We start from the raw sequence: 140,240 nt of genomic DNA, 5'->3' as shown, positions 1-140,240 counted from the left end.
GGGGTTGGCAGGAGGGGAGCCTGGAGGAGGAGGTGGTAAGAAGGAAAAGCACAGCCCTGTGGTTGTGAACGAGGTGTCCCAGCCAACCCGCATCCCGCAGTGCATTAAACTCAACGCACGCACAGCAGGGGTGGGCGCTGGCGGGGCCGGTGGGGAGATGTGGGTGGGGCTGTGTATGAGTGGGAGGGGGGCATCTGGAGGGGGTGCTGGGCAGTGGCTACTCTGCAGGAATCCTTGCTCTCAGAAGGAGCACTTAGGAGGGGAGTGTCACAAGGTCTGCATCTTACCTTGAAACGGTTTACCAAAAAGTAAAAAGGTGTGTGTGTGTACGCATGTGTGTGTATGTAGAGAGAGAAAGAGAAAGCAAAATATGCAAAAATGTTTTAAATTGGTGAACCTAGGCGCAGAGTATACAGTTGTTCATTGTATGTACTATTTTTCAACTTTTCTGTGAGTTTGAAATTTTTTGAAGTAAAAAATTGAATAAAAAGAAAAACAATTCAACTAAATTAAACCATATTTTTACTTATGTGATTCTAATATTTGCTAATTAAAAAAGAAAGGAAAGTTTCGCATCCCTGACTTAGGAATCCCCTGTGACCCACCCATGAGCTTCTCCACGCACGGCCAAGTGTAACCTGCTCTCGGTGGGAAGGCCCTTCTCTCACTTGGTGACGTCAGAACTGCCCTGCCTCTAGGACCCAGGACACCGGCTGCAAAGGCAGCACAGCCCAATGGCTTTGAGCTTCGTATTTTCCCACAGGTGACCTGCTGACTCTGGGATCCGGGACAAGTCATCCCCCTTCTTGACCACTCATTTTCTCTTCTGGTTTTTGAAAGTGGGAACATTATTACTTGCTTTGCCTATGTCACAGGTATTTTGTAGAACCACCAAAATTGTATAATATACATAATGTTTTTATATACAGTGCTAAACAAATGTATGGTCAAATTTTATGATTATCATTATTTTACGTAGTTAGCATATGTTTAATATTCTGAAGTGTTGAGAGTTAAAAAAAATGATTTGTTTTTAAAAGGAAATAGAGTCAATAATAAACACCTACTTTGTGTGTTAATGCCTAAAAATAGATGGAGTTGGCATTTTCACTTTTATTCAGTGTTATTATGATTTGAAAGCATTTCTGTTCATATCATAGTGGTCTGGGGCAATAAACAAAAGGAGTAACCCCCCAGCCCTCCTGGGCCTTCGCCATCACTCATCCCTAGGTGACAGGATGTTCCCAAGACAGTCCCTGGGGGCTGCTTGGGACGGGGGGCCAGAATCCTGGCAGGGCCCAGGGCCTGGCTGAATTCTCCTCATTTCTCTCTCCTGAAGTGGATTTGGGGAGAAAGGCAAGAGAAGGGTGTGAGGGTGGAGCTCCTGGCTCATCCCCCCATCACCCCAGGAGACCCGTCCAAACGGGTGGGGGGGCCACCCAGAAGGAGAGAGACCAAGCAGCTACCCCAGAACCTCTGGGCACAAACGGCTCTAAACATTGGTGAGGTTCCGAAGCAATGGCCAAGTGATTTTTCACTTACTTAATTTTGTTAGTTTTTCTTTTTCTTCCCAGAATCACCCAGGGACCAGGGGTTACTCTCAGAGGGCAGACAAAGGAAACATTTCAACTCTTAACGTCTCCGCTGCTTTCGATTTATCTGTGGGCGACATAACAAAACCCTTGAAGAAGCTTTTAAAGTGGCAAGGAAGGAATTAATCACTGTATGTAAATTCAAAAATGAATGAAAATAATTCAGTTAAACTGTAAACTGTGAATTTAGACAGAAAATTTCAGGCTGAAAATAAACATTTGTAGAGCCTTAAACTAACAGCCACTGTGGTGAAGGCTGATTTCCACCTTAATCACCACTTTCACATCCATAAATAGAGAGACTTTTGTGCTGGGCGCAGAGCATGAAGCCCAGCTCCCACTCTCAGTGCCTTCGCCATAAAAATAGAAATCAAGGAACTCTCCAGACTCCACCACTGGCCACTTGTGCCAAGTTCGTCAGCCGACCTGAGCACCTGTATGTGGGCCTTGCACATGGTGGTTTTTCACCCTTGTTACATTTAGTGGCAGAAACTTTTTCCCAAATAAAGTCTAACCCCATCATGTAAATCAGATAAAAGGGAGCTTCTTGGGCCAGCCTCCCCACCACCTGCAGGGCCCCTGGGTCACTTGTCCCCTCTGGGCACCCCCTGGTGAAGGCCGTGGGCCCCCGGTTCTCCTATTAACCAACAGTGTATCTCAAATACTGGTCCTAAACCTCTGTTTTCTGATGAAACTTGATTTCCACTTCATTTAGTTCTCCCCATTTACTTTTTGAAATCACAAACATAAGAGCCAAAATGGCACTTTAAAACAAATGATAAAAGTAATCGTAAATACTCAAACCATGAAATCAAAGCACACAAACGGGAAAGCCATCCCCTGCCTCATCCTGCGTCCCCGGCTGCCCTTCCCAGGGGGACGCACATGGCTGGCTCTGCTCCCTTCCTCGGGGGGTGGGCACCTAACCCGAAAAAAGAGCTTTACACTCTGGGTTCTTTAAAAAAAATAACAGTAATTCCACTTTAGTATAGATAATACATGTACAGGGTTCAAAATATAGGAGCATGGGTGTCCCCTCCCCGCCCCCAGCCCACGTCCAGCCGGCAATGTCAGGATCAGGGGCATCACACCCTGGTCCCTCTGCCCACGGCCTTGCCCGTGCTCTGCCTGAACCAGGAACCGGGACATCTGGGCGACCCCCTTGGACAGAAGGAGTGTCCCCCGGCTCCGTGTCTGTGCACCATCCGCTATGTGAACCACGCAGGGCAGGCCCCAGCCGGAGGGCGGAGGGTGGTTTCTTTGGGTCTGAGCGATGGTGCATGCACATGCAGTGCATCTGCAAGAAAACTCCTAGGCGTGGACACGTGAGGTCCACGGGTCTGTGTGCAGAACGATGCTCGTGTGACAGGCCCCCTGTCAAGGCCACGGCACAGCGCCAGCAAACTGGGTCCCTGGCCAGTCCAGTCGGTCAAACGGGGCCCCAGGTAGGGCTAAGGGCACTTTTCTCATGGGTTTAGAACACTTGCTTTCTCTTTATGTGGGCCAATTCTCTGACGTTTTCTTTCTCACTTTTTGTATTGTTAGTCTTTTTCTTCTTGATTCCTAGGAGCTCTTTATATATTAGAGCTCTTTGTCTGTGGGATGAGATGAGGTGCACAACCCACTGTGTCTTTTGACTTTGGTTACAACAGCTTAGGATGTGCAGAAATTGTTTTATTTTTTTATAGACAAATTTATCAGCTGTTCATAGTTTCTGATTTTCGTGTCACAGTTTAAAAAGCCTTTTCCCTTCTGAATTTTTAAAGAATTCTCCCATTTAAAAAAAAAACACTTTTAAGATTTTATTTTTTAACTATTAAATATTTGAGCCAATTGGAATTTATCCTGCTGCACTGGGTAATGTATAAATGCAACTAACTTTTTCTCTAGGTAGCTACCAGGTGTCCCCACCAACCTACTAATTTCCCCGAGGATGTGAGTTTCGGTCTCGGTGCAGACCACACCCCCGTGTGCATGGGGGTCTACTTCTTCTATTCAGTTACACCCACTGGCGCTACCATACACACTGAGGCTTTATAACTTGTGTCTGTTTGTTTGTTTTTTGGCCGCACCACACAGCATGAGGGATCCTAGTTCCCTAACCAGGGATTGAACCCCCACAGTGAAAGTGCCAAGTCCTAACCACTGGGCGTCCAGGGAAGTCCCTATAACTTGTCTTAAATACTCTTCTTTTTAGAAAGTGTCCTGGCTTCTCCTGCACGCTGGTTTCTCCCAATGCTGCGGGAATGCAGCTTCTTTCCTCATCCCTACCTTGCTCGGTGCAGCCCGTCTCCTGCACACGGGTCCTCTTTCCAGCCGCCTTCCCCTTCCCGCCTGATGCCTCAGCCTCCAGACGTGCTGTGAGGCCCCCTCTGTCCCCTCCAGCTCCTCAGTTTTCTCTCCGTCCTGCTCATCACAGGGCTCCGGGAGCCCTCACTTCACCTGTTGGAAGGTCTGGGCAATCCCCTGTTCCTCGGTTTCCAGAAAATGGAGTTTGCACATCTATTTCTCCTCTTTGTTGCTTTTGGGTGATTTCTAGGAAAAGGGACATGCTGGCTTTACCAGCCCTGTGGGACCTGGGTCTCGAGATCTGGGCCACCTATGGGCATCCTCTCGGCTCCTCGGCACACTGCACTGCCTTCCTCCTCCCCCTCCCCCTCCTCCCCCTCCCCCTCTCCCCCACCTCTCTTGTCTCCCTCTCCCTGTCTCTCCCTCTTCCCTCCCCCTCCTCTCTCCCCCTCCTCCCTCCCTTTTTCTCTCCCTTCCCCTTCCCCTTCCCCCTCCCCTCCTCCTCTCCCCCCACCTCTCTTCTCTCCCCCCACCTCTCTTCTCTCCCTCTTCCCTTCCCCTTCCCCCTCCCCCCTCCTCTCCCCCCTCCCCCCTCCTCTCCCCCTCCCCCCTCTTCTCCTCTCTCCCTCCCCTCTCCATCAGCTACAGCACTGCTTTTACATTTTCAAGGTTTACACTGCGTACACCCCCTTTTATGTCAAGGAGCACAAACCTCTGCTTTGCATTTCAGGTTTGGGCACTGCCAGCAGCACCCTCAGTGCTCTAAGCTTGGTGCAAACATCTGCGGCACCGAGGAGACACGAAGCAGCCCCGTCCTGGGCCACAAACGTGCTGGTGCTTGATAGCAAGCGTAGCATCAAGGCCAGGAGGGAGGGCGGGCGGAAGGAGGTGCAAATGGTCCCTTCTTATCTTTCCCCCTGAGTGGCTCTGTGTGTGACCCTGCGGCCCCAGAGTCTCCCACACACACGGAGGCCTCTGCAGCGGAGCGTGGGCTGGGGTGGGGTCTGACGCTGACCCCAGGGAATGAGAGCAGAGCATGCGTCACATTTATTTCACACCCTGTTTAGAGCCTCACCCAGCCCGACCACCTCCCTGGACCAAAAGTGATACTTAACCTCCAGCTTTGCTCATCAGCATAGAAAAGGGATTGACAACTTAATAATGAAATAAAGTACCATCAGGCCAAATGTCCATTCCAAGTTTCTCTTTAATTTTAATTTTATTTTTTCTTCAGTTAAAGCATCTGTCTTCTGCAAGTGGGTTTCTGGCGTCCTGTTTCCCGCGTCAGAGAGACGCCTTGCTCCGTGCTTCCTGCCAGCTGTGGCCAGGAGCAGCACGCTCCCTTCGTGCCATGGTTGGGTCTGCAGAGAAGGGACGGGGTCCCGTGGACGAGCGGTGCCACCAGGGCGATGCGACAGGTGGGAGCCCTCCCCCCCACACGTCCTCTGCTGCCCTCGCCCCTGCCCCGTCGGCTTCCGGCACAGCCAGACGTCCGTTCTCTCGCGCACATTGTGTTTATCTGGGAGTTTCCAATTGCCTTCCTTCTTCTTGATGATGGAAATATGTGTCTTCACTCCAGCTCATCTGCTCCTTAATGATTCTGTGGCTGAAAGGACTCCACCTGCGTTGGAGACCTCACTCCAAGGGGCTCTGACCCTGCCTGACTAGGACGGTGCCATCTGGACCTGGGCCAGTTGTCAGACACTCTCTCTGTGTTCTTGGGTGGGGGGAAGCCGGGGAGCACTTTCCCTCAGTCGCATGTCTTCCTCTTCCTTCCAAGCCTCGTTTCAGGTCAGATGGGAAACGCATGTTTGGAGCTCTTGCAGGCCCCAAGGTGGCTCTGCTTCTCCATCAGCCTTGATGGACTGTTTGGCTGGGTATAGAATTCCAGGTTCCAAACCATCGTTTACCAGAAGTCCCAAGGCCCTACAGGGAAATCTAACACCCGCAACGCTGATCGCACATGATTCTGTTCCCTTGCAAGGAGCTCCATCTTCCTCTTGCTGAGCTCTTAGAACCTTCTCTCTGCGTCAACATTCCCAAATCTCAGCAGGTACATCAGGGGCCGATGTTCTGTCCTTCCTCCTGTTCAAGACACTGTGGCCTTTAAGTCTGATTGACTTTCTTCAACTCTGGGAACTTTTCTTCTATTAATTCTTTTAGTATTTCCTCTCACAGTTTTCTGCTTTCTCATTCTGGAAATCCTAACAGGTGGTTCTAGGAGCACCCAGATTAAACCTCCATACTTAATTTGTCCTGAACTCATCCACATCTTTGTCTACATTTCTCTACATTTTAGAAAATTTTCTAAATTTTCATTCTTCCTCTTTCTCTTCCAGCCCTCCACTGAATTTTTATTTTGAAAATCACATTTCAAATTCTAAGAACTCTGGCTTATTCTCCAGTTTTTTCTTTTTTTGTTTTCTTCAAAGAATCCTGTTCTTGCTATGGGTGTGGTGTCACTATGGACCCTTTCCAATAGTAACTATGGTTTCCAAAGGTTCTTCCAGCTCTGAAACATTAAGTATCTATGAGAACCTGGGCCCCATTCCCAACTGCGGTGCCTGAGGGGCAATTTGGAACAGCTGACAAGAAAGAGCTTGTTTTAACCCTGACTCTGCGGTAAGTAGCCTCAAGCACTCTCCGTGCCCAGCTCTGGGTGTCAGTTTATCCTGTAAACCTCAAGGGGCTATAATAGGTTGATTCTTAAAAATTCAGTTCCAAAGACAATGTACTGAGGCCCCTCATGTGCCCTTCTCTGTGCTGGGTGCTGGGGACACAAAAAGATGACACCTCACGGAGGAGAAGGCCCGGGGGCTGTCGTCGGGGCAGTTGTTAGAGAAGCTGAGCTCCCTGATCAGTCCATGTCTCCTCCCTGAGTCATTTCTCCCCCGTGTTCCTGGCTCAGCTCTGGGCCGCTCCACCCTTCCTGTAACTCAGGCCCAAATCCTTGGGGTCCTTCTCGGCCCCCTCTTCCCCTCACACTGCATCTAATCTCTGCAAACCTTCCCACTTCTACCTTCAAAGCACCTCCAGGACCCACGTCTGTCTCACCACCTGCTCCACGGCCACCTGGGTGGGGTCGTCTCCCACCTGGACCCCTGTGATGCCCCCCTGCCTCTCCCGGAGCCTGTGCTCCTCACAGCAGGAGACACGGGGCCCCATGCATTCCCCTCGGCCCACCCCCTGCAGCTGTTGGACCGCTGTCCCCTCTGTCCCCCGGGCCAGCCCTGTGGTGCTCTCCTGGCCAGGCACACCTACTCACCTCCCTCGGGGCTCCGCCCGGGCCACAGCCCCTCACGTCTCTCCTGGCTCCATCCTCGGCCAGCCTGCTTCATGTACACAATTGGCTATGTTGTCCCCTGTCCCTGAATGTGGGCCCCATGGTTTCCCTGATGTATCCCCGGCACCTAGATCTTCACCCCGCCCAGCTGAACTTCTACAGACAGTCATCAAATGGCCCAAATGCAATGAAGGGTGCAGCCTGAGAAGCAGGGTCTGCTGGGCTGGACCACAAGGAGTGCTGGCGGAGAAAACGCAGAAGCTCACATTTTATAGACGGTGTTAGAGGGAGAGAGGCCCAGGGGTCACCAACAGGTGAGTGAAGGGACAAAGGGATGGGAATGCTCTTCATCCCCCAGGAATCAGGTCACAAGTTATTAAAGAATCTCCTGAGTTGCCTGGTGTGGACACACCCAGCAGACCCAGTGGCTGGGAGGAGATCCAGCCTCCATGGTACCCCAGTCGAGGTCACGGGCCCACCCAGGCCTGGCTCAGAGATACCTCTTGGGTGCTCTGTCCAGTCGCCAAGGCCAGCCCCAGTGGCCCTCTGGGTCCCTTCTGAGCCAGGGTTGGCACCCGCTTTGCCTTCTGCAGCTCCAGCAGCTGCTTCCGGTCCAAGTTGATCAGACAGGGCTGCACACTTGTGTCCCAAATTCTGTTCTCCACAGGGAGACCCTGGCTCACACATGTGTCTGGACTGGGCAGTCAGCTGAAGGCCACCTTCCCAAATAATGCAGGGGCCTTGGGCCCAGAGCAGCCACAGCCTGGGCCTCCCTGCTGAGGACGGAGGATTCCTGGTGGGCTTGGAGTGTAGCTCAAACACTTTAAAATTGGGATAAATTTCAGAGGTTGCATGAAGTTGAGCCTGCAGACGTTAGAGCCCCAAGCGCTGGGAGGGAAGGAAAGTCGCTGTTCACAGGGTCTGGGCAGCTGTGGGGCAGACCCAAAGGGCGGCAGCTCTGCACTCGCAGGGGACAGCAGGAGAGACCCCAGAAACTGTTGGAAATGAGGATAGGACCTCTCAGTGCCTAGTTGGAAGAGTCCCCAGGATGGGTTTTTATGTGGAAGAAGAGGACAGCTACCTTTGGTGTAAGAAAAGGGCAATTCTGAAAGTTTTTTCTACTTACATCTTCAAAAAGAAACAATGGAAGGTAAACCAAAAGCCATCAGGTAAACGTTTGCCTGGTGGGTGAGGAGGGGGAGGGATGAAAGTGAAGCTTCTAGAATGTGCTTGGTCATAGAGTTTTGACTGGGGGACCATATGATTGTCTTTTACAACTTTCTAAAGAAAATCAATCCCTAAAAAATATTTTAAAACTAGAAACAAATTTGTGGTTAGTAAATGACTTCAAAATATATTATTTCAAGAGATTTTAAAATACAGCATTTTGACTGTGCATTCCCAGTGGGACATATTCTAAGAACTCAGAGAATCACACAGAAGCTTTAATGTGCATCTGGTACTCATAAGGTTAGTATTATCAGTGCTGTTATTTTGAAACTATTTAGATAGACTGTAGGAGTGAATAAATGAGGAATTAAGTTACTGCTGGCAACAACCAAAATTTTTATGTTAAGACAAGAGAGATTCTCAGAGATCCCCGTGTAGTCAATGGAGCAAAGTAAAAGCTCGTTAGTAATAAATCTGAATAAACAGTAGTCAGAGCTCCTGCTTTTTCTCCTCTTAAAAATATGTATATTTCCTAAATCTGTCCACTGGAAAAGCTTGGAAACAATGGCGCTGTACCAGCAATGAGCACACCTAGCACCGAACTGTGGTTTCTAAAGACCATTTCTCACTCTGAGAAGCCGGGACTTCTTGGAGAAATGGCCGTTTCAGATTTGGGACAGAAAATGCACAGGATGAGCCTGGAAGAGAGCAGGGGAAGGTCTCGGGTAGACGTGAAGAGGGGCACGCGGCCATAGTGGGACGTTCATCCCCCGACAGGCGGGTGGCCCGCTGCTCAGACCGAGCACGTCCCCCAGCGGTCCTGGGAGCGAAGGGGGGGGGGCATCGTAGAGCCTTCAGGAGCAAGGCTGGAAACGAGGATACATAGAAATGCTGTTTTCAAAATTACTGCAGACATTTAAAAATTAGCTTTCCAAATTATGAAAATGTTGTGGAAAATGTGGGAAACTCAGGGAAGTAGGAAGAAGAGGGGGGAACCTCCCAAACCCAAACCTGGTCTCACCCCCAAAAGCCCCAGCTGGCTTTTGAAGCACCATGAGACTGAGATGGGCTGCTGACCCCGGAGCCGAGGGACAGACGGACACACACACACACACCCCCCAACCAGCGCCGGCTCGACCACATTCTGCCAGGGAGGAGAATCACGTCTGAGGCCCTCAAAACCGTCCCGTCCCGAGGCATCGGGCCCCGCTGCTCCCGCCTCCACAGCAGTCAGCCAAGGAATCCAGAGACTCTGAGGACCCTCCTCAGTGTGTTCAGAGCCCACGCGGTTGCGTCCTGCCCCACAGAGCCCTCAGGGTCCTTAGCTCGTCGCATACCTGATGTTATCAGCACTTAGGAGACTGTGCCAGGCGTGGGCACTCGGGGACGAGTGAGTGACATCCTGGCAGGGATGGTGGTCCCTGAACAAGAAGCTGGAGTCACAGCGAGGCCGTTGCCTCTGCAGGCCAGGCGGGCGGTGGTCGTGCTGCGCTCCAGGGGCTGGGCCGGGTCAGCTGTTCTCTGTGGGCCCCGCGTGACACACGCTCCACTTAATATTGGAAAAGCCTTTGCTTCCCATTAAAAAAACCCCTGCAAAATGGAAAGAATGAAGCTGTTTTGGAGAAAAATGCTCAGCGACTCGGGGACTCGATTCAGGATGTGAAGGAGATGCACAGGCTCCAACTTCGCGGAGAACCGTCCCCCTCCCAACCCCGAAGAGGCGCTGAGCCCGGCCTGAGGAAGAAGGCCGGCCGCCTCCAACCGCCTTTTTGTCTGGGAGACAAGAGTATGTGCATGCAGGCCTGGTCGTGTCCAGCTGTCCAGGCAGGCGTGAGGGGCGATGTGGGTCGTGGGGGCAGAGCATTTCCACCATCTCATCCTCGCGGGGCTATTCCCGCCTCAGCGGCGCTGGGCACCGGGCCTGTGCGTCGCTCACTCAGGACAGTCATTGGTGCAGAACCAAGACTCAGACCAAGGTCTTCACATCCAGGCCCGTGTCTCCCCCGCAGGCTCTGCTCCGAAGGGCAAAGGCTGAAGTGCAGACCTCGAGGCTGGGGTGAATGGAGACCACCTGGGCCGCTTGGACGGAGGTGTGTGGGCAGCTGAGGGCAGGGGTTTGGGCGTGACTCCCTAACACCCTGATCCCAGCTTAAGGGCCATTCATTACGATGGGACGCCCGGCACCGCTATGGAAGGTACTGAGGCCAAGGCCCCCTCCAGGGCTATAATTCCGCCCTCAGGGGCTCTGTACACCTGGTCATCCCGGGGAAGACTCAAGGGTTGCCCGGAGTTCGCGGGCTGCGTGCTCAGCCGGCTCAAGGGAAAGACAGCTTCCTGGGTCTGCAGCCCATCGTCCTGTGGTCTGAGAACCCAGCTCCCACACCAGCCTGGAGACCAGTTTGCTTTCTGACCCGCCAGAGCCCAGTTCCTCCTGGCTGGTGGTGTAGACTCGGGGCACATGGGGGGAACTCGGGCAGAAGCCTCCCCAGAAACAGAGCACAGGGCAGCTTGCTTTCTCCAGCGTAGAACTGAGACCCTCTCTTTCAGACGGGAAGGTTCCAGGATTGGCGTGGGGTCAAGGGACATAGTTCTCATCTTAAAGTTGGCCCATCTTAAACAACCCAAATAATATCAAGTGTCACATTCCTGAAGCTAAAAATAAAAGTGCAACCCAACATTTCCTAAGACACAAATGTCCTGGCCAAGAACTTTCGTGGCTGCAAATCCCACTGCAAAGCAAGGCTCAGACAGGAAAATAAATCACTGCACTCCCAAACAGGCATGCGGGAATGGCTCTCCGCCGCCGGTGAGCCCTGGTAAACTCTGCCTCTCCCCTTCACATGCGCTTCTGCCAGCAAGCAGAGCCCTCTCTGGCTCGGGCCTCAGGCGGCGCAGGTCCAGCCTGGTCTGGACCCGAGTCCCCCCTCGTCCACAGGGACCTCGGCAGCCACCCTGAGCCCTAGAACACACATGTCCCTACACACGGGGTGATGGCGTCTGCCAACCTCATGGCGGAAGCATGAAAATAGCCGGGGCTCCCAGTTCACGGCGGGGATGCGAGCATAGCCTCCACCCCGACACCGGCTCTTATTGAAACCACCCGAAGGAACGGACCCGGGTCCCTGGAGGGAGCAGGAAGTGCCTGCCCATGGGAGAAATTACTCGGCATTTCCAGAATATACACATAGCCCAGAGTGATGGAGGGAGCGTGACCACCCCATAGTTCTCGCACGTGGGGATGCAGGGGGGTTCAGTGGAGGCCCCCAGGTTCACCGTCTGGTTAGGGGTTCCCAGGGGGAAGTCACCCCACAGAAGGGCCAGCGTCGACCCTGACCACCACCTTCAGACACAGAATCTTCTGGGAAGCTCCCACCCTGCCCCTGGGATTGGGTTGACGGGGAGCTGGGTCCCCCCGTGTGGCAGGGTCATCTGACAACCAGGCTGAAGGATCTGATCCCCCAACTCCCGAGCCAGGACGGACTCCGCTCGAGCCGGGCCAGCCCCTCCAGAAAGGGAGGAGGGCAAGGGGACGCTACGCCACCCCTCCCCCTTGTGGAAGAGCCTGAGGGGGCAGGACCCGATCCTTTGGCCCAGGTGGGCTGAGCTCCGAAAGCCCACCTGTGCACCCAACTCATCTCAAAGGGACCTGGTGCCTACGGCCATGAGCGGGAATCGCTCTGAGAAGAGGACAGGGTCTTGAGAGAAATGTGGGCTTGTTGACTCTGAAAGCAAAGGGCAGCTCGCCCCCTCCCCCAGAGAAACAAGCCCAGGAATTCGAAGGGAAGTTCAGAAATCCTCCCAGGACTGGAAAGACAGAGGTAGGGGTGAATGTGGCCAGAGCGGCTGAGAGACAGAGCCAGGACGGGGACACACACCCGACGTGTGCAAAGGGGACAGAGAGGAAAAACAGACACAGAGAAAGACCTTCCCTCTGAGTCAGAGAGAGACACGTCTTCAGATAGGAAGGGCTTGTGAGAACAGAAAAACTGATTATTGAAAAACGAGAGAGAGAGAGAAGGACAAGCATGAATGAATCCCAAGATGAACTTCTCGTGGGAGATGGGAGCGGGGGGCTGGCGAAGACCCCTCCCCAGCAGACAGAGCGAGGTGCCCCGGGAGAGGAGCCCTCCCCAAACCCACCAGCAGCTCCTTCGTAGGACTGGGGCGAAGCCCATCTCCCCAGCCTGACATTATCCTTCGTAGGACGGGGGCAAAGCCCATCTCCCCGGCCTGACATTACAGTACAGCTGTGTTCATTAAATCTTGCTCTAGAGAAATTTCAAATTCTTAGAAAATCAAAAATGTCCCACTAGCCTTACAGTTTGGGCCTTGGGTCGTGCTAAAATTCCTCACCGCTGCTCGACCCTCAGACCATTATCCTAGTTTTCTAATACTTCAGTGGTTTCAGCAGTGCATATAGACATTTAGGTATAAAGTTCACTTGGGTGATCATGAGTTGTTCTAACCTTTGGAGGGGTGCATGTGAAACTGCGAGAACGTTTCTCCACAGGTCAGGACCCTTTGCAGCAGCCCCAGGTGACAGCTCCACGGAGGGGGCTCCCCTGAAATGCATGTGGGAGGAGGGGGCACCGCCAGGATGCAGGGTCCACGGGCCAGAGTGAGTCAGCCCTGGAGGGGGACCGTTGGCCCCGGGCAGGGACCGAGGGCCTGCAGCCAGGCCACCCCCGGGACTGCAGGCCAGGCACACTCAGGGGCACTGGGAGCCCCCAAGGCACAAAGAGGGGTGGGCACGGGGACCCTGTGGGTGAAGGAAAGTGTCACGAGCAGGCCAGACCTGGGGCCGCCACCAGGAGGTGGGAGGCCCCCCACGAGGGGACGGGCAGTGGGGGGTCTCCCCCAGGTAAGGCCGGGGGGCCGGAGCCATCGCCAGCCTCTTGGTGGGTGCGGCCACTTCTGTGGGCCCCGGACCTAGACAGGGAGGAGGGCAGGCTGGCGGGGTGCTGGTGAGGCCAGGCCTGAGGTGATGTCCACTCTTCCTCCTCTCAGACCCCTGGGGCCTCTGCAGGGGTCCCTGCGCCCCGAGCTCAGGCTTCTGCGGACACGTTCCCACCCAACGACCGCGGGGTGGCCTGTGTGAGTCTAGGGTCGTCTCCTGGCCTCACTAACAGCTGACCCCAACCGTGCCAAGCCGCTGTCCCGAGACAGGACCCAGCTCTCTGAGCCTGGATGCAAATTCCCCAAGAACAGGGCACTTTAACCCTTTCTTTCAGACTTTAGGGTTTTTCATTTCTCCCGGGGACTTCCAGAGGGGGGTTCAGAGACATGAGACAGGCATGTGGGCGGGATCTCAGGCATCATCTGTCACCACAGCACCGCCCCCTCCCAGAGAGGCCATGCCGGAGCCCGCTTGGGAGGGAAGGATGAGGGTGCGAGCTGGCCTTGGAGGAGTGGGCGAGGAGGGGGACTCAGGGCCGTCCTGACCGGAGGCAGGTGCCTGGCTGACCCCGGGCTTAACGGGGTGACGACCAGCAGCTGGGGGGTTCAGTGCCTCTCCGGAAGCCCCTTCTCGGTGGCAGGACATAGGCGGGTGGGTCCTGGCCTCTCTGGAGGGGGCGCCGTGGAGGGGACGCAGAGCCAAGGCCTCTGGGACAGGACACCCTTCCTGCTCTCACCCCCACTGCCCTGTGCTACGAGGCCGGGCAGTCCTGGGCCTTCCTCTCGTCTGCCGTCTCTTTGCTCCTTGTGTGCAACTGGCCAGAGCCCAGGGGTGGGGGAGAAGCTGGGACCTCGCTGCCCCGACAGTCTGGGTGACACCTGGCACTCGTGCCACACCTGTGCCTGACCCCTGGGGACACCAGCCATTCCCTCCTCTGGCTGTTTTATTTGCAATAACCCTGCACGTTTAGGGCCCAAGCCCAGAAGAGTCCTTCCCAGGGGTGCCCAGGCCCGCCCTCCCCAGCACAGATGCAGCCTCTGTCACCGAGTCCCCCGGGCCCACTGGACACAAGGTGACCGGCACAAGTGGGGCTGCAGCTCCCGCCCCGGGGGCTCTGCGGGGGGAGCGCTGATGCAGACATGCGGCCTCCCTGGTGTCTCCACCGTGTCCAGGCTGCCGGCGTCTGGGCACGGATCTGCTCCCTTTGGGGTTGGCACCTTCTTGCAACCGCGATGGGCAAATGTGCCGCGTCCGGAACGGGCGGCAGGAGACCGTAGTAGTTGCCCTTCATCGGTGGCCGCCAGACGCCGGGCAGCCGAGGGTCAGACGGGCTGAGGCCTGTGCGGAGATTTAATCTCCCCCGACTCCCGTCTCAGGAGCTTGGCCTCGGAGCATCTCTCTTCTGCTATAAATACTTATGTGAGTCAGAAGAGAAACCGCGTCCAGCCGGGCAGCCGGCCTCTCCCAGCGGTGGCTCCACGCGGGCCCGATGAGGGTCCAGGTTCCCCCCACCCCTGCCCCCGCTGGCCCGGCCGCGGCCTACTTTCCAGGCCAGCACGAAGTTTGACGGAGCGTGATTAACAAAGGGAGGCTTTCTGCTTCTCGGCGCTGCGCCCCCTGCCGGCGGCCGTGTGAACCGGTGCTGCGGGCACTGTCTGGCGGGGGAGGGGGCCCGGTGTCTGCCTTCCTCCGGACGTAAGTTCTTCAGGGAAAACCGACGGAGTCCTTATGTGTCTCAGAATAACATGGAAGTGCGGGACGCCCATTCCAGGGCAGGCCTGGGGCCAAGACCCCAACGGGGGCCTGGTGAGCCGGCCCTGGCCCCCACCCCATCCCACCCCACCAGGGCCCTTCCTTCCTGTCCCTTCCTCCTTCCTCCCAGCTCCAGAAAACACGGAGCACCCAGATGTCCAGGAACAAGGATTGGGTCCAGTGAGACCCTGAGGACCTCTGACCCCTGACATCCGAGGCAGCTGATAAATGAGAGGTGGGTGGAGCCTGCTTTTCAGGTCCCACAACCTTCAGGGTGTCGGGGCAGCAGGGACCCCAGATTCCATATGAGCTTCTTGGAGCCTGGAGGACGCTGGAGGAGCCCCACCTGTGGGCCCGTGTCGAGCGGGTTCAGAGAAACAGCTGTTTTCCCGTCTACCCCTCTGCCGGGGTCCCCTCAGGGGACGCTCAGCCCCACCCCAGCCCCTGCAGGTGCACCAACCTAGGAGGGACCCCGACTCCTAGACAGGGTTTTAAATAAAGTGGGGATGTGTTTACAACATCATAAGTACATGCTGTGGGCTTACCATGGGAGAAGCAGCAGACCAAAATAACATAAAGATAAAAAAAGGCTGCTGAGTGCACTCGTTACTTCTCTTGTTGAGATTTTCGTGGATTTCCCGTATTTTCTACATCGAGCAGCACTATTTACAATCTGAAAAGGAGCACACCCTTCTCCCACGGTGCCCTGTCACCTCTGCCAGGTCCTCACCTCCAGACACGGCCACCTGCCCCTCAGGCAGCGTAGGGCTCTTCCAGCCCCATCCCTTCCTCCCTGCTCCAGACGACGCCCTCAGAGCCTGTCGGGGCGGAAGCTGCCCCCAGATCCCTGGACGGGGGCCCCGCTGCTCCCAGGAAACCGCTCAGAAATACAGCCCCCGACCCCGGCCCAGACAGGACTCACTCGCCCACGAGAACTGTTAGCAATTCAAGTCTCAAGACGCCAGAAACCGTTAAATGTCATGGGAAGTGTTATGAACGTTAGGGAGAAGCAGAGATGCCTTCGGTGTTTCGGGACACCCTGTGTAATTCCAAAATAGCTTTGCTAGTTTCTGAACCTCAAGTTTTATCATGCACACTCTGGTTTACTCATGTACTAAACTGGAAAGTGTATTTTATTTGTACACTGATTGCAATTTTACCCTCTTTTGCTCTTTGCTCATTTAAACTGTTTCAAATGGGGCCACAGCTGCCAAACCCGCAGAAACCCACCACTGGTGAGATTTTGCCAGTTTACAAGGAAGACCAGACGAAGAGGAAGAACTGCTGTCAGACAGGAAGCCCCGTGGGTAAAGCCAGGTTGGGGCTCTGGCAGCCCCACGGGAACAGGGGCTCTGGCCAAGACGGGGTCCAGGGGTGGCCGCACACGGGAACCGCTCGTTAAACTCAGGCTTGCGGGGTGGAGGGGGCGCCCTCAGAAAGCTGGGGATCCAGGACCGCCTGCCGCCAAAGGGCCAGGAGGGACCTGCTGTCCCAGGACGCGCTGAATGCCACCTTTGTCCCGCAGCCCCTCTCATTAGAGCCATTTTCTGAGCTGTCACACACCGCACTTCCTGCCCGTCTGGGCCTCATTACACTTGTGGGGACAGAGGGAGGCCGACGGAGAGCTCCTGTCCCCGGCACGCCCTCCATTCAGGGAAGAGGGGGCTGGGACAGGAACCTCATGGCCAGTGACACTTGACAACACCTGTTCTTGGAGACGAGAACTGTGTCCCCCAGTGGGGACCACATGCAGGCTGGCGTCAGCCAGGCAGGGGGCAGGCAGGGTGTCGTGATCTTGTGCCAGTCGGTCGTGGACCCTGTTTGTGATATTAAGTCCTGATGCCCCCAACAACACTCGGCAGTGCCCCCGAGCTGCCCCTGGGTGATGCCGGGGCCGCTTCCTCCAGACCCGGGACTGGCCAGGGGACCAAACTCTCTGAGGTCGAGGGTCAGAGACAAGGTCCCCCGCCATGGTGGGCTCTGATGGAAGGCGGGGGTGGGACGTCCAGGGGCCACAGGGCCTCCCCGAAGGAGGCAGCGTCCCGAGGGCTACAGGGGGCTGAATGTCCTGTCCCAGGTGGCGGTGGGGCAGCCAGCCGTGGCCCCCCGTGGAAGCCCCTGCAGCCCTCCCCTCCCCTCCCCAGAACGCTCCCCCCCCCACAAGGCCTCCCAGTCCACGGCGCTCTGCAGCCACTGCTCCAGGGCATTCGGTGTCCGGGGTGAACTCCACCTTGCTTAGGGGGTTCACCCGCAGAGAGGGCTGGAGCGGGGCGCCCCGGGGAGGGGGTCCGGACCCAGACAGCATGCAGGGACTGAAGGAGGCTCGGCCTAGATCGTGGGAAGGGGGGCACCGGCCTTTCCCTCCCCCTCAGGGAACCCACACTGCGGGCCAAGGCGGGGACTCTGCACCAGGATGACACAAGGTATTGGCCTGTCCTCAGGGACACGTTTCTTAAAGGATAAGGACTCCAGGAAAGTTTGTAGACTAGGAGCTCTCATCCATGAGTAACTCTTAACCCGGGGCTTGGACAAAGCCCTGCCCCTCCTCTAATAAGCCCTGCTGGCGGGGGGGACCCTCGAGTTGAAGGGGTGCCCGGGGTGCCCGGCAAACCTGCGGCCCTGGTTGCTGCGCCATCCTGCTGATGGTCCCCAGTGGACTCTGGTCTCGTTGACCAATGTGTCGGGATTGACCCGTGCCCACTGGGAGGCCGAGGGCCGGGGTACCGGGCAGACGCCAGGGACGAGGGTCCTGCTCTGGGCGGGGCCGGCCCAGCCCTCTTGCCTCCCCCCAGCCTCACGTGCGCCCCGAGTGGCCTGACTGCCTTTCTGCTCTTGTCGTCGCACCCTGGGTTCAGCCTTTACGTGTGCACCCTGCTCACTGGTCAGGCTGGGGGTGCCCAGGGCCCCTTCCAGAAGGACCAGGAGGGGCAGCCCGGTCGTGGAGGGAGGGGTGTCTTCACCACCCAATTCCTCACCACTGGACCTAGGCTAGAGGGGCGTTCACACCCCGCTCAGACCCGACCTGCAGGAGAGATTTAAACCCGGTCGCTTTGAGGCCTTGCTGACGCAGCACCCCTCTCCTCTAGGGCACAGTGCCTGCTTATCACATCGGCTCCATCTTTGACAAATGCCCCGCCCGTCCTCCCGGCTACTCCGTCCTGAGAATGACCTCGATGGGAATCTGCAAGGCTGCACCTCTGGGCTCCCCTGTCACCTGTCACAGAAGCCCTTCCTGCTGGCCCTGCGGTGGGGACAGAGGATTCCATGACAAGGTGACGGAAGCTGGGGCCCTGCAGCTCCCAGACCCTGCCCCTCCGCATGCATCGTGGGGTCCCCGCTGTGCATCTCGGGTCCTCTCTGCTCGGCTGCGGCCCCCACGGCCCCCATGTGCTCACTGCTAAATGCAACGCCGGCACTGCAGCTGGTCCTTTGTCTGGCAGGTGTTTTAAACATTCTGGAGTGTGTGACCCACAAGACCTTTGCTTTGGTCCTCCTGACAGGTTACTGTCTGGACTGGGGGGGGGGGACCAGCTGCCTCTGCCCTGGCTCTGATGGCACCTTTAGGCTCTGGGGCTGCATAGTCAGGTCACTCCGGAGTCTTTAAGCTAAAAATACGCTTGCTGAAATTATGACAAAGGCAACCGTGCTCTGCACATTTGCTAAAAGCCCTCCTGCCAATACATGGATCCAGGCAGCAAAATAGCTGCTCGAAGCGTCTTCCCTCTTGTGGCACTGAAACGAGCAAGGTCATGCGGCGTCTTGCAAACCAGGCCAGAGTCCTGCCCACATTGCTCCAGGTGCCATAGAAGACCAACGGCCATCCCACTGCCTCCTCCCCTCTTCCCCCAAAGGGGCTGGAGGCTGGGTGGGCACAGCTGGAGGATGTCAGTGGCATGGCACAACTCCCAGCAGGGGATGACCTCTGGTCTTCGCTTGGGCCTTCAGTCTGCCCACTGCCTGAGCTCTCCCCTCAGTTCTGAGTGTTTGTCCCTGCGTCCCTGTCCAATTCTCCATTTGTTCTCCACCAGTGACCATCCAGAATCAAGGTGACAGCTGAGTCCAATAATGTCCTCTGGCCAGCGGGGTAGAAGTAGAAGTGGTAGATAGGCCTCTCAAGTAACGTCCAAGCAGAGAGCAGTCATACTTCCTTCTCATTTACTTTCTCCACTTGGCTGGAATACAAACATGATGGCCAGCACTTGGGCAGCCATCTTGGACTATGAGTTAACAACCAAGTGTTGAGGATGACTGTGCAGCAGGACAAGCTGAGAATGGAGCCCCAGTCCCAGCCCTGGGATACCTACATTTACACGAGAAAATGAAAATTCTAATGGTTTAAGCTGCCTTTTACTCCTTTTCTTGTCTTCCCTATGAACCTTTCCTAGGACTTATACAGTGTTGACTAGAATGGTGACAGTGGTCACCTCTGCCTTGTTCCTGACCTTAAAGGGAACACTTTAAAGAGTTTACCATTAAGATACGATATATGACATAGACTTTTAGAAAAATGTCCTTTTCATATACTCTGAAATAATTTTTTTTAGATTAGAATCCTTTCTTTCTTAAATGTTGGTAAAACTTGCCAGTTAAAACTATCTAGGCCTGCTTTGCTTTGAAAGATTTTATCCACTGGTTCAATTTTACTAATGTTTATAGGTCTATTCAGGTCATTTATTTCTTCTTGGCTTGCTTTTATTAAGTTTTATTTTTCCAGAATTCTATCCACTTTGTCCAAGAGGATAGAGTTATTCATAACAACCCCCATGTAATTGGTGGAGCGTCTGTGGTTATGTCTTCTGTTCTCATCCCTAACACTAGTCATTTGTGCCTCCTTCTTCGTGGTCAGGATGGCCAGGGGTTTGTCCATCTGACCAGCCATCTTCAAAGAATCGACTTTTGGCATTGTTGATGCCTCACCGCAGGTTTGTCTTAACCTTGATATTTGTCTCCCTTTCCCTATGTTTCTTGTTCTCTCCTTTCTTGCTCTGCTGCCCCTTCCCCTTAAAAGTCAAGAAGCTGTGTGCTCTGCATCCGGCATCTCATCAGTCATGTAACTTGCCCGCTTGAGCTCCCACAGCCTGAAGTGAGCCCACACTGCTCTTCGAGCTCTTGTCCTGTTTTATTTTATCTAGGTGGGTAGACAACATGTGGTGTCTTAGATCATCTGCTTATTACATTTAACTGTGCATATTTGCCACTTTCTTTGCTCTTAATCATGTACTCTTCACGTTTTCCATGGTTTTGTGTCTGCTGAGTTAGAGATAATTTCTTCAGCTCTATCTTCCATTTCACTAGTTCTTTAACTACATTTAACTGCAATTAAATCAATCCCTTGATTACTGAATCTTTATTTTTAATTTTATTTATTTCTTAATCCACTGAGTTTTATCTCCATTTATTATACTTTTCATTCCTAGAAATTCTATTTGGTCATTTTCAATTTAGCTTGATACATTTTTGATGGTCACATGCCCTTTATTCATATGTTAAGTCCCCTTTTATTGACCTAAGCACACCTAACTTACTGGGTATTCTGCCCTGACAACCCCACCATCGGAGTATTTGTGCGTCCTGTTTTGCTGCCTGTGGTTTTTTGGCTCACTTGTGGTGCCTTCTGGCCTGTGTGCTTTGTGATTTTTTTACTATGATTTCCTGTGTCTTGGACTTTTACCTGTGGGAGCTCCTTGAGGTCAGGTTGAGCTTGGGTTCTCCCAGAGGCACTGCCAGCCTGAAACCACGTCAGCTGAAATTCTGGGCCTTGGGCCCCTCAGGTGGTGTGAATTTGGTATGCCAGCCTCCTGAGGGTCCGCGAGCAGTCACCAATCCCAAGGGAGAGGTTTCCTCCTCCTCTCAATGCCAAAATTAGGGGCTGGCAGTCCCCTGGGTGGTGGGGTTGAGGCGCTATCCTGGTTCATCCTTGTGAGGAGAGGGCGGGCCCTCGTGTGGGTAGGGGTTCCCCACGAGACTGCGCTGGTCCGGCCGGCTCTGAACCTCCTCCACCTGGGCCTCCCTGGCCTCCCACACACTCCAGCTCCAGCCTCTGCGTACTCGCTCCTCACCTGCCAGATCCCTCGAGTGTCTGAGGAATACTGCTCATGGTTTATTCAGCACTTTGGCTTCCAGTGGGAGTGACAGGCAGGGAACCAAGTCTCTGTATCTGCCAGAACTAGAAGTCTTCTGTGTGTGTGTGTAAGAGCCTGGTGCTGAGGGCTTCCCTGCCTGGACCTGGGGTGTGGGTGCAGGAAGTCAGGGGATGGCCCTGGCTGCCCGCAAGTGACCTCTGCACCAATGCCCAGGGTGGGGCTGGGGGAGTCAAGGATGTTCTGGGAGAAACACTGTGACCTCTGTTACTGCTGCATGGGTCACATGGCGCGTGTGTGGCACAAAGCCAGCTTTGCTCTAAAAGATGCATGAACTGTAGCCGTGTCTCTACTTCTGCTGTGCGGGAAGGTTCTTGCCATTGTGACACTTCACAGCACTGGGGCGGCCTGGATCTGGGTCCCTGCACACCCGCTGCTAGGATCCCACATGGCCAGGACAGATGCTCATCCAGTCCTGGCCACTCTGTTCCCAAGACAGCCCAGTGAGTAATGAAATGGCCTCGTGTCATCAGCAGGGACACCGAGACCAAGGGGCCGGCCATACTGGGCTGAGGCGGGGCGAGGCCATCGTTAGCTTAGCAGTCAGTGGGTGAGCAGGGGGTCTCGTGATCCAGGGAGGGGCCTCCCTACCTGAGAGCGGTGTGAAAAGTGCAGGTACAAAATGCAGAGGCGTGCGGCCAGCACAGCAGGACACGCGGCTAGTTGTTTCCAGGGCACTTTCACACGCACTGTTGGCTCCTCCTGCATCACCTTCTGCAGCGACGGTTCACATCCTGCTCCCGTTGCAGTCTCCCCATGGCTCCACTCTCCCAGGGTCGTGTCCCCCAGGTAGGCAGTCCCAGAGGAGAGCCTCTTTCCTCCTGTGGTCCCGGGGGGATGCTCCTTGGCCGGGTCTGGACCCACAGAGGTGGCGTGAGTCTGGGCCGTCCTGGAGTTGGGCTGCCTGCCAGGTCCAGTCCACATTCTCAGTGTCCTATGTGTCCCCGGTCACCGTGTCCAGGGTGGTGCAGGCTGTTGGCCATGGCTTTGTAATTTTCAGACACTTTTCTGTTGCCCCCAGTGGAGTTGGCTGGGTTCAGGTGGGAGCAGGAGATCCCCGGGCTGGCTGGCCTGGGGAGGGGTGTGGGGAGTGGGGGTTCTGGGGCTCCCCTGGTACTGACCTCCCAATGTCCCCTTGGCTCTTCTCCTGTGTCGGCGGGACATCCATGCCGTCCCTGTCCCAGCGCTACCACTTGACGTTGGTGCTCCAGGGGCATCAGCCAGGCTCCTCGGGACCTGGGCCAAGGGTCCTCACCTTCCCCTCAGCCCGCTCCCCAACCAAGCCTGACCATGGCCGAGGGGTTCCCAGACACTGCTGCCCAGAGCCTCCCTCTCCTGCCTTTGGCCTGGCCCAGGGTCCAGGTCCAAGGCCCATCACCCGGCCAGGGCTCAGCTCTGCCCCTCCTGGGTGTCACCTGCCCTCCCAGAGCTGGGACCAGCAGCAGCCCCTCACAGTGGGCTGTGTGAGGACAAGGATCTCTGCACACTTGGTGGGGTCAGCACGGAGTAGGACCTTCCCTTGGTGTGGGCACCCAGCAAGGGTGGTGGGTACATCCATGCCCCTCCTGTGAGTCCCTCAGTCACCCCAGTCTCTCCTTAGGTGGTTCTCTTGGGCTGAACCCGCCTCCTCCACTCCAGGGATGGGCAGGGTCTCGGCTGGCCGATCAGTGCACTCCACCCCTGGCCCCACCATCATGATTGGCTCAGGATGAACATGTGACTCAATCCTGGCCAATGAGCATCTTCCCTGGGACTTTAGCTGGAACTAGGAGGAAAGGCACTGTTGGCTGTGCCCACCTGGAAGACACGACCCAGGGGCTGGCCAAGGCCATGGACAGTGGGACCAACAGGGAGTCACCAGAGCCAAGGGGAGAAGCAGATGACCCCTCCCCAAGCTGAAGGCACAGTTATCCCTGGGGAGAGTAGCCCCCCACATGGGTCTAGCTGGTTAGAGCAGGGCCAACCTCAGGCGTGAGCGTCTGGGGATCTCGTGCTCCTGCCTTGATGGGTCTGAGTGGTGGTGTGGAGACAACGCCTCTGGATTTGGGGCACACACCAAACATTGGCTAGTGCAGGTGCAAACAGCATCTAAACTTTCAGAGCATTCGGCAACCCGCAACTGTTCTCTGGCAGGAGCAGGTGCCAGCTTTTTTCAAACCACATAACTAATGCATATTTATTATGGAAAAGTGAGAAAACAGGCAAAAACAAAATGATCTACGCCACCCACCATTCCAAAGTAACAGCAGTTGGAATGGTAGCTGCTCTCCCCTTTCCTAGACATTCTCCAGTGCAGAAATTACACCTGTCAGCATCTGCATATAAAGTGGGTGCCACTCTACACACTGTTTCATAATCCCACCTTCTGCACCTCGTGTATTATGAGTATTTTTCTATGACAACAAATAGATAATGCAGTCATCTTTTTTAATGGTTACGTGGTATTTCACTGTGGAAATCAATGATATGTTCAGTAAACTGTCTGTTGTTACTGGGCATTTAAGTGTGCTGCTTTTCTTTGTTTTTGCTTTAAACATCTTGTGCATACCTGGGGCTCTTTGCACACTTATCCAATTAGTTTCTTAGAGTAAATGACAGAGTGGAATTGCGCCGTGTGTGTTTAACGATTGCGTGAATGTGGCCCAAAATACGTCTTGAAGGGTGTGGGGATGACAGGTCCCAGGCTCTTATGTTCTGGTTCTGCTTTATCACCCTCTGGAGACTGCACACCTCCCATTAGGATCTGTAATTCTAGATTCCTAAACATTTTCACATAGTTACTGGCTGTTTGTGTTTCCCTTTTGGTGGCCCTTTTCCCCCACTTTTAATTGGGGGACTATCTTGGTTTGATTCCCTCAGGACTAGATCCCGAGTCCGGGAGTTGCCTCTAAGCAGCTTATCTGGGAGGTGGTCCCACCTAGGGAGGGGGAAGGGAGCAGGAAAGAGAAGGCAGTCAGCGAGGGGGTCCTATAAGCCACTTGCCGCTGTCCCACTGGGCCGGCGCCCCCCTCCCAAGGGTGAGAAAGCTGAGTGATTGACCCCCAGCCCCGTCAGGCATTGTCGAGGCTGCTGGTGGAGTGGGTGCGGGACCTAAATTCCCCAGGACTCCAGGCCAGCACCGTGCAGACCCTGAGAAGAGGTACGGGGGATGCGGGCGGCAAGTGGGCGGGGCCGGGCACCTGCCAGGTCAGCCAGGCACCTGCCTTTCTCTTGGCCTCTGCGTATTTCAAAGCGCTGACGACATCATCACATACTGTGCCATAAAGGCTGAAATTCCTGTCTCCTCCAAAGCCATTTGCCTTTCCATTTTGTTCCTGGGATATTTGCAGTCATGCAGAAGAGTTCAATCCTTAATTTCATTCCGAATCCTTATAGCCTCTGCCTCTATGATGCGCTGAGAGAGTGTTTCTTCACATACAAACATTGTGCTCGTTTATGCCTCGTATTTTAATCACTTTGTTTTAAAAATAAGGGTTTTATCCATCTGGAACTTGGTTGCTTTGAGTCTTCACTGGTGTTTTGGTGAGAAGTCGGGAAGGGACGCCTGGAGGGCTGTGACGCAGGGGGCATTTTGGACCCCGAACAGCCCAATTTTGAGTTTGTATCTGTATCAGAAAATGGCATAAATCTAGACAAAGATCAACGAAATGAGCGAAGTCCCTTTTGCAAATAATAGTAGCAAACATTCACACTGCAACTCGCTTCCTGACGCGGTCCCTCCCCTGCTGGCCACCCGCGTGGACATGGGCAGGGGGAGGCCTCCAGGTTCAGGGGAGGGTCGGGGCCCAGCTCTGCCACCTGCCCAGCCGGCCGCGGTGAGGAAGGACACGGGCACGGCTGGCGCTGCCCACGCGGTTCCGGCCCTTCTGAGGCAAGACCAGGGACGATGCCCGCAGAGGGACCCGAAGCTGTCCCCGCCCGGAGCTGCTCTGCAAACGGTGCGGGGCTGTGCTCACTCCTTCCACTTGGGCCTGGAGACTTTTCCTCTAAGAGGCAGAAAGTCAGTCTGTGAGGCTCTGTGGGCCCTGCGGGCTCTTGAAGCTTCTCAACTGCACGATTGCAGCCCAGGCGGCACATAAACGATATGCAGATGAACACACGCTGTTTGTAAACTGAGGACCCCGACATTTGAATTTCACTTAACCTACACGGGACCCTGTCCTGAGTCAGCATCTGTGGGGCCTCCCATCCTGTCTCATGTGGAGCCCCACGCCTGCCTTTCCTCTGCTCCTTTCCAGGGACAGAGATCCCCTGAACCGGGGACCCAGGACCATCTGGAAAGGCAGAACAGCAGGAGGGCTGCCGTGCTCCAGACGCGTGGAGAGACCCCTGGGGGCCTGTCCCGCCTCCCCCTCCCCTCTCCTGTCTCCTTCCACCTTCCGGTGGAGGCTTCCGTGCCCGCAGGCTGACGGCGGGGTGGACGCCATGCAGAGCCGTGTCCCCTCGGCACACAGATGGCAGACGTCACAGGGGCTCAGACACCTGTGTGGATTCTGTCCGTCCTCCTCCACGTGCTGCCTCCGGAACCCAGCCTCACCTCTCTCCAGAGGTCAGGTGACAAGCTGCCAGCTCTGCCCCGTGACAGTCATGCCTGCGTGTGAGAAACACTGCACGTGTTTGCCCTGCTGGACGTGGCAGAAGCCACGGGCTTCCGCAGTTTTCTGTTTTGATGAAGTGGGCTTAGCTGCATATGCACTTTCCCCTGGGGCTCATCCAGATAGGTCTCAGGGGGCCCCAGCGGCATCTGGCCTTTCTGTGCACAGGTGAGAACAGATTTTCCCACAGGAGAGGGTGGAAGCAGAGGCCTGAGTCCAGGGGCGTCTGCACAGACACGGGGGCACCAGCACAGGCCGGAAGACCCCACGACCCATTTCTCCAGTTTGTGTATTTTTGCTTCAATTGCCTGTGCCTTTGGTGTCAGACCCAAGAAATCATTGCCAAGTTCAATATCATGGAGCTTTTGCCCTATGTTTTCTTCTGAGAGTTTTATTGCTTTAGGTCTTACATTTAGGTCTTTGATCCATTTTGAGTTTATTCCTTATATGGTGTTAGGGGAGGGTCCAACTTCATTCTTCCACATGTGGAAGTCCAGTTTTTTCAGCGCCATTTGTTGAAAAGACTGTCTTCCCCGCTGAACGGTCTTAGTGCCCTTGTCAAAACCATTTGGCCACACGTGTGAGGGTTTGTCTCTGGGCTCCCAGTCTGGTCAATTGGTCTACGTGTCTGTCCTTGGCCGGCACCCCACTGTTTTGGCCACTGCGGCTTGGTAGTAAGTTTTGAAATCAGTAACAGTGAGTCCTCCATGAGCCTTCTAAGTTTGCCCCCGGAAATCTGCACCCACGTGGCACACAGTGGGGCTGTGCCGACCCAGCACGTGGGCCTGGAACACAGGATGCTCGGCCGCTCAGGCCGGTCCCCGACTCTGACCTCTCACCACGGGAGCCGAGTTGCACCACAGCGGCCGCCCACGTGACCCGTCACATAGTGCCGTCCACCCATCCCTCCTCCCGCGACACGGCGGTGTGTCCGGTGCCCAGCCAGCCCCTCGCCGCTCCCTTTGCATACGTGTGTGCCCGTGAGCCATCGGTCTGTGCGGGGTGGGCATCTGGGCAGATGTCAGAGCCCGCCAGCGTCCCCTCTTGTCACCTGTCCCAACTGCATGTGCCGCTCCGGCCAGCGCTTTGGCTCCTGGACCCTTCCTCTCCGGAAGTGTTTTCCACGGCTCTCTACTCACTTGTCCGTCAGGCATCTGTCGCTTATCAGGCACCTTCCGGGTGCCAGGATGGAGCAGGGAGCCCAACTGCCAGAGACAGGGGACGAGCAGCAGACAGGTCCCTGGGGGAAAGTACTCGGAGAAAGCTGGAGCGGCTGGGAGGACAGGTGATGCCGGTGGGGGTGGGGTGTACGTTATACGTGAGGCGGGGAGGAACCCCCCTTAAGTCACATTCGGGCAGACAGCTGAAGGAACACCGGGCCGCCGGGCCATGACCAGGTGCTGCAGGGGTGCGGTGGGGTGGACATGTGAGGTCAGAGGGGTGGCCAGTGCCATGGGGCTGGGTTCTCCGGGGACGTGGGAGCCCCAGGAACGGGCCCTCCGGCTGTTGAATCCAGGATGGGAGTGGGGGCCAGGGCAGAGCAGGGAGCGGCTTGGCCTTGGACGGTTGCCGGGGGCAGGGTTCCGATTTGTTTCTGAAGGTGGAGCCAGGGTCTGATTGATCTGTCGTTAGGTTGTTTCCGAGGCCCTGCCGGCGCCGCCGTGGACAGCGTCCTGGTCCGTCTCTGGAGCGGCACCCAGAGGGGAACCGCTGGCGTGTGACGTGCAGCTCGGTGCGTCCTTGTCTCCCCAAGGCCCGGCCCCCTGCTGTGGCCTGCTGTGCTGGCCAGGCTGGGCCAAGTGTCCGGTGTGCTCTCGAGGCAGACCTTGGCCTGGCCGTCCTGTGCTACTTCCCTGACCTCCGTCCCCTGATACTCACAGGGAGGTTTCCGGGCAGCACTGCCCGCATCCGGCCACGCCAGCCCGCTGCCCCAGACCTGCACAGTCCCCGGGAGACCGGGAATTACACTTGAGAAGCCCCGCTCCACAGTGCTGCCCTCCTGAGGCTAAGAATCACCATCGAGGTGGACCGGGACCCTGGTGACTGACCCAGGTGAGGACCCCCCGGAGGAACAGGTGCAGCCCTGTGGGCTCTTGTTAAGCTGCTCCCCTTGCCCACCACCCGGGAGCCCACAGACGAGGTCCCAGCCTCTCCTGATGGCCAGCGTCCTTTGCCAGGTCCCAAGGCAGGCCCCTCTGTCCCAGTGCGGTGCCAGAGCCCCAGTGACGGTGGTCGGCAGAATAGTGGTTCCAGGGACACCACGTCTGAATCCCTGGAGCCAGTGACCCTGTGAGCCTACATGGCGAGGGTTGCCATCCGCTGAACTTGGAGGGCGGATTCTCCTGGCTGAGGGGGGTGCCCAACACAATCGCCAGGGCCCTTGACACGGAGGAGGGAGGAAGGAGAGAGGGACAGAGTGGGGGGATGAGGAGGACTGGGCCCCAGGTGGCCTGGAGACGGAGCAGGGGCCACAAGTCAGGGAACGATCAGCCTCTAGGAGCAGGAAAAGGCAGGACGTGGTTCTGCCCTGGAGCTGCCCACACCGTCTGGATGCCCGGTGTGGTTCGCTCGTTATGGTGGCAACAGGCAACCAGAGGGTCAGGTCTGTGCCCCCCTGTGGGGAGTCTGGGGCTCCCTTCTCTCCCGGGACCCCTCCCTCTGCCGGGGCCACTCTCTGCATCTCCCCGTGTCCTCCCCCTCCTGCCCATCACACCCGCCCGGAGCCGTGGCCCAGGGCGAAAGCAGGCTGCCCCAGCACCGGGCCTGGACCCCCTAGGTTTTTGGTCACTGACCCACAGACGGGGCTGCAGGAACGACCTGCTCTGAAGACAGGGACTGGCGGGGACAGTGGCACCTGAAGCCGTGGGTGTCCCTCCCCCAGCAACCGGCAGGCTTCAGGAAAGGCTACACCCAGTGCAGGACCCACTGAAAACCCTCGGTGGCCTCACAAACTACGCCGCCGTGTCCCTCCCACAGGGAGGCTGGCCCTGACCTGACGGCGGACTTCCAAGACCCTCCGTGCCCCGCCAGCTCCACAGCCCCACGCAGGCGTTGCAGGCCCAGTGTCCACGGCCTGGCTGGCCCGGGGGTCACCGCCGGCTGTGTAGACACGAGGCTGGAAGCTGGGTCCCTGCCTGGAGGCCCCACAGGGAGCGCCTGCCGCTGATGCCCTGGGATCGTCCCGTAGAGCAGGACACCGCCCCCCCCCAGGGCAGTGGCCGGACTGCTTGCCGCTGGGGCTAAGACCCTGGTTTGCTAAGTCTTCTCGCCCAGAGCACGTGCGTGGCCTGTTTGTTCCGACGTCGTCCTGGGACCTCAGACCACTGGTCATACAGGCACCTCAGGGCGCAGGCAGCCGCCGGCTGCTACCTCCACACCAGCACCCGGAGGCCTCGGTCTTCCTCTGTGGGGTGGGGGCCTTGTGGGAACGGGTTAGCCACCGCACCCCGTCTGTCCACGGCACAGTGGCTGGAACGGGCGGCCCGGGGGCGGCGTGGGAACCGAGCCCCTGGGGGTCCTGCCCACAAAAACAGCACGGTGACCACGGCCTCTCCAGAGCCCCAGCCGCGACAGAGCTGGCGTGTGGGAGCCGGAGCCGGACCACTTCCCAGCGCCGCCCGCCAGGATGCCAGGGGCCCAGGGGCCCGAAGAATGTCTGGGAATGTTGGACGGCAGGCGGGGGTGAGAGTGTGCAGCCAGCAGGGTGCGGCCAGCCTCAAGGAAAACAGTGCGACAGATAAGGCTGCTGACTTTGGCACCAGCGGTACCCGCACGGGGACCCGGCGCCAGGGGACAGGAGGGGACGGGAGGGAACGGGAGGGGACAGGCTGGGGGGCTTGAATTTTACATCCAGATCCGGCTTCCAGGGAGGACATGGGGCCAGTGGGGCCGGAGCAACTCCACGTCCCTCTGCCCCCTGGCATCCTGTCACTGGTGCTTATCTGGCAATAAAGGGCTTCTGACGAGTGTCGGGCTGAGCAGTGGCAGGACAGGGCCCGGGGGCTGGTCTGGAGCTGGGGACCCTCGGCGGGTTTGGGCTGAGCGTGAGCTCGACTGCCTTGGCTTTTCCTTTTGTTTCATCTTTATCTTGCTGAGCCTCACCTGCGCCAGGGGTGAAGGTCGAGCGACCCTAACAGAAAGCCCGGCCGGCCGGCCGGCCCAGCCGGGCTGCAGCCACGGCCCTTCCAGGCCATCAACACCACCCCGGTGGCCCTCGGCCCCTGGCTGTCCCCCCGGCGGTCAGCCTGACGCAGGGCCGTGCGAGGGGCCCTCAGCCCAACACCCCGGCTGTCTTCCTTCTTTTCTGTGCACTACCTCCCCACCATGGGAAGAGCTTCCTGTGTTAACTTTCTCACGGCTGTCTTTGCACCATCTCCCCATCCCTCCCCACGCCGGCCAGAGGCTCTGGGACCATCGCAGGTTGCATTCCCTCCGCCTCTCCCTGGGGCCCCTCTGCCTTCCCTGGCTGGATCCCTGTCCCTAACCCAGGTCTTCCTCGTGGCTCACGCGTGGGCTGTAGGGAGCATCCTTCGAGGTTTCACCTGGATCACAGGTGCGCTGACTGCGGAGGGCAGTCCCGTCCCACCACACAAAGGAAGGCCGAGCGTCCCCCACCCAGCCACGCAGAGGCCACCACATGCGGTCCCCGCCGACCTGCGCCCCCGCAGGTGGTCAGGACGGGGCAACTCAGGCCCCGTGTCAACAGCTGGGCCACGAAAACAGCGGACCAGGCAGTGCTGAGGGGAAGCAGGCCCCAGGCCACAGCCTGGACAGCCCAGCCGGATGGTGGAGGAGGGGCTGTGTCCAGTCGATCTGGGTCCCCCAACATTTCCCCTTCCTTTCCCCGGTGGGCACACGCCGGGTGGGACAGAGGAGCTGGGGGAGATGGGAGGCGGCAGGTACCCACAGAGGGCAGGGAGGCCCAAGGCCGCCCAGGTTGGAGCACCCATGACCTTGTCTGCAGAGCCAGGGATTTCTGTGGGTTCATTGCTTTCACTCACTTATGGGGGGTGGGATGAGGGAGCAGTAAGCAAAAGGAGGAAACAGTGTTTGACCAAGACCTGGGCTGGGGTGTCCGTCTCTCAGCACCTGCCCTGAAGCCCTGCCCAGGCCAATGGCCCAGAAGGGAGGGGGTCACATGCTGGGAGGAGAGGCCCACGTCTCACTCCCCAGGCTGCCACCAGAGGACGCTCATGACAGCAAACCGTAGGGAGCGGAAGGCAGGGGTGCGAGGAGTGGGGCCTCACAGCAACATCGTTCTGGGCTAGGGCTCCCACCACCCCCGCCCCTGGCCTCGGTCTGGGGAAGAGCATCTGCTCTCCCACCTCGAGGGGCACACGGCCCTCTTGCCTTCCTCTGCGGGGACCCTGCTGCACGGGGCCGAGGAGCCCTCCAACCCCCCAACCTGCGCCCGCCTGCCCCCCCCCAACCCCCAGCACTGCCACGTGCAACACCCAGCCCTGGTACCACTTTTGCATCTGTCCAGATGCTCTGGTTGCAAACCCAGGTCCGTCCTCTGGTGTGTCTCCCGCTCAGACAAGCGGATAGCACCCACAGCTGATGCAACGGACAGATGTAAGGGGACCACGATTTGGGCCCAGCTAAGCCAGGGGTCCAGACGAGCTTCCAGGCCACTGTCCCTCTCACACCCGGAGTCTGTTTCTCCCTCCAGGGTGGCCCACAGGTGACCCCCATGGCTAGCAAGCTCCAGGAGCAGAGGGGGCCCTTTCCCCAGGGGGTTCTGCCGGCTCAGCACAGGCCACGCGACCATCCCCGACCCAGTCTCTGGCCAGGGTGATGGGTCAAGCCTGCCTCACTCACCCACGTCCGGAGCCGGAAGAGCGGGCAGCTCCACCCAGACCACGTGGTCTGAGAAGGGGGGTTCCCGCTGGACGTCAGGCGGATAAAAGGCGTAAGGCCGACTACAGGTGTTCACCGCTGTGTTATTCACAGAGTGAAAATCTGGAAATAACCGAGCGTCTGACCACGGGGCTGGGTTAAACCAACTCAGGTCTACACACCTGGCGGGATGTGGAACAGCCTGTACACGGTGAGGCTCGTAGTCACCCGGACAGACACAACGTGACGTGGAGAAACAGGCTGCCAGGCGACATAAATAGTGGGGTCCCACACATGTCTGAAAGGCCACACGATGAAGTAAATACCAACGTGGATTTTATCAGAGTGGGTGGGATGCCAGCAAGTTTTATTGCCCTCCTTTTGACAATCTGCATTTTCTCAAGTTTCTCAAAGGAACACACATTAATTTTGTAATAAAAGGAAAAGCTATTAATAGCATGTCAGAGGGTGTCCCAGCCCCTGCCCCGGCCCTAGCAGGGGCTGTGGGAACGGGGTTCCTTCCTGGTGAGGAGCCCGGGTCCGCTCTCGGCGGTAACTTGTGGGCTGCGCTGTGTGCCCACTAACAGGTCGCCCTCCAAGAGGAAGGGGGAGGGTCTCCAACCAGCCCAAGGGTCCACACGAAGGCCCTCCTCCCCAGCCGTAGGCCCAGGGCCTCATGCAGGCCCCCCCCCCCGGCCGGGCCATCAGTCCCACTTTAGCTGAGAGCAGGTCCCCAATGACGCCCCGCCCCCGTCACCCACCAGCTGCTGAGCTGTGTCAGCAGGACCCCCCCCCCACCCTGACGCCCCCAACGGTGAGAGGTCTGGTTGTATCAGCAGAAACACACGCACCCCCTCCACCCGGGGCCCACAACTCAGGGGGCACGTCACCCCGAAACCTAGCTGGCCGTGGGCTCCCACTCAAAGCCCCTCCCCAAGACCCCCTCCCAGGCTCCCTGCTGTACCCCCGCCAGCATTAAGCGATCCTGTTAGAAAAATAAAACAGGAGTCCACGTATGGATCTCATGGGATGCCTTGTCTGTTTCTAATGAATAATTCACTTTGAAGCAGACCCACTGCTGACATTTAAGTTCTGAATTCCTCTGGTCAAGCATCCATCAAGCAAATGGACAGAATTACTTAATTTGACAGAGAACACGTGCTACCTGCTCGTTCTGCTTCTCTGCCTTCTGGACGGAGAGACTCTTGGAGGGAGGGGCCTCCCCACGGAGCCGCGGGGCTGGGAACGGGCTGGGCTTGAGGAGGGCTGTTGGGTGAATGAGGCCACGTCTGCGGGCGGGCGATCCCCTGAACATCTGGCCTGCGGCCTCGAGGAGGCTGGGGCTTTGCTGAGTCTGGAAGACAGGCTGTCTCTGGCCGGCCGGCAAAGAGGTAAAGGGTGGAGGCTTGTAGCTTCGAGCTCCCAAACGAGCGCAACCTCACCGCGCTGCAGGGGGACACGACCCCAGGGCTGGGGACCCTCGCAGGGGGGCTGCGATCTGCTCCCACGGCTTCGCAGGTGGCGGCTCCCAGCCTCACTCTTCCTTCCCATAGAGTGGGCACAAGAGCAGGTAATAAATTATCGTGCTGGATCTGCCCCTCCCAGCTAGAACCTTCCGGGGGCCTCTGGTCACATCCAGAGTCTGACCCAAACCTCCCCAGGGGCCCAGGGACCCGACGGCCCGTTTCCTGCCCCCCCCCTCCCCTCCCCTCCCCCTTCCCTCCCCCTCCCCTCCCCCTCCCCTCCCCCTCCGCCTTGTGCACGCAGCCCCTCAGCCTGGCCTCTGGTGGCCCCACTGCTCCCATGGGGACATCCTCCCCCCTGGACCCCAGTCGTTTCTCGTCGGCCAGGGCTCCGCTCCTATAGCTCCGGCCGCCATCTCTCCACCCTCCGCAGTGAGGGGGCTCAGGGGACCAGGGGCGGCGTGGCCCGGCCGAGCGGTGGTGGGGGCCCATCCTCAGAGGACAATGTGGAGCGTTGGGTGGACTCTGCTTCCCCTCGGCCACCGGAGCCCAGACACTGCTTCCCCACCTGCAGACTGAAAATTTTAAATTCCCATTTTAAGACAAGACAAGAAAAATTTAAACACAAAGCTTTTTCCTGCCGTTTGGCCTCCAGTGTGCCCTGTGCATCTGTGTTAACCAGACCTCCCCAAGCTGAAATACCTGCTCAACCACGAAGACTGATTTTTCTCCTTCTGACACCAGCCACGTAACTCCTTAGAAGACAGTGTTCCTGTAAGGGGTCACGATGACCCGCCACTTGCCTTGTACGTATAGACATCTTTGGTGAACTTTACGTTAAATGCCAATATATCATTTCCCTTAAAGGCAGTGATTAGAAGAGACTGCTCAGACGACCTGGGGAGATACTGGGCCACACTTCATGGAAGTTCCGAGCTTAAATACTTACTCATGACCTTATTAATGTTACTAGCCATATTACTTGTATTCTGTCTATTTTACAAGATTATTGTTTCTTGCATCACCAAATGTGTGACTGAGCCTCAGATAAAAATAATGATGACTAGGTGACCTGAAACAATTGACCAAACATGTAGTTCTATAAGATCAGTGACTGTAATAGTGTAACTCTAGGCATGGGAAGAAGCAACAAGAGGGAAACATTTCCTAGACCATAACAGACTAGTAGGACCAGAGGCCCAGAGGCTTTGGGCTACCGTTAACAGGGCCTGGTCCAGTAACAGCGCATTGAGTGGCCTATCAAGGAAGTCCTCGCCTGACCTGGGAATGAGCATTCCTAGCACCGTGGGATAAATTGGTCATGAAATGCCTCCCAAACTTGGGTTGAAATTAAGACCGAAAGGGAGGGGATTGTAAAATAAAGAACGTTGCCCACCCTCCAGTTCTACAAGAATCAAGCCCTCAGCCACTGCAGTCGCGGACCTACAAGGAATTCGGGGTGAAGATCAGGGTGAGGCCCTCTGTGCTCTGGGAAAACAGGCAGAACCTGCCCTCGATACCTTCAGGAGAAAATTTTTATGATGCTGGATTCTTGCATCTTCCCATACTTAGAAAAGCACTCAAACCATTAACTATGATGTCCGTTCCTGGTGACCAGCAGCAGCCTTCTACCGACATGTGTGCTTGGTTGCACGTACCCCTTCCCCCAAATCACACATATGCTGACCCCCCCATCTCCTCGGAACAGATCTCAGAGCTCCTGAAAGACTGTTTCCCGGCTGCAGTCCTCAATTTCGCTCAAATACAATTCTCCATTTCTTTCTTAGATTGAATATTGATCAAGGTTTTTCTGGACAGGATGAAGCCGCTGAAAGCACCCCCTCCACGAAGGTGGCGTCAGGACAAACTGACCTTCCAGAGCTTGGTGCCCTGTGCCCCCCAGGCCCCAGGCCTCTCCCATCCTCGTGGTCCCTCAGGGAGGCTGCTTCCTGTTGAGTCACGCCCCCGGCCAACTTCAGCCCATCCAGCCCATGCCTGAGCCCGGGGGGATGGTGTTGGGGGGCCCTGGGCTCCAGGTAAGTATTTATATGCTGCATCAATGTCCGTGTCAGGGCTGGGGCTGGGACAAAGTGTCCTCCCTGGGAGAGCCCGTGACACGCCCACCCTCGTGATCCGAGGTATGCCACGGGACCCTCCCCCGGCATCCCTGGCCCCCGCCACCAAGTCCTCCCTGACAACTGTGGACACAGAGAGGGGCTGGCCAGGAGGGGCCGGGGCCCAAGGGAGGAGGGAGGGTTTCCAGCTTCAACCTGACTCGGAGGGGGTTGCCGAGGACTGCGGCCCCCGTGACAGGAAACGGGTGCCCACCAGCCCGCAGGGGACCAGACAACACCCGGAGTACCATCTCCGGGCCTGACAAGTTCAGACGGCCGGAAAACTGTGTGGCCTCTGGGTTCCTGTGCCTGCACTGTTGTCTGGGTTTAAATAGCCTCTCGGTGAGTGGCACCACCATCCTGCAGGGAGCTTTGGCCGAATGTCAGAGCCCGCTCTGCTCACACACCTTGACCCAGAAATTCCATTTTTGGGATCTGCTCTAAGGAAATGCCACACCAAGACCCTTCTGCACACAAGGGAAGGGGCCTAACGCCTACCCATCTGAGATTCAAGACACTGCTCCCCAGATTCTGCAGACCCGGCGGGGGTGCCATCCCAGCCTTTCTGCGGGGTTTCCCACACTGCTGGGGCCGCTTCCCAGATGCCAAGCACCAGGGCCTGGGCAGGGCCAAGGTCTCTGACAGGTGCTGGGGACTCCGGAGCTGGAGGGGCAGTGGGCGGCAGTGGGTTGCTCCTCGGCCTTGCAGCCCCGGACACACCTGGTTTCTCTGAGTCCAGCACTGGCCTGGCAGGGCCAGGAGGCTGGAGGTGGGGCACCCCTCTGCTGAGGTGGGCACAGCAGACTAGGACACACTGTACCATTAAGTCAAACATGTTAGCTGCCAGTGAGATTATCTGTGATTCCTACTTTTTTCTTCCCACATCTCTGCATTTTCTAGATTTCCTACAATAAACATATTACTTTCTTTATTTTAATATATAAATTTATTTGTTTATTTATTTTTGGCTGCGTTGGGTCTTCATTCCTGTGCACAGGCTTTCTCTAGTTGTGGCGAGCGGGGGCTACTCTTCGTTGCGGTGCACGGGCTTCTCATTGCGGTGGTTTCTCTCGTTGCAGAGCATGGGCTGTAGGCGCACAGGCTTCAGTAGTTGTGGTTCGCAGGCCCCAGAGCGCAGCCTCAGTAGTTGTGGCGCACGGGCTCAGTAGTTGTGGCTCGCGGGCTCTAGAGCACAGGCTCAGTAGTTGTGGCGCACGGGCTTAGTTGCTCCATAGCATGTGGGATCTTCCCGGACCAGGGCTCGAACCCGTGTCCCTTGCACTGGCAGGCGGATTCCCAACCACTGAGCCACCAGGGAAGTTCCTTACTTTCTTTTTTTTTTAATTTTTATTGGAGAATAGTTGATTTACAATGTTTTGTTACTTTCTGCTGTACAGCGAAGTGATTCAGTTATACATATACATATATCCACTCTTTTTTAGTTTCTTTTCCATATAGGTCAGTACAGAGTACTGAGTAGAGTTCCCTGTGCTCTACAGTAGGTCCAAAGTATTACTTTCCAATAAAAGGAAAAAAAGATGGAAAACTTCCACTTCCAACCAAGATGGAATGAGAGGGATTGGATTACTTTCCTACCTGAAACCACCAAAACACAGACAAAACATATGACACCAGGGTTTTCAAGGCACTGGACATCAGGCCACAAAGAGCCGCGAAGCCAGAGAGATGGGAACAGAGGAGGTGAGCCCGATGGGAACCCTGGCCAGCTGCCTGCACAGAGCTTCCAGGCCACAGTGCAGGGGTGACCCAGCAGAGCCTGGTGGCCATCCTGAATGGAGGATCTTAAGAATCCAGGGAGACCAAGGCAGTGACAGTTTGCAGCCAGGTACCAGAGAGGAGAGAGCTGCATAGAGAGCCCAGGGAGATGCAGAGTCCCGTGAGTACACAGCAGAGCACAGATTTGCAAAGTGAATTTGTGCTTAGAAACCTTCTCACAAAGAAAAGTCCGGGCCTACATGGTGGCCCGGGAGATTCTCTCCAAAAGTTAAGGCAGAATTCATAGCAATTCTACACAAACCCTTTCAAAAAATTGAAAAGAAAAGAATTATTCCCAAGTCATTCTATGAAGCCAGCAGTATCCTGACACAAAAATCAGACAAGAAGTTACCAGAAAAAAATGCAGAAAATCTCTCTCACACACATAGATGCAAAATTCTAAACAAGTCTACTCAATTGAATCCAACAATATATACAAAACGTAATACATCACGGTTTAGCCCAAGAATTCAGGGTTGATTTAACATTCAAAATTTAATCAATTCAGTTCACCATACCAACAAACTAAAAGAAAAACAATTATGATTATCTCAGTAGACACAGAAAAAACACTTGACAAAATCCAACATCCATTCTGATAAAAACTCTCAGCAAACCAGAAATAGCCGGGAACTTCCTCTACTTGATAAAGAGCATTTACAAAAAAATCTACAGCTGACATCATACTTACGGGTGAGACTGGATGCTTTTCCCCCGAGATCAGGACCAGGGAGGAGGTCTGCTCTCACACTCCATCCCAGCCAGGGCAAGAAAAAAGAAACGGAAGGCTGAGGTCACGCCTGGAAAGGAAGAAGTGAAACTGTCTTTTTTTGGCAGATGACGAGCTCATCTATGCAGAAAACCTAATGGAATCTACAAAAAAGTGACTGGAGCTGAGGGAGTTCACCAAGTCACAGGATCAAGGTCAACATGTATTTCTATAGTGAGCAATGAGCAATCAAAAACTGAAACGAAAAGAACGACCCCATTTATACTCAAGTGAATATGAAATATTTAAGGATAAATCTGGCAAAAGATGTGAAAGACATGTATACACAAAACAACAAGACGTTGCTGAGAAAAATTGCAGAGGACCTAAAGAAATGGGAAGTTATTCTGCGTCATAGTTGGAAGACCTGAAGTTCTTAAGATATCAACCCCCAAATTGATCTATAGATTCAACAGACTCCTCACCAACATCCCAGAAGGCTCTTTTTTTTTTTTTCATTAGAATTTGACAAACATACTCTAAAATCCATAAGGAAATGCAAAGAACCTATAATAGCCAGAATAATTTTGAAAGGGAAGAATGAAGTTGGAGGACTTCTACCACCTGAGTTCAAGACTTTATAAAGATAGCAGCCAAGGTAAGATGCTTATATAAAGTCCAGACATAGATCCACACACATATGAACGAGTGATTTTTGACAAAAAATGCAAAGGCAGTTCAGTCGAGAAAGGAGAATCTTTTTAACAAATGTTCTAGGAACAATTGGCTAGCCATATGGATAAAAAATGAATGTTTATCTATGCCCTGCACCATATACAGAAATTAACTCAAAATGGATCATAGATCTAAATGTAAAACCTAAAACTATAAAACTTCTAGAAGAACACATAGGAGAAGATCTTTGTGACTTTGGGTTAGGCAAAGATTTCTTAGCTTCAACACCAAAAGCATGATCCATAAAAGAACAAATTGATAAACTAGAGTTCATCAAAATTTTAAATTTCTGCTCTTCAAAAGACACTATTAAGAGAATGAAAAGACCAGCCACAAAATGAGACAAAATATTTGCAAACTATATGTCTGATAAAACTTGAATCCAGAGTACTCATTAATAAGAAAACTAATAACCCTTTTTAAAACTGGGCAAAGGATTTGAACAAATGATTCATCAAAGAAGGTATACAAAGAGTAAATTAATACAAAAAAATGCTCAGTATCATTAGCCATCAGGGAGATTAAAACTGCAATAAGATGCCACAATCCACCTATTAGAAGGGCTACAAATAAAAGGACCAACAGCATCGAGCATTGATGAGGATATGGATCAATTCACACATTGCTGGTGGGAATGTAAAATGGTACAACTGCTTTTGAAAGCAGTTGCACAGTTTCTTAAAAAGTTAAACATATTCCTCCCAAGTGATCCAGCCATTTTACTCCCCAAGAGTAATGAGAAGCATATGTCCCCACAAAGACTTGTACATAAGTGTCCATAGCAGTTTTATCTGTAATAGCCCAAAACAAGAAGCAACCCACACGTCCATCAACAAGGGAAGGGATATGCAAACTGTAACGTTTCCAAACAATGGGATTCTGTTCAGCTTTAAGTAGGAATGAAAGTCTGGTTCACAAAGCAACATAGATGAGTCTCAAAATATTGATGCTGAGTGACAGAATGATTCCACTTACGTAAGACTGTAGAAAATACAAACTAATCTACAGTGACAGAAAGCAGATCAGTGGTTGCCTGGAGACAAAGGCAGTGCAGAGAGTCGGAGGGAGGGACCCCAGAGGGCGTGAGGAGTCTGGGGGAGGTGGGTGGCTGGACAGTTCATCAGCTCAACTGTGGTGATGGTTCATAGGTGCACACGTAGGTCAAAACTTGTCAACTGGGCTTTAAGTCTGTGTAGTTTAATATATGTCAACTTTAACTCTATAAGACTGTTTTTAAAATTCAGAGTAATGGCATCGGTAAATGGCAGAATGAGGACATCCAGAAACCTCTTATCCATAAACGCGACGGGAACGTTGGCAAAAATGATCAGAATCAACTTTTTCAGACCTCTGGAAATTAACCAAAGACTTGCAATGAGGAATGTTGATTCAAGAAAAACAGCTGAATCTTGGTAAGAACAGTGAGCTCTGTGGCATTTTAACTTGCCCTACTCCCATCTACCCTCCCCTCCCCATCTCCACAGTAGCCTTGAAAACCAACAGGCTGGCAGCTGACAGAGGGGGCAGAATGGAGGTGCTGCCCCCTGATGGCCCATCCCCAGAGAAGCGTCACTATCTGAAGACCACACTTGCAAGGCTGTCTTCATCTGACTTGACCTGGAGCTCACCCAACAGGAACAGCCATTTCCCCAAGGGCATTTGTTTTGTTAAAAAAAAGCAGAAGCAAGTGGTAAGGATTCTGGGCTTTCAGTGCCGTGGCCTGGGTTCAATCCCTGGTCAGGGAACTGAGATCCCAAAAGCCCTGCAACATGACCAAAAAAGAAAAAAAAAAAAAAAAAATCAGAGGCAATCATTTAACATTGCAGCTGCCCAAAGCAGTGCATAACAGCTGGGGCCAAAAAAAAAACAAACAAACAAGCTTAAGAGGAGACACTGGGGAATGTGATGTCCGTGGGGGAGATTTGGGAAGCTCCCACCTATTCCTAGGAGCCTGGAAGGCCACGCACACGCCCAGGGCTGTGCACCTGCTTGGTAAGGAGCTGAGGAGGCCCTGCATTCTCACCTCTGGCCAATCTTCAGGGAGGAAGTGAAGGCTAAAGCAGAGTTGCCAACTGCCGGGCTGAGTGTTGGAGGTGCCCAGCACACACTCAGAGCCCCTCAGCAAAGACTGAGATGCACTGGCTCAGGGATTTAAGGGGGTCTCTGTCCAGTCCTTAGCTGACCACCAAGGTAGCTGAGGAGACACTTCAGTAGCTACACAGGACAAAGAGTACAGACTTTATACAATTAACTCAGAAAATCACTAGCAACAACAACCAAACTACAAATTCCAACAACAACAAACCTTGGGGAGGGGAAAGACTCTGATTTTCAGAGTTACCCCATTATGTTATTTTAAATGTCCAGTTTTTAATTTTATTTATTTATTTATTTTTGGCTGCATTGGGTCTTCATTGCTACACACAGGCTTTCTCTAGTTGCAGTGAGCAAGGGCTACTCTTGGCTGCAGTGCACGGGCTTCTCACTGTGGCGGCTTCTCTTGCTGTGGAGCATGGGCTCTAGGCATGTGGCCTTCAGTAGTCTGGCAAGAGGGCTCTAGAGCACAGGCTAAGTAGTTGTGATGCACGGGCTTAGTTGCTCCATGGCATGTGGGATCTTCCCGGACCAGGGTTCAAACCCATGTCCCCTGCATTGGCAGGCAGATTCTCAACCACTGCACCACCAGGGAAGTCCCAAATGTCCAGTTTTTAAAAAAATAGAGACATGCAAAGAAACAGGAAAGTATGTCCCATACACAGGGGAAAAAGCAGTCTACGGAAAGTGTCCCTGAAGCAGCCCAGACACTAAATTTACCAAAGACTTCAAATCAGCTGTTTTAAATATGTTCAAAGAACTGAAGGAAACCAAATAAAAAAAACTAAAAGGAAGTATGAGAACAATGTATCACCAAATAAGGAATATCAACAAAGAGACATAAAAAGAACCAAATAGGAATTCTGGAGTTGAAAATATGGTAATTGAAATTAAAAATTCACTGGGGGCTCACTAGCAGATTTGAGCAGCAGAAGAAAGAATCAGAAAACTTGAAGATAGGTCAGCCTATCTAGTCTGAGGAACAGAACAACAGAGGAAAAAAGAAAGAAAAATGAACAGAGACACAGAGACCTGTAGGATACCACTAGGCACCCCAAAATACACCTAATAGGGTCCCAGAAATAGAGGAGAGAAAAGAGCAGAGAGGATATTTGGAAAAATAATGGCCTAAAACTTATCAAATTTGATGAAAAACATTAATCTACACATTGTAGAAGCCCAACAAACTCTAACTAGGATAAACTTAAAGAGATCCACACCTGGACACATCATAATTAAACTGTAAAAGTCAGACAAAGAGAGATCTTTTTTTTTTTTTTGGCCACCCCGTGGCACGCAGGATCTTAGTTCTCCGACCAGGAATCGAACCCACGCTCCCTGCAGTGGAAGCACAGAGTCTTACCCACTGGACCGCCAGGGAAGTCAAAGAGAGATCCTAAAAGGAGCAATAGAGAAGCAATGTGGCACATACGAGGGATCCTGAGTAAGATCGAAAGCTGATTTCTCATCAGAAACCATGGAGACCATATTCAAAATGATGAAAGGTAAAGGCAGTCAACCAAGAATTCTATGGACAGTAAAACTCCCCTGCAAGATGAAACAGAAATTAAGACACATAAACAAAATAAATAACAAAATAAAGTGATAAAAATATAAATATTAAAAATTTATAAATATAGATACATTTTTAATTTTAACAAAATGAACAAAAGTAAATAAAATCTGAGAGAATCCATCAGTAGCAAGCCTGCCTTACAAGAAACACTAAAGAGAGGGCTTTGGGTGGAACAGAAAAGGCACTAGATGGTAACTTGAACTGATTCGAAAAAGTAAAGAACATTGGGAAAGGTAAATATAAAAGACAACACAAACGTATTTTTCCGCTTGTAACCTCAAACAGCTAAACACAGAGTTTCCATATGACCCAGAAATTCCACTTCTAGGTACATGCCTGAGAGAATGGAAACATACAACCACACAAAACCTTGTACAGGAATGTTCATTGCAATATTATTCATAATAGTCAAAAGGTGGAAACAACCCAAACGTCCATCAGTGATGAAGGGGCAAATACAATGTGCTCCATCCAGACAATGGAATATCACTCAGCCATGAGAAGGAATGCCCCAACATGCTACAGCTTGCAGGAGCTTTGACACTTTACGCTCAGGGAAGGAAGCCAGACTCAGAAGATCCCACACTGTGTGATTCCATGTGTAGGAAACGTCCAGAACAGGGAAACCCATAGAGACAAATAGCTGAGCAGTGGCGGTGAGGCTGGCAGGAGAGGAGAATGGGGAGGGATCGCTAGTGGGCACAGGGTTTGTGTTTGGGGTCATGGAAAAGTTCTGGAACTAGAGAGAGGTGGCAGTGCCCTGCATACAACAGTGTGCACGTACTAAATGGTGCTGAACGACACTTTTAGAGGATGAATTGCGAGGTATGTGAATTACATCTCAAGTTTTTCAAATTCTGTAAGAGATGAATCTTCTGAAAGATGGTAACTGTGGTTAAGGGGGCACCATGCTAGTCCACCTCCACTGTGCTCCTGGGCCGGCGGCGGCGCTGTGCCCGCCCTCGGGGGAGCACACGCCCAGGGGCACGAGGGCCCACGGAGCCGCTCTCCCGCTGTGGCTCTAAGGAGCAGCCTGGCCCTGTCCTGACGTGGATGCCCTCGTGCCGAGAGTGCCCTGGCATCTTGCTGCAGCAGCGGCAGTTTCTTCTGGCTTTGGCCGGCCTCCAGCCCCTCCCCTGCCTGTCACTCCGAAGCCTAATCTGGTTGCATCTGCCGTTGATTTCTAATTCGAAGGGTGCTGTGTTTACTGTGTGGTGAGAGGAACGTGTTTCTGCGGCAGATTCTAGGAGCCGACCCTCGGGGCCGGGGAGGTGGCCAGCCAGGTGTGCCCTGGCCCTCGGCGACTGGGCCTATGCCCGGGCAGCCTGACCTCGGTCCCGGGCCTGGCATCAGGGGCTGAGGAGGGACAGAGGCGGGAGGAGGGAGCCCAGCCAGGCTCCCACCACAGGGCAGAGGCGGCCTTGAATCGCCTTGAATCCAGGCTCCCAGCTCCCGCTCACAGGACATTGGGCAAGAAGACACTGCAGATTCCCGCATTTAAAAATCATCTTTATGACTCGTAAATACTGGGGCTGCACGGCTCCCTGGTGCACCCATCCACCCAGAAGGCGTGTGGCTGGGGAGACCTAAGACGGTTTTGGTTCTGTGACCCTTGCTCTCCCCTCCCAGGAGGCGCTCGGGCAGGCTGGGGTCTGTCCATAACCCCGCCTGGGCACACAGACATCGGGATGGACAGACACGACTCCTGCTCCTGTTCCGACATCTCCCAGGTCCCCAAGTGCACCACCTTCCGGGCCGGGCTTGCTGAGACCCACCAGGACTCGCTGATCTGCCTGTCAAGCTCGGAGCCAGAGACCAAGGTCTGGGGTACAGAGCAGCGGCCGTGGGTCCTGACCCCCCAGTTCAGCACCGGCCAGAACTGCCAGCTCCTGCACGGGCTCCTGCTGGTTCCTGAGGTGTCTGCAGGAGGCCAGCCCTCTAGGCCCCCACCTCTAGGAGCCCCCCTCATGCTGTCAGCTGGATCTGGGGCCTCCCCCTCTGCAGAAACTGTGGGGCGGGGGTGGGACCTCAGGAGACCTGGGTTCCGGGCCCGGCTCGGCCACGTGCCGGCTGCATCCCGGCAAGTCTTGTCCCCTCTGCTGGGACACGTGGACAGGAATGACCTTAGAGGCACGTCCGGCTCCGAGTGTCCCGGCCCTGACCCACTCGCTCTGGGCTTCCCGCCGCCATCTCCGGTGCCAGCCACCCGGCAGAGCTACCGAATCAGGCATCACGAGGTCCCCAAGCCCCGGAGCTTGTGCCAGCTTCCCCTCCTTAAGAGGCTGACTCAGAAAGGTGGCTTCTAGAAAGAAGAGCCTGGGGCTGGGACGGTGAGCCCAGGTGCAGAGCCCGCAGGGCTGGCCGCTCATGCACGAGCCCAGGACGAGTGGACGGCGCCCAGGGGTTGCACTCGGGCTCCGAGCTGTGGTCACGGGGTCTCTGGTCACAGGAACGTCTGCAGCTCCAGGTTCCAGCTCACTCGGGGTTGGGCTGTCACAGGACCAACCAGCAGACATGAGCCCCCATCGCTCCACGGGATGTCACAGAAACGGGATCTGACAGGAAGTGGCCTCTTGGCTCCGGCTCCTTCCACTTGGAGAAACGCACTTAAGGTTCGTCTGTGTTGTGTGAAGACCAGCGTGTCCCTTCCCATCCTGTGAACGGTCCCACTGCGTGGACCTGCCACCGTCTGCTTATCCACTCACCTGCCGAACACACCCGAGTTCTGTCCAGGTTTTGGTCCTTGCAAAGCAGCTGTGAGCACAAGCTCTCAGTTCACCTGGGCACATACAGGGCCCCTCTGGCTGGAGGGGCTGCAGGGGGGCGCAGAGGGAGGGCTAGGGGGCAGCCGTGCCGCGAGCTTCTGAAGAGCCCTGAACAAAGACACCCGGGCAGCTTCGAGGGGCACGGTCACCAGGACACTCCCCTTCAGCCTGCAAAGGCAGCCCACCCTGGAAACCAGGCCCCTCACACACACCTGCTGAACTGAGACCCAGAGGGACAGGGAGGGAGGGCCCATAGCCCCCAGCACGTGGCGACAACAGTGGCGGCTCCTTGGGCCTTTCTGGTGCGACGTGGTCACCCTGCCTGTTCTCAGTCCCTGGAAGTCAGGAGACGAAGCCCTGAGCCCTCCTCTGCAGAAGGGGGGCCGGCCCTGAGTCCCCCTCCCTGACCTCGCTCCCTTTACTCCTCCTGGGGTGGCCTGAGCAGAGCTCCCAAGAGTGGGGTGCAGGTGGGACGTCCCACCACCCAACAGAGTGCTCGGGGGAGCCTGGAAGTGTCCCTGCGGACCAGGGAGACAGGGGAGCCCTGGGAAAGGCACGCGGGCTGCTCCGGGCAGAGGCCTGGTCCCGCTCCTGGTCTGCTATTCCGTGATGTGAGTACAGGTAAGTACAACCAATGAAGTCAAAATCTTCATCCGTCCTAGGCACCAGCCATCACTAAGAAGCCTTTCCAGCAGGAGAAACCTCAGGATAGAGGCTCAGGATGTATGAGCACAGGACGTCCCTGTGGTCACGGCAACAGACAAACTTGCTGCCTTAAAACAGCAGAAATTTGTTCTCTCAGAGTTTTGAGGCCAGAAGCCCAGTCGGGGTGTGGAAGGGGCCACACCGTCTTCCAAGGTTCCAGGGGAGGATCCTTCCTGCCTCTTTCAGCTTCTGGCCCCTGCCAGCACTCCAGGGCTTGTGGCCGCCGCCCTCCAGCCTTCAAGAGCGGCATCTCCGAATCTCTCTCCGTCCCGACGTCACACTGCCTTCTCCTCCATGTGTCACCAAATCCCTGCCTCTCTCATATAAGGACGCTTGTGATGGCATTTAGGGACTGCCCAGATAATCCAGGATAGCCCCTTTATTTTAAAATCCTTAATTCAATCACATGTTTTGCCATATAAGGTAATATTCACAGATTCCAGAAATGAGAGAGTGCATATATCTCTGGGGGGGTCATTTTTTAGCCTAATACACAGGCTTTTCTATTTTCTAAATGGATTACTTCTGTTCTATAGGAAAGACAGAGATGCTTAAAACTTTTGTGATGAGACATCTCACTGATCTTTTGTATGTTATGTTTTTCCAGGTAATTTTCTTGGGCATCTGAAGGAAGCAACGGTCTGGCCTGCAGTCAGGACCCGTCTGTTGTTGCTTGCTCATTGCACCGCTAGAACTCCTGGTCTTGTGTCTGACCTTGATGGGGTCACCACGGCTGTTTTACTGCTGCATGTGATGTGGGCTAATGGTTCATGGTGGATTTTCATACTACCTTTGAAGGGTGTCTCTCAATGCCTAATTCTCTAAGATTTTTTTTTTTTAAACAGGATTATATTATCAGAACAGGAAGTCTCTTTATTTGGAGAAGATCGCCAGAATGAGCCCTTCACTTGCATAAATGTGAAATTGACACCCACTGAGTTTTTCCTGGAGAAAACTGTAAAATCACCATCAGCTTGCCTGCGGATGCTGTACGCCAGTGGGGCCTAAATACTGTCTTATATTTGGAGGACCACAAACCCGGAAGCCGGTCATCTCATGAGCGACAGCTCCTGCCGAGGTAGATGGGGTGGCTCCTGGGGCGTGGGCGTCAGCCTGGAGGAGTATCACGTGGCCACGGAGCCCACGTGGGGACACCTGGAGGGGGCAAGGAGGTAGGCGCCGGGCCAAAACGGGCGGTCCAGCTGGTCGGCCACGAGCCACCTTGACATGACCGTACAGGTGGATTGTGCTGAGGCCGTATCTGAGCTTTTGGCTCTGCCTTTCCACAAAGAACGCGGAGAAGGATGGGTACACGTTCCCAGAACCAGGGCCCATGACGTCTGCTGTGGCCACGCTGCACTCGGCCGCCCTCTTACCCCACTGCCCACAGGACTGGTGCCGGATGAGCAGACAGACGGAGGGCCCCCTGTTCCCCCTGCAGCATTGAAGAAAGCAGTTAGGGCTGGTTGGGGAGATTAGATTTCTTGGAAAACATCACAGCAGAGATCTGCTTGCTCTTGCAGAGTTTGCAAATATCACAGAATAATTGGAAATTACCCTTGCCTGGAAAAAATTTCACACAATCAACCCTCTAGGCCAAGAACTTTTGGAGAAAAAGGAAGGAGGGAAAGTCCAGGTCGTGTACGTCCGAAGATCCTCAGGCCCGTGACGGAGCTCTGGTTTCATTTCGGTACAGCTTTGAAAACACTGGTGACTCTGGGCCACGGTCCCCCAAGGTGGGAGCCATGCCTGGCCACCTTCCCAGCTCCTGCGTGTGTCCTGGAGTCAAAGTAGGATGGGCCACGTTGCGTCACCAGCAGGCCGCAGATCTCATGACAGCTCCCCTCTCGCACGCTCCCTGCCTGTGCGGATCAGCTGGGGAGTCTCTCTAGGGCCAGAGCCGGACAGAGCAGGACCCTGGTGGGCCACACAAGGGCCTGAATGCCTCTGCGCAGAGGTGACACGCTTTCCCTCGCTGGCCAAAGCGGGCTGGTGGCCACGCCAGAGCAGACAGGAAATGCAGCCCTGGAAGGAGGGATCGCCGGGTGTCTGTGACAGCCCTAATCACCCCCTGCTGAGACCTCTGGGACCCCCTGCTGCCCCCAGCGAGCGCAGCAGGGGGTCTGGACCCTGCCCACCAGGACCAGACAGAGTACAGGGGGCCGGGGCTGGGGGTGGCGTGGTCCTGGGATCAGAGCAGCTCAGTTTGAAAGAGCTGGACCACCAGCTGGAGAACTGTCCAGAGGGTCAGGGGGCCGTGGCGGACCCAGGCGAGAGGCGGGGTTCGAGGCTGTGTGGCACCTGGCGGGCGGAGGTCGGGTCTCAGGGAGCACACACCTCCTTCCCCCCGCCGGTGGTCACTTCCCACGCGAAGGATGCTTCTGACCGCTGAGCGGCAGGGGCCTGGTTGACTCAGGAGGAGCCCACGTGGCCAGGGCCAACCCAGAACTGGAACCTGGCCCCCAGGGCTGCGCTCCCAACCCAATCCTCCCTTCTTCATGAAAGTCCTCTACGACGACCTTCTCTGGGTGTCACACGTGGGGAGTACACGCAACCAACATGCAGCTCTGCAGGTACCTGCCATTCACAGGGCCCACTGCCAGCTGCAAAGTGTAACCGTGAGTGAAAAAGAGAGAGCACTGCCGAACTTCCAACGAGTCAACGGGAAATTAACTTATCAACATGCAATTTAGCTGCAGCTTTGCAGAAACACAGCTCAGAACTCACTGGACTGTTGCTTCTTCTTGGTTACGTTTGTCCAGTCACCCAAAAGGCTCCTCACGGCACCTCCCGGCCAGCACAGCGCCAGGCTCAGACCCACCACCTCCAGGCTCCTGATGGGCGCGAGGGCCACAGGCCGGGAGACGGGACATCGCCATTGGTCCCGGGGTCCCCCTCCGCCAACCACTGTCCCGGCCTCACCCCGCCACCTGCACGGTGGGGCATCTTGAAAGAGAGGTCAGCGTGGACCGGAGCAACGGGGCTGCCCTCTCTGCCCGTCCTTTACCTCTCACTGTCCCCAGCTTCAATGGCAAACGGAGACAAGCCCCCCACCGCGGGGGCAAGAACAGTGGCGCCTGTCAGAGGGCTTCCCACGGGGCTGAGGTCAGCATCGCCTCTCGTCAGCTGCCTCGGCACGGCCGAGCCTTGAAGCTGGCACTGGCCGGCAGCCCAGAGACCCTCCCGGTCCACCAGCCTGCAGGGTCCCCCACGGTTACTCCGTCAGTGGGTGCCGGGAAACCCCAGGATGCGAAGACAGAATCAGAAAGCCACGCACAATGAGGGTCGAGGAGACGGGGTCCCTGCCGTGCAGCTGGGGACGTGCACGAGCTCCCATCACCTGCCTGGATCACGCAGGAGAAAGCGGCTGGATGCTGCAGCGTCCTCACACCCACATTCCAACATGTAAGGAAACTGGTTACAATCCAACAATCCTGTATTTGTAACATTTTAGAAGAAAAGAGCGTTTGGGGTCCTTGAAGTCAAGGGAACATCGAGGGCGTCCTCAGGGGCTAAGAAACCCAGCCTGATGAGAATCCAGTTGAAGCGAGGAGGTAACTAACCCGGGACCTGTGCGCCAGGGAGCCGTCTCTTCCTGGGCGGGAGGGGGCCCTGCCCAGAGGCCCCCACGTCTGCAGGAGAGAGGCAGGTGAGGCGGGAGGATGGACTGAGAAGGTCCTTCTCAGATTTTAAACAATAAGAAGAAAGTGAGGAAGAGTTAAGGTTTAGTTTTTTAAAAATCTCTGCCCTATATTTTCTGTTGTTGGCTGTTCTGAAGCAGCATTCTCAAAATATGTTCCTAAGACACTGACCCTGTGAGAATTTCCATGAAAATTAAAACACCAATTAGTTTGAGAATCTTGCTGACCCCCCATCCCCAGAGGGTCAGGGTTCACATTAGCCCGTTAAAGGCACTGATAAGTTCTGCAGCAGGGCCTGTTTTCAACCTTGCCCAACTCTGCATCCCCCAAACAATTTTGGCCAAAGAGCCCCCTTTTTCTTGTAGTAGCTGATACCGACCCAGAACTCCTAAAACTGACCTTGGGTAAAGTTGCATCAGAGTAACAGCATAGAGGGTGAGTCAGGCAGGATCTGGCCTCCTGATGACGGCTCCCTTCTGAGCGGAAGGACTTTGAAACTGGGCGACGCCTCTCGGCTCCTCTCGGCTCCAGGCTGGACGGCATCCTTCCTCCCAGTGGAGAGCAGCGAACCCCGGGCCTGGAAGCAGAAGCAGGAGGGACAGTCAGAGGCGGGGAGTCACCCAAACAGCATGAAGTGCAGCTGCGGGAGGGCAAGGCCGGCGGTGGACGGACGGGCGGAGGTGACAGGATGCGTGGCCCTGCCCCAGGCTGAGGGGGCCTGGTGACACCACAGCATGGGGACCACGGGGACAGGCCAGCCTCCGCTGGGCTCCGTCCTGGGCTGGTGGGCTCAGCCCGCCCACCTGTGTGTGAACCCTCCCTTGCCTGGGCTGGGCTCACTGAGCTGCCTGACAGTGGACATGGCTCTCCTGACACAGGGGAGGGCGGCGGGCACCGACAGAGGTGGGGCGTGTGGACCCAGCCCAGGACAGGCCCACAGTCAGGACGCCCCCTCACCACAGCCTGGCCCCTCCTCAGATCAGATGCTCGGCCTCTGCGACCCCCAAACACCCCTGGAGCCCAGAGATGCCAGCGGCCAGATGGGTGGGTGAGCAGCCAGTGCACCCCAAACCCAAGGCTGCCAGTGCCCCTATTATGGACTGAGCTGTGTCCCCAAAAGCATATGTTGAAGCCCTGACCCCCAGGGCCTCAGAATGGGACTGTATTTGGAAACAGGGCCTTAAAGAGGTAATTAGGTTAAAGTGAGGTCACTAGGGTGGCACCCACTCCGATAGAGACTGGTGTCCTTGTAAGAGGCGGAGATGAGGACACAGACACACACAGAGGGATGACCGCCTGGGGACACGGGGAGGAGACGGCGTCCACACGCCCAGGAGAGAGGCCTCGGGAGGGACAGCCCTGGGACCCCTGGACCTCAGACCTCCAGCCTCCAGGATTGGGAGAAAACCATTTCAGTTGTTTAAGCTGCCTGAGCTGACTAATACACACAGCCTTGAACCCTAACCGGCAAGAGACAAAAAGAGCCAAGGGACCTGATTTTCATCATAATAAACACGAAGGACCCCCTGAGTTGCTGTTTGTTGCACCATTTAGCCATTTGGGGTTTCTGCGGGGCGGGGCGGGGTGGGGGGCCTGCGGACCCTGGCCCCCGCTATGCGGCCCCCGCGCCCTCAGCTGCTCCCCCAGCCACGTTCTAGTCGCTCCCTCGTTCTGTCTTGGGCAAAGCAAACGCTTTCTCCGAGATGCACCTGACTCGGTACACCAGCCACTCGCCCCGTTCCAGGGGTGTCCCTCCTCGGCAGCAGGAGAGGAGGCGGCTGCCACCTCACCAGGCCCCTCACCGTGGTGTCAGTGACGGCGTGGAGACCGCAAGGCCCTCGGGAACATCGTAGCCGGGGGGGGGGCGGGGGGAAGGGCGCTGGGGAGGCTTCAGGGCTGTGTGGTCCAGCCCTGGCAGATCAGGGAAACTGAGGCCAAGGGGGGACATCGCCTTTGGGGTGAGCGCACCCCTCCTGAACCCCATCCGCCCCTACAGCTCCCACCCCGGGGAAGCTGAGCGGCACATAGTGGGGCAGCAGTGGGGCGGCAGCCCCACATCCCAGAGCCTCAGGACCAGCTCAGGCCCAGCTCTGGGTCAGCGAGTCCCTGCACCACCACCAGCCTGCTGGCCTGTGCAGGGCAGCTCCGCGTGGGGGACAGGGGAAGGTGTGCATGAGGGTGGTCAGGTGTCTCCCACAGCTGCCACCGCTGCCCAGAGGCACGCCTCTCATGCACTGGCTCACGCCCATGGGGGGCTGTAGTAGGGGAGAGCCAGGTGCCAGCCCAGCCAGGCCTCTGGAGCTCACAGCCCTGGCTTCGGGACAGCAGGGACGTCAACCTCAGAGCAGCTGTGTGGGAACTGCCCAGGGGCCTGGCCTCCGTTCAAGGTGTTGGGACACAGGTGGCAGACCCATCGGGCAGACACGGACTCTGCCCGGCCAGCCGACCCTCGGGCACACGTGGGGCTGAGAGGTGGGTTCAGCCTCTGCGGCTGGGCAGCCCCACTGCCGGCCCAAGAACAAGGCAGGGTAGCCCCCCGGGGGAAGGGTCCTGTCTGCAGACCCCCTGAGTCTGTCTTATTTTTGTCTGTCTTATTTTTTTTAATAAGTTTTGTTTTTTTAATTAAAAAAAAATTTATATAATTTTTAAAGGTTTCCATTTACAGTTACTACAAAATATTGGCTATATTCCTCATGTTGTACAATAAATCCTTATAGCTTGAACAAAAACAAAAACAAAAAATACTTATACACGAACATTCACAGCACCATCATTCATCATAGCTTAAAAGTGAAAACAACCCAAATGTCCATTAACTCAGGAATAGATAAATAAAATATGGTATATCTATACAATGGAATATTATTCACCAATAAAAAAGAAAGAAGTTCTGTTACATGCTCCAAAATGGATGAACCTTAAAAATATTATGCTAAGTGAAAGCCAAACACTAAAGGCCATAATGTTGATTCCATTTATAGGAAATGTTCATATACAGGCAAATATAATAGGCAAATACATAGAGACAAAAACTAAATAAGTGATTGTCAGGTGCTGCAGGAGAAGAGTGACAATTAACTGGTACAGGGTTTCTTTTTGGAGTGATAAAAATATTCTGAAATTAGATAAAAATATTCTGAAATTAGATAAAAATATTCTGAAATTAGATAGTGGTGACAGTTGTTGCTGTCCGGGGCAGCTGCCTCTTCTGGAATCCTCTGGAACAGACCAGAGTGAAGATGCACTGACAGCTAAGCCAGCGAAAGGAGCCACACAACTGTTCTTTCTGGAAACGTCCAGATTCACAGGCAAACTCCTGCCCACGGGATGTGTGCAGGGCAAGAGTGGGGTGACCCTAGAACGTGGGCCCGGGAGCCGGGGGAGCTGCCCCAAGAGCATGGGAGCGTGGGGTGGGGGGCACCGCAGCGAGGCCCTGCTCCTAGACCAGACAGCGTTACCCACTGCCCAGGACTCACGTGGGTGGTCAGGGCTGGGCACCGCCCGGGGGTCCAGGAGGCAGACGTAGCCCCATCTGCGGGGGCTGCAGGGGAGCAGGGCCTATATCGGCACCCGGAGCTGTGCTTCCTTCTGATGCGCCGGCAGCACCCAGAGCGCCCGGATGCTGGGGCCTTCCAGCAGCCAGGAGAGGCCAGGGTCCTGCTGCCCACCCAGAGCCGGGGCTTCTGCTGCCTTGGCCTCCCCCCCCACAACCAGCTTCTAGGGCTTGGCTGGCCTCAGCCCCTCCCCTGCAGGCCCCAGGGGGGCCGTGGGTTCGGGGCACCGGGAGGGAGGTGCCCAAGGCTGGCAGAGATCGGCAGACCCACTGCTGCAATTCCCTGGTGTCTCCGCCCCGGGCAGGGAATGAGGGGCTCCGGTGTGTCCTGGGGAATCTCCCCACCCCCTCCAGACACAGACGCTGAGCCAGGGGCCACAGGACCAGGCCCGCAGGGGTTCTGTCTGTCTGGTCACACTGTTCACCCAGGGCTCACGGCACGTCCCTTGAGCAGATGACTCTGGGCGGGGAGGCAGGTGCACGGGGAGGGTGCCCCAGCTTCCCGCTCGGAGGCGAGATGCACAGTTACCGCAGCACCTCGTCCTCGGCTGCCGGCAAGGCTGGAACCCCCAGGGTAGGAATCAAAGGTGTTTCTCCTGGAGGGCCAGCGCTGAGCCTGTGACGCTGCCCTCACCGCAGCGAGCTCCTGAGCTCCTTCTCGGGTCTCAGAGGGGCCGCCGGAGAGAACTCACCGCCAGCCCCTCTGCACTGGAGGCTGTGAACCTCGGCCCCCGACAGCCCAGCGGCTCCTGGCCTCGCCCCACACCCCTGGAGCCCAAAGTCCAGCCTCGCCGGGATCACCACTGGGTGGGGGGGGCTTCCCTCCCCTGCATCCCAGCCAAGGGGTCTCACACCCACATGCATGTGAGAATCACCCGGGAAGAGTGGCTGGAATCTGGATTTCTGTGCCCAGCCCAGTGCTGAGGAATCTAGACCTCAGGGTGGGGCAGCCTGCAAGCAGCTGGGAGCCGCAGCCTTGCACAGACTCCAGGGGCCTGAAATCCCCTCCTTCCCCGTGAGTGTGGGCTCAGCAGAGAGCGAGGGAGCCGGCCGATGCCCAGCGATCACCCACCCCCAGGCAGGGCAGCCCCTCGCTCACGCCCTCCCCTGCCAGGAGACCCTCTCAGAGACCCGGCCCTGGGAACTCAGTGTGTGCAGAGCACCTCCGGGTTTGCAGGCCCACCCGGCCCCTCGCTCACCCCTCCCCATCTCTGTGTGGTGGGCAGAGCCGACGGCGCCACCTGAGTCCCCACACGGGCGCCCTCCCCTCGGCTGCTTCAACCTGCCGAGGGCTGCGGCCTCAGCAGACGGCCTGGAGCTGGACGGCGCGGTCTGTCAGACCAGTGGCTCACATGCAAAATTGGAAAAGATCCAATTCCAATAAGCAGAGAGCGTTGCGTGGGCACGGGCCTCCTCTTGGCTCTCCAGCAGGACTGAGGTTTAGAAGGAAAACTGTGGTTTTCTGAAGAATGTCCTACATGAGTCCTACAAGGCTCAGGCCAGGACCCCCTGCTGCCTGCAGGACATCATCTTCCTCCGAGAGCCCACCTGCCCTCCTCCCTGCAGGGCGGGGTCCAGGGAAGAGGCCACAGACCCACCTCTGAGGGCAAGGCCCCTCACCCCGCATCAGGGCCTGGAGGGATGATGGAGACGGAGGCACCTCTAATGAGCTGGTCTGGGGAGCAGGTAGGTACCTGAGGCAGAGGCCGCGGCCTCTGGGCAGGGGGAGCTCTGTCCCCACCAGAGCCTCCAGGCCCCCGTGCTTCAGCGGCCCCGGCCCCGCCCAGAAGGCCCCAGGTCACAGAAGCAGCGCCTCGTGAAGCCCTCCCTTCCCAAGTGTCCTCACGGGTCCCTGCTCTTCCTTCCTCTGGCCCCAGGGGATGGGCTGGCAGAGCCCCCATCCCTGCTGCTCTGGGCCTGGCTGTGGGGTTGCACCCCCGGCGCCCAGACAGCAGCCCCAAGTCTGCAGGCTGCCGTGTGCAGGGCCTTTGCACATGCAGAGCTGCCTCCCATGTGCCAGCTGGCAAGCCCAGGCCCTGGCCGCCGTCCCGGGTGTGGCCACCAGCAGGTTCTTGTTTTCCTTCCTCTCCTGGGAGATGGGCTATTCCTGCTGCTTCCAGAAAGTGTGTTTGCTATCTGGTTCCTGGAAACACCATCCGATTAAACAGGCTCTGTCCAGGCCTGCCAGTCAGAGGCTGTGGTGCCCGTGGCCCCCCAGGAGGCTGAGGGAGGGGCCGCCACGCTCTGCCCTCCAGGCTGGGACCAGGCTCTAAACGGGGAGATGGAAGAACTTGGGGGATCCCCCCTCAGAGCAAATAACGGCGTGGCTTCTCGGGCATCAACTGGCTGCAGAATCTTCCTCTGCAGGCCATCACCCCTCAAGCAAATGGACGCCTGGGCCCAGGAGTTCAAGTTCAAGAACAAGCACACGCACAGGCACACAGGCATACACATGCACACATGCAAGGTGCACACATGTGAGCCCACACACACGTGAACACACCATGCACCCATGTTTGGACACACACACATACAAATAAACGTATGCACGTGTGCACACAGGCACACACACAGAGGCCCCAGTCTCAGCACCAGGATGCAGTTGTAGGAATATCAGCTTAACACCTAATAAATAATTGAGCAGAAATGTAAATCATTAATGAAGTCTCATAAACAAAAGTCAAGTGGGAATTCTGTTTACAACAAGAAGGAATGCAGAATTACTGCCAAAACATCTCCTCCATCACCCAGCCTCCCGTGGCTCACAGCTGTCCCCATTCATCCCCCTTCCTCTCCCCAGATGCCCTGAGCCTTCACACCCCAAAGCCCGCAGCCTTGGGGACACATGCCAAGACCAGGCCCCTGAGCTCGGGCAGACAGGGACACTTAGGGAGAGAGCGGGTCTCCCCTGGGCCAGTCACTGGCCGGCCAAGTCTCCCGCCAGACGGTGCCTCAGGACCCCCAAGACTCTTCGTCTAAGGCTGGGAAACCGCGTCCCAGCCCCGGGGTCCTCGGGAGGCATGGCCGTGGGCAGAGTCCAGTGCTCGGGCCTCATGACAACACGCCTCTTCACACCTCTTCACAGGACATGACCAACAGGGGCTGCACACTTCACTCCACTGCACCTCGGGTCCTGACGCCCGTTGGCGTCCTGTGGAGGCTGATGATTGGGTTTTGTAACCTAAGTAGTAGCTGCCAGGGGTGGGTATTTGACACACTCACTGGGGCTGGGACACGTGTGAAGGATGGGACACGTGTGGGGGACAGGACAGGTGTGAGGGAGGGGACACGTGTGAGAGACAGGACAGGTGTGGGGGATGGAACAGGTGTGAGGGATGGGACAGATGTGGGGATGGGACAGGTGGGAGATGGGTCAGGTGTGAGGGATGAAACAGGTGTGAGGGACGGAACAGGTGTGAGGGACGGGACAGGTGGGGGATGGGACAGGTGTGAGGGATGAAACAGGTGTGGGGACGGGTTAGGTGTGGGGATGGGACAGGTGTGGGGATGGGACAGGTGTGAGGGATGAAACAGGTGTGAGGGACGGGACAGGTGGGGGACGGGACAGGTGTGGCACGGGACAGGTGTGGGGACGGGACAGGTGTGGGACGGGACAGGTGGGGGACGGGACAGGTGTCAGATGGGACAGGTGTGGGGACGGGACAGGTGTGGGGATGGGACAGGGGTGGGGACGGGACAGGTGGGGGACGGGACAGGTGGGGGACGGGACAGGTGTGGGTGGGACAGGTGGGGGGTCGGGACAGGTGGGGGTGGGACAGGTCCCATCCCCGCACCCCCTACTGTCCCATCCCCCACCTGTCCCGTCCCACCACCTGTCCCGTCCCCACACCTGTCCCATCCGCCACCTGTCCCACCCACATCTGTCCCGTCCCCACACCTGTCCCGTCCCCACACCTGTCCCTTCCCTACACCTGTCCCGTCCCCCACCTGTCCCATCCCACACCTGTCCGCCCAAGCAGAACCCTGGTGTATGAGTTACTTGTCACTGCCTCACAAATTACCCCAAACGCAGCGGCTTCACTCGGCCAGCTCGCCGGGTCTCCGCGGTTTCTGGCTGCACCCTCGGGCTGCACCGCCCGACGGTTGGAGGCCGGAGGGTCCGTTTCCAGGAGAGACATTGGCTGCGGCCTCACGGTGCACCTGCCCAGGGCTGCCCATCTCCTCCGTTGTGCGGGGGCCGCGCGGCCTCCCAGACCCCGGGCGTGGACAGGGCGGCGTGGCCGTCAGTCCCGAGGACTTCCGTGCTGCCGGGCCACGCCAGCAGGCTCTGGTGAGCTGGTACCTGGGCCTCAGGCTCCACTCGGTGCCCGAGGGGCCCCAGCCTCCCTGAGCCTCGGCGCCCTCACCTGTCACACAGGACAACAGTGGCACCTACGTCGTGGGGTTGGCAGGATTCCAGGAGACAACGTGTGGACGACACTCAGCCCAGAGCTAGCCGCCACTGAGGGTGGAGAATGCCCTGCTGCCACTTGTACTAACACCCATCAGCCGCGGTCCCAGGGACTGGCTGTGGAAAACGCCCGACGGTAGTTCATCCCCTTTCAGCCGCGGTGAGCGGGGGCGCTGCAGTGGCCTTTGGACTTGGGGGCCGCGGAGTCTTTAACAGCAGCCGAAGTGCTCGCGAGGGCTCGGAGTGTGACCACCCCCGGGCTGAGGTCACATTTTTCAGGATGCGCATAGGGCAAACAAAACCAAAATATTATTACAAGGCTAAGTCCTGTTTTACAGCTGCCTTTAATATATGACGGCCTTGTTTTAGTTTCGTCCAAACAACTTTCCCTTCGCCCCGAGCAGCTGCGTCTTTCTGCTCGCAGCCCTGGAGCCAGGCGGAAGCGAAGGGCAGCGGTGTGAGAGGAGCCACAGCAGGGACGCGGGGTGCCTCGGCCACGGTGTCGCACCACGACGCTCCAGAGCTCCAGAGAGACCCCTGCTTTCTCTGGAGGGGGGTGGGGGGATCAGCCAAGCGAGCTCGGTTCTGGGGGTCGGGGAGGAGGAGAGTGGCGCCTGGTTTCCTCCGGGGCTGGCGGCCCTCTGTTTGGGGGCTGCTGTGTTGCCATGAACACCTGACGTCTGTGGTCGGCTGTCCTGGACAGGCCGGGGAAGGGGGGCCCGGGACTCGCCCTGGCATGGCTATGGCGGGGCCTCTTGGGCACCAGCCCTCGGCTCAGGCCCCCGGCCCAGCGGGCCCTGGACAAGGTGCAAGTGGCCCTTCCCGGCCCTCAGGCCCCGCTGTGGCTCCTCGGGCCTCCAGACACCCGGACGTCGGGGGCTCTGGCTCTCTTCCCAAAGCGCTGGGGGATCACTTGGCCGTGGGAAACAACCGACCCCTCTGGGGCCGCCAGGGCCCGTGACCCCTGCTCCATCCTGGGAGCCCAGCTCCCTGCGCCTTGGTCGAATATTTCTCCTTCATAGAAAGGGCAGGACAAGCCAAGAACCCGCACCCCACTGTCTGCCCCCCAACCCCAGCATCTGGGAGAGCAGAGCAGAGAGCTCCCGGCCGACGCAGGGGTCCCGGGGGAGCAAGCGGGGGGCCACTTTCCTGACAGCCGCCCTGAGGGGGACCCCCGGGTCATCCAGACGCCTCCACAAGCAACTCCCAGGGGACATTTAAGGCTTATTGATTCTATTGTTTCTCTGTTTGCCAAACCAGCCACTTCTTTCCTCTTTTTTCACGTATTCCTGCTGCTTTCTTGGGCTTCGGGCTTTGTCTTATTTTTCTTCTCCACAGTCTGGAACTGAATGCTTAGTTCATGTATTTTTTATTCTCTCTTGTGTATAATGAAAACACTTACGGTGGAAAGTTCTCCACCGAGTGGATTTCTGGCCGCCTTCTAGAAGCTGCACTGGGGAGCGTCTTCTGTGCTAGGCTTTTCCAGACCTCCCGTCGGGCCGCATGGCTTCCTCTGGGGCCCGAGTCACTCTGGAGAGCATGTGCTTCTTTTCCAGGTTGTTACACTCACCTCACTGTGACTTAGAGGTTAATTTTGGCTCCACTGCGTGTGTCGGAGAACTCGTCACGTGTCCAGCAGAGTTTATTGAGTGTCCCACGCCCCAGGCAGCTCCAGAGGGGAAATGAAAAGGAACAGCTGGTACCATGTCAGTGTGAAAACCACCACGGGAGACTTCTTTTGTTGTTATTCCCTGGAAGCACATCTGATTTGCTGTTTCTTTCCTGCAGAAAATTCTTATTTCTCAGTATTTCTGGCCGACTTGCTGATGGCACCCTGCCCTGACCTCAGCACAGACAGGGCGACTTGTTTCTACTCCTCGATCTCCCGGGGGGGGAGGGGGGGGGGGGACAGGAAGGAGGCGTATCAGTCACAAGGCGCCGGTTCTGCTGCTGTGACAAACACTCTCAAAAGTCAGCGGCCCCACAATCACGGCTCATCTCTTGCGGGCACAGCAAGTCACCTGAGTCAGCGGGGCTCTGCCCCGTGTTGTCCTCATGCAGGACCAGGCCGGGGGACAGGCCACCGTCTGCAGCACTGCTGGTCACCACGCAGCCTGGCGCATGGGGTGCATGGGGCCCTGACTCTGGAAGCTGCCCCCAAAGTGGTGCATGTTACGTGCACTCACTGTTGGGTCCAGATCAGGCTGGGGGCCGTGCCCAACCCCAGAGAAGCAGAGGGCGCAGGCCCACAGCAAACCGGGGGAGGACAGGCTCTGTGCTCGGCCTTGGGACTGGCCACAGGGGGTCTCCACCACAGAGACACGGACAGGAAGGGGGCGGGCGCCTTACCTGCACCCCGGTCACTAGGAGCTGCTTCTGGACGGTCCATGGAGGCAGGGTTTGAGGCCCCATCATGCTGGGAGGAGGTGGTGACTGATTAGTAATGTCTGTCCCGGTGGGGGCGGGGCGCCGGTGCCTGCTTTGCACTGGACATGGAAACAGTCCTTGCGAAGCAGGTTTTGTCACATGATGACAAGGAGACACCAGCAGGCTCCAGAGGCCAGGCAGGAGGGGAGGGCCCGTCTGGTCAGGGACCTCAGGGGACCCCAGAGCAGGTGGAGGTCCCGGCCCAGCTATCTGCTCCTTCTGGGATGTTGGGACCAGGACACCAGCCGGACAACAGGACATCCGAGGGGCAGGCGAGGGTGCAGTCCTGCTGGAGCCAATGTGGCCTGTGCAGGATCCCACCCCAGGAGGAGTTCAGGGTGTGGGCTGGACGGGACGAGGACCAGGACAAAGCCTCGCCTGGGATTCCAGGGGGTCCTGCAGCAGAAGGGGCCTGGGGCCCGGCCTCCTCCCTCTGGTGGGCGTGGGAGCAGGGTGGGGTCCAGCCTTGGGGTTGGAAACACCCCCTCCCCCCTCCAGCAGGAGGAAGCTCGTGGACACCGTGGACCTTCCTGGGGACCTGAAGGAAGGTCTCCAGGAAGGGCTGCAGGCCCCTCATTTGTGAGCAGAGTGGACACAGCACGGCCAGGGACCCCTGAGCCAGGCTGTGACCCCAGGAATGCAAAGCCGTGCAGCACGTGGAAAACTAATCACACCATCTGCCCCCACAGCAGGAAAAGTAATAACAAAACACATGACTCTGAACAGGAGCCAAGAAGGAATTCAAGAAAACTCAGCATCTCCCCTCAGTAGAAGCACTCAAGGGTCAGGAACCATAGGTGTCCTTCCTATTCTGAGAGGGCCGTGCTGGAGAGCAAACACCTGCCTTGTACCCACGGACTTTGCTCCTAAAAGCACACTCGCATGCACATACATGTATGTACGCATGCACACACGCAGGCATGAGCACACGTGTACACACAGGCGTGCATGCACACACGCTCACACTCGCACATTCACCCCACGGCCGGCAGGTCGGCATCACAGGGCGTGACACCCCACCCCGTCGGAGCCGGTGGCCTCTGGGTCCAGGAGTCGGGGTGGGGGCTGTCCGCCCAGCCCCACGGGGGCTGCCCTTTCCAGGGTGCTGCCTTTCTTCCCTGTTCTCCTTCGTTTAACCCCAGTCGTAATAAGAACCCCAATCATTCTTGTTCGGGATTCGGGCTGCACGGCCCACGGCTCCAGGACTCCCACTGGGCTGGTGTAAGGGGATGAGGTTGGCCTGTCCTGAGCGCGGGGCCCCCAGGGACCAGGAGGGTGGGGACGTGGCGCTGGACGTGGCAGGGTGTCCAGACGGAATCACTCACCCGAGTCTCGCATCCACTTGTGGGCTTATTTTTTCCCATCTACACAGACCGAGGACCCAGGGCCTGAGTGACAGCCGGGACGCCCAGCCCCTGGCCCCGGCCGTCCTGTCTGGTGTGAGTGTGGCCCCCCAGTCTTTACGGACAAACTCAATCATCTGCTGTAGATGCAACACAGGTGCCTGCTTTTAAACACGTTCTCCACCAGAAAAGGAGCAAACCCACCCCCCCCCCCAATTGTCAAGCACTGTTAAAGAAAAGAGGGTTAAATTTTATATTGCAGACTTGACCCTTACGATGTAGCTTAAGTTCACATATTATGAAACAAAATTAAATATTTAAGAAGCAGCCCCTAAAAATCAAAGGAAGCAGGTGAAGCTGGCTGTGTATCCAGCTGACAGCAGTCTGAGCGAGGAGGTGTCCCAAGTGACTTCAGAACCCAGTGAAGCAACTCCAGCAAACCACGGAGGAAACAGGACGTTCACGGGACCCGGGAGGTGGGACCCCCGAGGGATGACGGTTAATGACACTCAGACGTGCGGCCCCAGGGCAGGGAGAGCTGCGGGGTGGCCAGGAATCCGCTGGGTCAAGTCTCTAAGCTCCTCCGGGAAGGGCCTGGGACCAGGGGCAGGTGGGCCCCGAAAGGACCTCTGACCTGGCTCTGGGAAAGGGGCGCCAGAGCCCACCCAGGGGACAGGAGGAGGCCGGCCACGAGAGGGAAGGAGGACAGGTCCGCCCGGGGGGCAGCGGGCAGTCTCCACGGAAGAGGTGGCCTTGCAGGGGCTCGGGAGGCCAGGCCAGCAGGCAGACGTTCCTGTGGCCGGACACGAAAGCCCAATGGCACCGTCGCAGTGACCAGTGCCCAGTGCCCAGAGGGCCTGTGGGTGAGCAGAGGCCTGGGCCACGGGCTGGGGTTGGGACAGGGCCTTCGGGAAGACAGCCGGGCTGCCGAGTGGGGCTGGGCAAGGACAGGGCAGTGCCCGGCTCTTCCCCAGGACGTGGCCCCGGCCAGCAGCAGCAGGGGTGTCTGCAGGCCCCCAGCAGAATGTCCCAGACCTGCCTGGTGTCCAAACCTGAACTCACCTCTCAGCGCAAAACTGAGCGGGGAGTTTGGGGCACGTGGCCCTGGAGCAGGAACAGCCAAGGGTCACAGCAGTTATTGCCTCACGCTCCCCGCCAACGTCACCCACCAGTCGGGACCTCGTCCAGGCAGGGCTGGGGGCCCACGGGGCCCAGCTGCCCACCTGGCCTGCAGCATGCCTCTGGCCGAGCAGCACGCAACATCTAAAGTCAGGAGCCCTGTAGCAGAGCAGCCCCCTAAGTGGGGCCCCCTGAGCAGCCCCCCCGAGCGCCTCCATCACCCCCGAAGGGCCCCCCATCACCCCCCTGCTCTTTTCCGGAAAATGGGGACCCCGCCTACTCCCGGGGCTGGGTCCGCCCACGACAGGCGGCCCTTGCCCAGCCCCAGCGCTTGGGGTCTCCCCAGTCCCGCCCGGCGTCCCGCACCCTTGCCGCACCAGGACCCATCACGGCTCTGCAGGGCCTGGGCTCAAAGCTCACCCTCCGCTGCCTTCTCATCCCCGAGCATCTCGCCCTTGGACATCTGACCTTCACCTGGCCCAGGGGTCAGGCTCCTAGCGGGGAGCCCTCCTGCCCGCCCAGCTGACAGCTGCCGCCCTGCTGACCACTTTCCCCAGCCACTTCCACGCGCTCAGCACAGTTATAAAGAAAGCACCTGCTGCCCCTGCTGGGCCTGCGGGCAGCTCGCAGACACCCTGGCAACAAGGGCCTGGCGAGGGGACACAGGCTGCTCCTTGATGTCCAGAGAGAGGCACCAGCCACCTGCCCAATGCACCCTGACAGGAAGACGTGCCCGAACGGCGTGGAGGACTCCGGTGTGAACGGCCCTGCTTCCCCGAGGCCTCCAGGCGGGTGTGGGACGCGCAGGGGCTGGCCTGGCCCCCAACCCGCCATGTGCCCCCAGAGCAGCCTGGGCCACAGCCCTGGGACGGCCCCCTCCTGAGAGCTGCATCTTGATGGGACGCCACCTCCGCTCTGAGGACCCCTCCCGGGCCTGGAGAGGGGCACCATGGGCACCCTGCCTTGTCCAGCCTGGGCTGTGGAACGGGCACTTCCACACAAGCGCCCCCGTGCAGTCCCGTGCCTGGCCATCACCGCCCCTGGGATGGGCAACTTCCCTCCCGGACGCTGGTGACAAATCCCGCAGAGAGGCTGCAGGATTTGGCGCTGAGGCCAAAGGCAGGGGCACATGGTCAGGGACTGGCGGCCTCCCCAAGGGCCAGAGGGCAGGAGGCCTGCTCTCCACAGAGGAGGCTGTCCCTGCCTGCCCAGCCTCCCTGGAACCTGGGGAGGGGACATAACCCAGCCCTGGCCGATGAGCTGGGACGGGACATCCCTGGGTGGGCCTCTGAGCAGGACTTAAAATGGGAGCAGGGCAGGTTTCCCCGTCCCTCTTGCTGTTCGCCCTCTGCCCCTCCCCCTTTTCCTGGCTGGAATGTGATGTGATGGTTGGGGCGCTGGCAGTTGTTTTAGCACAAAGATGAGGAAAGACAGTGGAGCCTGGGCTGCTGATGGCACCCTGAAGACCTGGACTGCCTGCTCCCAGACCCTTGCCGTGCAAGGGACAACTCTCTCCCATTCTAAACACAATCGGCCACGATGACTTGGGCTCTCTGTTACAAGCAGCCTGCGGTAGAGACTAGCAGATGACCACGGCACCCCTCTCCTCCTCCCGGGCCTCAGCTAGACAGCATCCCCAGCCTGCTCTGCAGCCACCCGGGGGCCAGTGCAAACCGCCCTTGCGGGCTGCCACCCAGCCTGACGCCGCCAGGACCCCATCCATGCAGATGCAGAGCCAGGAGGGGCCCGTCTGCCCTTGGGGTGTGAGTTCAGCTGGCACGGAGCTGATGCCCCCGTCGCTCACACCTGCCACCGTCCCCCTGCCTCCTCCTCTGGTGGGCCCCAGGCAAGCCCGGACTCGGCTTACGGGACAGTTGTTCCTGCCCCACCGGACACAGCTCCCCGTGTGGAGGTCTCCTCTCCCTTTGGTGGGGTGACTCGGGCCGGCCACAGATTAGGCCAGAAAGGGTTGGCTGAATGAGACGGAGCTGGAGGTGGGCCCTGCCAGTGGACAGGGACGAGGACGAGGGCACATCAGGGAGGCAGAGGGAGGGCTGGCCCGCTCGTCCCCGCAGGAGCCCTGCAGCCAGAGGGCCAACCTGCGCCTGGTTCTCTAATTAAACATCGCTAGTGATTAGACTCTGCTCCCAACCCAGGAGAGACGCTGACTTGGGAATAACTACCGCTGTGCTGAAAACCAGATGCCGAGGCAGGAGGAGGGCGCTGGCGGGGGCAGCGTCCTGGGTCCCGTTCCTCCCGGGGCACCCGAGCCCTGTGCTGTGGCTCGCCTGGTGCTGACCTGAATTCAGGGCGAGGTCAAGGTGCAAGTGGGGGTCACGGGGCAGCCAGAAGCTCTGGGTTCCCGAGAGCCCAGCGCCGGCCGTCGGGAGGCTCCCATCTCCAGGCCTCAGTTTCCCTCTGCAGAGAAGGTCCCAGGACCTCCTCTTCAGGGGGCGGGACCAGGGGCACAGGAGGCACAAGGCTCCAGGCCCAGCAGGAGGCCCTACAACCCAGCAGCCTCGGTGGCACCAGAAGAAACATTTGGATTCAGAAACATCAATACAAGTAATCACAGACTCTCCCCAGCATCTTGAAATTAAGGTTTCTTAAGCTTAAGGAAGACTCAAGAAGCACAAGCCAACGTCAGGGATGCGCCTGTCATCACCATCCAACCTACGTTATTTGAACAGCTTTAGAAGAGGCATCACAGGGCGTGGAAGCCGCTGCCGTGCAGCCCCGCCTGCCCCCCCGCTCCCGACCCTGGGAACCCTGAGGGCCTCTCAGCACCATGACCTCGGCCAGGATGCGTCACCAGTGTTATCGCTGCACGAGGAACATGCCAGAAGCAGCACGTCTGGAGTCTGGGCAAGCCTGGCTGCGAGCGCCACAGGACCCGACTCCCCGGGAGCCGCAGCTGTGCCTTGTCCCCCCCCCTCCCTGCCCCACCCAGCGGACGCCCACTCAAGACAAATCTGGTGACACCCAACGCCAGGCACAAACAGGGTCGGGCCCGCCGACGACTGGGTGCGGGTGGGCGGCCACGGGGAGCCCCACGCGGGACCCTCTGGACAAAGCCAGGAGCAGACGCACAGGGTCCTCCGTCGATAATCCCGACGTCCGAGGGCGTGGCCCCCACGCAAGCCACTCTCCAGTCCCCTGGGCTCCTAGGCCTTCCACCTCCCACCCGCTGGGCCCTTCCTCCCCTCGCCCGCCCTGAACCCCGCCCAGCACGGCGGCAGCAGAGGGATTTGCTGGGGGCCCCAGAGCGACCCTGACCCTCTACCCAGACCACCAGCACCCACGTCCTCCCTCTCCCAGGGCTCTGCTGTCCCCAGCCTCAAGTCCCCTCTCCCAGCCGCTCACATCCTGCCCCCCAGCCTCCAGGCAAGCAGCAGGCACCCCCTGCTGCGTGTGGACCAATGTCGCCTCTTCCCTGGGGACCCCGCCCCACCCGCTTCCCCAGAGGGCGGTGCGCGACTCTCCCCGGCCATCTCGACCCTCCTGCATGGAGCCCCTGGCTCCCTGAGCCTGGCACCTGTTGCTCCTCCCGCCGGATGGCACCCCTGCCCCGGCCACTCTGCCCTTCCCCGCGGCCCCTCAGGGGGCTCCTCCCCCAGCCCCCCACCCCCTCCCGCGGGCCCGGCCCAGAGCCCCTCAAAGGCCCTGCCGGGCGGGTACCACAGCCCAGGCCCACGAGCCCCGCGAGCCTTCTCCTGCTGTTTGCATTTAAAATGCACACAAAAACCATGGAACCGTCTGTCACTTAATTTTATTACCAGAAAGTCCAAGTTCATTCTGCAAAGATTAAAACCACAGGGCTGTGAACGTGGAAGTCCCTCCGGCTCCGAGACCACAGCCAGCAGGCTCCCAGGCTGGCGGGGTCTCTCCCACCCGCCCTCCTGCTTTCACCGCCCCACCTGCGCGTGCCTGACGTCAGGGCTCTCTGCTGGGGGGAGGGCGGCGTCCCCACACGCTTGCAACTTCTCAGGCCACTTTCCGGGGCGGGGCCCGAGTCCGCCGCGGTGGACGGCGGCGCCAGGCTGGCACCGCGCCTCGCCGTCCTCCCTCCCCCCACGCCCCCCGGCACAGCCGAGGGGAAGCCCCTGGCGCCCAGGCAGAGGTCGGGGGCCCTGACGGAGGGCATCTGGAGAAGGGCGCAGAGCCACGTCCAGCCATGGTCAGCCTGGAGCCACGGGAGCACCAGGAAGCCAGAAGGTTTTTCTCTTAAAGTAACACATAACGTGCAGTCACTGTTGACAAACTCAGACAAAACAGAAAAGCGTGAAGAACGCCAGCCGAGTGGCCGCACCACCTCCTGGGTGGCCGGCACCGAGCTCCACGGACATCCTGGATCCTTCCAGCACCTTTTTTATTGCAAAAATAAATGGGTAGTCACAACACTACCGTGTCAACTGCCTGTCTCACTTCGGTAGACCCGCCTGTGCCGAGGACAGCAGCCCCGTCGCTTAGGGGCTGGTGGAGCAGGGCGACAATGGCAGAGTTGGCCCCCCGGGCACCTCCTCGTGGGCGTCCCCGGAGCTCAGGCGCGCCTGCGCCGCGTCAGGACTGCCCGCCGCCCTCCAGCCGCATCTGCTGGGCCAGCTGCCGCCCGATGGCCTGCAGGGGGCTGGCTCTGTAGGCCGGGCTGGCCAGCAGCTCCCGAAACCGCGTCCTTTCCTCCTCGCTGAAAGAATGGAGAGCAGAAGTCAGCAAACCCCATGCCCTCGGTGGGGGGCTGGGGATGAGCCGTCAGCACCCCCAGGACCAGCCTCGGCTCGGCCAGCCTGCAGGGACACCGGCAAAGGGTGGTCCAGGACCAGGATGAGGGGTGGGGAGTGGGGAAGGCTGTGCGCTGTGAAGTTCTGCTTGGAGCGTCTGGAGGGGGGGGGGGGGGTGCGGGCCAAAGGGGTCTGAGGCCTGACAGGGGCTTTGGGCAGGACAGGAGTGGCTGCCCGGGGGCCTCCTCGTGGTCACAAAGGCCCCTCATCCCCGACTGTGACAGGGAGCGGCTATCAAAGGCAGCAGATGGCAGGCGCCCTGCACACACGAGGCTCACGTAAGCGGCACCTCCAGCAGCAAGCGGGCGCAGGAGCTCCGGGCCCCAGGGGGGCCATGGCGATGGGGGTGCAGCAGTGGGCCCGCCCCTCCGCAGCAGAGTCGGCTGCGGGGCTGCCACTCTGTGCCTGTCCCTACAGCCAGCCGGCCCCCGTCTGGAGCCGCACGGGCCCACAGCCCAGCATGCCACGGGTGGCCTGGCCAGAACCTCAGGGCAGCAGCTCCAGCACAAGCCCACATGAGCCCATCGTGGCACCATGGTGGGGATGGCCCTGGCCTCGGGCGGGCAAGACGGGGTGGAGGGCCCAGCCGTGTTCTGCCCCCACAGGTACGTGACCGAGGGCAAGGCCAAACCACACTGGGCCCCAGCTTTCTTTGCTGCTAATGGGGAGACTCTGGACCCCACTGGATGACTGACTGCCCGGCCAGATGTCCACGCATGCAAGACGCCTAGGATCTGGGCCCTGAGGGCGGCCCCCCAAGAGCCAGCAGCTGCTCCCCTCACTGCCCTGGGGGAAGGGGCTTCCTGGCCCCTGGAGACAGGCTGGGCCCAGAGCTGGCCCTGGCCGAGCTGTCCCCAGCACCCGAGGGACTGGGGTCAGGGGACGCGGCCCGACGCCGGACAGTCCCGGGGGTGGGCTGTGCGGAGGCGGGGCTGTACTCACAGGAGCTGGAACCTCTGCGCCGCGCTCATCCGGCTCAGCTGGGCTGCCCGGGGCCTGACGGCCGCCCTGCTGGGGACACGGAGGAGAGAGTCAGGAGAGCACGCGCCCACCTGGAACCTCCGCCAGAGCACCCGACTCAGGCCACGGTCCACGGTGCACACAGGGCTCTCCTCCCGCGCGCGAGCCTGGGGGCACGTGCGGCCTCACGGCACCACACGGCGGGAGGGACCCGGCCGGGGCGGAGGGCCCAGAAAAGCCGGGAGTCCTGGGCCGACACCTAAATTTAGCCTCCAGACCAGGAGCCCTCGTCGCGTATTCAAGTTTCTTTGTAAGTTATGAATGAAAGGCGTTTCTTGTCTCCGCTCCCCGGGTCCCGGCCGCTCTGGGGGCGCTCCGTCCCACTCCAGGCCAGCCTCGGTCCCAGGACACTGCAGCCCTGTTCCTCCAACCACTGACACTCTCTGTGTCCACCCGGGAGCAGGTCCCCCACCGACCACCCAGAGCTCCCGGGAGGCCCCACCCTTGCCGAACCAGTGGGCCCGGGCTCCCTTCCTCCAGCCAGCGCCCCCAGGAGGCGGCCACGTGCTGGGGGATCAGGAGGCCTTGGGCCTGCACCCCCGTCTAGCACAAGGTAAGAAGGCTTCCCACGGCCGAGGGCACCAAGGTGTGAACACACACCCAGGAGTCCCCTCGGGGCCCACGGGCCAGGGGTGGCCAAGCATAGCGGGTGGAGGCACCATGGGGGGGCGAGGAGGGGCAGGACCCTCGCCCGAGCCTCAGGGCACATCCAGGGCCTGTCAGGCCACTCACAGGGGGAGGCAGGACCCTCCCCAGTGGCGTTTTCCACTGTGGACGGACGCAGGCGGGGTGGATTCCCCGAGGCTTGAAGGGAACTGACCCCCAGCGCTCACCCCAGCGGCCCGGGGCAGGGGCTTTCACGCCCGACGCCGGCCCCGGTCCCGCCTGCCCGCTCTGAAGTCCCCCCGGGGAGGGCCCCAGCTCACTCATGGCAGCCAGGCCTGGCTCTGGCCGCACGGCCGAGGCGGGGGGACAGCGGGCAGCGACCTTCCTGCCAGGCCCAACTGCAGCTCTGAGCACACTGCCCGCTGCCCACATGTCCGCAGAGGTGCCTGGGCTGGAAGAGGACCCCAGCCCTGGCTGCCTGGGAGGAACCTCAGGGGAGCTACTCCATCTCGAAGCCTGTTTCCCCAACTGTAAGACAGGCCAGTGCGTTCCTGACAGGCTCCCTTCAGCCAGCACTGAGCGCCCAGGTGCGCCCAGGTGGCTCCCAGCTTTGGGGCTCTTGTGCCACCCCCCGCCCCTCCCCCTCTGACATGAATGAGCCCACGTAGCACACCCAGCCCAAGGGGACGGGGGCCCAAAACCAAGCACCAGCGGGAAAACCCCGGAGGTCCCAGGGGCTGAGTGAGCCCTGCTGACGTCAGGTCCAGGCTCCATGCGTGAGGCCCTCCACCTTCGTCCGCTACGACCTTCAGGCCGCGGAGGATCCACTTCCTGGGGAGTCTAATCTTCCCTGATGAGCGCGGCCCATTGGCAGCGGCACTGTCCACTCACTGGCTCTGGCCTCAGGGGCCCCGCGGGCTCTCCAGGGGGCCTTGGTGCCCGGTCAGTGCTGGGCGGCGCCCACCCGGCCGAGTGTGGGGAACACCTGGACCCGCTGGGCCCACTCAGAGCCTCGGGCTCTCCCCCCACCACCCTGCAGCGCCACCCAGGTTTGGGACAGGCTGGGAGCAGCCCAGGGCCTCAGTCAGGGTGTCCCAGCTGGTGACTGGGGACGGAGGCCTTGCACTCGGGGTCTGGGTTCCCAGGCACAAGGCTGCCCCCCAACACATTCCACCCGACTCGGATGCCTGGGGGCATGTCCTGAAGTCACCTGTCAGCTGGACCATTCGTGCAACCTACTGCTTTTAACAGGCACCCCTGGCGTGAACTGCCCTGAAGGGCACCGCCTTCTCCCAGCTCCAGGAAACCCCGCCCTTGTGAAGGCACAGAAGAGGCCAAACACCCCATGCAGCAAACATCCCAGGGCTGGGCCTGCTCTAGGAGCTGAAAGACTGAGGGCTGATGACATGGGGACCCCAACCTTGTGAATGGGGCTGGGGGCTCCCAGCCAGGCGTCACTTGGCCAGAAGGCCACAGGAATGGAGTGAAGGGACCACAGGCAAAGCCTGCAGGCCTGCTCGCCCACGCCCCCCAGGGCTGGAGACTGGTGGGCGTCCCCACACGTCGTCCTGGGCAAGACCTCTGTGCCGCCCCCACAGGGAGGGAAGACTGGACACTCCCGGGCCCTCCCCACGGTCTCCCCACCTGGCTGATTTTAATCTGTATTCCTTCTCCGTAATAAACTGTTAACTGAGTGTAATGGCCTTCTGTGAGAATCATCAAACCTAAGAGTGGTCTTGGGGACCCCAGACTTGCAGTCGGCATGAGAAGTGAGGATGGACTTGCAGACCGTTCCCCGAATTTCACAGGAACACACCTGGGTCAGGACACACACGTATGTCCCTGCTGTCAGCTGAGAGGACCTAGAAGCAACCACACCCCAGCCGCGGTCAGCACACCAGCGCCCAGATCTTGGTTTCCTACACCACTTCCAACGGAAGGGACCCGGGCTCCCTGGAGAAACGCCGACTCTCGGACAGGAGCAGGAAATGCCCGGGATGAGCCTGGAGCACCTTGTGCCAGAGAGGAAGGAAAGCGCTCGGAAACAAAACACAACAGCCCCCACGGATGGGTGTAGCAGGGGGACAGCGGAGCCAACCGAGGGAGCTGCCAAGGGCCAGAGCTGGAGCCGGTTCAGCAACAGAACACAGTCGTACTGGATCATGGCCCGAAGTATAAAGCAAACACCCACGGGTCCAAACGGACGTAACTAAGTGATCGATAAGGAAACGGGGGAAGAGGGAATCTGCTCTGCGGGAGAATCCACGTGGTTCTGCAGACACTCCGTCCTCGGGGAGGGGAGGGGAGCGTCCCCCCTCCTTGGGTGCAGGGTGTGCACGGCGACCTCCTTCCAGAGGACAGTGGGGAAGCGGGGAGCAGCTGCAGAGCGGAGAGACCTGACAGACTCACCTGCGCCAGGTGACCAAGGTCAGCGTCCACGGTGCAGGTCACGTGACAGCACGCACCCCGGACGGGACGTGATGAGAAGGGCCCTTCCCCTCTGTGGGCTTCACTGAGGGACGCCCTGAAAAATGTCTGACTGGCCCTCAAAACTGTCAAGGTCATTAAAGACAAGAAGGTTGGGACTTCCCATGTGGCACAGCGGTTAAGAATCCGCCTGCCAATGCAGGGGACACGGGTTCGAGCCCTGGTCTGGGAAGATCCCACATGCCGCAGAGCAACTAAGCCAGTGCACCACGACTACTGAGCCCGCGTGCTGCAACTACTGAGGCCCATATGCCTAGAGCCCGTGCTCCGCAACAAGAGAAGCCACCTCGCTGAGAAGCCCGCGCACCACAACTAGAGAAAGCCCGCACAGCAACAAAGACCCAACACAGCCATAAATAAATAAATAAATAAATCTATTTAAAAAAAAAAGACAAGAAGGTCTGAGAGACTGTCACAGCCCAGAGGAGCTCTGAGGGGACACATGACTACATGTCACGTGGGGTCCTGGATGCGGTCCTGGACAGCAGGACACCAAGGAAAACTGAGAAAGTCTGAATAAACTGTGAGCTTTTAGTCGATTATTATTTTAAGCTTATTATTTATAAATCAGTGTTGGTTCCTTAATTGTGACAAATGCACACGCTGATGTAAGACGTCACAGAGAGGAAGCCATGTGTGAGTTACACTGGGACTGTCGCTATTATCTCCGTCATTTTTCTATTTATATTCAAACACTGTTCTAAAATAATGTTTACTTAAACCAACAGCTCCCCAGTGCCAAGAGGCACTAGAGGGGGAAACGGTGACCCCGGTCGACCGGAGGCTGGGGCTGGGAGAGCAGCTGGGCCCCCGCAGCCCCACGCGGTCCTCCTCGGGCTGCCGGCCGCGGTGTTTACACAGCTCTCTCCCCTCGGGGAGCCCCGAGCACGTTTTTCAGATGAGAAAACTAAAAGCAGGGAGAGGATGCTTGACCGGGTCACATTTTTGTTCAAGAACCAGGAATGGAATGTGCATTTTGGGTTCTGCTTCCGTTGCCAAATCTCAGCTCTGGTGGCCACTCCTCATCTGGACCTGATGTTCTGGGCGCTTCCATCCCGGAACCGGCCTGGACCGACCATCTGGCTCTGCAGCCAAGGGGCCCTGAGCGTGTCCCCTGCCAACCCCAGATCCTTCCTCCTCAGAGGGGAATTCGGTAGGAGAAGGAATTATTTCAAAAAGGCAAAATTAGAGGTAACACAGTAAACGATGGTGGTCCGGCAACTGTGACAGAACAGAAAGGCCCTCCAATTGCTGCCTGTTTGTCCTAAAGCCGAGGCCGTGGTCACACCTGCGCTGGCGCCTCCCGGCCAGGCCAGGCAGCCTCACCCCTTGCTCGGAAACGGCAGCCCGGGCACAGCAGAGGGGCGCGCTCTCCTAAAGCACACAGGTCCCAGGGAGGCAGGAAGGGCCCCAGGAGAACGGCCGGTCCTGGGAGGGAGGCGGCAAAGGCAGCAGCTGCGGCTCCCAGAAGACAAGCAGGGAGCACGGAGCACGGAGCACGGAGCCCGGCGGCGGCCCGGCTGAGCGGCTCCGGCCACGCGGCGGGAGAGCAACTGTGCTGCCCGCGTGCCGCCGGGCACCCGCTCCCGAGGAGGCCCCAGGGCCCCCGGCTCATGGCTGGGCCTGGGACAAGGGTGTCCAAGTCAAGACGGGCCTCTGCGGGGTCAGTGCCCGGCCCGGCCCGGCCCCCCACCTGCTCGTCCTCCCGCCCTGGACAAGGCGGCAGCCCCGTGGCCAGGACACTCACCGCTGGCCAGCCGTCTGCAGCTCCAGCAGCTCGGGCAGGGCGTCCCTCAGGGGCTGCAGGTCCCCCACCACCACCATGGCCCTGCGCCTCCGCTCCGCCTTGAGCTTCTGCTCTGCCAGCCTCGTGGCTTCGATCTCTGAGGAAGGGGGATAAGGGGTCAGCGAGAGGGGACCCAGGAGGACAAGCGCCCGGCCGCTGCCCTCAGCGACAGAGGGTCCCGACTCCCAGCCCGCAGAGCCTGAGCTCGGCCGGGACCCCGGGGGCGGGCTGGCTCCGAGCGGTCTGCTCCCCTTTATCCCGGAGGTGGCTGTCGAATTACAGGCTGATGAGGAGACGGGCTGCAGGCGGGGGAGCTGCCCGAGAAGGCAGGGCCCGGCCGCGGGAGTGGGGTGGGCGGAGGGAGGGGCCGCACAGTCAGAGCAGCCGGCCCCCTTCCCCTCTGCTTCCCTTGTGCCTCCTAGGGGCACGCCAGGAGGGAGAAAGAGGTCCCCACGGGAGACGTCAGCAGGCAGGAGGGTCCCCAACAAGGGAACAGGGTGAGAGTGGCCAGGTCCAAAGCGAGAGGGAACACGCACCGCGGGGTCTCGAGGGGGCTCCTGCACTGGGGGGGGGGGGCCCGGGAAGAGGGGTATGGGCACTGGGACAGACCCTGGGGAGGGGGCGGCGGGGCCCGGGGGTCCAGGATGCCGAGCAGAGGGCAGGGCGCGGACGAGCCGGGGTGAGGCTGCCCGACCGGCAGGACTGCGGCCTCTACAGAGAAGGGGTTCGGCAGGGCCTGGACGGGGACATGGCCTCAGGATCTGACTTTCATTTTAAACTATATGTATTTCAAAATTGCTAATAAAACACGTACTCAAATGTGTTATTTCCACAGTGTGGCTCGTGGAAAACGCCAGCTCACTAGCTTGCGTGCAGACCTTGCTCCAGGGAAACTGCCTGAATCTGTGATCATTGATTTGTTGATTGTTCTGCATTAGATTCCTTAATAAAAAAAAAAAAAAAAAAAAAAAAAAAAAAGCTCTGCTACTAAAAAGCCTGGAAATGAGGCTGTGATGTGATGGATTTGGGACAATCAGACTGGAGCCTGAGAGGCTCTCCTGCCTCCCAACTGCACGAGGTTTACTGGGCTATAAATAACCAGGCTGCAGACTGAATCACATCTAAAAAGGGAACTGAGAGCACCTTCCTGACAAGCAGCCGACAGACTCACAGCCCAGCCGACAGAGGCCTGGAGATGCCAGCAGAGAAGCGTCAGCCGGCGGGCCAGGCGGGCCCGACGCGGGGCGTCTCCCTCCCGCGGGGCTGTGAGTCTGCAACCGGCCCTTCAGGCACTGTGGCCGCCCGGTCACCCCTCGGGGCAGGTGCAGGAGGCGATGGCGGTGGGCACGGCACCCAGAAGGGCGGCGATGACACCAGGCACAGGGCAGGCCAGGGGGAGGGGGACCTGGACGGGGGCCCCACGAGTGAGGACAGACTCAGGACAGCCCACCGATTATTAGTGCAAAGCACGTGTGCGCGCTCGGCTCGGCCCCGGTCCGCCCAAGCCCCAGGAGGTGTATGTGACAGGCGAGGGACGTGTGGTGGCCCTTAACAGGCATCCCCAAAAGAGAAGACTTTGTGGAAACAGAAGCTACTGGGAGGCCTGGCAGGGGCGCCTCCTCCCCAGGCTGGCAGTTCACCCTCGCAGGCCCTCACGGCCCGAGAAGCTCGGAAAGGCCCACCCGGACAAGCCAAGTCAGGGACACACCCACCCCGGTTGCATCCAGACCGGGAGAGCCCAGGGGACCCTCAACTCACCCCAAAGAGCTGAGCTCTGGGGACAAAGACTGCCCATCCTCCCGGGTCCTCCTGCCCTGGGCCCCGGGCCACCCCTCCATGCCAGGGATGTTAGGATGTACAGGGTGACAATTCAGTCCTCTCCATGCTGACAGGATACACAATTTACTCGGCACCTCATCAAGCCGGGTGCCTCTTTCCAGAGAGCCCTGGTTCCCAGGGGGGCCGAGGCAGCAGCGGGGGTGGGGGGCGGGGGGCGGGGGGGGGGTGGTTCAGGCAGGGGAAGGGAAGGGACAGGACAGGGTGGGGCTCCCTCCCCGGCTGACCGGCCCAGCGCCCAAGCTGGGGGACCAGACGAGCAAAGCAGGCCCAGCTCATAGGAGGACGGAGGTGAATGCCAGCAAATCAAAGCCAGAGCATTTTAGGTTAAAAACGCATGGGGTCCACCTAGGACGCATCCAAAGCATGCAAGGACAGCACAACACAGGGACAGGTGCCGGGTGGTCACTGCAGCTGCTGCTTCAAAGGGAAAGACGACAGTCACCACATGAAGTGCCCAAAGAGTCCGACGGAATTCACCGTCCACTCAGGATAAAGATTACAATGAAACCAAGAACAGAAGGAACTTCCTTAATTTGAGAGAGATTATCCACCAGAAATTCCGCATCTTGTGTACATCAGACAGACTCTCTGATGAAGCAGGCCACAGAAGGGATGGCGGAGACCCCCGCCAACCTGGCCAGGCGGCTCCGAGCCCAGGGAAGGCGCGAGCGCGGCTCCCACACCAGCCTCAAGTCTGACGCTGGCTCCAACTCCAACAGGGCCTGTGACTGAACCTGGGATCTAATTCCAAACCTTATTTTTTAAAAAGACTAAATGTGTAAGAATAGCCAAAGCATTTTTGAAAAAGAACAAGAAACAAGAGAGCTGGCCTACTGGATATTAGAGCAAATTATGAAACGAGGGAAATTCCAACAAGGAGGCGTCAGGTAGGTGGGAACTCGAAGAGCAGGCTTTGCGACCGGCCATCCTGGGTAAGGGGGGGGGGGGTCCCTCCCTCCCGCTACTCCTAAAAATTACTTATGCAAGAATTAAACACTACAAATAAGACAATTTCACTGGCGTGTGGGATGCTGAACATGGGAAATTTTTATGGGCTGAAACCCGTGTTTCTATGTGGTGCCCAGGAGGGCAGGCACCAGCTCCCTGAAGGCCCATCCATCCTGGTCATTCTCTCCTTGCTTCCTTGCCCGCATTTGCTAACCTGTAAGAAACTGAAGGGAAGTTCCTTATAAACAGCGTCTGAAACAGAGCTCGCGTGAGGACCACTAGCTTTATGCACCATCACGGCCTGGGGTTACTGACCCTGAGCAAAGCAGGCTCACGGGACACTGACCATGGTCCAGTCCTCAGCCCCTGGAGACTGGGACCAATTCTCACCCCTTCTAGCAACACTGCAAAGGTTCCAGCCACTGCAGTAGGATGAGAAGACGACATAAAACAGAGTTTGGAAAGAAAGTGGTAAAACTATCTCTATTTTAAGTAGCATGATCATTTATGTAGAAAATTCTAAGGAATCTACAGGATAACTACCAGAACTAACACACAATTTTAGCAAGACCAGAGGATACAAAATTAATAATGATTAATAATATAATAAATAGAAGAAACCTGGAAAATGAAGCTTTTGTGAATTTCATTTATAATAGCTTCAAAAACTGTAAAACAGCAATAAGCTTATCCAAAAAAAGAAAAAAATCTAAGACCTCTACTCTTCAGACCACATAACACTGATGACAGAAATTAAGGAAAATGTAAATAAAACGGGAGAGATACCACGTTCATGGATGAAGACCCAATGTTGTTAAAATGGCAATTCTCCTGAACTAACTGATCTATAGATTCAAAGCAATCCCTGTCATTGCTATAAAAGGTTTTGTTGGTGGTGGTGACGTTCAAGAAATTGACAAGCCTGTGATAAAATTCATATGGAAATGCTACGAACCTGGACCATCCAAAGCAGTCTTGAAACAGAGGACCTGGGACACAGGACTTCCCTTATCTGACCCCAAGACCTGCTTCACAGCTGCAGCAACTGAGACAGCCTGGTACTGAGAGGCTATCTGACTTTTCACAAAGACACAAAGACAACTGGATGAGGAAAGAAAAGTCTTTACAACAAATTGTGCTGGAACTGAAAAAAAAAAAAAAAAAAAAAAAAAAAACAAAGAACCTGAACCAGGACTTCACACCACAGACAAACATTAATTCAAGATGGATTAGAAACCGTAAAGTTTTTAGAAGAGTAGAATTTATCCGCCTGACTTGGGACTGGGCCATTTTCTTAAACAAGACGCACACGCACACTAACCCTGTAAGGAAAAAAGACAAATCAGCCTCCTCAAAATTAAACTTCTGTTCATCAAAAAAAAAAAACTGTTAAGAAATTAAATAGACAAGTCACAGTCTGGGAGAAAATTATTTGCAAAACACACCTGACAAGACTGGTCTCCAGGACAGAGGAACTCCTTGAGCTCAGTAATAAAGAGCCCAGCAAGAGCCTCATGAGACAGACCCTGGGCCTCAGAGGGCGCCTCAATGGGCAGCAGCACGTGAAAATGCCCATTCACCATGACAACGGGCACCTCACGCTCAGCAGCTAGGACTGCAGGGACAGACGTGCTGGCACAGCCGTGGAGCAACCACAACTCTCCCACGTTGCTGGGGGGGCGCTAAACGTACAACCACAGTAGAGAAGCGTCTGGCAGTTGCTTATAAAACTAAACATACACCTGCCCTATGACCCAGCATTCCATTCCAAGTATTTACCCAAGAGAAATGAAAACATATGTCCACAAAAAGACCTGTAGAGAATGTGCATAGCAGCCTTATTCACAGCAGCTAAAAAGAGAAGACAGACCAGGTGTCCATCCATAGGAAAGTGGACACCAAACGGTACGTCCACATAAGGAAACACTTCTCAGCAACAGAAGGGCACAGACTACGGCTACACAAAGCACGGATGAGCCCAATGCCAAGCTGAGCAGAACAGCCCAGACACAAAAAGAGCACATCCTACATGACTCCTTTTAGACGATGTCTGGAGCAGTAAAACCTAAATTCTGACCTGAAAAAGATCAGACGGGGGCTACCTCTGGGGGAGTCGGGACTGGGAAGGGGCACGGGGCATTTCTGGGTGATGGTGATGGTCTGCACCTTGAAGGGGATTCTGGTTGTACAGGTGTAGGCATTTGTCATACATCACTGAACAGCACACTTAAGATTTGCATTTCACTGCATGTAAATTTTACCTCAAAATAAAAACTAAAAAGAACCATAAACAAATATTGAATTCTAGCGGAATTATTTGGGAGAAAGTGTGCTGAAGTCTGTAATTTACTTTGGAACACGTAGCTAAAACATGGGTTGGTGTTTGGACAGACAGATGGGATGGACAGAGGAACAGGCATGTGATAAAGAAGTGAGGTGCTCATTGTAAAATGTGGATGGTGGGCATAAGGACGCCCACTGTAAAATTCTTCCTACTTTTCTGTACAGAACTTTTCATAATGAAATACTAAGTAAAATCAACTTGGTAGATGTAGCTAAAGCTATATTCAGAGGCTGACATACAGCCTTTCATTCCTAAACAAAACATACAAAAATAAATACGTCACTAAAACAAACCTAAAGAAACCAAGAATGGGGTACAAAAAAAACCCAGAAACTAACAATTTGGAAAACAGAAAAGTAGAAGTGACAACTAAATACAAGAATTCTTGGCATGGAAGAAACAAAATTAACCAGAAATTAGAGAGGGGGATACAAATAAAGAATGATAAGCAGGATATTAAATAATGAGAAGCCAACAACTCTCCTAATAAATGTTGAAATCTGATTAGATTAGATGTTTTTATAGGAAAATGAGTGACCAAGATTAACTCAAGTAGTTAAAAAAAGACCAACCGTCATGGAAGAAAACTTAAACGTCATCAAAAAATTGTAGCCCAGGAACGTTCAGGGCCCCAGTGCTCCCGGCCTATTAACTTTTCCAAATCCATTTTACAAAGAATATTTTGCACAACTCCATGCTAGGGACTGTGAAAAAGAAGATGGATGAATGAATCATTTCCTTAAGAAACATCCAAAAAGTGAAAGAAAACTTAAAATTAACAATTGTGGAAGAAATTGATAAATTTCTCTAAAAAATTAAAAGCATACAGTTTCTTTAAAACTTTCAAGGAAAAACTAATGCAGATCATGTTTTAACTGCGTGAGAACATAAAGAAAAAAACATTTCAAATTAATTTTAGAAGTCAGCAAAACACTAAAAAGACAACTGTAAGAAAAAAATTTCAAAACAATCTTCACAAGAAAATCTTTAGAAAAAATCAGCAGATATTCAGCATCATAAAATATAAGTATCTTTTCCAAGCAAAATTAATAAGAAGAAATCCACCCCACAGACAGGCGCTCGGAAAGGAGGGAGCCACCAACCCCCGCAGAGCAGAGGCCCGGGGTCCCCGACCCCACCAGGTGGGTGAAGAGCCACCTCTGCTGGGGACCCTGTACTGTCACACGCCCGGAGGAGGGCCTGGAGGGACACACGCAGACCCAAAAGTGGGAAATTTCGTAGGTATCATAAAACACCCAACCCGCACGTGCTCCCTTTGCGATGCTTTCCACGGGAGAAGCAGCTTCCTGCGACGTTCCCGATGGGGGGGGGGTCGGGGGTCGAGGCAAGGCCGTGCGGACCCTTGCACGGGTGACAGGGCCAGCCCCTCCCCCGCGGGGCCGCCTGCTCGTCACATCGCAGGCCCCCTCCTCCAGGGCCCCAGACCACCCAAAGCGGGCTCCGAGCCAGCCCGGGACAAGGCCCCAGCAGGGACAGGGCCCCAGCAGGGACAGGGCCCCAGCAGGGACAGGGGGAGCTTACTCTGCAGCCACCTCTCGCGCCTCAGCTTCAGCTTCTCCTTCTTGGGCAAAACAGCCTTGGCCTTGGCACCTGCGGACAGAGAACACGGGGTGAGCAGGACAAAGCCAGGAGCACACGGTGTGCACACAGGTGTAGCTATTCAGGGTGCCCGGCCATCGCACCTGGCCGCGGCTGCGGGACACCAGGCCCCCCAGGCAGGGCCGCAGCACACCGGGCAGAGCGACTCCAGCCTGCCCCGCTCGCTGGGCCTTAGCTGGTTTCCCCAGAGGTAACGCGGCTTAAGCCCAGGCCACGTTCCACCCGGGGCGCATTCTGTACAGGATCCGACTGTCCCGCAGATTCCCGAGCTGGTAAAACACACCCACGGCGTCTAAGGAGAAGCAGCGCAGAGACGAGCTCCGTCAGGGCGGCGCTCCTAGTCAGCTGGACTTGTCAGTTCAGGATCCTCTGTAAAGGGCCATAACCCGTGACTCCCACGGGGATCTAATCCCTTTCCCGAGTCAGATCCCACACGCGGCGGCCGTGCCTGGAGCTGGCCTGCTTTCCTCCCCACTCACCCCGACCTCTGAGGCCAGCAGGAAGGGGAGGCGCAGGGCCGTCAGTCACCCTGGGCCAGGTCGGCGGGCTGCTCGGGATGTGGGCGGCTGTGCACGAGGATGACGGGAGGGAGGGGCTGCGTGGCGGGCACCCCGCAGGCGTCAGCGGCCGTGGGGCTGTGGGTGAGGGCGGCGATGCCCCCGGGCCGGCGCGGGGCCCGACCGCCAGTGGGGTGAGGGCGGCATGTCTGGGGCGGGAGCCTGAACAAGGGCAGCAGCGGCAGGAGACAGCAGAGGCACCTCACACGGGAGCCTCGGACCCACCCTCAAAGGTCCAGGGAGAAGTCTTCTCTGCCTTACTCCTGATTCTGAAATAATTTCAAAAGAAAAAAGAGTCTACGACCCGCAGAGACAGAACCGTAAGCGCACGCAGCATCCAAACGAGGGGCAGGCTGGCACGCATGTCGGGACCCTCCCCGCGCCACCCAGGACCCCTGCCCAGCAGTCCGGGAAATGGGACCCGGCACGCCGACCCTGTGAGGCCCAGGGGCTTGGGGAAGCTTCAGTCTCGCGGAGGCTGCAGGCCCGAGAACAGGGGAGCCTCCGGCCCAGGGCGGCCAACAGACGCCGCCCCCAGGGGCACGGGAGGGAACAGGCGGGAACGGGCACTGCGGGGCCAAGGCGCCTCGGGTCTGCTCACCTCAGCGTCCCACCAGGGACCCCGAGGGCATCTGGAGGCTCCAAAAGCCCAACAAGCCCAACCCCGAAGGACTGGCAAAGCCCTTCACTGGGACAGTGAGGGGCCAGCGGGCCAGGTGGACCAGCCTTAAGAAGAAGGCGGTATCTGGGCAGGGCCGCCACGTCCCCAGGGCTGCGGTCAGGGCGGAGTGAGCGGTGCTCTATCCTGTCTCTGGACATCTCCAGGGCTGTAGAAAGACATGTAGGTCCAGCCAAAGGAAGAGGGCCTGGCTCCATAGTGGCTTTAATGGACGTTTTCAAACTCACAGGAGAGAGGGCCCTGTGAAGAACCCTTGAGTGTCCCTGACCGCATCCACCCGACCCTGGTACTTCAAGCCAAGCCTAGATGGGCCAGCGCCCATCCTCCGGACTCTGGGACAGCAGCCACATGTAAGTTCCCCAGGTGTCTGAGCCAGCCCTGTGAAAGGGTCCCGCCTGCGGACATGTTGCCAAGCGCCAAGTGCAAGTGCCCGACACACAGTGAGGCCAAACAAGTGAAACATCAGAGCTTGGAGCAGAGAAAAGTGTCTTGCAGGGCCGAGCAAGGAGACGGGTGCTTTGTGCTCAAAAAACCCCAAACTGCCTGAAGGCTTCAGCAAAGCGTTTTTAAAGGCCAGGTGACGGAGGCGGGTGGCAGGGTATGTGATCATCTCGTGCACAGTTCTCTAACTGGTTGATGGTGAGGTAACAGGGTGCTCAACATTAGGCTCCAGAAGGTCTGGGGGCTACGTGCTCAGGATCATCAAGTAGTTAATTTCTTCCACTTAGTGGTGGTTTTTAGCATCTGAAAAACTCAGGAAATATGCTCAAGATACTATTATCTGGGCACTTCAGACAGGAGCTACAGCAGAGGATGTGCGAGAGGGGCCTGCCCGCCCCCCCTCCAAGGCCCCAAGGGGTCCCGCTCGATTACAGACACACCCCGTGAGAACGGGCCATCCAGGCTGGACGGGGGACACTCAGGGGGACACTGGCCAGCACCAAGAGGGCAGCGGTACCACGTCGAGCCTGTCCCGTCCGCTCCCTCCTGAAGCCTGCGTATCACTTCTCTCCATCCCAGCACCAAGCCCCCTCGGGCTCAGCCCTGGACAGGCCAAAGACCACAGGTCCCCCTCAGAGGAAGGTTCTGGAACGGCAGGAGAGGAGAGGACAGGGAAGGTGCTCAGGCCACCCCACCTGGTAACAGAGGAGGAGCACCTGCCGGTGACCAGGCCCAGCTTCACTGACCTGAGAACACAATTCCAGAAATCGCCACCCCCATGTAGGCTGCTCCGGGGGGAGCACTTGTCCCTCCTCGGGGCCAGGAGGGCCTCCCGGTCAGTGTGTGGAGCACAGGACAGAGGCGCTCCGTGAGCCTCATGGGAGACAACCAGGGCTAATACCAGGCCAACGTCCCCCCAGCGGGGCCCCAGCTTCACTGAGCTGCCCACACGAGGGGCCCCGTCTAGACAAAGAGCAGCCTGCGGCCCCTTCCCGGGTGGCATCAGCGCCCCCCAGGTCAGGGGGCATCTGCGCGCTGGGACGGGTCACAGACACACAGCCCACGTGGGGGACACAGGGACAGCTTTTACTTGTAATGTCGATTCTCTCTTTCCTACAACGTGCACATCCTGCTTTTTCAACTATGAAATGTTGTTTTTTACAAAAGTAACTTTAGCAGGAGGCTGGTCCCTAACTTTCAAGTCTCTGCCAGGGGCACGCTGCGCTGCAAAGGGGGGCCCCGTGGCCATTCAGTGTGGACGACTCGGCATCCACCCAGGCACTGGCTCAGCTGCCATGGAGCCAAGAGCTCAGCCAGGAGGGGGCACAGGGGCCCCGTCCACAGCCTGGCCCCTCCTACCGCCTCCAAGACCCCAGGGCAGCCCTGGTCCACTTTCTCCACCGCAGAGCCCGCTGGAGGCCAACACTTGCGTGCCACCTCTCAGGGCCTCCTGTCCCGTGTGTGCGGCTGTCCCCGTGCAGCGAGATGCTGGCCCTCAGGTGGCTGCGCGCCCCACTGCTGCCACCATGCTGGGACCCTCCTCTGCCCAGGTGGCAGCCAGACGTGACATCTCCATAAGCGAGTGAACGGGACCACATCCCGTCAGCAGGCAGCAGGCAGGAGGGACAGGCAGCGTTTCTGCACTGCAGGGCGTCGTGTCCTGCTGCCTTTATGCCCACCCCCCCATTTTTTTTTGGCTGCGTTGGGTCTTCCTTGCTGCGCGTGGGCTTTCTCTAGTTGCGGCGAGCGGGGGCTGCTCTTCAGTGTGGTGCGCGGGCTTCTCATTGCAGTGGCTTCTCTTTTTGCGGAGCACAGGCTCTAGGCACGCGGGCTTCAGTAGTTGTGGCACACGGGCTCAGTAGTTGTGGCTCGTGGGCTCTAGAGCACAGGCTCAGTAGTTGTGGTGCACAGGCTTAGTTGCCCCGCGGCATGTGGGATCTTCCCTGACCAGGGCTCGAACCCGTGTCCCCTGAACTGGCAGGCGGATTCTTAACCACTGCGCCACCAGGGAAGCCCCCTTTATGCCATTTTGAAGACATTTAGATCCCACAGGCAACCTTACGCCACGGATACTCAGCCCGCCATGCTGCCGTGAGCATGTCGGCACCACACGTTCCCAGACAGGGGAGGAGGTCGCCACAATCCTCCTCGTCTTCCACTTGGGCTGCACTCTGCACTCAGCGCTCTGCAAGGACAAACTCACAGGGTCCCCTGACACCCGTTCTTGCAGAGAAAGAAGCTGATCACAGAAAGCCTCAGGCCGCCAGCAGGGAAGGGGGGGCAGGATGGGCCCCAACAGGTTGGCTTCACAACTGGCTCCTGACCCCCTGCCAAGACAGGAGAGGGAATAACTGAAGCACGGATCGCCCGGGACAAATCCATCAGCACTGCAGATATGCGACTGTGTGGGAGAAAACCCAAAACGCCACCAGGAGGCCATGTGGCAACATCTATGGGTCCTGGTTTGCCCACCCCCAGTCCAGCGTCTCAACGTGTCAGGATGCCAGGCTCAAGAAACAGCAACCCACTGGCTTCCCAAGCAAAAAAGCTTGGCCCCCAGGGAAGTCGGCAGAGCCTCCTCCAACAAGTGGACCCTCACACCAGCCCTGCTCACTACCACAGGCCAGCGGGTCCCGGAGGGAGAGATGCCCAGAGCTATCGCAGAGCACAGGCCAGTAGAGTGCCTGCCCTGCCAGCACCGCACGCAAGCACTCCCAGGGTCAGGACACTGGCCCAGACCAAGATCTGGGGCCCTGGCCCGCCTGAGGCCTCCTGCACCCATAACCCGAATGCCAGCAGCACAGCACAGCTGGGACGGGGGTACACAACACACCTATCATGTCACAGCTCCAAGGGTCAGTGTGAGCCACAGCAGGGCACAGGCCCCACCTGTCATGCTGTCACTGGCCAGTGCCCAGGGTAGACTCAGGTGAGTCAGTCTGCACCCGTGTCTGCCCTCAGGAGAATGAAGGGGGACCACCAGGGTGGGCCAGGCAGCTACTCTGCGGGACTGAGGGCCCAAGGTCCCACCTGTCAGTGGGAGGAGCACCACAGCCCACTCTATAGCCAGGCCACTGGGGTGCCACGCAAAGGGGGATGGTAACACAGGGAGCAGAGGCCAGGCTGAGGCTCTGAGAGGGAAGCACCGAGAGAGGTCCTGGAGCTGGGCAGGGAGACCCCTTGTCCGCAGGGATGCTGCAGCCACTGGCAGGGGACACAAGGGGGCTGCTGGGCCACTCCCCTCGCCCAGCCTGAGCCCAAGATCCTGGCGGGCATGGGCACTTAGCAAACGCTCACCACGCTACGTGGACTTCGCTTCTGCCCGCAAATACACCTCCTAAGGCCACCTGGCCGCCCCCGACGCACGAATTCAGCCACCCCTGCACCGGCACTGCCGGGACGGGCATGGGGGCTCTCACTGCTCAGCCCAGCACAGGGAAGTGGGGCCGCGGGCGGAGGGCGAGTGCTATGATGTGATTTCTTTTGTGCTATAATTCCTACTCATGCCGTGTGACACACACGAGTTGGGAAGACACGTTAGGTGGTTCAAAATGGAGCCACAGTGGCCAATGTGAACCTCCGCGTCAGCTGTTTTGAAACGTCCGCTGCAGGACCCTGAGTGTCTTAGTGATGAACTGAGAGCATTACCTTAGATGAGAGGTTTGATGGGGCACGTACGTCACTGAAACAGAAGAAACAACTGATGCAGCCCAGACCCCCTTCCCAGGACAAACGATGTTCCTTAAAGAGACCCCTGAGCCCAGCGACTGGAAGCGACTCCGCGCTGCCGAGAGCTGTTCCAGAGACGCTGCCCGAGGCCCTCCCGCTCAGCCGCCGGGGACCTGCTGCCGGCTAAGACGCCGCCTCCTGCCCGAAGACTCCGGCAGTGGTCCGGCACCTCTCCTCTCTGACTACCTGTGTCCCGTGCTGTGTGCCATAAGCCGAGTGACCGTCCACCTCCAGCCCCGCGATTCTGACCCGCCCTTCCTGCTGGGCCCTGCAACACAACAGCGCAAGAACTGGGGTGCAGGGCGCGCTGCGGGGCACCAGGCTCGCTGTGCACCCAGCTCCTCGGCACCTTGGGCCCATCCACACATGCCTCCTCACAAAGCCACGCTGCGGCCAAATCCCCTGCACTTCCCGCCAGCCGAGAGCCCGCCCAGAGCCGGGAAGAAGGCGCTGGGAAAGACACCGTCCTGCGAGGAGGAGGAGGAGGAGGAGGAGGAGGAGCCGGCCCGAGGGCCCCAACCCCTCCCTCTCTGAACCGTGCGGGCAGGATCCTCCGTGCCCCTCCCTGCTTCCGTCTGTCCAAAAGAACGGGCTCAACGCAGGCAGAGCAAGGCGAGAAGAGCCCAGCAGTGGGGCCCTTCCTGTCCCCCGGCTGCCAGCAGGCCCAGAGCAGCGGCCCATGCCTTCCATCCTCTGCTCGAGCACACAGAGCTCAGGCCCTGCTAGTGCAGGCAGCCCTGGACACAGTGGGCACCCCTCCCAGGGCCTCCCCCCACGGCCAGGAGGCAAGCGCCCGGGCAGCACGCGGGGTGCTCAGAGCCTGCGGCCACAGAGGACGGCGGGCGCCACGCACCGCGGCCAAGCCCAGGAGGGCTTCCTCCAGCTCCCAGACCCGCAAGTGCCGCTGCCCACCAGAGACCTCCAGGGCTCCCCTCAGCGGCCTCAGGAGGCCAGGGAGGCCAAGGGGAGAGCGAGCCACCCCTGGCCAACGCGGGTCTCCACAGAGCAGCGGCTCCCTCCAGGCCTGACTCTCACTGTTCCTGATACACTCGGGCTGGGTGGAGAGGAGTAGAGCTTAGTAAAGCTCTAAGTGGACTATTCTGTCACAGCCCTGGCGTCACAGCCCTGGGGCCACAGCCTTGGCGTCACAGCCCTGACTTGAAAGGCAGGGAAAGTCCCTCGATGGGGAGCTGCATCCGAAGTCCCTAAAGACAGCCTCTGGGAAGCGCTCGGGTCCCATCTGTGCCCCAAGGTCAGCCCTCCCAAGCCTCCTCTCCTCCTCCAGGCAGGACCCGCTCCAGGTCTGGGCTCAGCCTGAAGACGAGACGCAGCTCTGCTGCCCTCTGCTGAGCACCTGCCTCGGAGGAAACCGAGTTCCGGAGGAAACCGCATCGGTCTGCCAGCGGAAGGTCGGCGGGGGGTGGGGGTGGGGGGTGGGGGGGAGGAAGCTCAGGCCGCAGGGAAAGGGAAGGTCAGGGCAGAGCTCTCTGCTTGGGTGGGGGAAGGGGGCGTCTCGGCAGCACAGCCCCAGGTGATGAAGGTGGGTGACCCCAAGGCCAAGTCCCTCCACCGGGGCCTCGAGGCCTCCGTGTCCACTCACCACCGTCACTTCCCCACCTCTTCCACCCAGAGCCCCTGCAGACGCGCTGCCACCGCCACCTCCTCCCTCCTGCCCTCCTGCTCCCGCGTCCCTCACCAAGCCCGTCATCCACCCACTCACGCCCCCGTTTGAGTCCAGGGGCCGGGACTGCCCAGGCCAGGGCACAGGCGGGGGACTGGCAACAGCGCAGGCGCTTATCTGAGCACCGAGTGGCTTGCTTCCCACAACAGCACAGCACAAAGAGCACAGAACTGGAAGGAAGGCGGTGCCCTGTGCGGGGCAGGATGCTGCAGCCCGGGGCCGCCGACCTCCACCCGCCCTCCAGCCCGGATGCAGAGGAGCTGAGAGGCCGCTCTGTGCAGGTGCGGATCCGTGGGCCGCAGGCCCGACCCTCAGGGTGAAGCTGAGTTCTGCTGCTGATGGGGGGCGGGGAGGCCCATCACGGCAGAGCCCAGTGGTCCCCCCACAGGAAGCTCAGAGCCCCTGTCTGGAATCAGAAGGAAAACTGGGGGGAGACGCGGCTCCTAGGCCGGCAGGGCTCCCAAAGGCCCCCCGGGGTCGACCGGGCCCCACTGCGCCCAGGCTGCAGGGCAGGGTGTGAGCGCAGGTCTGCGCTGGGAGGGGAGTGCAGCAGACACGCGTCCACCCCGGGGCGGGGCTGGGGGACCCACAACCAGGCTCCTCTGGGACCACATGGACCACACGGGCACAGTGGCCAGGGACGCGGGGAGCAGTGCTATTTGCGCCTCAGCCCAGGGCAAGGACGTGCTCATCCAGGCAGACAGGCGCCCTCGCCGTCATGGCCCAGCAGGTCACTGAGCAGAGCTGAGTCACCGGATGCCACTTTCCACATGACCTGCCTCTGCCCCGGGCCACCGGTCCCAGCTCAAACCCAGGGGAGCCATGAGGCCCATCGCCCAAGAGATCCAGGGCGCTGGCCAATCAGGAGGCAGGCCTGAGGAACCCCAAAACGCAAGAGCAGCTGGAGAGGGAGGTGTGGGTAGGGTGAAAGACACCTGCCACGGGGAACCAGGGCACCTCAGCCAGCAGAGGGCCTCGCTCAACGGGACACGTGGCTGATCACTCCTCCAGCATCACCGGGCACTTACGGAAGTCAAAGACACCTGCCACGGGGAACCAGGGCACCTCAGCCAGCAGAGGGCCTCGCTCAACGGGACACGTGGCTGATCACTCCTCCAGCATCACCGGGCACTTACGGAAGTCAGGCCCAGGTGCCGTTCCCCACTTCCCACGTTTACTGACTCATCTGAACCCCAAAGCAGGCAGCACTGAGGAGGCAAGGACCAGTATTACCCCTGTTACAGGTGAGCAGCCAAGGGCCACAGAGCCAAGTGGCCGGCCCAAGCCCCCAGCTGCGAGGCTCCGGAGCACACGCACCACAACCGCCGTCAGCGCTGGGCCTCAGGCGGCCCACCCACTTCCTCCAGTCCCCCGGGACCTGAGGCTCTCACAGCTCTGCCAGCTGCGAGGCCGCAGAGCTCACAGAAGCCAGCGCCCTGAGCTCTGCACCCCAGAGCCCGGGCCCTCTCCTTCTGTATATTTTCTTTAATTTTCTGTATATTATGACACTGTGACATCCTTAATAAAAACAAAACAAAACAAAACAAAACACCTATCTGGCTGGACAGAGACTGCTTTCTGGGGGTTGGCCAGCCCCCATCTTCTGCCTCCTGGCCACCCTGCTGCTTTCCCGTGGGGCCCTGCGTGCCGTGCCCTGGTCGCTAGGACCTGTGAGTGTAACAAACCTCTTCCTCAGCTGCCCCTTCTCCTCCATGGTCACACCCCACAGACCACCTCGTGAAAGAAAATAAACACCGCCTTCCTTCTCTCCCTGTCCCCCCTCCACACCCCTGTGGTTTTCAGGCCACACCACCCAGATTTTAAGTGTCCCCTCTGCTGGGAGGTGACATCTGCTCTTTCTGGTTGGCCATGCTCTCCGGGCAGCCAATGCTGTCTGTGGCGGCCTGGAATTTTCTACAACCCCTCAGATTTAGTACAAAGGCTCAGGGGTAACTGAGTTCTGCCTGCCGCACACTGAGACAGTCCCGCAGATCAGGACCGCAAGGGCTGACCAGGAGATCTGGATGACAGCCCATCGCAGCTCAGGACCGAGAGGAGACGGGGGCTTCTATGCTCCTGCAGCCGCGAGGCAGGACCCACTAGGCCCTGGGCCAGTGTCCTGAACCTGGCAGCATCGGAGACCCCTGGAGCGGGTGTGAAAACAAGGTTCCGCAGGTCTGGGATGGGACCCCAGGGATGCCGGTGCTGGCCAGAAAAGCCATCAAAACTGCCCGGTACACAAACCGTAAAAGAACCAGTGAACACACAGAAAGCTGTTTGATCATGTGGGTCACCAAAGGGACCTGAGTGGCCATGGCTCCAGCCCTCCCAGGCACACCCTGCCCGCCCTAACGAAGGCAAGTCCCTGCGGCACCCCCCCATGGGAAAGCACTCAGGCAGGTCACGCAGCCAGAGCTGCCATGTGCTCTGCGGAATCCATCCCAAGAAACAGCAGGAGAGTCTGACGGCCGAGAATATGGTACCCACAAACACACCACTTTGGAGGTCAGGATTACTTTGGGCTGGAGGCAAACAGAATCAGCAGGTGCAGAAAGAAGCCGTCCAGAACTTCCCTTATCTGACTAAGAACAGAAAATTCTGAAATGAGGACTGCCATGCATCCCCCCTTCCGAGGAAGTCTCATGGCCATGAGGACACCAGAGCCGGCACCACATGGACCTGCATGAACCTTCCTCCACGTACTCACCACCCCCCCAGTTTGCCCTGGGAATCCCACAGCATCACTGCTCTGGGCTAAGATGCTGCAGAGGCCCACGTTCTCACCACCGCTTTGAGTTACTCATCACTGAGGTTTCTCCCACGTGATGTGACCTGCACTCAGCAGTAATTTGTTTTTCTCTTGTTAATCTGTCTTTGTTAGTCTAACTTGCAGGGTCCTAGCCAAGAACCTAGGAGGGTAGAGGGGAGGCGGCTTCCCTCCCTACAGCTTCAACATACAAGGAATGGCAAGGAGATTCGGATAATCTCCCCAGTGAAATAAAAAAAAATCCAAAGCAATGATGCAAACAACATGACCTCATGGGAGATGCTTGATATAAGCCGTACCTGTGAAATAACTACAGCGTACAACCGCAACAGCTGTTTACAAACTGTAGACGCAAACCCAGAAAAATTATGCCAAAAACCTAGAAGCCCTGCCCTGGAGGCCAGAGTGCTCCCAACAGGGCTACAGACGCTTTTATTCTCAATGGCTCAGCTGTAAATATGCAGCTCACATACGCAGCATGAAGCTTCTCCAGAAAGTGGTGGCAGTGTGGCCACCCAGGGCAGGAGGGCCGCTCCTCTCCTCCAGGAGCAGCCCAGACGGGACGCTGGAGCCAGGAACACCACAAAGCCCCAAGTTGGGTAGGTGCAGTAGGAAAAAAGACCTCCCCCACATGATAAACACGTGAAGGAAAGGGGAGCGGGGCCTGCAACGCGCCCTTGTTCCCACCTGGTTTTGACTGAGGCAATCACGAAGATGGGAGCTTCTTTTACTTCGTTTATCTGAAATAAGGAATTACCACTGATCTGTTTAGGTGTGATGATGGCCTTGTAGGTGCGTTTATGTCTTTTTTTCTAAGAGCTCTTAAAAATACTTACTAAAGAATTCTTGAGGGAAATGCTGTTTGTTTCAAAATAACCCAGTACTGTGTGTGCTGAAAACAGAGGATGGGCACGTGGACTGTCTTTATACCAGCTTCTGCTTAGCACATCCTTAAAATTTTCCACTAATAAAAAAAACCTCTTAGAAGTGTACAGGCGAACCCGAAATCTGCTCTGGCCCATGCCTGTGAGCACGTGGAAGCTGGCCAGGCGCCCTCCCCTGAGGTCCGTCCTGCTCGCTCTCACCTCTCCTGACGGAGGCGAGGCTCCTCGCGTCCACGTCCAGCTTCTGCACCAAGGCGCCGGGGTCTATCGTGGTCCCGGCAAACACACTGGCATTCGCGAAAGCCCACTCCTGAAATGGAAACAGAGGAGACCTAAGACCTGCTCTGTGGCTTCAGAGACCCCTCGGCGAGGGCCGGACCCCCGCTTTTCCAGAGCGGGAGCCGGAGAGGAGCCCGAGGCCACCCCAGCTCAGACCCCAGAGCTCTCAAGCCACATCCTTTCTGCAGCCTCGGTTCACCACCCAGCCCTGGATCCTGGTTGCGGGACCCTCTGAGACCAGATGCAGGATCAGTAATGATTACGAATTACACCCTCAACACTCAGGAGCCCTTGTGAGAAGAACCAGGTTCCCCCCACACCTCCCACCTTCCCACTGTCCCTCCCGTCTCACAGCCACTGCTCCCTCTCAGCAATCTCCCTGTTTCCCACCCCCATTCATCCCACATCAAGATTTCCAAATCCTCCAGGTCACTCTGCCCGTCATACTGTGCTAACCCAGACCCCGCCTCCCAGGCCCGGCCAGCTCATTCGGGTCCAAGCTCCAGGACAGGGGCCTTGCAAGGGGCGCCAATAACACGGGGGCTTAGGCACAACCTCTGAGCAGACGCTGGCCAGGCAGCAAGCCGCCCTGGCCCGGGGGCAGCTTCCAGGAAGCGGCGTCATGGCAGGCTGGAGGTGGTGTGAGCTCAAGGCTGCACTGGCTCAGGAGTGGCCGGACAGAATGGCAAAGCCACTAGTCCCTGTGAAGGCGGGTCAAAGCATCAGCTCCCTGAACTATGACAGCAGCCTCCCAGCCACACACACGTATCCAGCGGTAAAGGGCAAGGATCTCTGTGGCCATGGGGGCTTAAGCACAGTCTGACCAGTAAGGGGCTTGTGCTGACCCAGGCTGCCAGGCTGAAAGATAAAGACAAGAAAAAACAGGTGCAGGGAGATGGGAGGCCGCGCACTGGCGGAGAGTGGACCCAGAGTCACACGGCAGCCCGGAGCCAGGCCAGCGAGCATGTAAACGACCAGGTGAACAGCATCAAGCCCCCACAGTGCCACCATGCACTGCCTAAGACATCCGGTTTTCAACAACAACAGAGCAGGACCTGTGCAAAGAAACTGGGAAGCGAGACCTAGGCAGCAGAAGCTGCTTCTGAGGGGCCCACGTGTTGGACTTGGCAACAGCCTCATAGCGGCCACTGTAAATATGCTCAGGACTAAAAGAGACCCTGTCTAAAGGACTACAGCAAAGTATGGTGACAACATCTCATCAAACAGAGAACATCAGTAAAGAGACAGAAATCATTTAAAAATAAAATTCTTAAATATGCTATAAGGACATACTGCACAACACAGGAAATATTGCCAATGTTTTATAGTAACTATAAATGGAATATAACCTTTAAAAATTGTGAATCACTATGCTGTACACCTGTAACTTATATAACTGTATGTCAACTATATCTCAATTTTTTAAAAACAGAAAAAAATAAATAAAATTACAGCAATCAATTCAGTGTGGCATTGGCGTAAGGATATATAAACAGATCAACAGAACATATTAGAGTCCATAAATAGACCCACACATATACGGTCAATTGATTTTTGACAAAAGCTCCAAGATAGTTTAATGGAGAACTCCAATAAATTATGTGGAAACAAAATGATATTTATATGGGGAAAAAAAGGAGTCTCAACCCCTACTGCATACCATAACAAAATATATATATGTTTTTTATAATATATATTTTTATAATATATATAAGTAAATAAAATTCTGGAGTAAAAAAGTACGTTAATCAAAACGAAGAATTTCACTACAGAGATTCAAAAGTAAATCTAAGCTGGCAGAGGAAAAAAATCAGTGAATATGAAGAAAGATCAATAGAAATTGTACCATATGAAGAAAAGACGGAAAAAGAACAGAGCTTCACAGAAAAAAATGAATAGAAATAACCTTACACAACAGCCTTGCAGAAAAACAAATAGAGCCTCAGAGCACCATTCAGCATGCCAACCTATGTACATGTAACGGAAGTACCAGAAGAAGAGAGACAGAACAGGGTAGAAAAAGTATTCAAAGAAATTATGTCTGAACGCTTGCCAAAGTTGATGGAAAACCCTAACCTATACATCCAAACTCAATGAACTCCAAGTAGGATAAACAAACTCCAAACAGAACAAGCACAGAGATCTACACCAAGACACATCATAGTCAAAACGTTTAAAGGCAAAGAGAAAATCTTGAAAGCAGCAAAAAATGACTCATCACATACAAGGGAACCCCAATAAGATTAACAGCTGACCTCTCATGAGAAACAATGGAGGCCAGAAGGCAGTGAGATAACATAAAAGTGGCGAAAGACTATAGTCAACCAAGAATCTTATATCCAGCAAAACTATCCTTCAAAGATGAAGGTAAAATAAACACAGTCCCAGATAAACTAAAGCTGAGAGAATCTGTTGCTAGTAGACCTGCCTTATAAGAAATATTAATAAAGTTTTTTAGGCTAAAAGCAAATGATACCAGACAGTAATTCAAATCCACAAAAACAAAACAAGAGGCCTGGAAAAGGTAAACATGTAACTAGCTATGAAAGGATAATTGTAACAACTTACAGTTGGGTTGTAACATATTTGGACACAACTTGCATACATAACAATAACAGCACAACAAGGGGATAAGACGAAATGGAGTTAAACAGTACTGAAGATTCCATCTTTCACTTGAATTAAGATGTAAATACTGATGTACATCATGGGCCCTATGTCAACCAGCAAAGGACATCCACTGACAAAAAGTCTCTCCATGACCAAACTCTGCTCAGACTCCCCTGAGCTTTTCAACTAAACCTTGACTTTTCACAACACCAAAAGCACAAACAACAACAAGAGAAAACAAGATAAACTGGACCGCATCAAAATTAAAAACTGTGCTTCCAAGGACAATATCAAGAAAGTAAAAAGACAACCCACAGAAGTGAAAAAAATATTTGCAAACCATATATATCTGATAAGGGTTTACTATCCAGAATATATAAAGAACTCTGACAATTCAACAAAAAGATAATCAACATAATTTTTAAATGGGCAAAGGACTTGAATAGACATTTCTCCAAAGATACACAATCAACAAGCCCATGAAAAAAATCCTCAACATTATTCATTAGCCCTTAGGGAAATGCAAATCAAAACAATGAAATACCACCTCACATCCAGTAGGATGGCTATAATCAAAAAGACAGACGATAACAAGTGCTGGTGAGGATGTGGAGAAATTGGAACCCTCATTTATTGCTGGTGGGACTCTAAAATGGCACAGCCATTGTGGAAAGTAATCTGGCAATTCCTCAAAAAGTTCAACATAGAGTTCCATACATCCTAGCAATTCCACTCCATGCATCCACAGAAAAATTTGTACACAGCAGTATTATCATGATGGCCAAAATTTGGAACAACCTAACTATCCAACTTATGAATGGATAAATAAAATGTGACATGGTCTGGTATACCCATACAATGGAATATTTTTCAGCCATAAAAAGAATAAAGACAACAAAGAAAAGGATGCTACAAAAATAGTACTATAAGGATGAACTGCAAAAGCATGCCCAGTGAAAGAACCCTGACACAAAAGGCCACGTATCGTGTAATTCCATTTGTATGAAACATCCAGAAGAGGCATATATATACAGAAAGCAGATTCATGGTTGCCAGAATGACTGAATGACTGATAATAAGTATGGGGTTTCCTTTTAGGGCGATGAAAATGTTCTGAAATCTGTAGTGATGATTGTGCAAATCTGTGAATATACTAAAAAAAAAAAAAAAAAAGCATTAAATTGTACACTTTAAATGGGTGAATTTTATGACATGAATTCTACCCCAATAAAGTTTTTATGAAAACCAGGGCACTGATGCCAGACCCTGGTTTCAAACATCGGCTCCTCCATCAGCAGCTGAATGTCCTTGGTAATTAATTTAAACTCTCAGTTTTTTCCTCATTTCAGCAAAATGAGGGTTGGGGCTGTTATGAAGAAGTAAAGTGCCTGGCACACAGCAAGTGCTTAACAAACATGGCTGTTCTCTTTAGCATTACTGATCCAAAGCCACAGTCCCCACAAGCCAGCAAGATTTTGTCCACTGTCCGGGTGCTAGCCCTTTGGTTACAAACACCAGTAAATGCTTCCAGGAAGCTCCAGGGTCAGCACCTGGATAAACAAAACATGGTCTAACCAAACAGTGGAACATTGTTCCACCACAAAAAGGAATGAAGCATTGATACACATCATACAACCTGCATGAGCGCTGAAAACGCTATGCTAAGTCCAAGAAGCCAAACGCAAAGGCCACAGCCTACACGCAAAGGCCACGGCTCCATCCATAGGAAATGTGCCGAACAGCGGCAGAAAGATCAGTGGCTGCTTAGGGCTAGGTAAGATGGGGGGATGGGGGGTACTGCTACAGGGTACAGGGTCTCTTCAGTTTGCTCTTCGTTTTCTTCGTTAATCCTGGAAATTCCCTTTCCTTTCCTCGGAGCACAGCTACGATGCACAGAAATTTTTGCCATTTTCGCGCAGCATTTCTACACGTGGGGTTGGGAGGTTCCTGGTCCTCCCTCGCAGAACTCCAAACGCGGAGCAAGTCAACGCCTCCCAGGCCGTCGCGCACGTGAGCAGCCGAGCCTCGGGGTCCACGGAGGCCACGACACTTCGCGGACTAGGAAGGCCCGCAGGCCGCGCGGTAAACTCCGCCGAGGCCCAGGGCGGTCCCGGGGTCGCGGGGACCCTTCGGGGGCGACAGGGGGGCGCCCACAAAGCACGCGGGGCCGGAGCCGGCCCGGGACCCCTGAGGCCGCAAAGTGTGGCGCCCCGACCCGCAGCCCTTCCCCACGCCTACGGCCCGCGGTGTCCCCAGCTTACCTTCCCCCCGACTCCGCCAGCCGAGGCCTGCAGAGAGGCCGCCTCCCGGGCGGGGGGCGCGGGGCCGAGCGCGGCCTCCCCCGTGGGCCTCACGGCAGCCTTGTGCACCCGGGACCGCAAGCCCCTCACTTTCCCCATGTCCGCGGCGGAGACCCACAACCGGCCGGAAGCCGAGGAGCACAAGCGGTACAGGCTGCCGGAAGCTGCTCCGCCGCCTGGCGGCCCGGCGGAAACAAGAGCCGCTGTGGCTGGAATCCGCGATCCTTCCCGCGCAGACCGCGAGGCGCCAGAGAGGAGTGGGGCGGGGCCGCAGAGGGGGCGGGGCTGCGGTGGGGGGGCGGGGCCTCGCTCCTCGTCCCGCCTTTGGCTCCGCCCCGCCTCCCGGGGCAGGTGTGGCTAATTGCTGGAATCACGCAGCCTCCCTGTGATCTGGAGAATGATGGCTACAGCGCTGGAGGGGATCAAGTTTGTTGAAATACACGAGTGTGTTTGCTTGTGCCTGTCAAAAACGCCCTGCGGGGAGGAAGAGAATCGGAGGACTGGGGAACCCCTAAAGGAAACCCCATACTTATTAAAACACCTCAGAGGCATCAGGCCAGGATTTATAGGGGCGACTTCACAGAACGGATCTGGGCTGGAGCCAGAGGAAATGTCCCTGGAAGAAACCCCAGAAGCCAGCTCTCAGGCTCGGCACCCCGACTCTGTCAGTGGCCCTGCTATCACCACCGCCTGCCCAGGGCCAGGTTGGGTGTCTGACCAGCGCCTGCCAGACCAGCTTCCTTTGGCTAGAAACTGTTTCCTGGCTGTGACCCAGAGTAGTGGAACTTCTGGGGAGGCTTTCTGGAGCACGGACAAGGCCAAGCCCACCACCCACTCGTGTCCCCACTCGTCTGGTGGCACCTACAACTTCTTTAAGGGGTGTCACGAGTCATTCTCTGGTTCCGCCAGACCTAAGGAGAACACAGAGGTAATGACTGCCGGGTACACGTGCTGCCAGGGTGCATGCAGACACAGCTCTAACTCAGCTGGCATCCAGGGACGACCTCCTGGAAGCAGGCGCAGAGGCACTAGGCAGCATTCCAGAAGCAGCTCTGTTCTGTCGGCTCCAGCATCACTGGGCCTGATCTTCGACACGCTTGCATACTCCGCATCCAGCTAGCCTCACTTCCTGAGCCGTCTGCGGCAGGGAGGCCTGGGCTTGCCTCCTGACCTGGGGGCCTGCTCCCTTGCCTGACCCCCAGTGAGCTGGCCCCTGGCCAGCTCCAAAGGCCTGCAGGGAAGCCACCATTTCAGGGTTTGCTTTTTGCCTTTTCTGTACAGCCCATGCTTTCTCAATAGAAGGAAAAGAATGTCCAACTGCTGCAAAATGGATCTGTTATGAGTTTTTTAAATCCCGGGGCCCGTTCCCTCTCTTTCCCTTCATCCCCCTGCATGACCAGGCCACACCCTGCTACCCTGACACTTTCATCTGCAGCCCCGACCTCTCTCTGGGTCTCCACCTGAAATTGAGGGAATCTTAAAGTGGAATTCTTGGTTCCCATCCCAACCTGCCCCCACTACCCGGGCAGTATATTCCTCTCCAGAAGAAATGGCACGGGCGCTCACACAGCCTCCCAAGCCCCAAACCGAGCTGTCACCTTGGCTAGCGTCCCCTCTCCCTGTCACATCCAACCCAAGAGCCCCCTTATCACTCCCTCCAAATTCCACCCCCACCTGGGCTCCTGCCCTGGCCTCCTCACTGGAGGCCCCTACCTCCCCAGAGGGGCCACGGCCATGATCGCCCTGGAAAGGCTACCCCTGGCTTTGGCCTCCAGGGGAGGACCCCTCCCTCAGCCGCTCTGTCCTTCCCAGCGCTCAGCCGTGTCTCCTCTGTCCCATGTGCCGTCCGCCTCCCTGCGGGACCTCGCGGCCTTGGTGGTCTCTGGACAGGCCACGCCCCCCGTGCTGGAGGCGCGAGTTAATTCTTCTGTCGCGCGAGGGCGCCCGCGGCCCGCGTGGGTTTCTCTGGAGGAGCTGGGGCGCCGCGGGCGCAGGCGCGGGCGTGCTGGGGATGCCAGCGCCGGCCCTTCCCCGGACCCCGAGCGCCTTCAGCCTCCGCAGGGCGCGGACCTCCTCGCGGGTCCGGGGGTCCCACGAAGTCGTGGAAGGATGGCTTCCGGGAGAGCCTCGGGGCAAACACCCCGCCGCTCATCCCGGTCCACCCGGTGCTTCGGGGCCCTCCGCAAGGACTTCCTGGTGACGCCCCAGCTCTCTGCTCTCGGGTTTCCCAAACCCCACCAGGCTGCGCGTTAGAGCGGACGGCAACCTGCGAACAGCGGGGCTGCTGACCCCCGGCTCTGAGCCGCTGCTCCTCCCAGCGCCCGCGGCTCCTTGCGGCGTGGGCGCCGCCCTGGCCAGTGGCCGGGCTGGGACGTGGAGCCCCGGGGGCCACTGCATCCCAGCCCTGACTAACCCTGGGCCAATGCCCTGACCCCACGCGTCTCCATGTGCCCCCTGTCAGGACTTCCTTCCTGGGGTGCTCCTGGGGCTGCACCAGCCTCCCGCGTACAGCGCCCAGCCCCGTGAACCCGGCTCCGGATAAGCCTTCCTTAGCCCTCCTCAGCCCCGGGAAGGCGTCCTATCGGCCCCCTCCCTGGCCACACTCCTCTCCCCTCAGCCCCTGCCGGGCCTGAGTCTAGGTCTCGGGAGCCCCCGGGCCTCTCCCCGGAGAGGAGGCCCGGTTCACGCGCCCCCAGCGAGGTGGCCAGGCTTGGAGGTGACTTGGGCAAGGTAGGAGCCTCAGTTTCCCCGTCTCTACACTGGGTTGCCGCAGAGGTTCTTTGAGGACTGACAGGTAAAGCGCCGGGAAGCCCCTGCGGGCAGCCGGTGTTTAGATGCCAGTGGCAGCAGGTCGGTAGGGAAGCAAACCCGACAGAGTCCGGCGGCTCAGGGGCCGGCCGGCGGGGTGTCAGCGTCAGCACCAGGCAGGGTGCCCCGCGGCAGGCAGAGGTTCGGCGCGCGGGCCTTGGGGCGTGTGAGCCGGGCAGGGGCAAAGAAAGGTCCTCAATGTGAGGACCTTCCTGCCGCGTCCTGCTGCCCCGGGGCGATGGGGAGGGGAGGCGGCTCCCCTCCCTCTGCGCTTCTGCGGGCGCGTCCCGAGGACCCCTAAGGAAGTGGCTCCGGGAAGGAGGCGCCAGACTCCAGGGCGTGAGGCTGGGACCTGCCCCAGCCTCGCGGTCGAGTGGGCTCCGTCCACCGGCTACGGACTGGGGAGACTGAGGCTGGCGTTGGGGTTAAAAATGATCGGTTTGGGTCTCTGCGGGGCCGTTTGTCGTCTGAGCATCCCCCAAACAGGAGGAGTTTCTGGGAATCGGGCACGCGTGCCTCCCGCTTGGCTCTGGGACAGCGCGGCCCGGGCCCAACCTGTGCGCCTCTGCGCGCGGCGACCACGGGGTTAGCGGGTCCCGCCCGTCTGCGCCCAGCAATGCGACAGGAAGGTCTGGTGCAAACTATTTGGGGTTGTGCAGTCGCTGCACTGGGAAACTCTTGGGGTAAAATAATGCGTCCTCAATGTGGTCGCGGGGGCGGGGGTGGGGGTGGGGGGGTGATCGGGAGGAAGTGGTGAGGGAGGGGCGAGAGGATGAGGCCGGGCAGGAGGTTACCCAGCTCGTGATTTCCACTTGACTCCGCAGGCTAAGAGACGCGGTGGCCCTGGCCCGTGGCCCTCCGGGGAGCCCCGCAGCCTGGCGCCCTCCTTCCAGCTCTGCTCCTTTTCCTCCTTTTAACCCTCCCCCATCTAGAGAGAGAGCCCGCTGATAGGGGTGGGTCCCTAGGTTTTTGGTTTGTGGTCTCATTAACCTGATTTATAGTAACATCCTTTTCTGATTACAAAATTAATACGTGACTATCATAGACAATTTGGAAAATACAGAAATCTAGCTCTGAAGTTAAAATCCCTTTAATCCCGTTGCCCAGAGATGTCACCGCAGTGCACAGTGTCCGCGCCCCTCGAGCCTCTTTTTTCCCTCTCTGGGTGGTGCAGCCTTTGTAACTAGGAAGCTTGATCGTTGCTAAAGTGTGAAAAGGATTAGGTCTCCCTGACACCCACCCAGCACACAGTGCAGGGTCAGCCGGCTTGCAGCTCAGCTCTGACAGCCCGGCCCCACCTCCTACCCATGTGACCTTCAATGGGTCGCTCCCTGCTGGACGGTGCCACACCCAGATTAGGGCACATGTTCCTCCCCAGCGCCACCTCGGCTTCACCCCAAGCTTAGCCAGCCTCTGGGTGCCATGCCCTCCCCTCCTAACCCCCTGCCCTGCCCGCTTCAGCAGCCTTGCTGGGCTGGCCTGGCACTTGGCCCTGACCCCTGCTCCACCTCCGTGTTTCCAGGCTCTGCTGAGCGCTTCCTGTACTTCATCTCAGCATCCTGAGAGGCAGACCCCCGCCCTCATTTTACAGATAGAAAAAGGCGCCTTCCAGGAACTGGCCTAACGCCTTGCAGCCACCTGCCCGGCTTGCGCCTGGCCTGCACCCCAGCTCTCCCGAGCTCAGCCACTGCCCACCTGCCCTCCTCCTTTGTGCGGCAGCAGCAAGGCTGACCCATGGGGCCTGCGCCGGAGACGAGCTGCTAGTTCTTGGAGAAAAACAACACAACCTAGGTGGGAGAAGGAAGACAGAAGAATGTCCCCCGAACCGCAGGGGCTTCCCCGGTGAAGGAGGGCGAGACCTTTCTGGAGAGGTCCCTCTGGGCTGAGAGGCTGACTCTGGGCTGGGACCCAGAACCAGACGGGAGGGAGGAAGAAGGAGGAGGAGAGCAGGTGTGCAGAGGGGGCCCCTGGCCCCAGCCGGGTTGCCTGCAAGAGTGCCAGGGGCCCAGGTGGGTCAGGCACTGCAACACCCACCTTCGGGGGTTCAGTGGGAACTGGGGAGCCAGTGAGGTGCTTCAGTGGAGGAGGAGGAGTCGTGAAATGACAGGAAAGGCCAAGAGAGAAAGTTTCTAAGACAGAAATGACCTCTGGGGTCTGCTTCAGCGCTGGGTGGTCTTGGGCTCTGTTCCAGCCTCTGACGTCCTCCTCTCCTTCCTCCCCAGTGCCTAGTGCCTTCCCATGCAGGCCAGTGTGGCGCGGGACTCAGGGTCCCATCTGGGCTCGTCCCCCCACTGATGATCTGCCACCAGAGTGTGTTAAACGGACACCGGGGCCCTCCCCGAGCTCCGATCCAGTGGGCTGGACGTGGACCAGTGGATCTGCGTTCCCAAGAAGCGCCCAGGTGCTCCCTCCGCCCGCCCCCATCGCCACTGTCCTCACTCCCGGAGAACTCCAACCCACAGGCTGGCCCTCCGTCTGTGTTTAAATGCAATTGCTTATTGAAGGCAGGATGGGCTGGGGCTGTCACAGCACAGGTCACACAGCCAGCCAAGCTGTGCTATCTGCTCTTCCCAGGAAAGCTTGCCCCTCCCCGTCCCCAGCAGACCCATCACACTTCCTCTGTGCCAGGCGCTGTCCTGTGTCCGTGTGGCTCATAACCCCACACCTGGTGACAGAGCGCCGTGGTCATCATTCTCATTGGTGGACGAGGGCACTGGCGGCAAGTCTGAGGCCACACACCCAGGCCTTTGCCCTTCACCTCTACACGACCGATGTGACACATTGCGTGTAAAGTGCCACCCTGGGGCCAGAGGAAGGGACAGCTCCTTACCACTGAGGGACACAGCGGGGATGAGGGGTCCACGGGCCAACAGCGTTTAGGTGGGACCCTTCAGGGTGGGGAATGTGTGGGTGGGCAGGGAGGGCTTCAGGGCCAAGCATGCGGGTAGGACAACACAGGCAAACTCAGGGATGAGGCAGGTAATTAGGTTTAGCTGAAGCTTGGGGTCCCCAGTGGGGAGGATCACAAAAGCTTGTGGGCTTTTGTGGACCTTCCCAGGGATCCTGGCAAGGGGGCGAGTGAGAAGGAGTTTCTCAGACATTCCTCTGAAATCTCACCGTGCCTAAAACCCACCATCTCCTGGGGGTGGGCAGGGGCCGGTGCTCCCACCCCCCACCCCCCAGGAAGGGCTCAGATGCCACGCTTTCCTCTGCATCCTTCTTACTTCATCCTCTCAACTTGGGGAAGCCAGGCTCGAATTTGCACCGCATTTCTGGGAGGGAACGGGGAGAGAATCTGGTTCCTCTCTATTACATGGAAAGAGACCAATGCAGAAAAGATAGATTGTTCCCCCAGGTTCAAAAGTTAGAAGGTAGAAGCAGAAAACTTAAAGGGAAGAAATTTCTCTGTAAATACAGATATAGACCCTCCCCTAAAAAAAAAAAAAAAAGTCTGTAATTTTATCAAAAGCTCCATGAGCGCTGGGACCGCATCTCATTTTTCTTTTTATGATTTACATCTTTGCATTTATTGGGCACCTGCTGTGTGCCAGGCCCATTGCAGGATCCTTTCACGTGTCCTCATTTATCCTCCCAACTGGGCAGGGGAGCAGACTGTGGGAAACTAAGGCCCAGAGGAAAAACAAGGCCAAGGGTCCTGAGTTGCCACCATTACTAGTGGGCCCAGCTGTTAGACCTCAAGCGCAAGTGCTATCTCTAGTCTCAGACTCCACTCCCCCCAGCCAGGCCCCTGGGGCAAGAGGAGCTTAGACAGCACCTCTGGGAACTGGGCCACTCAATCCGGGGTTGGAAGGTGCCAACTTGTTTTGACAAAGGCAGCCCAGACTTCCTGTGGATGTGCATCCTCAAGTGGCATTGGTGGAAAACACAAATTGAACAGGAAATGGCAATATGACAAGTACCAGGAAGGAGAGGAATGACCCTGGGGACTGGGTTAGGATTAGATGTCCAGCCCCCCGTGCCCCCAACCCCCCCCCCCGACCCCGCGATGGGTGCCCCACAGATCAGCCTGGCCTTTGTGGTGAAGGGAGGGGTCTGAGAAGGCGTTAGATCTTCCTGTTCCGGTAGAGGAAGGTGTTAGCTCCTCACACCCCCGCCCATTCCTCACCTCTCCGTAGAGCTGTTATCACAGTTTTATTTTTAATCTGGGCTCAGTGCTTTCCTTATTCTAACTGTGTAAATGTATTCTGCTGAGCCAAGTGGACGTACTGTAATTACATTTTCTTCTTGGTACAATTTTCTGGTTTTCCTCCAGAGTTGGTGATTGCTTAACTTTTTTGCTGGCTCAGTCTCCTTTAAACTTAGAGCCCACTCTTCCTCCCTCCAACAGGGACTCTTCTCAGTGTGACCGTCCACGCTGTCAAGCCTATCAGTTCATCTCTATGCTTTGATGAGAGTCGGGCAACCCCTGCTCAGGCCCCAGCCCCCACCCCAGCCTCCCTGGTGTGCTCAGACACCTTCCTTCCAGGTATGTCAGGGAAATAGGAATGCCACCTCTTCAGCTTCCTCCCACAAACAGAGAAAGCTGCAAGGAGGAAGGCTAAGGAGTAAAGGCCCTCTGCTTGACAATGAGAAGTGGGGCTGGGTGTGCTGTGGCCAGTGTTCAGGACAGTAGGTAGCTAGAAACAGCCCCCAGCCTCTCAAATCTCTTCTCTCCTTTCCATGCTCGCTTGGCTACCCTCCTGCACGTACGTGGCCTGGATCAGAGCAAGGCTCTCCACTGTCCTGGCTGGGTGGCTTTCTGCCTGTTGGTGTGGGTTTGTGTGGGGCCAAGTGAGCAAGAGCTACTAGAGCCCTTGCCATGGCGAGCACTACTTCCTGCTCTGGTCCCCCAGCCCCCCTGGAGTGTGCTTGCCACCCGCTCTGCAGCTGCCTCTGCCAGCACCTCCCACCTCCCCTGTCTCCCCCCACCCCCTCTTCCCCCATCTCCCCCCGACCCCACCCCCCCACCCCCCCACCCTCCACCTCCCATCCCCACCTCCCCACCCCCGCCTCCCCACAAAAGAGCAACAGCTGAATCAACATTGCAGAAGGAAGCTACTGGCAGGAAGAAATTAAAAAGAGAAAAACAAAGATGGGTGAAGGGTCTGGAGAAGACAAGGGCTGGGTTGGAGGGGGAATTTGCAGGCCAGGTGGGAGGGCGGTTGGCAGAGGGAGGTGCGATGTTGGAGGCGTGCCGGCCAGGAGCTGGGGGCTGGGATGGAGCTGCCGGCAGCCTTGCTGCTCCCCTGAACGCCCTCACGTCACGTGGGGCGAGTTCTCAAGGGACTGCGTTCTGCCTTTTGGGTGCTGGGTGCTGGGTTGGTCTTTCCCCGGCTCTCGTGCCTCATCTGTCCCACAGACACAGCATCGTGGGCTTCAGTGTCTGACTGCAGCCTCCCCCCAGTGTCGGCAACAAAACTGCACCCACCCGGGAACCTCTGTATGGTGAGCCTGGAACCCCTTCGCATGTTCTCCATCATTAAATATTTCTTACTCTTCACACTGTCGCACACTGTGCTCTCCGGGCTGTGTGTTGTGGGGACATGGCTGGGCGGGAAGGGGGCTGGGGGTGCCCAGGTCAATGTCCACGACGGCAAGGGGATGGCATCTCTTCCTCTTTTCTACACTCACCTGGCTGCCTCCTGCCCACCCCACCCCCCAGGCCTGGCACACTTTGGGGTATCCCTCCTCATCCTGCTTTATATCACCATGACATGCTTGCCTTCTGAGCCAGGCCATGATGTTCCGGAGGGCACGGCCTTGCACCCTCTGGGCATCCAGCTCAGTGTCCCGCCCAGGCCCTGGAGTCCTCAATGAACACCTGGTGACATAAAGTCAATTTTCTGGAAGGTGGAGGTGAAAGTGACTGCAAGTGGAATTTCTCGGCTGACTTAGGGGAGAAGATTATTCCCAGAATCCTGCTCCAAAAGCTGACTCCTCCCTGGCTTCAGTTTTCTTCGAGATGCAAAGCCCTGTCCCTCTCGGTCACTCCCCACAAAGGCCTGTGATGTCCTCTGTTTCACGTTCTCATTCCCAGAGCTCCCTGTCTGCCTTCTTGCCACCGGCGTTTCAACTACTTCGTGAATTCCCAAGAATGGATGCACCAGGGTTTGCCGAGGCCATTTCCCTGGTACTAGATGAGATTTAATGACATTTCATACAAATACTGCCCCATAAAGACACAGACACTTCAGAAGCCCTGGTGGGTATCGTTCCTGGTGGGCGCTGCTGAGCCGAATGGGGTGCACACTATGCACCTAAATACAGGATGCCACCCCCCCATTTCCCCCCACTCTTTAACTCGCCTTGTAGATTTTGTCCCTGTGATGGCTGGGAGAAGGATTCTCATTGCAGTTCCGATGGTAATCTCCCCAGAGGCTGGAGTCTCTGTTTTGTTGGCCTTCTCAGCAGAATGCCTGAGAATCATTCATGTTGTTGGGTCTCTAATGTTTGCATTTAATGCTATAAATTTCCCTCTACACCTTGCTTTAGCTACATCCTGCAAATACAGTATGTTGTGTTTCATTTCAATCTGTCCAAAATATTTTCTAATTTCCCTTGAGGCTCTGTTTGATCCATGGATTATTTAGAAGTACGTTGTTTCTTAGGAGATTTCTTCTATGTCTTTCTGTTGCTTATTTTCTGGTTTAATTCCATTTAATAATTCCATTATGGCTACAGAACATATCGTGCATGATTTCAGTTCTCTTAAATGTGTTCTGGTTTATTTTATGGCCCAGGACACAGTCTTCCTTGGTGACCGTGTTGTGAACACCTTCTGCTGCTGCTGGGGGGAATGTCTTTCGGGTCCAGTTGGTCAGTGGTGCTTTTTAGGTCTTCTGTGTACTTGCTGATCTTGTGTCTAATTTTTAAAAAATTGATTACTGGGAAAGGAGTATTGAAGGCTCCAGCTGTCATTGTCTATTTCTCCTTTTAGTTCTTTCAGATTTTGCTTCATGTATTTTGATGTTCTGTCGTTAGATGTATGCACATTTACAATTGTTGTATCGTCTTGTTGAATAGACCCTTTCATCATTAAGTCAAGCCCCACCATACACCTGGTAATTTGCATTGTTGTGAAGCCTACTTTGCTTGATATTAACACAGTCATTCTATTTTTCTTTTTATTAGTGCTTGTATGGTATATCTTTCCCATCCATCTTTTTTTTACCTACCTATATTATCATATTTAAAGTGTGTTTCTTATAGGCAGCATATAGTTGGGTCATATTTTTAGAAATTCCACCTGCTAGTATCTGTCTTACAGTTGGTGTATTTAGGTCATTTACACAATGTAATTATTGAAATTGTTGGATTTAGGTCTATTGTTCAAATTTTTGTTTTCTGTTTGCTCCCTTTGGTTTTCACTTTTCTATTTCCGTTTTCTGCTTTCTTTTGGATTGTATCAGTGTTTTTAGTATTGCATTTTAATTTATCAGTTGGTTTTTTAACTATATCTTTTTATACAGGTTTTTCAGTGGTTGCTGGAGGAATTGCAATATATATACTAAACACCTCATTGTCTACTTAAAATGAACATTTTACCATTTCAAGTGAAATGAAGTGGAACTTTAAGACTGTGTATGTCCCTTCACTGTTCTCCTTTTATGTTGGAGCTGCCACGTATTTTACATCTACATACATTGAAAACCCCACCAGACAATGTTGTCATTTTTACCATCAACATATTGCAAAGACCTTAAGAGGGAAAATAGCGTAGTTACCCGCTATCTTCCATTTCTGTTGTTTTTTCTTCATTTCTAAGTTTCCCAGTTTTCCTCTGGTATCGTTTCCCTCTGAAATCTTAAGATTTCTTTTAGAGTTGTCTGCTGGGGACTAATTTTCTTACTGTCCCTTCGTCTGCGAGTGTCTTTTTCTTTTTTTTTTTTTGGCCACACTGCATGGCCAAGTGGGATCTTAGTTCCCCAACCAGGGGTTGAACCCTCGCCTCCTGCAGTGGAAGCTCAGAGTCTTAACCGCTGGACTGTAAGGGAAGTCCCGAGAATGTTTTTATTTCCCCTTCATTGGTGGGAATAATTTTGTGGGAACATAATTGAGAGCTGGCAGTTCTTTCCTTTGAGCACTTTATACAGGTTGTTCCATTGTCTTCTGACCTCCGTGGATTCTGGTGGGAAATTTAATGTTTTTCAAATTGATCTTCCTCTATATGTGATGTGTCATTTTTCTCTGAATGCTTTCAGGACATTTTTCTTTATCTTTGGTTTTCAGCAGTCTAAGTATGGTGTGTATAGGCTTGATTTTCTTCAAGTTTATCCTACTTGAGATTCACTGAGATTCTTTAATCTGTAAATTTATATTTTTCATCAAATTTGGGAAGTTTTCAGCCATTATTTTTTCAAACACTTTTTCTGGGTCAACCCATTATGCCTCTCATCTTGGGGCTCCAACGGCAACAAATGTTAGATCTCTTGATGTTATTCCACAGGTCCCCAGGCTCTGTTCATTTTTTGTCAATCTTTTTTTCTCTTTGTCATTAATATTGGATAATTTCTATTGGTCCTCAAGTTCACTCACTCTTTCTTCTGTCTTCACCTCTCCTATTAAGCCCACTCAGTGAATTTTTTATTTCTGTAATCATATTTTTAATTTTAATACTCATTTGGTTCTTTTTTATAGCTTTTATATCTCTGCTGAAAATTTTTACCTTTGCATTTGTTTCAAGGGTGTTTTCCTTACTTAATGGAGCACATTTTAAATAATTGATTTAAATGCTTTATGTGATAATTTCAACATTTGGATCATCTCAGAGTTGGCATCTATTAATTGTTTTTTTCTCTTACAAATTCTTGAGATTTTCTTTGTTGTTATTGTTGTTTGAGTACTTTTGGATTGTGTCTTGGACATTTTAGATATTATTTAATGAGACTCTGGATCCTATCAAAATCTTCTCCAATGTTCGCCAACATTTCTCTCTCTCTCTCTCTCTTTTTTTTTTTCTGGCCATCAACCTGGTTGGGTCAGACCACAAGTTCACACCTGCCTCCTGTGGGCTGTGGTTCCAATGTGAGTTTAGTTTTCAAAGTCTCTGCTGTGTTATTTGGATCCATCTTGCACTTGCATCCCCCTGGTCCAGTTTTCAACCTTGGCAGTGGTCTACACCACGATTCAATTCTCAAAGCCTTTGACATGGTATTTGGGTCATTTCCACATATGTCCAGCTCAGGGGTGAGTCTGGAACTTCATATAAAGCTTTATAGGGGACTTCCCTGGTGGCACAGTGGTTAAGAATCCGCCTTCCAATGCAGGGGATGCAGGTTCAATCCCTGGTCAGGGAACTAGATCCCATATGCATGCCCCAACTAAGATTTTGCATGCCGCAACTAGCGAGCCCAAGAGCCGCAACTAAGGAGCGGGCCTGCCACAACTAAGACCTGGAGCGACCAAAATAAATAAATAAATTTTTTTTTAAAAGGCTCTGTAGGGTCTCTTTCTTAATCTCCTTCTTATTAATTTCTCTGATGCTCTCTGGCTTCCCGAGTCTTCCTTTCCGGGTCCTCTGGCTATAAAGCAGGAATTTTAGCCTCCTGCACTGTCACATGCTTCCTGTGCCTAGATCCACGTCTGGGTCAAAGTGACTATTACAATAGCTTCTGCCGCTATAGCTGCTGCTACCACCATCTTGGGAGTGCGGCTTTGGGACAGAAATTTGTCTCTGGGGCAAGACCAGGAAAAAGAAAATGAAATAGGGCATTTCTCTCACTCTCTCTGTCTTTCAGGGCATTGCTCCTCCCAGCCCACTGACCAGAAAGGAGGGGTTCTCTTGGCTGTGCTCACTGTGCTGTCCTGGGGTGCAGGCTACCTTGAATCTAACACAGGGGATGTAGGGAGACAAGACATTTGCTACCATATCAGCCTTTCGTCAGGTTTTGATTTCTCACGCCAGTCTGTCTAGAAAGTTGCTTTATTTTATTCTGTGTGATATTTTTAGCTCTGGTCAGTGTAAAGGTGGAGTGCAGTGTGCTTACTCTGTCTTGTCTGGGACTGGAAGATGTTGGTGCTTTTTTTTCTTATTCTTAATTTCAATTCATTTTTTACAGTTTCATTAAGATAGAATTTGAATGCCAATATCCACTCATATTAAGTGTACAATTTAATGATAATGATTTTTAGCTGAATTTACAGATTTGTGCAGTCATCACCACAATCTATTTTTAGAGCATTTCCATCACCCCCAAAAGGTCCTCACACTCATTTGCAGTCACTCCCTGTTAGTCCCTTTTTTTTTTTTGAATTTTATTTTATTTACTTTTCTATACAGCAGGTTCTTATTAGTTACCCATTTTATACATATTAGTGTATATATGTCAATCCCAATCTCCCAACCCATTAGTTCCTTTTCAAAAAAGAAAATAGATTATCTCAAGACTACAGAAAAGGGTGGAGATCGGCATCACCAACACCCTTGTACCCACCATCCAACTTCATCATATCTTGATATCTTGCTTTACTTTGCCCAGAATTTTTTCTTCTTTCTTCCTCATAAAACTTAAAAACATAAAATTGAAGCCCTCTACATACCTCTTCCAGGACCACTACTTTCTCCACCTTCAGAGGTAGCCACTACCCTGAACGCGGGTTGGTGAGTACAGGGGTGTTTTTCCTGTAACCACGGGTGGTATAATAGGAAGCCCCCTTTTGCAACTTGCCTTTAGAAATAACCTCAGTGTTACGGTTTTGGGTTTGTCGTGTGGACACATAGAGCTCCAGATCCATATTTTAATTGCTGCTTTTGTGCATGAAGGCCACAGGGTATCTATTTATGCCATGTTGGGTTTGTTTCCAGTTTCTTGGGTTCCAGTTGCTGGGTTTTTCTTTTCTTTTTTTTTTTTTTCCTGGGTTTTTCTTTAATGCTATTCTTTGGTTAGCACCTACTGTTATTACATTGTGTCTGTGAATTTGGCCTCCTTATGATTTCTGTGCTTTAGAAGATGTTGAGATTTCCTTTGTGGCTTAATAAATGATCTGTTATTATTGTCCCTCATGTTTTAGCTTTACTGTGTACAAGGTAAGGAGAAAGCGTTATATTCCTCAAATTCTCCATAGGCCTGGTTTTCTATTTGATCTGTTCATTTCTGAGAGAGGTATATTAAAGATGTTTGCTACGTTTGTGGCTGTGCCCGTTTGCTTATGTATTCGTCAGTTCTTGGTTTTTATGTATTGTGGTCATTTTGTTAGTATATAAAGATTCATGACTGCTAAACTTTCTTTGTGGATTGGAACTTTCATTACATACATCTTTCTTTATTCGTTTAATGCTTTTTGCCTTGAATTATATCTTTTAATATTATCTCTATATTATATTTTTAGTATTTTCTAGCATGTGATATGTAAGTTTTCCAATACTTTATTTTCAGTCTTCAGTGTCACTTTTAACAGTTTATCTGATAGGCGGCATTTTTTTCTTTTTAACTGTGGTAAAATACATATAACATAAATTTAACCATTTAAACATCTTTACCATTTTTAAGTGTAAAGTTCAGTATTATTAAGTATATTCACACTGTTGTGCAACTAACCTCTGGAACTTTTTCATCTTGCAAAACTGAAACTTTATCCCCATTAAACAAATTTACACTTCTGTTTAAACTTAGAAATACATTTTTTTACTACAGAAAATCTCACACCTATACAAAGTAGACGGAAGAGTTTAATGAACCCACGTGTCCTCGACATCTGCTTCAACAATTATCAATTTGTGGCCAATCTTGTTTTATTTATATCCCTACCCAGTCTCCCCTACCCACCCCACCCCTGATTATTTGGAAGCAAATCTGAAACATCCTGTCATGTCCTGTGCAAATATCTTAACGTGAGACTCTAAAAGGTGATGATTCTTTAACATAATCACAAAACCTTTAACACGTCCAAAATGTTAACAGTAATTTGTTAATGTCCTGTGGTCCGCGCGCTGTGACTGGTTGATATTCTCTCCCATCTCTTGTCTCGGGTTCCCACACCTCCTCTCCTCTCTTGCAACCTTCTCTTCATCTTGGGGGCTTCTCTCCAGCCTGGATTTTGCTCACTGCATCCCTGCCAGACCATTAACCCAGCCCTCTGTCCCCATTGCTCCTATGTACTGGGAGGTGAAGTGTTGACCTGATTCGGGTTCAGGAGTAAAAGTTGTGATTTTTATGTTATTTATGATTCACTTACTTTCTATTGCTGTTTTCTCCAAGGCTTAGGACAGCAAGCGACTTGTGTCTGTGAGTGGAGCGTGTCCTTGTGGTGTCACAGCCAGCGACAGTCAGTGCTCCATCTGGTGCGTCACCAGGGGGCGTGATTCGGGGACATTCTCAATCTCTCCTTCCTTTTTTTGTTGTATTTTCCGGAATAGTTCCATAAAGAGGAAGTTCCCTTGATAGAGAACACGTAATTGGAGTTTTTTCTATTTTTAAAACTCATCAAGACTATATTTGAGGAAGGTGACCCCTTCACAGGTCCTGTGACCCTGGAACTCTGGATTCTCCGGAACTTCTGAAATCATCGCTGATAACTTATTGTGTGTTTTTAATTCACAATCCTTTCTTGTTTGTTCTGTTTCCCTTGCCTTAAAAAAAGGATTTTTCGTATTTTCTTCTTTTTCAGATGTATACTTCCTATTTCTATTCTTTAGGAGAGTTTTAATTGTTGTCACATATAAAATTAAATATTTCCTAGCAAAGTGTCCATTGATGGGTATCAGAAACAGCAGCATGCCCCCCTGCTCATCTGTTCTGCTCCTCTAAGATGTTTGTTTCAAATTGTTAATATTTTTACCTCTATTTTAAAATCAACAATTACTTAGGCTTAACAATTTTTCCTTATTTCTTTGGTCACCTTTGCCTCAGCGACCCTTGGATTCCTCTTGGATTTCTTCATCTGTCTGTCTTCATTTCGGGAGTGCATCTTCCAAATAGATTTTAGGGTAGTTATGTATCTGAGCCCTGGTTCATCTGAAGACTCTGCTTTCTGTTTGTTTGTGGATGTAATCAGTGTCTCCTCTTCTGCTTCCCTTCCTCCCCATCCTAACCCTCCCCTTCCCTCATTCTCTCTCTCTGTCTGTCTCTGTCTCTCTCTGAATCTGTCCTGCTTTCTTTCTATCACTAATGTTCTGTGATGGCATCACAATTTAACCAGTTTCGGGACCTTTGTTCTTCCTCCCAAGCCATGCAGCAGCCTCTTCATCTGGGTCCTCTCTCTCGGAACTTCTCTTCTGTTGTCTGAGTCTCTCCCCTCTCTGTTTACTGTTCTCTCCTGGAATTCCTGTGGGCAGCGCAGGGCAGATGGACTTGCCTCTTCCCTGTCCCATTGTCCTCCCAAGCCGATGCCCTCATCCTGCCCTCCAACTGATTTGCTCTCCAGCTTCTTATTCTGCCCTTTGGTCCGTGTGATGCTTTTTTATTTCCGTGACCCAAGTTTGAATCCCCAGTGCCTGTCTGCTTCTTCTTTGGTGGGTGCACGCTCCCCTCCCGTATGCTCAGTCTGCAGGCCGGCTCCCTTCCTGGGGTGAAACTTCCTGGGCACCGCCCTCCGGGGTTTTCTGTCCCCTGCGGGGCACGGCCAGCCCCTCGGCCCGTGGGGGCGTCCCATGGTGCCGCCGGAGGCCCTGCTCCCACTCCATCCTCCCTGCACGCTGTTCCACTTCCAGCTGTGAGCGTGTGTGACGGATGGTGTGTTCCCATTGTGTGTTGCTCCTCTGACAGCCCTCTGTCGGGGGCCCTGTAGGCAGAGGGACTGAGGTTGGGAGGGACGCGTGTGGTGCAATCAGCCACATGTAACTACTTCCTCCAGTTCCTGACTTAGAACAGGAAGCATCGTGCCTTCACCAGCGGGGTCTTGGGCAGGCCGGTGTCTTCCCACACCCGCTGCAGCACCAGCCTGGTGAAGAGTGGAGCCGAAGCCCCTGCCAGCCCAGCCAGGACCACCCCTGCTGAGACCTCCAGAGCATCGGCGGGTGAGTGGACAGAGGCCCCTCTGTGTCGGGCTGGTCCCTCTGAAGGGGGCACCTCAGCCCTGAGGCTCTTCCCCCGGCCGTGGCTGCTGCCTTTCCCAAGGCGGGCAGCTCCAAGGGGCCCAGCCTGCAGAGGCCCTGGTGGCCCTGGTCCGTGTCACACACCCTGGGATCGTCCACTCTAGGCCCCCTGAGCTGAGGTCCGGCAAGGGGAAGTGCTGAGCCCACCGTGGACAGAGCTAGTGGGGGGGTGATGGGAGGGATGTAACCAAGGAGGTGGGACCGGCATGGCGGGGGGATGCACTCAGACCCCAGCCTCGGTTCCCCGGGTGAGGGTCCCTCAACAAGCCCCAGGCACTTGCTGAGCCCCCAATGCGGGGGCTGCAAGGCCCGGCAGAGCCAGGAGGAGGCTGGGGGACAGGCAAGACCCCCGTCTGGTGGGTACGGGGCCGGCACGGCCAGGCTCTGCAGGAGGGTCCCTGGGCCTCCCCAGCTGCGCCTTCCTCTTCCTGCTTGAGCGGGTCCCCTTCTGTCTTCACAGCTCCGTGGTTGCCGGGGTGGTTCTGTCCTCCAGCAGTGTGTGTGTGTGTGTGTGTGTGTGTGTGTGTGTGTGTGTGTGTGTGTGTGTGTGTGTGTGTGTGTGTCTGTCTGTCTGTCTGTCTGTGTGTGTATGTGTGTGTATGTGTGTGTGTCTGTGTGTGTGTGTGTGCACGGTACATTGTCTCGGGGGTGGGTCTGCTGCTTCTCTCGGACTCCCGAAGGTTCACCAGCTCTGGCCTAACGATGTGAAAACGCTGGGTGACACTTAAGCTTTAGGGGGTCAGGCATTGGGTGTGTGACCTAAACCTCCCACAGCCAGGCCCCTGGAGGCCTGTCCCCTTAGGAGTGGGGGGACTGGGGCCCGAGGACCCGGACAAGCGCTGGGAGAGGGGACTCACGGCTGCCCCAGGGCTTTGTCCCAACGGGAGTGAATTGAGACATTTCTTGAGGGGCTCGGCCCAGCAGCCAGACACCGCTCCACCGGCCTCGGGTTTCTCGCTGAAATCTGCGTGGATTTGTCTGCCTGCGGCTGTCAGCTTGCACTGTGCCGGTCACGGTCACCTCCTGGAGATTTCACGAGGGAAGACACCCCAGACAGCCCGGGGCCCTGCAGAAGCTCAGCAGAGGGGCCACCACTGTCCAGGGGAGGGGAGAGGCCTGCCCTGCCTGCACCCTGGCAAGATGGGCAGAAGATAGGCCGGCTGCTGGGCCTCCCACCTGCGAAATGGGCCGGCATTTACACTCCAGCTGACTCTATATCAAATTGTAATTCAAAACTCACTTCCCTGGAGGGGGCGGAGGTGTGGGCCTGCGTCCACAGGGTCCCGCGGGTTCAGCTCAGGCCGAGCTCCGCCGGTTACAGGGCTGTGGAGAGGCGTCTGCCCCACGAATGGGGCAGCACGGAGCCCGCGGTGGCCTCTCCTGACTCAGGCCCCGCCAGCTCTAGGACGGGTCCTGGGTGGCAGGGTCCGGCGGCCTGCACACCTGTCACCGCGAGTGGCCCACGGTCCCGCCTGAGCCCACGTTGTGGGACAGCTGCCGGCGTTTATAACTGTGCCCCCAGCTGAGAAGCCCCATCCGGCGCTCCCCGCCAGCACTAGGCAGTCTCCTGGTGACGCCCCGGTGACACCACCAGGCGGGCAGGGCTGGGATGCTAGTGTGGTCACTGTCCGTTTCCCTTTGCACAAACTGGACCTAAAATGGGGTGTCAGTTCTGTCGTCACCTCACCCAGACCTGCCCGAGTGGGGAGCTGAGGCCCGACGGGGGCGTTGAGGCCCCCAGGGAGCAAGCGGCTGGTGGGGGAAGGTGCCGAGACCCACCTGTCCCAGCCATGCCGCCGCGTGTCACCTGCCTGGCCGCTGGGGCCCCGTCCCCCGTCAGGCTGGTGGAGCCCACGTTCAGCTGTAGCAGCAGGCGGGGTCCCCAGGCTGCTCAGAAAGAGCCCCTGCCTTTCCCCTCCCGGGCAGGGTAGCCCATGGAGAGGGGAGTCCTCGGTGGGCCTGGGGGTTTTCAGTCTCTCCCACCGCTGACGAGTGGGTGTCTTGGTGACATGGCAGGTGCAGTCAAGTCCCCGAGCTGCCAGCCTGTGACCCGGGCAGGCCTTCCTGCCTGGTCCAAGGTCCCCCCCACCAAAAGCCGGGGGTGTCCAGGCAGCTCACCCTCCCAGCAGTCGAGCAGCAGGGCCGGGGGTGCCAGGGAGCCAGCAGACCCTGGCTTCCGCGTGAGCCCTGGCACGGTCCCTGCTCAGCACGGCACCCCACGCAGCCCAGGTCTGAAACCGTGCCACGCAGGCTCAGGGGTGGGGTGCCACCACCGCAGGGCTCTGATGGCAGTGGAGAGAAACAGGAGCCGGGTACCCTCACTGCCTCTGAAACACACGGAGCAGGAAAGCACGGCTCTGCCTGCTCACCTCGAAGTGGTGTTAAAAAACACCTCTAGCAGCTTTCCCTGAACCTGGGGTGCTCATGTTGGGGTCTGTACTAGTGCGGGCTCCCCAGAGGGACAGAACCAATAGGATGTGTACACGTGTGCCTGTGTGTGTGTGTACAGAGACAGAGATTCATTTCGGGGCTTGTACGATTGTGGAGGCTGGCAAACCCCAAATCTGCAGGGCGGGCTGGAGACCCAGAGGAGAGGCGACATTGCAGCTCAAGCCCAAAGGCCGTCTGGAGGCAGAGGTCTCCCCTTCTTGGGGGACATCAGTCTTTCCTTTAAGGCCTTCGACTGGTTGGATGAGACCCGCCCACATCATGGAAGGCCGTGTGCTTTACTCAGAGCCCACTGATGTCATGTTGAGCTCATCTAAGAAACACCTTTGCAGCAAACATCCAGACCAGGGTTTGAGCAAACATCTGGGTACCACGGCCCAGCAGAGTTGGCACGTGAAATTCACCATCACAGCACCCTTGGCTCTCTGTGACAAGGGAGGAAACTGAGGTCCAGAAGGGGAAGTCACCCGTCCACACTCACTCGGCAGCTGGGCGTAGACTTGAGCGTGTCAGCCCTGGGGTCAGGCTGACGTGGGCCCCGGTCCTGGCGTCTGTCCTGGCTGTGCGGCTGAGGGTCTGACCCTCTCAGAGCCCTCCCTAGGAACAGGGAGCAGGTTTGGTCCACCCCCAGGGCAGCTGCGGGCGAACTGAGGCTGTGAGTGCAGAGTGTAGCCAGGCCAGCAGGGTGGCTGCCGTGGGCAGTGCCCTGCCCTGGTCCTCCGGGATCGGGGGTCCTGAGTGGCTCTCCAGGCAGGGACCGCCACCCACTAGCTGAGGCTCCCTTGAGGACTGACCATGTCTGCCGTGGTCCCCAGCGCTGTGGCCCAACCTTGCACAGCCACTGCCTTCTGCCCAGGAGTCGTCACAGAGCAAGTCGCGGCCCCTTTCCCATTGGCAGATGTGGGGTCAGGCCCCTCGATGCTCAGATCTGGCCAGTCTGAGATGCAGAGGCCTCCGCACCCACGTGGCCTGATTCCGCTGCTCTGGAAGCTTCCGGAGGGAAGGTCGTCTGGGTGTGTCGCACCCTGGGCTGCAGCCAGAAGTAGTTGGAAGGGTTCCCTGCTGGCTGAGGAGCTAAGGTCAGGGATTGAGGTCAGCCTCCTTGACGGACGAGACCTCACCGAGCCAGGGCTCCTGCCTGATGGGCCTCCGTGGGCACGGGGCAGGCCTTCTCTCACAGTACTCCAGGGGCTGGGGGCACACAGAAAGGCAGCCCCTCGGGAGCCGTGCTTCCACCAATTTATTTTTTTTGTAAACATATTTTATTTGTATATGGTTACAAAAGACAAAACAAATGCTTTATAATTTGTTGCAAGTTGGAAGCATCCGACAGTGGTCTGGAGGCCCTTGCTGAACACCTAGTGATGAAAACCCACCAGTTCATTTTTAAATAGTGTGGGTGTGGCCATGCGTTGGTGTCTGCAGCAGTGGGGCTTTCGGGTGTGATGGGAATCTGGGGGAGGTGTGGGGTGTGGAGGTGCCCTAAGGTCTTGGCAGAGGTCAGAATCCTAGAATCCCGGAGAGCAGTGCCCAGGGGCCAGACAGGCAGCACTTGTTCAGTGAATGAATGAGTGAGCAAACGAGCTATGAGCAGATGTCCCAGCAGGGGGCCACTGTCCTCAGAAGTGTCAGCAGTGGGAACAGAGGAACTGACCACTTTAGGAATCTAGAGACATTTCCAAGCAATTCCTCAACCACCACGATATTCAGATTTTCTTAAATGTATGAATTTTAAAAAAAATCATTATATATATTTATTGTAGAAGGTTTGGAAAATACAAACCAGAATAATGAAGAAAATTGAAAATACTTATAATGCCACCACACAGACGAAACATGGCCTATTTTGGTTATTTACATTTATTGTTTTCCCACACAGCGACTTTTGATCGTAAAAATTGAGCTGCGAGCAGCCGTTCACACATTTTCATGCCATGTAGGTTCCGCTGGGTGGGCCTCAGGGATGTTAAAAACAGTGTCCAGTTTGACAGCTAGACCAGGAATCTAGATATTTTGATTACAATACCCAATTATCAGCCAGAGCAACCTTTTCAAATGTTTGCTAACAAGCTGCATTTCTTCTTTTGTGAATTATCTGTTCACAAGATCCTTTTCTATGGGGTATTTGCCTTTTTGTTATTATTTCTAAAATCTCCTTGGACACAAAGATTACCATTCACCTTCTGCATGAGACAGATACTAAATATTTTCATCTATTCAATTTTTTATGTACAAAATTTGTTTTTAGAGCCTGTCTTCTTTTTATTTATTTAATTTATTCAAGTGTAGTTGATTTACCATGTTTCAGGTGTACAGCAAAGTGATTCAGTTTCATATATGTATATTCTTTTTCAGTTTCTTTTGCATTATAGGTTATTACAGATATCGAATATAGTTCCCTGTGCTATACAGTAGGTCCTTATTGTTTATCTATTTTATACAGAATAGTGTGTATATGTTAATCCCAAACTCCTAATTTATCCCTTCCCCCTTTCCCCTTTTATTTTATTTTATTTTTTTTAAATTTATTATTTATTTATTATTTATTTTTGGCTGTGTTGGGTCTTCGTTTCTGTGCGAGGGCTTTCTCTAGTTGCGGCAAGCGGGGGCCACTCTTCATCGCGGTGCGCGGGCCTCTCACTATCGCGGCCTCTCTTGTTGCGGAGCACAGGCTCCAGACGCGCAGGCTCAGTAGTTGTGGCTCACGGGCCTAATTGCTCCGCGGCATGTGGGATCTTCCCAGACCAGGGTTCGAACCCGTGTCCCCTGCATTGGCAGGCAGATTCTCAACCACTGCGCTACCAGGGAAGCCCCCCCCTTTCCCCTTTTAAACCATCAATTTGTTTTCTATGTCTGTGAGTCTGTTTCTGTTCTGTAAATTAGTTCATTTGTATCAATTTTTAGATTTCAGATATCAGTGATATCATATGCTATTTGTCTTTCTTTGTCTGACTTACTTCACTTCGTATAGTAATTTTGTAGGTCCTTCCATGTTGCTGCAAATGGCATTATTTCATTCCTTTTTATGGCTGAGTAGTGTTCCACTGTATATATGTACCACATCTTCTTTATCCATTCCTCTGTTGATGGACACTTAGGTTGCTTCCATGTCTTGGCTATTGTGAATAGTGCTGTTATGAACACTGGGGTGCATGTATCTTTTCGAATTAGAGTTTTCATCTTAGAGTCTATCTTCTTTTTTTTTTTATAATTAATGTGTTTTGTTTTTGTTTTTAAATTTTTATTTATTTATTTATTTATTTATTTATTTATGGCTGTGTTGGGTCTTCGTTTCTGTGCGAGGGCTTTCTCCAGTTGTGGCAAGCGGGGGCCACTCTTCACCACGGTGCGCGGGCCTCTCACTATCACGGCCTCTCTTGTTGCGGAGCACAGGCTCCAGACACGCAGGCTCAGTAGTTGTGGCTCACGGGCCTAGTTGCTCCGCGGCATGTGGGATCTTCCCAGACCAGGGCTCGAACCCGTGTCCCCTGCATTGGCAGGCAGACTCTCAACCAGTGCGCCACCAGGGAAGCCCTTCTTCTTTTTTTTGATATTTATTTATTTATTTATTTGGCTGCACTGGGTCTCAGTTGCAGCACGCATGCAGGATCTAGTTCCCTGACCAGGGATCGAACCCAGGCCCCCTCTATTGGGAGCGCAGAGTCTTAACCACTGGACCACCAGGGAAGTCTGAGTCTATCTTCTTGGTATTTTCTCCCTTAGTTTTTACACTCAGTGTCCTTACTCTGAGATACACATTCTTCTATTCCTTTTATCATTTTATTTCCTAAACCTGGGTTTACGGGTCCCATGGTTTGAAGGGGGCACTGCCATGGCACGTGGCTTCCCGGGAACCTGCTGTGCCTGGTGCCTTTGAGGCCGGAGTGCCACTGCTCGCTTCCCTTCCCCCGGCCACCGGCCCGAGGGCCAGGGTCACACCGACTCTGTCCCCGAAGCTTCTGGATGCGTTTTACAGGCCAGTGCACAGCTCACTGCTGCCTTACCTCTTCCTTTCCTAAGCTCCCTGGCGACTGCCATACAAGCTCTCTTCCAGATGACCCATTTTATTGCTTTTTCCAAAGAAATGATTTTCAATGTCTTTATCAATTTTAGCTTTTCTGTTTGTTTTTGGATTCATCGACTTTTTCTGTTGTCTGTGTATTTCCCACCTCCCTTCCCTTATTTCCTGAGCTTTGTGGCTCTTTCTCTCACGTCTGAACTTTCCGTCCTGCACGTTTATCATCATTCCCTTCCGTCAGGCAGAAAAGCATTTAGGGCCTCGGGCTTCTCTCTCCATCGGGGACCCGTTGAACAGAGAAAGTTGTGCTGTCTCTTTTCTGAAGTGTCTGTACATATAAATTTGATTTCCTCTTGGACTTAAGGGATATTGGGCAGAATGTTTTAAAGGTTCTAATTAATATGTGTGTGTTGGGGTGGCATCTCATTTTATTCCATTTGGTCAGAAACTGTGGCCCTTAAAATTTCTGCCATCAGCCTTCATGGGTGGTGAACGGAGCAGTGATGAACATGTGCAGTGGATTCTCCTGGGGCCGAGAATGTGTGGGTTCAGAGAATACGGGGGTGGCCTCCTCCTCAATCCCCTCTGCCCTGGTCTTCTGATCTGTCTGGAAACTCCGTGACCTGGGGCGGGGGGGAGGGGTTCCAGCCCCCACTGGAATCCGCTTCTGTCCAATTCTTTTTTGTCTTTACATAAAGCAGAAACGACCACACCCTAACTTTGTCTTTTGGTTTAAAAAGGTTGATGCCTATTTTAGATCCATTGTCAACACAGGCCTTTTTCTACATGAAACAGCCTTGAATCCTCAGCTCCTGGCATGAATACCGCACCCCTGCCTTCCCCTCTTTTAACCTTTTCCTGACAGCATCTCTGTTCCTTGCCACTTGCTGGCCATGCCTCTTGGAAACCAGCACCAGGTGGTTTATGGTCTGACCTTGAACGGTCAAGGGCAGGCCCTGATGCCAAGTCCTGACGGTCGGTGAGTCCTGGGGCCCCACAGGGCCTTGTCTAAGGGTCTGCGCTTTGGCAAACCTTTCATCTTTGACAGCAAGCCTGATCCGACAGCAGCTTACCCTGCCTCCGACGTGGGGCCTCCCTCTGCCTCTTAAACTTTTCTTTCTTTTTTGATGTTTCTTCTTTCTCTTCTTTTACCAAATAGGGACTATGGGCTTTTGTGGAGTGCGTGGGATTTGGAAGGAATATATCCTATTTTTCTTCTGATGTTCCCTGACGGACCCCGACGCTCAGAGCTTTATTCATCGTGAAGGGTGATCCTCAGGGTGCCCGGGGTCCGCGGAGATGCGCCACTTCCTGCTGTTGCACTCGGTCTCGCCAGCAACCCCCTGTCGGGCAGGGTCAAGCTCAAGGGTAGCTCTGACGCAAAGTCCTCACAGGCCCGTGGGGCCTTGGGTTTCTCAAGCCACCTCGACTTGGGGTTTTGCACCTTGAGTCCTGGGGCGGGGCCGCCCTTAGATCTGGGGAGAGTGCAGCCTGGGGGCCGTCGGAGTGGCAGGGAGGGTGCCGCAGGTCTGGGTTCGGGTGGCCCAGCTGGAGCCCGCGCCCTCCTCCCTGCTCTCGGACCAGCTGTCCCAGCCGAGTCGGGGCCTCACATTCACGAGGGCGGTCCGAGCCTGCCCTCCCCCAGGGCGGGACCAGGCCCGCAAGCCCTTCCAGGCACACAGAGGGAGCCGAGGCAGAGTATGCCGCTGGGGCAGCCGGGGACCCGGGCACGGGCACTGCCCTGCGCCATCCAGGGGGCCGGGCCCCAGGACGACACCCAGAGGAGGCCTTGGTCTGTGAGGCCCCGCCATGCTGGTTGCGGCATCGGGGCCTCTGATGGCCAGTCCTGGTTGCCGGGCACGTCCACTGGGACCCCTGCCCGGGGACGAGAGGAGGGCTGGCTGCAGGCTCCGCGCTCCGAGCTCCCAGAGCCACCGCGTGTGCGGGCGTCCTGCCCCCGAGGGGCCGTGGGCACTGGGGCTGGGGCGGAGCCGGTCGCGGCGGGAGTCCAGTGCTTAAGGGGGAAGAGAGACCGGCGACGCCCCTCCTGTGGACGGGACCTGTGGCCTGTGGGTCTTCTTGCCATAACCAAGGCGCTCTCCCCACTGCGTGGGCGGGTGCGCCCGCTGTGAGCGGCACCGGGTCCGCATCCGGCTGCCGCCGGGGCCTCGGTTTCCGCAGGCGAGGACCGGGGTTTGCCTGCTGGTGGCTGTGACTGTTTGGGGTCCGTGGCCACAGGAAAGGGCGTCGAGCTGCTTTTGGAGGGCCTTCCCCACCCCTGGCAGGACTGGCCCCCCCCGCCGGCTACGTGCACAGCTGGGGCGCCTGGGGCGCCTGGGGCGGGGGCTCCCCGACCTCTACTGGGAGCAGCCTCTGCCCCCGAAGTGGGGTGCTGTCCTGAGGCCGACAGGGCCCGGCGGCGCCCAGGTCAGCCGGGGGAGTCAGTGAGCACGCGCGGGCCTCACGGGGCGTCCGGCTGCGGAACGGTAGGGGGCCCAGTGGGCTCTGGGGCAACACTGGGCTTTCACAAGCGGGTGGGCGTGGAGTAAACCGAAAGCACCTTCCCAGCTCCCGCTCTGTGACCCCGGAAGCCAGAGCAGGGCGTAAGTTCTGCTTTTGACCCGAACAGGAAAGAAAAGGGAAGGGGTCTGTTCTGTTTTGACACTTCTAGCTCCTGATTATAATCTTGGTGGGGACCGGGGTGCGGGGTCACCCCCAAAAAGATCGGAGAGTGGGGCTGGGCGGGGCCTCTAAGCACTGGGTCCCCCCATGGGACCCCCTGGGATCCTCCTCCACCCCAGAGCCCCTGGTACACGTGCAGGGGTTACGGGAGAGCAGAGGCGAGGGCAGGACCCACCTCCAGGTGCACCCGGAGCCCACAGGCCACGGCAGAGGCCGCCACGGCAGGGGCCACATGGTCTTCCGCACAAGTGGACCTTGGGTTGGAGCATGTGCCGGCCCGGATTTGGAGCCCTGAGTGCACCGTGCTGGCCCAGCACTGTCAAGCAGTGTGCTGGGGAGAGGGGCTGGCGTCTGAAGGCATTCAGGGTGAGCCTTGATCTTGGTTTCTGATAAAACACTCCCCTTCCTGCCTGCTGCCTCTGGTTTGTTGGCTCCTCGGCACCCGCTCCGCTCTCTTGGCGTCAGATTAAAAGGCAGCAGCCCTACGGGTTCTCAGACGTGGGGGCTCGCGGGCCCACGAAGCTCTGCCACGCCTCCCGGGAGCTGGCCTGGAGGAGGGTTGGGCCCAGCATGGGTCCCTCGGGGCACTTCCGGGGGAGGGTGGAGCTGCCCTGCCGGCCCCTGCGCAGCGGGTTTGAAGGTGCTGCTTCCACCTCCAAGACCCGGAGCCCCAGCGCCAGGCCTCCAGCCCCGCCCCATGCTCTTGCCTCTGGGAGCATCAGGACCAGCCGGTGATGGCCCAACGCCCTGTCCACGCCTCACCCCACACCCAGCAGGTGTGGACTAAGAAGAGCAAAATAATGGTCGCCTAGAGCTCGTGGCCTCGGGCAGCAGGTGACAGCTCTGCGGGCCCTTCTGTGGTCAAACAGCCCAAGTTCGTGTGCCTGATGCACAGGGAGGCCAAACAAACCGAAACATCGGAGTTTGGAGCAGAGAAAGGTTTATTGCAGGACCGAGCAAGGAGACGGGTGGCTCAGGCCCAGAAAACCCAGAGCTCCCCATAGGGTTTCGGCAAAGCGTTTTTAAAGGCCAGGTGAGGGAGGGGGGTCGCAGGGTATGCGATCAGCTTGTGCACAGTTCTTTGACTGGCTGATGGTGAGGTAACAAGGCGGGGTCACAGAGGTTCACATTATCAATCCTTAGGCTCCAGTAGGTCTGGGGGCTACATGTTCATGGTCATTGTGCAATTAACTTCTTCCATTTGGTAGGGGTTTTAGCATCTGTAAAACAGCTTAGGATATGTGCATCAGCTACCGTTATCTAGGTACTTCAAGGAGGAACTAAAGATTCTGTGACTGCTGTATGGCTGATTTACTGCTTGAATTCTTACCAGTTCTCCTGGCCCAACTGCTACTTTTGTCACAACTTGTTCACATCCTTTCAATCGTTAATTCTCCAGCCAGGCTTTTGTGACTCAGGGGAGGCCTGGGAGACTAAGCTTTTCTACAGACAAGAGGCAGGAAGAGGATATGGGGGGAGGGGTCTGTCCCAGGCAGGCCCCAGATGTCCTGCCCGATTACACTTCCTCGCGCAGCGGGCAGCTGGCACGGTCCTGGTGCCGGTAGGTGCTCAGAGTTGGCTTCTCTTCCAAGTCCTGGTTCAGCCTCCTCCCAGGAGGCCTGGGCCGGCCGAGTCTCTGCTCCAAGCTCAGCTCAATTCACCGAGGACTCGGGGCCACGAAGGCCACGCGGGGCCCTGACCCGGGGCGCGCAGCACCTTGGGCGCCCATGTGTGTGCACACGCGTGGTGAGTGTGTACGTGTGCGTGTGAGCACGTGTGCGTGTGTCACTGCTAGGAGGCCCACTCCCTGCTGGTCCTCGGAGGCTGGGGGCTCAGCGGTGTGGGGCGCACGCAGCCCCACTCAGGCCTCCTCTCCCGCTGGCCCGCACAGCCCCGCTGAGGGGGGTCGGGGAGACTGCCCCGTGCTGGCTGCGCCCCAGCGCTGAGCCCCCTCGGCAGCAGGGACGGCCCGCCTAGCTCTGCGTCTCTAGGCCCGGAGTCTGGGGCCCCAGGCCCTGTCACCGCCCCGGTCCCTCCACAGGACATGCTGCGCCAGCGCCCCCTGCTGCTGCCCCTGGTGGGCCTGCTTGCCCTCCGGTCCGGTGAGTCCCGCGGGGGGAGCTCCTCATGGGAGGAATGGGACCCGCCCTGGCACCCTCCTGCCCCGAAGTCCCCTGGTGGAGGCTTAGGAAGGGCCCTGCCCTGCCGCCCTCCTCCATTCCCCGGCCCACCATGGGGCCCACCCTCCTGGAGGCCGCTTCCCCTGGGGCCCTGGTTTCCTCCCTCCCTCCCGCTGCCCCTTCTTCTCCACCACCCCCATTCACACCCCCAGTCCCTGGAGGGTCTGCTGTCTCTGTGGGGGTCTGCGCCCACCAGCCTGTCTCCTCTCCCCCAGTCCTCTCCCAGGAGTGCACCAAGTACAAGGTCAGCACCTGCCGGGACTGCATCGAGTCAGGGCCCGGCTGCGCCTGGTGCCAGAAGCTGGTAAGAGCCTCACTGAATGCCGTCAGCCACCCTGAGGGTCCTCACGCCTGGCCTGCCCTTCCCCGCTTCCCTCCTCCTGGGCTGGACCCCCTTCTCTGCCCCTGCAACTGCTGGCCTCCAGGAGCTTCGCCACTCTGCTTTCTAGTGGGGCAGGAGCAGCCCAGGGACACAGTGCTGTCAGAGAGACAGACAGGCAGACACAGCATGTCCCCAGGCAGCCTGGCAGAAGCAGATCTGAGAGTGAAACCGCTGGGTCTGGACAGGTGCAGCCCGAGCCCCAGAGGCAGGAGCCCTGGCCAGAGACAAGGCAGAGGTGCTTGCAGCAGGAAGGCAGCTGCTGCCACCCGCCCGTGTGCCCCGCTGTCCGCTCCCAGAACACGGAGGACTGGGGAGGTTCCCTGCTGGAAACCTAACTAACTCTCTGCTGTCCTTAGTGACTTCATGTTTTACTTATGAGACCCTCTGGGAAGAAAGGCAAAGGCCCAATACGGCCAGGACTTGGGGTAGCTCCACCTCCTCCTGGGGAGGACCCCTTCCCTAGGGACCCCCAGATCCTGACCACGCCCTCCTCACGGGGGTCCCTGAGGTTCTGACACCACAGGTCTGTTTGGAAACACACACATGCACACATTTTTCTTTTCTCAGTTGTTTGAGGGTAGGTTGCAGACACAAACCCCTTTGTCCCTTAATATTTCCAGGGACTTTCCCGAGAACAAGGCACTCACAAAACCACAGTGCATTTATCAAAGATTGGAAACTTAACACGGTACTTTACGCTGATCAAGTTTACACACCTTGTGCAAATTTTGCCAATTGTTCCAATAATGTCTTTGATATCATCCCCCCCTCCACCCACCCCCCCGACTCCGCACCTACCCCACTGGTCAATATTATAATCCAGGACCACATATTGCATTCAAATGTCTCTTTATCTCCTGCAATCTGGAACATTCGTCAGCTTTCTTTGTCTTTCACATCCTTGACATTTCTGAGGAGTTCAGGACAGCAGTTTTGCAGAATGCCCCTCATATGGGTTTGTCTGGCATGCCCTCTGATTCAGCCCAGGGTGGGCGTTTTGGCAGGAACCCCATGCAGGGCTCCTGTTGTCACTTCGTCCTGATACTGGGGATGCAGCCTGGACCACGCAGCTGAGGTGGCGTCTGCCAGGCTCTCCACCATGACGTCACTATTTCCCTTTTGCAATAGTAAGTAAGTTGTGGAGAGATACTCCGAGGCCAGGAAATACTCTGCTTCCCATCAGGCTTACACCCACTAACTTGAGCATCCGTTGGTGTTGGGTGCCTGAATCAGTTCTCACTGGGATGGTTGCAAAATGGTGACATTCCTGTTCATTACTCCTTCTAATGGCTTCTAATGTAAGGAGGAATTTTTCCTTCCCCCCAATCTCCCTCTCTCTGTCTCTCTCATCGGTGTGGACCCGTAGATGTTTATTTTATTCAGTAGCTTATAAGCTATCACTTTCATTTTGTCATTTTGAAGCTCAAATTGTTCCCCGTTTGGCCTTTGGGAGGCCCCAGGCTGGCCCTGTGTCCTGTTAGCACGCCCCAGCATCACTTCCTGAGCTCTCTTACTCTCTGGGATCAGCAGAGCTCCAGGCCCGTCTGCACTTTCCTGGCCCCCACTGGGGACTCAGACATTTCTCTGAGGCTTCCTGGTTCCCCTTCATGAGAAGCCAGGCTCCCAACATCCGCAATACATTTCCCCATTTTCTTAGTCCTACGATTCACAGAAACTGGTTACAGAGCTGCTACCCACACCACTGCAGGGGGGAAATCGGGTGTGGTCTGTGTTGTCTCCTCTTGTTGGGGTGCGGTCATAGTCCCGGCTTAAAAAGTCCCTCCTCAGGTTGAATTTCTCCCTTCCCTTTCCTGAGTTTACCATATGCATTTGAAATGCAGTCAGGTTCAATTGTTTCCGAGTGGATCCCATTTTAGGGGTTTCTTCCGTCTCCATTCCTGTTAATTTTCTTTCCCGAGTACTTAAAGCATTGATAGGGCTCCAAAAGCGAGGACAGTTCAGAGGCAGCTCAGGAAGCACCGCCCCTCTGCTGGCCCCGCCCCGACACTGGGCACGCCCCCTGCACCTGCCTGGTCTCCTACCGCGGTTGCTCTTCCGAGCCTCCTTTTGTTGGAGGAAGCCGAGGGCAGGACCCTCCGAATGCGGCCGCTTCTCTCTCCCTGCCGTGTCCACATCCAGGGGGCCTTCGTGGGGGCACAGTGGTCACGAGGGAAGGCCCAGGACCCCCACGCTCCCCTCCGGCCTGTTTCCTTCTGAACTGCCTGGCTCAGAGCCCTGGCCTGTATTCCCGGTCCGCGTGGTGCCTGGGGGCTAACACGTGGGCCAAGAGGGGGCGCTCGCGTCCCCTTGGGAGGGAACCACTCCCTCCTTCGTCAGGTGCTGCTGACGCTGCCCAAGGGTCTGAACACCCTGGGCCAGATGCTCCGCGGGCCGCGGAGAGTCCCCGTGGCTCCACCTGGGGCTGGAGACGTTGGTTCCTGAGTCGCCTCTGCCCGCTCCCGAGCTCTCCTGGGATGCGGAGCCTCGTGAAGAGGCCCTCTGGAGGCCGCCCAGCCCCTGCCTCGTCCCGCTCCCACCGGGACTCCTGACCTGAATCCGGTGCAGATGAGGGGGTCAGCTTCGCACAGCACCCACAGTGTGGGCTCCCATCTTTTCTCTGCCCCTGACCCCTGACCCCTGACCCCTGACTCCCCCAGAACTTCACGGGGCAGGGGGAGCCTGACTCCACTCGCTGTGACACGCGGGAGCAGCTGCTGTCAAAGGGCTGCCCGACGGATGACATCATGGACCCCAGGAGCCACGCCACGACCCAGGAGGACCAGGTGGGGGGCCAGAAGCAGCTGTCCCCGCAGAAAGTGACGCTCTACCTGAGACCAGGTAGGCTTGGCCTCGGCTGGGGGTGAGCCAGCCCCTGATGGCCGTGTATCCATGTGTCCAGGTCAGACAGCCAGGTGGGCTGGGCGAGGCCCTGGGACTGCTGGGGACCAGTCTGAGCTCTTCTCTCTGCCCTGGGGAGGATGCCCCCAAGAGCCCCGTCCGCGGCTGGCGCCCAGTCTCTCTTTCAGCCCTGAGTTCTGTGTCCTTTTTAAAAGGGAGAACAAGCCATCTGGAAAGCACTCATTTGTCCCACTCTCAGAAGGCCAGGTACTCTTGGCAAAGTAAAGGCTCTGACAAGTCCTGCAGCCAAGGAACCCTAGTAACCAGTTAAATCAGTGTTGCCCACCTGACTTGACCACGGACCCAGGTTCAGGACATAGCTCCCTGTTAGCGCTCCGAGAAACGCCCTTCAGGAAGGCGGCATGGTGGAGCAGCAAGGGGGTGTGGCGGACGGGCCTGGGCAGGGCTGGGGCGGCCACACGTGGGAGCTGATGCTGGAAGGTGGGCCAGGCAGAGGGGACTCGATTCGGAGCTCGATTCCTCACGTCTTTGTCCAGCACCAGCTGTGTGCTAGGCACCGTCCTGGGAGCTGGGGACACAGGCTATTCGTATTGACAGATAGACAAGTAATTACAGGTACAGGTGGTGATTAAGATGACGAAGAGCTGAAGCCAGCGGGATGTGATTGAGGAAGGGGGATATCCCCAGGATGGCCAGGGAGCCCTTTCTGGGACGGGATGGATTTGCTTGCTGGCTGGTGGTAGAGAAGGCCTTGCCGGGGAGATCGAGGGAGATCCAGGTGGATCTGAATTTCAACAATGCCAGATAAACAACGAACACTTTTCAGTATCTCTGTACCCAAATAGTCTTCTATTTGGGAATGCGCTCTTTATCTGAAATTCGAATCCGAGTAGGTGCCCTGCATCTTACCCGCAGGCCTCAGAGAGTGGGGAAGTCATGAGGGTCCTGAGGCCTGCAGGGGGCACCGGTGCCCCTGAGCCCCGCTAGATGAGGTGGCGTGCCTTCACTCTCCCGCGATTCCCAAATCCCGCAGGTCAGGCGGCTGCGTTCAACGTGACCTTCCAGCGGGCCAAGGGCTACCCCATCGACCTGTACTACCTGATGGACCTCTCCTACTCCATGCTCGACGACCTCATCAACGTCAAGAAGCTGGGGGGCGACCTGCTCCGGGCCCTCAACGAGATCACCGAGTCCGGCCGCATCGGTGAGCTGCCCGCTCCCTCCTCCCCTGAGCCCCGGCCAGCCTGCTGCCTGCGCGCCCCCCAGGCCCCCACCCTGGGCACCTCTGTGCCCTTGTGTCCCGAGGGCAGGGCACCAGGGCTCCAGACCTAGTGTCCCTGGGTGCAACCCCCCAAGTGCCACCTTGCTTCCTCCCCCCCCCCCCCCCCGGCATGAGGTGGGGAAGCCGGGGCTCACGGCCCGCCCGACCCCTAGGCTTCGGCTCCTTCGTGGACAAGACGGTGCTCCCCTTCGTCAACACGCACCCCGAGAAGCTGCGGAACCCGTGCCCCAACAAGGAGAAGGAGTGCCAGGCCCCGTTCGCCTTTAGGCACGTGCTGAAACTCACCGACAACTCCAACCAGTTCCAGACAGAGGTCGGGAAGCAGCTGATCTCGGGAAACCTGGACGCCCCCGAGGGCGGGCTGGACGCCATGATGCAGGTCGCCGCGTGCTCGGTGAGGCCCCTACCTGCCCTGATTTCTCCAGACCTGGGGGCCTCCGTCACGACACCACAGATTCCACTATTAGCTTGCGACCCTGTGCAAATCTTTTGAAGCCTAAATGCAAGGAAATGATCCTGTCAAGCAAGACCCCTGAGCCACCTAACCCTGGCGGGTCCTGCAGTAGAATCACCCCCACTTCCAGTGCCCCTCAAGGAACAGAGGGTGTCCTGGCCAGGCTCCCCGACAGTTATGTGGCTTTAGTGTCAGTGCCGGCCGTCGCCTGCCCCCTGCTGACCCCTCGCCACGTGGTCCTGTCCGCTGCTGTATTGTGATGGGTTGCAACACATCGACCCGTGTATAGCCGCGCAGTCCTGCCACCTTCACAGAGCGGACCCCAGTCCCCGAGCCTCTCTGGTCCCTGGGTGCACCATCCTGCATCGCAGGCACACATTTTCATTTCTGTGTGAGGTCACGGTTCATGACGCGCGTGTGCCCTGGCTCTGTCACCCCCTCATCACGGTGTCCGTGGGTTCCTCCCTCTGTGTTTGCAGTGCTTTTCCCTGAGATAAACATTTCTAAGTATTTTTTCTTCTTTGGGAGTATCCCCTTAGGAGGTGGTCCCAGGTGTGAGCTGATTGGGCCACCGAGTATGCAAATGTAAACATGCATTCCTGTCCCTTCGGTGTCCCACACGTTCACCTGGGCATCTGGGAGGTTGTCGCCCCACAGACACTTCTCGGGCTCCCCTGGGCGCTGGGTCCTGTCTCTGGTCCTCGTGCTCCCCAGAAAACCCAGGAGTGGGGGGCACACAGCCCTGAGGCCGACACGGCAAGCTCTGCCTTGGCTCCTCCAGTCTGTGGGTCCCCGCTGGGGAAGCTGAGGCAGGTCACCCTGCCCTCTCCTTGTCAGGAGGAAATCGGCTGGCGCAACGTCACCAGGCTGCTGGTGTTTGCCACAGATGATGGCTTCCACTTTGCGGGAGACGGGAAGTTGGGTGCCATCCTGACTCCCAACGATGGCCGCTGCCACCTGGAGGACAACATGTACAAAAGCAGCAACGAATTCGTGAGTGCGGTGTCTTGGGTGGGGGGAGTGGGGAGGTAGGCTCACTCCCAGCCCGGGGTCCAGAGGGGTGGGGAGGGGCCCTCGCTCTGGGAGAAGCACTTTAATGGCACCAAGAGGTCAGAATTCTCTGGTCCAGGGCTGCTGTGAAATGATGCTCGGCACCCTGGCATCGTAAACCCCAGGCACTGCAGAGGACTTTAGAGATGTGACCCTTGGGGTCCTCCACCTGCAGCCTGCAGACTCGAGGTGGGTGTTGGTGGCAGCTCTCAGGGGCCCACCGACTGGGACAGGACAGATGTGACATCTGAGGCTCCGGTGAGCCTCTGCCTGAAATTGCACACGTCATGCGGTTGTGAAAATAGGTGCCACTGTGCTGGGGGCAGCGTCTGGGATGCCGCCCCCAGAAGAAGTCAGAGGCGCCTCCCCCGCGCCCCACAGTGTGGACACCGCCAAATGCCGCTCACTCTTCTCCACTTTGAGTGTCTGGGAGCGGTTACTTGCCACTGGATTTCTTTTTTAGTGCATTGATCAGGAAGCACTTCGCAGCTTTTAATATTTTCTTGAGGGTATTTCAATATCGTCAGTTTCCCTCCTAATCCCATTATCTTACGCGTTTTCGAACATCATTGGGAGTGGCCCCATCACAGCAGGAGGCAGGCGCCCTGGGCCGTCACTTCTGCCGACAGGAGCAGACAGGCAGCCTGGATGGCTTGTCCCCAGCCCTTGGGAGCCATCTGACCGGGGGTCCCCTCTCTAGGACTACCCGTCGGTGGGCCAGCTGGCGCACAAACTGGCAGAAAGCAACATCCAGCCCATCTTTGCTGTAACCAAGAGAATGGTGAAAACGTACGAGGTAAGCGGGCTTGAGCAATCTGGCAGGACAAGGCGTCGCAACTGAATGGTGACAAAATCCAGGGTGACCACAGCCCGAGTTCTGCTTCCGTGCTGGGTGCGTGGGCTGTGGCCACGCGGGCGGCCCGAGCTTCGGGGACTGAGCGCTGCTGCTGAGGGGCTGAGGCCTCGTTAGGCCACATGACGCTGACAAGTCCTTGCACTTCAGTCATCGTGGTTTTGCCTCAACGAAACCCTTTGGGTCTGCAGACCCCATCGGTCATGTCAGGGAAAGTTCCTTGTTTTGTGTCCACATACGTTTGCACGTCAACACTGTTCACGCAGTATAAGGTGTACACAGGAGGGTTCTGGAACCCCCAGAGCACAGCTCAGTGTCGCGAGGAAAACACCCCCATAACCAGCAGGCGCCCGGGCCCCCCAGCAGCTGTGACAGCACTTCCTTCCCGGCTCAGGAGACCTGGGTCTGTCCTGACTTTTCTGAGTTGCTGTTCTTACTAAATTTTTCTGTGGCATGGAATTCTCGTGGGGAATTTTCTTTTGTCTTAGAGCGTTTTTCATCCCTCCTCCCTTCTCCCAGTCACTGTGGGGCTGTTTTGCTTGCTGTGCTTTCATCTGCCGGGCTCAGCGTGGTGGCCTCTGGCTGCGATGGGCTGGGAGCGCCTCCTGGCCCCTCTCCTTCCCTGAGTCCCGGTCCCCTTCCTGCTGAGGCCCGTGGCCTGCTGTGCCTGTGTGGGGCGTTTGCCAGTGGGGCCAGCCGCGCCTGCCATCAGCGTTCCCGGACCCCAGACTGGGGACAGGTTGCAGGGGATGCCGAGGGAGGAGGGGCAGGTGTCCGGAAGACCCCCGGGGGCTGGCAGTGGGAGCTGGCCCAGCCACAAGGACAGCAGGGCTGGTGGCTGGGTGCCGCTGAGAGAGCACCCGCCCACATGAGCGGCCCGAGCGCCGGCAAGTCAGGGCCTCGCAGCCGCCGTGTCCCCAACCGTGTTACGGGACGTAACATCTCCTCGTCGCCAGGAGGTGGCGGGTCCCAGTAATTTGCTATTAGGAGCAGGAGTCGTGTCCCAGAAGGCAGTGTGCTGATGGGGTAGAAGCTGGAGACGGGAGACTCGGACCCCGGACCCTGCTCCCCGACAGCAAGGACAAGGCCCTGGGCAGGTCACAGGCCTTTCTGAGCCTTAGCTTCCTGACCCCATTCCCGGGGCTCCTAGGGAGGGGGGGTCGAGGAGGCCCGCGTCTGTATGGGCAGCTTACGCTGGACCCTCCTCAGTACGTGTTTCTGCACCGAATGGAGAGCAGGTGGCCAGGAGGGCTCTCCGAGGCCTGGTGGGGTCCCAAGGCTGAGGAGGAGGGGAGAGGGGGGCAGAGGCCGGAGGTGGGGTGGCCAGGCTGTGTGTCCTCGTGAGCTTTGTGGAGGAGACTAGACTCCATTCTGGGGCGTCACAGCAGGGCTTTGTGGCAGGGACGTGACCCACCCTTGGTTCTGCAAGATAGAGTGATGGTGCAATTTCCCGTGAAAGATGGGCTAAGCTAAGGGTGGCAGGGGACACAGATGTTCCCTGGAGGCTGCCCCAGGCTTGTCTGCATGACCCCGGGCTCCGGCCTGCCCACCCCAGAGGTGCCGCTGGACCAGCCGGCCCCGCCTGCCAGAGCCAATTGTCACAATGTTGTTTAACACAGCCATTATGAAAGTTAAATTATGTCAACTCACACGCTCAGAACACATCGCTTCCTGATTTTACGCCACATTTCATGATTACCTGTGCCCTTGGGTTGTTTGTACCTATCACATCTGCGTGATGGGGGGGGCATCTTTTTTTTTTTTAATAGACTTATTTATTTATTTATTTATTTTATTTGGCTGCGGCAGATCTTGAGGCATGTGGGATCTTTCGTTGCAGCGTGGGCTCTCTAGTTGTGGCGTGCGGGCTTAGTTGCCCCGTGGCATGTAGGATCTTAGTTCCCCGACCAGGGAGTGAACCCGTGTCCCCTGCATCGGAAGGCGGATTCTTAACCACTGGACCACCAGGGAAGCCCTCTGGGTGGCATCTGACCACGGCGAGGCACATCTTCCCAGCTCTGCCTTCAGTGCTGGGACATCAACCAGGGCGGAGTACTTCTCCCGAGGAAATCGGCAAACGCTGCAGTTCAGGGTGTTTTTCTTCCTGAGAGCCAGTGGTTAAACGTTTGCCTGCACAACACTTGACCACGTGCTGTCTTAACTAAATACAGTAAGAAATTGGGTGCAGGGTTGTCTGAGCCATCTCACGAGCAGGAAGGAAACCCTCTGGGATGTTATTACAAAACTAGGTGGATGCTGAGGTGTCCTGGTACCAGGGTTCTGGCCACGCCCACCTGTCTTCTTCCCTGACAGAAGCTCACGGAGATCATCCCCAAGTCTGCAGTCGGGGAGCTGTCAGACGATTCCAGCAACGTAGTCCAGCTTATTAAGAAAGCCTACAACGTAAGTGCCCCCTGGGTAGTCAGCCAAGATGCCGCCCCGCTGTAGGCCAACAGGAGGATGGTCTGGAGAGGAGAGCCCCTGCGTTCTTGGGCCATCCTCAGGCACTTCCCCAGGGCAGCTGTCCTCCTCGTTGATGGTGTGGTAGGTGCCACCCCAGGCCCCCCATGCCTTCCCTGGGACACGAGCATCAGGCTCTCTTCCAGCCAAAGGGCCTGCTGGCCTCGCGAGCACAGCTCGCTGGGAGCACCCAGTAAGCACTGATGACACTGCATTGAGTCAGAGCCCCACTGAGGCAGCTCCGTTTGCTGCTCATACCCTCTTGGAGCCCTAGGCACCCCCCACCCCGAGCAGGCCCTCCCAAACTCCAGATGCTGCCCATGGGGGGCTCTGTCTTTGCACCAATGATGCCACCTTCAGCGAGTGGCTCATTCTCCTCTCTGTGTCTCTCTATCTCTGTTTCTTGGCTCATTCACCTCTCTGTGTCTCTCTATCTCTGTTTCTTGGCTCATTCACCTCTCTGTGTCTCTCTATCTCTGTTTCTTGGCTCATTCACCTCTCTGTGTCTCTCTATCTCTGTTTCTCTGTCTCTCTTCCTGTCTGACGGTCTGTCTCGCTCTCTCTCGTTCACTTAGACAGTTTTTCCAGCTCCCACCCTGTGCCAGGCACTGGGGTTTCAGTGGTGGGTGGACGGTCGAGCTCCCGTTCTTGCAGGGCTATGACCTGTCTTCCACTGGCCTGTGTTGGGGGGCGTGGCATGGGTAACCCTGCCACCAGCGGCATGGGGTGCAGGACCCAGCACCCATGGAGCTCTCAGTGGACACACGGGTGGAGGGAGGGGGATGAGAGGCGTGGCAGCCGTCGGCTGGGAAGGGGCGGGAAGGGCCGGGGACAGCGGGGTGAGCCTGATGGCGATGCTCTTTGCCCACAGAAACTGTCCTCCAGAGTCTTTCTGGATCACAACACCCTCCCTGACACCCTGAAAGTCACCTACGACTCCTTCTGCAGTAACGGGGTATCGAAGGTGGACCAGCCCAGAGGGGACTGCGACGGCGTCCAGATCAACGTGCCGGTGAGGCTCCCTCCCGGCCTCTGGAAGGGGCTCCCCCAGGGACAGCGAGGGAGGGTGCATCCCAGCACACGGCTTCACAGGGACCAGCAAGAGGCGGGGTCCAGTCCACCGCGGGTCCAGTTCCTTCCCTTGAAAATCCACACACACTGTTCGCGGCCTGGTGTACACCGACCGCCGCGAGGACGGCAGCGCCCCCTGGGGGCAGATGCTGGGTACAGCGCCACCCGCCTAAGAAGGGCGTTCCTTCTACACGGGGCATCTGCTTTGGTTTGATTTTCTTGATTTTTGTGTTTTTGTTTTTTGACAAAGACATTAAAGCAGGGGCCACACAAATGGTTATAAACAGGCACTGAGTTATTTCCCTGATACTTTAAATTTGTCGTGACCAGAACAATTAAACTTTTCCTTTCTCCAGCTGTGAGTTAATATTCAGCAAAATACTTGCTTTTATTTCTAAACGACATCGGAATTCTTTCAACTCTGTGACTTACTAAATGTGTGTGACTTTTTAGTGAAACGTATCCCCCTCATACTGGGTGATCCACACAGGAATTTATTCAGTCTTGTGACTGATTGATTACTTCCCTTATGTTTCTGCTCTGTCTTAACGTACGGGTTGGAGATTCACTTACATTGATTTGCAGTGAGGCTTGCCGTGGACAAGCCGGTGCTCCCTGAAGCTCAGTGCTGGCTGAGCAGCAGTGCTGTGTGAGTGGCAGGGACTTTGCCCTGCCCGCTCGGTTCCCCTTGGGCATTCGGGGTCAGAATACAACCCCACATGCAGAACCTAGGACTTCCTGTGCGATTTTGGCATCTTAGCCTCCAGGCTTCAGGACAAAATACATGGAGAAAATATACATCATTTACAAAGTCACTCTAAAATTCTTTAAAAGGGATGTGAGATTAAAAGTATTCTAAAGACAGCCCTGCCCAAGTCCAGGCCACCAGAGGATGGTGGGTGGGGGAGCTGGGGGAGGGGTGGGGGGCATGTTCCAGCATCTCTGACTCTGAGTTTCCAACTCTCATCCTCTCTTCCCTCATCTCCCCTCCCAAGTCCTGGAGCCACCTGGAGTGTCCATGTCCTTCCCTCCCCCCCACCGACATGCACTCCCCCAGGGGCCCAGCAGGGGCGGTCCCCTCCATGCTTGGGAGCCCAGGACGCTGACCCTCACCCTGCTAGGCCATGCCCTTGTCCACGCTGCCCAGGGAGGAGATGGGAGCAGGGTTGTGTGCCCGGTGTCCAGTGTTCACCTGAGCCCTGCTTTCCCACTACAGATCACCTTCCAGGTGAAGGTCACAGCTACAGAGTGCATCCAGGAGCAGTCATTCGTCATCCGGGCGCTGGGCTTCACAGACACGGTGACTGTGCGGGTCCTCCCCCAGTGCAAGTGCCGCTGCCGGGACGCGAGCCGGGACCACAGCCTCTGCGGCGGCAGGGGCTCCATGGAGTGCGGAGTCTGCAGGTGAGGCCGCGGTCCCGCCGCCCGCGCAGGCGCCCCGCAGCAGAGCCGGCGCGGGAGGGCCCTGACCTCACATCCCCCTGCAGGTGCGACGCCGGCTACATGGGGAAGAACTGCGAGTGCCAGACGCAGGGCCGGAGCAGCCAGGAGCTGGAGGGAAGCTGCCGGAAGGACAACAGCTCCATCATCTGCTCGGGGCTGGGGGACTGCATCTGCGGGCAGTGCGTGTGCCACACGAGCGATGTGCCCAACAAGAAGATCTACGGCCAGTTCTGCGAGTGTGACAACGTCAACTGCGAGCGCTACGACGGCCAAGTCTGCGGGGGCGAGAGTGAGCGCGGGGGACAGACCAACCGGCGGAGCCTCAGCCGCCCCTGGGGCGGGGGTGGGGGTGGGGGCTCGGGCGGGGGCTCGGGCGGGGCTGAGTCTGCGGGGGCCCCTGTCTTCCAGAGCGAGGGCTCTGCTTCTGCGGCACCTGCAGGTGCCAGAACGGCCACGAGGGCTCGGCGTGCCAGTGCCTCAAGTCTACGAAGGGCTGCCTCAACCTGGATGGCGTCGAGTGCAGCGGCCGCGGCCGGTGCCGCTGCAACGTGTGCCAGTGCGACCCCGGCTACCAGCCACCCCTGTGCCTCGAGTGCCCGGGCTGCCCCGCGCCCTGCGCCCGCTACGCGTGAGTGTCCCGCCGCCCCGCCGGCCTCGCGCCTCCGCGGCCCGGGAGAACCGCCGTCCGGCCGGACCCGGGGCGCGGGGCGCTGGGGACGGCCCTCCCCCGACTGCCCTGCACGGCCCCGCAGCTCCGGGTGGCCCGGGCCCCGCGCCCCCGCCCCTCCTGCCCGCGGTCACGCCGCGCCTCGCCCGCAGCAACTGCGCCGAGTGTCTGAAGTTCGACCAGGGCCCCTTCGCCAAGAACTGCAGCGCGGCGTGCGGGGAGACGAAGCTGCTGCCCAAGCCACTGCCCGGCCGCACGTGCAAGGAGCGCGACTCCGAGGGCTGCTGGATGACCTACACCCTGTTGCAGCGCGAGGGGCGGGACAGATACGACGTGCACGTGAACGACACGCGCGGTGAGCCCGGGGGGGAGGGCTCAGGACCGGTTCCCCGCGCCGCTCAGCCTGCCCGCCGTGCGCCCTGCTCCGGGGCGGCCGGCTGACCCGCAGGGGCGCTGCCCGGAGCGCTGGCGCTGAGCGCGGCCTGGAGCGCAAGCCCCGAGAGCCGGCCGGGGGGACCATGGGGGCCGCCGGACCCACATCCGGCCCTGGCCCTGCAGGGGCCCGCGGAGCCGGAGCCGGAGCCGGCTTCCCCAGGTGCCGCTGCCCGCCCGCCGCCCGGCTCGCCGGGGACCCAGAGGCTGACTCTGTCTTCATAGGTTCCCGGGACACGGGGTGGGGACACAGGAACCGGTTCCCAGGGGCCAAGACGCCGGCGGGGCGTGTCTCAGAGTTCAGGAGGTCTCTCTGAGGAGGACACTTGCAGCTGAGACCAGGGGATGAGGGGGTGCGAGCTGCTGGGCTGGGCTCTTACTGGGCCCCTGTGAGTCCGGGGGCGGCGGCGGGGGCGGGGTGGGAGGGGTCGGGCTTATGTCTCTTCCCAGACACACCGGGAGGCTGCCAGCCGGCTTTCATCGGAGTGAGCTGCGCTTTCACAGGCCGGGCGCAGACCCGGGAAGGGCCCCTGCCCAGTCCGGGCACTGAGCAGGGCTGGGTTGGGGTCCTGGGGGCGGCGTGGGCAGAGCCTGCCCTTGGATGCAACTCTGGGCGGGATCAGCAGGGAGGGCAACAAGTGGGGACGGAGGGTGGGTCTTTGTCGAGGAGGTAGGTTGAGTGTGTGGGACGCGGGGACTTAGAGTAACACACTCACGGGGGGATGGGCTTGAGGGTTACATCAGCAGCACGCCAAGCCGTGTGGACATGCCAGCTCTCGGTACCGCCGCCCCTTTACTGCTCAGAGAGGCTGCGGGGATGGGGCACAGGCTGCGAGGCCGGTCTCTCGGGTGACCGCAGCAGACGCGGGACAGCAGTCCACCCCGGGGTCCTTGCAGGACTGAGACCTGCTCCCAGCTCCTCCTCCCCACGACAGGACCCCCAGGAAGGCAGGTAGGGCCCGAGCCCTTTGTCTGTTGCCAGGGCGGCAGAGCCCAGGCTGCTGGTGCAGACAGCTCTCCCCGGGCGTTTTAACAGGCAGGTGTGGGGTCAGGTCTGGTTTTGTGCGGCGCTGGCTAAGTTGTTCCACTTCTGTGAGGACGGGGAGGCCCCCTGGAGAGGCCAGGATGATGCGGGGGGCGGGGGGGGGTGCCCGCAAACCCCAGTGCCCACAAGCCGGGCAAACAGGAGCTCACACTGAACATTGTGCCTTGGTCAGGGGCCGCGCGGGCGTGCTGAGGGGGAGTCCAGAGCCTCCCCCTCCCCCAAGCTCAGGAGGAGGCTGGGTGCAGCCCCTCGGGCACTGGGACCCCAGCCCCCTCCCTCCCAAGGCTGCTGCCACTGGTTCCCCTGGGAGCGCCTTGACGAGGAGAGTGCCCATCCCTCAGCTCTGATCCAGCGTGGGTTGGGTTAGGTCCCGGTGATTGGGTCATTGGCTGTCCAGGTGGGAGGCCAGTGTCTGGCCCTGGTTCCTCACTGGCCACCTCGGCCCCCTTTCCTTCTCCATGAACAAAGGGCCTCTCAATTTCATTTGGAACCACAGGGCCTGGCCTTGTGCCCAGCTCTGCACCCTCCCTGGCTGGGGGCCGGGGCCGGGGCCAGGGCCGGTTTGCTCACTACCTGTCGCTGAGAGCCAGCAGCGGGACCCCGACACCGTGCAGGGACGGGGCGGGCCTGACGCCCCCACGTGTGTGCCTCCTTGCCTTAGAGTGCATGAAGGGCCCCAACGTCGCCGCCATCGTGGGGAGCACCGTGGCAGGAGTCGTGCTCGTCGGCATCCTCCTGCTGGGCATCTGGAAGGTCCTGACCCATGTAAGTGACCTCAGGGAGTACAAGCGCTTCGAGAAGGAGAAGCTCAAGTCCCAGTGGAATAACGTGAGTGGCCCCGGGCCCCCGCGAAGGCGCACCTCCCACCCTCTGCGCCGAGGGCATGCCCACGGGAGTGTGAGCCTGCCTCACCCCACCCTCGCGGCTCGTCCCCAGAGCCCAGCGCCTTCCTCCCTGTGCTGACAAGTCACGCTTGCTTTTCTCACCAGGATAACCCCCTTTTCAAGAGCGCCACCACGACAGTCATGAACCCTAAGTTTGCTGAGAGTTAGGGCCGCTTGGTGAAGACAGGGCCTCTTGCACCGCCCAGGTGGAAGCAGCCCACGCCACGTCCCCTCCAGCAGGCCGACCGTGACCCCGTCGCCCGGTGGACTTGGCTGACGACACTTGGCAACTTCACCACTAACTGAAAATCCACCGTTTTTCCTGCCCCTAGAATGACAGATGCGGCCAGATAATTCTAGGAACTCATCAGAAGGGCCAGCCTCCCCTTTCTGATATGAGTGACTTTTGATAGCAACTTGAAGAAGGAATTGCTCGTATCCTGTAAGGTTAGACATGTGTTGTCCTTTGTAAAAATTAGCACAGCAGTCTGATGAAAGGTGGTACAGATTTATTTATATGTGAACTTCTCAGGGTGTAAAATTACATCCCATTGATCATGCTGCCCCCAATCACGTGTACAGAAAAAATTAATAACCCTTCCGCAGGGGCTTCCCTGGGAGCCGGGCTCTGTGCCCCGCCTCCACTGCCCTTCACACACTCCGAGGGTCCATGTAGACTTTGGGCCGTGGCTCAGGGTTCTCTTTTTCTCCTTCCTCACCTGTTGGCCGTGCAAGCCCCTCTCTGTCCCTGCCCGGCCCCACCTCCTAGGCAGCTTTCAGAAGACAGGGGGCAGCCCCAGCAAAGGGGGTCCCCCTGCAGAGCTTGAATGGGGCCGAGGCAAGATGGGAAAGCGGGCGTCTGTCACGCTCTTGGCTGTCTACACCCGCTCTTGGGTAATGAGTGGAAGAGAGTTTAAGTAAGTGTGTTTCTCATGGGCTGTTTCCTGGGGTGACCTGGAGGTCAAGGTGATCCGGTGTGATGGTAGTAGGTGGCAGGTCCCAGCGTGATCACCTAGCCATGTGCGTGTCCGCCAATCTCTGCAGGCTCCATGTGGGTCAGGGTCCGGGTGTGGCCCGTGAGGGCCCGTCAGGGTGGGGCGGTCCTGGGTCCCCAAGGAAAGGGCTCTATTCCCGTATGTTAACATCCTCTGCAGCCCTGCCAATGCTGGCTCTTTCCTCATGTTACACAGACCTGAGAGAAGCAGATGGATGTGAGTACAGGGTGAATATTTGTGAATATTTATTCACGTGCATAAACATAGTTTCAGGTGATACTTGCCCTTATTTTTTTCCGTAAAATGTATAATTTTTTATTAAAACCCCAGCATAACTCTTTATTAAAAGAACATCAGTTCAGGGACTTCCCTGGCGGTTCAGTGGTTAAGAGTCTGCACTTGCACTTACAGAGTACTGCTCATGCCCTCTCTGTGCAGAGAACAGTGGGCAAAAGCAGAGACCCTCACTGCCCTCCCGGAGGTACACAGAGGGTAGCCTCACAACCAGTGTAAAATGATAAACGATGCCCGCTGAGACGGAAAAGCACGTGGTCCAGGATTGAGAGCAAGGTTTAAAGAAATAAAAGTGACCACCTCACCCACTACACTCCCGCAGCTGATAACTTTCACTGCTGCTTGTTTCCCTGCAGGGGGGAAGCTCTGCCCTCCCTGCTCGAGCCCACTCACAGCTGCTTGGACGTCAGCACCCTGTCCTGTCTCGTCCTGTGTCGACTCATCCCTTCCATCCAAGGAAGTCTGGTGCCCTCCCCCAAACGGCCCCTTCCTCCGGGGTCCCCTGCGTGCAGTCCCCGTGCGCTTCCTGTGCATCCGCGTCCACAGACACCTACTGATC

General features: G+C 56.7%; 2 protein-coding genes across 6 annotated transcripts; one reads left to right on the top strand and one right to left on the bottom strand.

Annotated features, from left to right (window-relative positions):
- Positions 1–65,737: 65,737 nt before the first annotated feature.
- Positions 65,738–95,502, bottom strand: SLX9 (SLX9 ribosome biogenesis factor). 2 transcript variants are annotated; one of them, XM_068547201.1, is made up of 6 exons: positions 95,304–95,502; positions 90,355–90,463; positions 79,338–79,406; positions 72,626–72,761; positions 67,708–67,776; positions 65,738–66,671 (listed from the first exon to the last, which is right to left on the bottom strand). In XM_068547201.1, exons 1-6 carry the CDS (start codon positions 95,439–95,441, stop codon positions 66,548–66,550), a joined length of 645 nt encoding a protein of 214 aa, XP_068403302.1. In that variant the 5' UTR covers positions 95,442–95,502; the 3' UTR covers positions 65,738–66,547. The 2 variants fall into 2 exon arrangements, with proteins under 2 accessions (XP_068403302.1, XP_068403303.1); XM_068547202.1 differs by having other exon boundaries at positions 67,708–67,773; positions 95,304–95,501.
- Positions 95,503–110,347: 14,845 nt separating this feature from the next.
- Positions 110,348–139,051, top strand: ITGB2 (integrin subunit beta 2). Of its 4 annotated transcripts, XM_068547196.1 has the most exons (17): positions 110,348–110,430; positions 111,942–112,104; positions 123,372–123,432; positions 123,726–123,814; positions 126,550–126,730; positions 127,785–127,955; positions 128,186–128,427; positions 129,325–129,480; positions 130,238–130,333; positions 132,704–132,793; positions 133,722–133,862; positions 135,138–135,325; positions 135,409–135,653; positions 135,773–135,992; positions 136,184–136,386; positions 138,170–138,336; positions 138,498–139,051. In XM_068547196.1, the coding sequence occupies exons 3-17, from the start codon at positions 123,375–123,377 to the stop codon at positions 138,558–138,560; spliced, it is 2,310 nt and encodes a 769-aa protein (XP_068403297.1). In that variant the 5' UTR covers positions 110,348–110,430; positions 111,942–112,104; positions 123,372–123,374; the 3' UTR covers positions 138,561–139,051. The 4 variants fall into 4 exon arrangements, with proteins under 4 accessions (XP_068403297.1, XP_068403298.1, XP_068403300.1 ...); XM_068547197.1 differs by lacking the exon at positions 110,348–110,430 and having other exon boundaries at positions 111,710–112,104; XM_068547199.1 differs by lacking the exon at positions 110,348–110,430 and having other exon boundaries at positions 111,964–112,104; positions 123,322–123,432.
- The last annotated feature ends 1,189 nt before the right edge of the window (positions 139,052–140,240 follow it).

Source organism: Eschrichtius robustus, chromosome 6, assembly GCF_028021215.1.
Source record: "Eschrichtius robustus isolate mEscRob2 chromosome 6, mEscRob2.pri, whole genome shotgun sequence".
NCBI lineage: Eukaryota > Metazoa > Chordata > Mammalia > Artiodactyla > Eschrichtiidae > Eschrichtius > Eschrichtius robustus.
The sequence above is the reverse complement of the archived record's forward strand: the minus strand, read 5'-3'. Positions and strand labels throughout refer to the sequence as shown.

Bases quoted from the DNA above. Each gene is read 5' to 3' on its own strand.
- SLX9 (XM_068547201.1), bottom strand. From the start codon at position 95,441: ATGGGGAAAGTGAGGGGCTTGCGGTCCCGGGTGCACAAGGCTGCCGTG. The intron at 90,464-95,303 runs GTAAGCTGGGGA...TTTCCATTTCAG, and splicing joins CTGGCGGAGTCGGGGGGAAG to GAGTGGGCTTTCGCGAATGC. The intron at 79,407-90,354 runs GTGAGAGCGAGC...CTCTGTCCGCAG, and splicing joins CCTCGCCTCCGTCAGGAGAG to GTGCCAAGGCCAAGGCTGTT.
- ITGB2 (XM_068547196.1), top strand. From the start codon at position 123,375: ATGCTGCGCCAGCGCCCCCTGCTGCTGCCCCTGGTGGGCCTGCTTGCC. The intron at 123,815-126,549 runs GTAAGAGCCTCA...TGACTCCCCCAG, and splicing joins GCGCCTGGTGCCAGAAGCTG to AACTTCACGGGGCAGGGGGA. The intron at 138,337-138,497 runs GTGAGTGGCCCC...TTTTCTCACCAG, and splicing joins TCAAGTCCCAGTGGAATAAC to GATAACCCCCTTTTCAAGAG.